This window comes from Salvelinus fontinalis, chromosome 3 (genome assembly GCF_029448725.1).
Source record: "Salvelinus fontinalis isolate EN_2023a chromosome 3, ASM2944872v1, whole genome shotgun sequence".
NCBI lineage: Eukaryota > Metazoa > Chordata > Actinopteri > Salmoniformes > Salmonidae > Salvelinus > Salvelinus fontinalis.
Window position 1 is genome coordinate 10,589,701 of NC_074667.1, and position 108,919 is coordinate 10,698,619.

General features: G+C 45.2%; 3 protein-coding genes and 5 non-coding genes across 15 annotated transcripts; all 8 read left to right on the forward strand.

The window, feature by feature from the left end:
* The first annotated feature begins 14,432 nt into the window (after nt 1-14,432).
* On the forward strand, nt 14,433-21,487 carry LOC129838436 (protein FAM161A-like). Its single transcript, XM_055905386.1, has 7 exons — nt 14,433-14,705; nt 16,233-16,501; nt 16,658-17,917; nt 18,219-18,386; nt 18,746-18,845; nt 19,652-19,803; nt 20,508-21,487. Exons 1-7 carry the CDS (start codon nt 14,547-14,549, stop codon nt 20,938-20,940), a joined length of 2,541 nt encoding a protein of 846 aa, XP_055761361.1. The 5' UTR covers nt 14,433-14,546; the 3' UTR covers nt 20,941-21,487.
* A 2,980-nt stretch (nt 21,488-24,467) lies between these two features.
* On the forward strand, nt 24,468-39,563 carry LOC129838475 (exportin-1-like). Of its 2 annotated transcripts, none has more exons than XM_055905468.1 (25): nt 24,468-25,054; nt 25,920-26,051; nt 28,033-28,131; nt 28,409-28,481; nt 28,676-28,737; nt 28,845-28,889; nt 28,985-29,166; nt 29,476-29,524; nt 29,615-29,734; nt 31,216-31,344; nt 31,648-31,806; nt 32,142-32,339; nt 32,645-32,783; nt 33,048-33,229; nt 33,717-33,873; nt 34,192-34,355; nt 34,602-34,736; nt 35,072-35,255; nt 35,763-35,869; nt 36,434-36,628; nt 37,081-37,249; nt 37,559-37,693; nt 37,957-38,113; nt 38,436-38,532; nt 38,696-39,563. In XM_055905468.1, exons 2-25 carry the CDS (start codon nt 25,926-25,928, stop codon nt 38,840-38,842), a joined length of 3,210 nt encoding a protein of 1,069 aa, XP_055761443.1. In that variant the 5' UTR covers nt 24,468-25,054; nt 25,920-25,925; the 3' UTR covers nt 38,843-39,563. The 2 variants fall into 2 exon arrangements, with proteins under 2 accessions (XP_055761443.1, XP_055761436.1); XM_055905461.1 differs by having other exon boundaries at nt 24,469-25,054; nt 28,030-28,131.
* On the forward strand, nt 33,421-33,553 carry LOC129851611 (small nucleolar RNA SNORA17). Its single transcript, XR_008758987.1, has one exon. It is a non-coding gene; the product is annotated as a small nucleolar RNA SNORA17 (small nucleolar RNA).
* LOC129851606 (small nucleolar RNA SNORA5) lies at nt 36,778-36,914 on the forward strand. The gene has a single exon (XR_008758982.1). It is a non-coding gene; the product is annotated as a small nucleolar RNA SNORA5 (small nucleolar RNA).
* Nucleotides 38,210-38,344, forward strand: LOC129851607 (small nucleolar RNA SNORA5). The gene has a single exon (XR_008758983.1). It is a non-coding gene; the product is annotated as a small nucleolar RNA SNORA5 (small nucleolar RNA).
* A 736-nt stretch (nt 39,564-40,299) lies between the features above and the next one.
* LOC129838445 (ubiquitin carboxyl-terminal hydrolase 34-like) lies at nt 40,300-100,963 on the forward strand. 7 transcript variants are annotated; one of them, XM_055905397.1, is made up of 78 exons: nt 40,300-40,664; nt 45,953-46,040; nt 47,207-47,789; nt 48,113-48,163; nt 51,920-52,069; nt 52,418-52,485; nt 53,831-54,023; nt 54,318-54,379; nt 54,491-54,572; nt 54,693-54,785; nt 55,069-55,194; nt 55,734-55,863; nt 56,205-56,335; nt 56,660-57,354; nt 58,289-58,503; nt 59,045-59,184; nt 62,349-62,476; nt 62,643-62,732; nt 63,338-63,433; nt 63,903-63,985; nt 64,793-64,947; nt 65,287-65,400; nt 68,016-68,115; nt 68,434-68,596; nt 68,902-69,055; nt 69,381-69,528; nt 70,065-70,165; nt 70,414-70,617; nt 72,685-72,810; nt 73,216-73,338; nt 73,445-73,528; nt 73,635-73,721; nt 74,038-74,238; nt 74,869-74,951; nt 75,235-75,275; nt 75,466-75,590; nt 76,014-76,166; nt 76,380-76,540; nt 76,841-77,145; nt 77,626-77,789; nt 78,207-78,272; nt 78,447-78,650; nt 78,919-78,996; nt 79,288-79,382; nt 79,657-79,829; nt 80,227-80,377; nt 80,544-80,622; nt 80,719-80,772; nt 80,869-80,964; nt 81,070-81,134; nt 81,441-81,516; nt 81,659-81,706; nt 81,873-81,938; nt 82,052-82,132; nt 82,225-82,310; nt 82,912-83,080; nt 83,375-83,449; nt 83,527-83,678; nt 84,039-84,192; nt 84,429-84,485; nt 85,379-85,483; nt 86,562-86,709; nt 88,981-89,111; nt 91,412-91,585; nt 91,961-92,134; nt 92,626-92,781; nt 93,126-93,283; nt 94,014-94,092; nt 94,646-94,772; nt 95,457-95,564; nt 95,721-95,825; nt 96,585-96,709; nt 97,439-97,562; nt 97,678-97,757; nt 97,961-98,101; nt 98,412-98,558; nt 99,010-99,166; nt 99,411-100,963. In XM_055905397.1, the coding sequence occupies exons 1-78, from the start codon at nt 40,622-40,624 to the stop codon at nt 100,190-100,192; spliced, it is 11,085 nt and encodes a 3,694-aa protein (XP_055761372.1). In that variant the 5' UTR covers nt 40,300-40,621; the 3' UTR covers nt 100,193-100,963. The 7 variants fall into 7 exon arrangements, with proteins under 7 accessions (XP_055761372.1, XP_055761378.1, XP_055761396.1 ...); XM_055905403.1 differs by having other exon boundaries at nt 84,429-84,473; XM_055905421.1 differs by having other exon boundaries at nt 68,902-69,028.
* On the forward strand, nt 63,594-63,727 carry LOC129851604 (small nucleolar RNA SNORA70). Its single transcript, XR_008758980.1, has one exon. It is a non-coding gene; the product is annotated as a small nucleolar RNA SNORA70 (small nucleolar RNA).
* Nucleotides 82,513-82,642, forward strand: LOC129851612 (small nucleolar RNA SNORA17). Its single transcript, XR_008758988.1, has one exon. It is a non-coding gene; the product is annotated as a small nucleolar RNA SNORA17 (small nucleolar RNA).
* Nucleotides 100,964-108,919: the final 7,956 nt, after the last annotated feature.

The window sequence follows — 108,919 nt, forward strand, 5'->3', positions numbered from 1 at the left end:
CAACATATGGGACTGTTTCGTTTGTTTGTACTTTTGTTAATTTGTTCAGGTGATTTATTAATATCTCATTATGGACACTTACCACGCTGCACATTGGTCCGATCCTTGTTACTCCTCCTCAGATGAAGAGGAAATCCGTTACCACAATGCTGTTTGCAAATAATTTAATCTTGGACATCCTTATGAATTTAAACATGGCACTTTCAAAAGTTACATCTCCACCCAGACACTCTACTGATGCAGAAATATTTAAGTTTAAACTGTTGGCTACTCATCCATTGCAAAACACAAAACAGAAGTGCTTCCCTGAAAGCTGCCTGGGTTTAAACAAACATCTCCTTTCAGTAAGTGAAAAGCTCAATTAATAGGGACAGAGCAGCAACGTCACGTCTTTCGCAGGCATTTTAAAGCTTGTTTCTACCACAAGGCATCACAGAGTAAAGCATTGTTATAGAACGCTTTATATAATATGGATACTTATGTATTTATTTCTAAATATAAAGCTAACAATAGGTATCCTTTTTGCCTTAACAAAGGGTTTGGGATACTCTCACTCAATTTGAGTCCAAAAACACCAAGCCCTTCCCAGAACGGAGGTATTTACCGAGTGCATGGGACAGTATCGGAGGATTTGGCTATACCGACAACTATGGATAGTCCAATTGTGTTTGTCAAACAAGTAGGCCTACCACGTTTTTGAATAGGATGAAATAGGGTCCAATAATATGCCATTCTATGATTAGGCCAATAAAAATTGTTGGTGTGCATGTACAAATATGAGGTCCCTTACTGGGCAGAAAATAATGTTGCTTTCATTTTACTTTAATGTTGCAATCATTATGCTGCCTTTAGTAGGAAACAGTTTCTTACTAATAATATGACACCTGTTATCACACATGGCACAACCCCACAATTGTTACAATAAAAATAACACTTTTTAAAACATATTTAACATATCCTTTAAAATTCCTGTAGAACAGTAAAAATATTGAGATCATTTGAGCTTTGGAAACAAGTGCTTTCATGAATGTATGACGGGCCTCGTTTCGCTGGAGCAGTGTAAAATAAGCTTTCTGTCAATGACCCAGCTTTAACGAATTTTGTTAATTTACATAATTTCTTCATTTCGTGGCCCACCTATAGTGGCCTCTTTCCTCTGCTGTGGTGCTGTATTGCAGTCAGCGATGGTTTATATTTGTAGCTGTCCATGGTCCTGAAATAAAATCAAAGATACCCAGCATTTCCACAAACTTCAGAAAGTTCCCATTATTTGGCTGGTTCAGCCTGTCGGTGGTCCCACGTAGCGCAATATTCTGGGTGGCCGTTACACGTATCAGGGCTTTGAGCTTCTTCTCATCTCCTTATCCCGATGTGGCCCAGTCTGCCATTACATATCCCGTAAAGTTCCATTTATATCTTTTGTTTTTTGTTCATATTTTGTCTGGGAGTCCGGGTCTCAGATATTAGGGTCTCCCCCGGCATTGTTAGGAGATGTGACCACCTGTTCTTGTCCACCCAGAGAGCTGTCATCATCGGTGGAAGGCTAGGACTCCTCCAGTTCGCCCTCTTCGCTGCTAGAACCAGCCAACAGGGGCTAGTCCGTCTCTGCAAATGAACGGCCTGTCCTTGGAGGCTTGTTGTTCTCCACACTGGCTGATGGACATTGCTGCAAGCTGATAAAGTTCATCAGCGAATCTCTTTGGCTTAGAGATTGTCCCTCTTTTCTCATTCGTTTTTTAAATATATATATTCGCTCTGGCAGTGCTCCTCCTTGCACAAAGGCGGAAGTAGCGGTCCTGCTGCTGGGTTGTTGCCCTCCTACGGCCTCCTCCCCGTCTCCTGATGTACTGGCCTGTCTCCTGATAGCGCCTCCATGCTCTGGACACTACGCTGACAAACACAGCAAACCTTCTTGCCTCAGCTCGCATTGATGTGTCATCCTGGATGAGCTGCACTACCTGAGCCACTTGTGTGGGTTGTAGACTCCGTCTCATGCTACCACTAGAGTGAAAGCACCGCCAGCATTCAAAAGTGACCAAAACATCAGCCAGGAAGCATAGGAACTGAGAAGTGGTCTGTGGTCACCACCTGCAGAACCACTCCTTCATTGGGGGTGTCTTGCTAATTGCCTATAATTTCCACCTTTTGTCTATTCCATTTGCACAACAGCATGTGAAATGTATTGTCAATCAGTGTTGCTTCCTAAGTGGACAGTTTGATTTCACAGAAGTGTGATTGACTTGGAGTTACATTGTGTTGTTTAAGTGTTCCCTTTATTTTTTTGAGCAGTGTGTGTATATATATATATATATATATTTTATACAAACATTTTCATCCTGATGGACAATTTTATATTTTATTCTATTCTAGGTTTCGGCACCCAGGGGAAACAATCCCACCACTGGAAAAGAGGTGGTGGGAAATGTTCAGGAGGAGGCACAAGAACCTGAGCATGAGGAGGCCGGACACCATAGACAGGGGGAGAGCGGAGTGTGCCACACGTCCGATGATGGACACCTTCTTTACTTCTTATGAGACGCACTTGGAGGAGATTGAGTTGAGGGAGAAACCCAGACAATTGTATAACTGTGATGAGTCTGGGTTTTGTAGCGACCAGAGCAAGCACAAAGCGCTGGCTCCCCAGGGTGCAAAACACGTGTACCAGCAGGCTCCGGGGACCAAGGAGCATATCACAGTGCTGGCCTGCTTCAACGCAGCTGGAGAGGATGTCCCCCTGTTTATCATCTACCCCAAGTGTTTCCCGGGGGCCACTGCACACTGGGTGGCCCCCCCTAAGCCTTGTATGGACGGTCAAACAGTGGCTACCACCTATTCAGGAAGTGGTTTCAGCACTACATTCAGTATGCAGTGAAGGAGCGCCCTCTCTTTCTCTTCAATGGACAAGAGCCACATGGACCTGGTGCTCGTGGCTGCACTAAGGGAAGGTGTTACACTACTTTGTCTTCCACCACACTGCACCCATGTCCTGCAGCTGCTGAACGTGGCATACTTTGGCCCTTTTAAAGGCTGAGTTCTCCAAGGTAGCTGGAGACCTCAGCCATTTTGGCCACTTCTACATTGTAAACAAATCAGAATTTGCCAGAGTATTTCGCTACCCGTACCAGCACTTCACGGACATGTGCTACGTGGTGGAAGGGTTTACGAAGTATGGCCTCTTCCCTTTTTACCCTTCAGCCATTGAAGGGTCCCGTTTAATGCCATCTCGGTCCCTACGGGGTCCCACTACCTCCTCTCCTGGAACCAGCAGCACTGTGCCGTCCATCAGCACCTCCTCCCCAGCGACCACAGGAGGACCCTCAGTCCCTGTCCCAGTCCCTGTTCCAGTGCCAGTCCCTGTTCCAGTCCCTGCTCTAGTCCCAGTCCCTGCTCCAGTCCCAGCCCTAGAAGAGCAGCCCCTAATAGAGGGGGGGGGGGGGGGCTGATAGCGAAGGACCTGGGGCACCTCCTTACTGTCCTGAAGTATCAACTAGACTGATACAGAAGACTCCCTGTGGTCGCCACATGCCTCACCGGGGAGGAATACACGCGCCAGTGGCAGGAGATGGGTTAGAAGGAGAGGGCGGAGGCAGAGGAGAAAGAGCGTCGGGCAGAACACAGAGGGCACAGGAGAGGGCTGCCATGGATGAGACCATTGACTCCATCACCTCTGCTGGACCTCCCGCTGGAACCATTCCTGACAGCTGCATCGCCAGTGCCTCCGTGTCCAACACCTGTAGGAGCCGCCGGAGCCCCCAACTGTAGATAATAGGCCAGAAAAAAGGCAACGTGCCTACTCTCCCGGCCACACCAATACAAAACACCAGCCTCCAAACCATCGTCGGCAGTTTCGTCCACGACCACCATGATGCACCCTACATCTGTCACCACCAACGCGGCCTCCTCTGGACCAACTGCCTCCTCCGTCTCCCCTGGTCACACCACCATAGCAGCTTCGTATGGTGTCCCTGCCCCCTGCAATTTGAATACAGCCACCTCCACAGGTGAACACATGTTAAATGACAAAAAAATGACATGTGTTTTATAAAACTGCAATGTTTAAACTTTTTTTCCCTTTCTTTACATATCTACAGTCCATAGCACCAGCCCTCAATGCATGTCCACCTCCTCCAAAACTTCGGCAGCTTCCTCCAGAGGTATTGTTGTAAAACATTTGACAAGGGTTTTCATGAAACATGCTCTGTCTAACACTACTTGTTCTCTTAATTGCAGCACAGAAAATTAAGAGAAAAGCTCCACCAGCCACCTCTGTCACGCTACCCATGGCAGCACTCTCCGGTACATCATAATCTTTGTTTTTCTCTCTGTTGTATCAATTACATTTGTTGCTGTAGTACTTCTACATTTTGCAAAACCATGTTTATCAATTTAATGTGTTTTTTAATGAATTTTTTCCAAATAAAAGAAGACACCACCTGCTGTGCTCACTGCGGGGAGCGTGATCCACCTGCATGCTCCCGCAGGAGTGTAGGTCCGAGGTGCCATGCGTGTGCTGTGACTTCTGCCACCAATGGTTCTAGTGCAGGTGTGTGCAGTGGGATCTAGAGGTGGCGTTGGCGCTGGATTTTTTTATTGTGGTTCTTGTGGCAATATAGGAATGGAGGTCGAGATTTAATTGTTTGTTTTCATATTAAATTATTTATTTGTAAAAAAAAAAATAATACATGTCTAAAATATAATATATTTATTCAACCCATCCTGTGTATTTCTTCCTTTGCTTTCCAAGTGCATCTCTGCAACACAAACTCCAACTGTGTTTTAATTGTTTGTCAATGCACATGACTGAAACTAAAGGTGTATTCATTTAAACTCATTTATATTTTAGTATTAAACTGTTATCTACTTTCTCAAAACATAAGATTAATCTGTAAAAAAAATTGAGACATTATTTGGTTACAACACTGAATATGTTGGTGAAGAACCATTTTTAAAGAGTCCACGGGAAGGCGCACCGGGCTACGCAATGAAAAGTTGACATGCAAGTCTTTTTTTTAAAAGGAGGCTAGCCAACTTGTCAACTATCTAGTAAACGCTTCGGAAAATAGTAAGGTGCCCTATAACTGGGGACCGTATGCCGATAATACGGGACCTATTGTTTTTGCTAAGCCGTTTATCAAAAAGCTGATTACTATTTCCACTGAAATGTCAAACATGCTCATTTATGACCCGTTAGCTAACATTTTTACGACCCCAATAATCACGAAACATTGATGGCATGATCACAAGAGAACACTGTTGAAGGTAATTTACAGGGAATTGTATAGCTCTACGTACTGTCAGGAATCACAGATGTTGTTTTTTAGCCCTGAATAATTTTCACTTTATCAGTGATACAGAATCTAAACAGTGTGATGAACCTATCATAGTTTAATTAAGAGATTATCGAGTGTATCAAACATCTAAAGAACAATAAATCCCCAGGTATTGATGAAATTACGGCAGAATTGGACAAGTTATTTTCTGAACAAGTAGCTTTTTAGAGTATTAAAAACAATGTTCTCACTCCTACAATGACTCAGGGGTTATTAAAAAAGTACTGCTGGTCGATAACTGGCGTCCAATTTGTCTTCTTAATAATTTATTTATTTCACCTTTATTTAACCAAGTAGGCAAGTTGAGAACAAGTTCTCATTTACAATTGCGACCTGGCCAAGATAAAGCAAAGCAGTTCGACACATACAACAACAGTTACACATGGATTAAAACAAACATACAGTCAATATTACAGTAGAAAAATAAGTCTATATACAATGTGAGCAAATGAGGTGAGAAGGGAGGTAAAGGCAAAAAAATGCCATGGTGGCAAAGTAAATACTATTGTAACGTCAGGTGAATGATGGGTGCAGAGTCAGGCGCAGAGAGAGCAAAAGTATTCCAGGGAAAAACGCTTTAATTCCACAGCATGAAAACAGGAACAGGTACAAACGGGTGGTGCCAAAACACAGGCGTAAAACAACCCACAGTCCACTGTTTAAAATAGAGCTGAATAGCGAAAATCCCACAATCAAAATAACACTCACGACGTACAACATGAATACACAAAATAAGCCCGCACAAACACTAGCGGGCGAAACTAACCTAAATAGAACCTCTCCCAAAACCCTAACAAGAAACAGGTGAAACCAATTAGACAGACATAAACGAAAAAGAAAAAAGGATCGGTGGCAGCTAGTAGACCGGCGACGACGACCGCCGAGCGCCACCCGAACGGGAAGGGGAGTCACCTTCGGTGATATTCGTGACAGTACCCCCCTCCTGACGCGCGGCCCCCGCAGCGCGCCGACGCCGGCCTCGGGGACGACCCCGGGGACGAGGCGCAGGGCGATCCGGATGGAGGCGATGGAATTCTCTTAGTAAATTTGGATCCAATATATCCCCCACCGGGACCCAGCACCTCTCCTCCGGCCCGTACCCCTCCCAGTCCACGAGGTACTGCAGGCCCCTCACCCGGCGTCTTGAATCCAGTATGGACTTTATCGCGTACGCCGGGGACCCCTCTATATCCAGAGGGGGCGGAGGGACCTCCGGAACCTCACCTTCCTGCATGGGACCAGCTACCACCGGCCTGAGGAGAGACACATGAAACGAGGGGTTAATACGATAATACGAAGGAAGTAACAATCGATAACACACCTCGTTTATTCTCCTCAGGACTTTAAATGGCCCTACACACTGCGGACCCAGCTTCCGGCAGGGCAGGCGGAGGGGCAGGTTTCGGGTCGAGAGCCAGACCCTGTCCCCCGGTGCAAACACGGGGGCCTCACTGCGGTGACGGTCAGCGCTCTTCTTCTGCCGTCCACTCGCCTGACGCAAAGACTCCTGGACGGCTCTCCAGGTCTCCTTAGAGCGCTGCACCCATTCATCCACCGCAGGAGCTTCGGTGTGGCTCTGATGCCATGGTGCCAGAACCGGCTGGTACCCCAACACACACTCAAATGGTGACATGTTGGTAGAGGAGTGGCTCAGTGAGTTCTGGGCCATCTCTGCCCAGGGGATGAATCTTGACCACTCCCCTGGCCGGTCCTGGCAATACGACCGCAGAAACCTACCCACCTCCTGGTTCACTCTCTCCACCTGCCCATTACTCTCCGGGTGATACCCCGAGGTCAGGCTGACCGAGACCCCCAAATGTTCCATAAACGCCTTCCATACTCTGGACGTGAACTGGGGACCCCGATCAGAAACGATATCCTCGGGCACCCCGTAGTGCCGGAAGACATGGGTAAATAGTGCCTCCACAGTCTGCAGGGCCGTAGGGAGACCGGGCAACGGGATAAGACGGCAGGACTTAGAAAACCGATCCACAACGACCAGGATAGTGGTGTTCCCCTGAGACAAGGGAAGATCAGTAAGAAAATCCACCGATAGATGGGACCACGGCCGTTGTGGAACGGGGAGGGGTTGTAATTTCCCTCGTGGCAAATGTCTAGGAGCCTTACTCTGAGCGCATACCGAACAGGAGGAGACATAGAATCGCACGTCTCTCACCAAAGTAGGCCACCAGTACTTCCCTCTAAGACTTCGCACCGTCCTTTAAATACCCGGGTGACCTGACGAGGGTAGACTATGAGCCCATCGAATCAATTGATCACGAACAGCGAGTGGCACATACCTACGACCCTCCGGGCACTGTGGAGGCGCAGGTTCCGCCCTTAGTGCCCGCTCGATGTCCGCGTCCACCTCCCATACTACCGGTGCTACCAGTTTAGCCGCCGGAATGATGGGAGTAGGATCGATGGACCTGTCATCCGTGTCGTATAGTCGGGACAGTGCGTCAGCCTTAGTATTGAGGGAACCTGGTCTATACAAAATCGTAAACCGAAAACGGGTAAAGAACATGGCCCACCTTGCCTGACGAGGATTCAGTCTCCTAGCTGATCGGATATACTCCAGATTCTGGTGGTCGGTCCAGATGAGAAAAGGGTGCTTAGCCCCCTCAAGCCAGTGTCTCCACACCTTCAGAGCCTTAACCATGGCCAACAACTCCCTATCCCCCACATCATAATTCCGCTCCGCTGGCCCGAGCTTCTTCGAAAAAAAAGCACAGGGGCGGAGCTTCGGTGGCGTACCCGAGCGCTGGGAGAGCACAGCCCCGACAACAGCCTCGGATGCGTCCACCTCAACTATGAACGCCAAAGAGGGGTCAGGATGCGCCAACACTGGCGCGTCGGTGAACAGCGCCTTCAAACGACAGAAAGATCTCTCCGCCTCTGCGGACCACTGCAAGCGCACCGGGCCCCCCTTCAGCAGTGAGGTAATAGGGGCCGCCACCTGACCAAAACCCTGGATAAACCTCCGGTAGTAATTGGCAAACCCTAAGAACCGCTGCACCTCCTTTACCGTGGTCGGAGTCGGCCAATTACGCACGGCTTTTACGCGGTCACCCTCTATATCCACCCCCGAGCTGGAAATGCGATAACCCAGGAAGGAAACGGCTTGTTTAGAAAACTCACATTTCTCCGCCTTCACATACAGGTCATGCTCCAGCAGTCGCCCAAGAACCTTGCGCACCAGAGACACATGCGCGGCGCGTATAGCGGAGTAGATCAAAATATCGTCAATATACACCACCACACCCTGTCCGTGCAGGTCTCTGAGAATCTCGTCAACAAAGGATTGAAAGACAGCTGGAGCATTCTTTAACCCGTACGGCATGACGAGGTACTCATAATGGCCCGAAGTAGTACTAAACGTGGTTTTCCACTCATCTCCCTCCCGAATACGCACCAGATTATACGCGCTCCTGAGATCCAGTTTCGTGAAGAACCGTGCTCCGTGGAATGATTCCATCGCCGTAGCGATGAGAGGTAGTGGGTAACTAAAACCCACCGTGATGGAATTAAGACCTCGATAATCAATACACGGACGCAACCCACCATCCTTTTTCTTCACAAAAAAGAAACTCGAGGAGACGGGTGACATGGAGGGCCGAATGAATCCCTGTCCCAGAGCTTCCGTGACATATATCTCCATAGCCAACGTCTCCTCCTGGGACAAAGGATACACATGACTCCTGGGTAGTGCAGCGTTTACCTGGAGGTTTATCACGCAATCCCCCTGTTGATGGGGTGGTAATTGGGTCGCCTTCTTTTTACTGAAAGCGATAGCCAAATCGGCATACTCAGCGGGAATGCGCACGGTGGAAACCTGGTCTGGACTCTCCACCGTTGTCGCACCGATGGAAACTCCTACACACCTGCCTGAACACTCATCAGACCACCCCTGTAGAGCTCCCTGTTTCCACGAAATCGTCGGATTGTGAATAGCCAGCCAGGGAATCCCCAGCACCACCGGAAACGCAGGTGAATCGATAAGAAACAGACTAATCCGTTCCTTATGATTCCCCTGCGTAATCATCTCCAAAGGAATTGTGGCCTCCCTGACCAGCCCTGACCCTAATGGTCGACTATCTAAAGAGTGCACAGGGAAAGGGGGGTCTACCTTAACTAGCGGAATCCTCAACCTCTTAGCGAGTCCGCGATCAATAAAATTCCCCGCTGCGCCTGAATCGACTAGCGCCTTATGCTGGAGAGATGGGAAAAACCTTAGAAAAACGATTAACAAAAACATGTGACCAACAGGAAGCTCTGGGAGAGTGTGGTGCTGACTCACCTGAGGTGACCGAGGAGTGTTCTGCCTGCCCTCTCGATTCCCAGATGGACTCCTCCAGCACCGACCTGAAGTGTGTCCTCTCCGGCCACAATGGGTGCAGGAGGAGCCTCCTCCTCCGGTCTCCCTAGACGCAGCCCCTCCTAGCTCCATAGGAATGGGAGCGGGGGGGGCAGGAGGTGGAACTGACAGGACCCTCTCAGAACGTCCGCGAGCAGCCAGCAGATGGTCTAGCCGTATTGACATGTCGATCAACTCATCCAAGCTAAGCGTAGCGTCCCGACAAGCCAGCTCTCTGCGGACGTCCTCCCTTAGGCTACACCTGTAGTGGTCTATCAGGGCCCTGTCGTTCCACCCTGCTCCAGCAGCCAAAGTACGGAAATCCAGCGCAAAATCCTGCGCGCTCCTCGTCCCCTGCCGGAGATGGAACAACCTCTCACCCGCCGCTCTTCCATCCGGGGGATGATCGAATACAGCCCGGAAACGGCGGGTGAACTCCAGGTAGTGACCCCTCGCTGAATCGGGTCCATTCCATACGGCGTTGGCCCACTCCAGGGCCCTACCCGACAGGCAGGAAACGAGGACACTCACGCTCTCCTCGTCCGAGGGAGCAGGCCGAATGGTGACCAGGTAGAGTTCAAGTTGGAGTAGAAATCCCTGGCAACCGGCCGCTGCTCCATCGTACTCCCTCGGAGGCGTGATGCGCAGGACGCTGGCACTGGCTCCCGCTGGAGGAGATGGTAGTGTTGCTGGTGGGAGGGTAGGTGGGGTAGTAGGGAGACCACTCCTCTCCCAACGATCCATCCTCTCCATCATCTGATCCATTGCCGAACCAATGCGATGTAGGATAGATGTATGATGCTGGACTCTCTCCTCCATCGTGGGGAGAGGGGTGGTCGCTGCCTCTGCTGACTCCATCAGGGGGTGTGGGCTTCTGTAACGTCAGGTGAATGATGGGTGCAGAGTCAGGCGCAGAGAGAGCAAAAGTATTCCAGGGAAAAACGCTTTAATTCCACAGCATGAAAACAGGAACAGGTACAAACGGGTGGTGCCAAAACACAGGCGTAAAACAACCCACAGTCCACTGTTTAAAATAGAGCTGAATAGCGAAAATCCCACAATCAAAATAACACTCACGACGTACAACATGAATACACAAAATAAGCCCGCACAAACACTAGCGGGCGAAACTAACCTAAATAGAACCTCTCCCAAAACCCTAACAAGAAACAGGTGAAACCAATTAGACAGACATAAACGAAAAAGAAAAAAGGATCGGTGGCAGCTAGTAGACCGGCGACGACGACCGCCGAGCGCCACCCGAACGGGAAGGGGGTCACCTTCGGTGATATTCGTGACAACTATATAGCAAGTAAAACATTGGAATGGTAGATTTGCAGTGGAAGAATATGCAAAGTAGAAATAGAAATAATGGGGTGCAAAGGAGCAAAATAAATAAATACTGTAGGGGAAGCGGTAGTTGTTTGGGCTAAATTATAGATGGGCTATGTACAGGTGCAGTAATCTGTGAGCTGCTCTGACAGCTGGTGTTTAAAGCTAGTGAGGGAGATAAGTGTTTCCAGTTTCAGAGATTTTTGTAGTTCGTTCCAGTCATTGGCAGCAGAGAACTGGAATGACTAAGATAGTAGCATTACTACTTGAAAAAATAATTAAATAAGTCCTGGATGGAATCATTGATGAAAAACAGTCTGGCTTTATGAGGAACAGACATATTTCTAACAATATCAGACTAGTACTAGACATACTTGACTACTCAGACCTAATAATAGGATAGCTTCATGTTATTTTAGATTTTTATAAAGCTTTTGACACAGTGGAGCATAGGTTCCTCTTCCACTCCCTTGGGAAATTTGTCTTTGGGGATTTTTTTCTGTAAGGGTATTAAGACTCTCTATAGGAATGGTAACAGCTTTATCAAACTGAAACATAGCACCTCACCTAGATTTGAGTTAAAGGTTGTCCTATCTCACCATATCTGTTTTTATTAATCACCCAACTTCTTACAAATTCTTTAAATAATAGTCCTATACATGGTATTTCCATAGCTGGTAAAGAAATGATTATAAACCAGCTGTCTGACGATACTACACTTTTTCTGAAAGATGCTAGTCAGATTCCCATATGTGATAGAATCCTTTTCCAAAGACTCTGGTCTATGTCTAAACATTAATAAATGTGAACTCATGGTTGTCAAATATTGTGTGGCAACCTCATATTAGGGTATTCCAGTGAAAGAAGAACTTTCATATTTAGGCATAACCATTACTAAGGATCAGAAATCTAAAGGCTTACTCAAATTGAACCTTGTTATTAAAAAAAACCCAGAAGAAGCTAAGTCAATGGCTACAGAGTGACTTATCTTTAAAAGGTAGAGTCCTAATAACCAAGGCTGAACGTATCTCTAGACTAACATATGCTACTCTATCTTTAGATCTTGACGGTAAAATAAGCAAAGGGATAGACCAGATGCTTTTCAACTTTCTTTGGAGAAACCGAACCCGTTACATTAGGAAAACTGTTGTAATGAACATGGTGGTCTGAGTTTTCTGGACTTTACTACCTTAAATAATACTTTTAAGATCAATTGGATAAAATAGTTCCTAAGAAGACGCACTTCTTTGTGGAACTTTATTCCTCATCATGTCTTCTCTACTTTTTGGTGGCCTTAACTTCATGTTGGTTTTCAATTATAATATTGACAAAGTTACAGTGAAACTCTGCTTTCATCTGGAAGTTTTCTTGTCATGGTTCTTAATTTATAAGCATCATTTTTCTCCACATAGATATTATATCTGGAATAATTGGGACATATTGAATAAAAATACATCTTTGTTTTTAGAATATTGGTTCAGAAATAATATCCTATTGGTGAGACAACTTGTAAATGCAGAGGGTCTTTTATGTAGTTGTCACGTTCCTGACCTATTTCTGTTAGTTTGTTGTATGTGTTAGTTGGTCAGGACGTGGGTTTGGATGGGCATTCTATGTTTTCTGTTTCTATGTTGGTTTATGGGTTGCCTGGTATGGCTCTTAATTAGAGGCAGGTGTTTGGCGTTCCTCTAATTAAGAGTCATATTTAGGTAGGTTGTCTCACAGTGTTCGTTGTGGGTGGTTGTCTCCTGTGTCAGTGTTTGTCGCACCATACGGGACTGTTTCGGTTTGTTTGTTCATCGTTAATTTATGTGTAGGCTATTTTCCCTGTTCGTGCGTTATTCGTGTTATGTGAGTCCGTCGTCCAGGTCTGTCTACACCGTTTGTTGTTTTGTTAGTTTATTAGTCAAGTTCGTGGTTTCCTTTAATAAATTATGTCTTCAAACTCCGCTGCATTTTGGTTCAATCCCTGCTCCTCCTCTTCTGATGAAGAGGAGGAGGAAAGCCGTTACAGTAGTTATAAGGAATTCTTATCACTTTACAAGATCCCTGTAACACCTAAAGATTGTTCAATTGTTTTAGATGCCATTCCCTCAGGTGTTGCTTTATTATTCAGGAACGTGTCAAGACCTGACCCTCAGAACATACCTACAATGAATTAATTGCCTCATCAGTAGGAAAGGTATGTTTTTCTTTTTGTGCATTAAACAACAATAGAGCTATACGAGCCTTGTTTCAACAGGATGTTGTATCTATACCTTATGTCATGCCTTATTGGAATGGTTTTATTGATAATATCAGTTGGAAAAAAGCAGTGGCGTAAAGCACTTAAGTAAAACGTACTTTTTGGGGTATCTGTACTTTACTCTACTATTTATATTTTTTACAACTTTTACTTTATGTCACTACATTCTTAAAGAAAAATATGTATTTTTTTACTCAATACATTTTCCCTGACACCCAAAAGTACTCGTTACATTTGAAATGTTTAGTAGGACAGGAAAATTGTAGAATTCACACACTTATCAAGAGAACATCCCTGGTCATTCTTACTGCCTCTGATCTGGCGGACTCACTAAACATATGCTTCATTTGTAAATTATATCTAAATGTTGGCTCGTGCCCTGGCTGTTTGTAATACAAGGAATTTGAAATGATTTATTCTTTTACTTTTACTTTTGACACTTAGTATATTAAAAACCAAATACTTTAAGGCTTTTACTCAAGTAAGATCTTACTGGGTGACTTTCATGTTTACTTGAGTCATTTTCTATTAAGGTATCTTTACTTTTACTCAAGTATGACAATTGGGTACTTTTTGGATGTTGCCACACACACACCTACTTATTAACAAAATGAAGGAAGTTTCTTTTAAAATTATTCATAAATATTATCTTGCCAACTTCTAAATATGAGGAAGTTTAAAAAAAATCTAATTGCAACGTTACCTTTTGTAATGACCACCCAGAAACGTGTTGCATCTTTTTTGGCATTGTATTCATGTAAGGAATCTGTGGCAAGAGAACAGTAGATTTATAATTGTACACATTTATGAAGATTTTGCACTATTATGGAGAGATGTACTGCTTGGATTCTTTACTTACGATAGAAATAAGTTTAAACAATTTTATGTAATTAATTTCCTTATTCTTTTGGCCAAATGTCATATTCACAAATGTACATCTATAAACAAAACACCATATTTTCATACCTTGCAAAAATAAACTATATCATATATAACTATATTATATATTATGTATTATATATATATATAATCAACTTTATTTTAAGACAATGAAATACTATACCAACAAAAAAGCTGTTAGGATCTAAATGCTAAGAAATGTGCGATTAACAGTTTAAGAAAAATAAGAAAAAAAGCGATTGACTTCCTGAAACAGCTAGTCATTTCCTTTACAACCACACGATGCTGGTGCTCTGGAGAGCATCTGCTGTGCTTTTGCCAAGTAGTTGCAGCGTCTCTATTAGATTAAACTTTGACAAAGAAAGCAAGAACAGGGAAAACAATGGCGAATGCCCATCGCGCCAACGTCCTGGTTACCTCCTGTCTGAAAACGCCGGTAGACCCACACACCAAGGCTCCGTTGGCGTTGTATGAAAGGCAGCGAACCCTTCCATATTCGTCAATCGCTGGTCATATTGACAATCGAGACTACGAAAAAGAGGTAAAATATCGGCAGATGAGTTTTGTATTTGAAAGCTGAGCATCCAGAAATATTCTTCAATGATTGGATGAAATCCATCATACGGGTGGAAAGAGGACTGGAGCACCATCCGACACTTAACGAGATGCCATTCATCCGACTAACTAATCCATCAACGTTATTCCCTCATTCATGATGTTGATCTGAAGACAAATAGAACACCAGTTCCACATAGGAAGCCTGCGTGTTTTATTTTATTATTCATGGTTCTTCATTCCACAATAGGCTAATTCTTGGGTCCTCCCTCATTGATCAGCTAGATGGCTTAGTCATACAACATAATGATCATACATTGCTACCAAACATCTAAGTTGATGTAACTAGGCATCATTTATAGCCTATACAAGCCTATGACACTGGATAGTGATGTAAATGAAGTGGATATACCTTGAATTGTCTTTCATGTCAGACTCATGTTGAAGATTGGGAAACTCAGGTCAAGCATTTACTTATGTCGGTGGATTCTCATGAAATGTATGTTATTCTCAAATGTTACTACAGAGATTTGACTGTTCAGGTTCACCCTCCTGTGTGGGAGAGGATTTGATCTGCATAATTTGTTACTGGCCTATTTTTGGCTTCCCTCCTTTGCTAGATTACACTGGTCACAGTGCCAGTAATTCTAAATGCTTAATTTCCTTTGGACAACATTATTTCAAATCCCATTTTATTTTCCTCACTGGACAAGGATTTGCCCTACATCTGGACATCTCCAAATAGTTTTTTTTTATTTAGAAAGTACATTCATTTTGATCTGGCTTGTACCGTAATCAGTAGGATACTCTTTAGAATTGCTTGTCCAAGCTTTAAACTTATTTTCTTAATATTTGTAAATGTATGATTGGATCTCATCCATTCATCACCTGAAAAAGAAGAAGAGGTTTTGATGGTTGGAGGCAGAACAGCTAGTGTGACAGTTGAACACACGCTCCTTCCAATATCACCACCTTCTGTGCGTGACCATATGGATAAGTCATCCGAACCCACAGAGCTGGGGATAATGAGCTTAGGCATCGAGTAGCCATCTCATATTATGCTCTACTCTACACAATTCATATTAGGCCTTACGCTTTAACCATCTACAATATGTCCAGTCGTCAGTACTACTCTTACATGATGATACACTTCCATACATTTGGCATATTAACACATATGGGGCTTCCCCTTTAAGATGTATCTTAAAGTCATAGAAATACAGTTGAAAGGCTTTTTCTTCCTGCAGCCACAATCCTATCCAAGATACCCTTTGCTTCCAATAGCTTACTTAAGTGATAATGTCAGAGAAGATGGTGTTTGGAGGATATGTTGGCACGGGTGTTGTTACGGCCCGAGACAAAGTCGATTTTGCATTTGACTAATAATGTCCTTTGTAGGCTACATTTGTTATTTGTATGGAATGAATTCCACAGACCCATTTTCTACAGTCCGTGCACAACGCAATTTTTTTTTATTGCTTCATTTTCCACATGACGTTCTTTGACTTTCCAGCTGCAGTATGACGACTCGGGGTCTGACTACGGCGATGGGGAGGCCCCCGGGAAGGGCAGACCCCTGATGATCAAAGACTACCGAGTGATGGGGGACCACATCGACCTGCGTGAGTTCTACTTCTCCAACGAGGAGTACTACCGCGAGCTGGAGGAGCTGAAGCGGGCCCACCTCCGCACCATGGCCGAGCTAGAGGGCATGTACCGCAAGAAGCTGGAGCCCAAAGGCGCACCACCCTCGGAAAACGTGCAGGGGGCCCAGGCACACAGGCATGTTGTTCCTCTTGCTTTAATTTGTTGTTTTTCTTGATTAACCACCAAGATAATACGCTGAAGTTGGTAGGGTACATTATTCTGCTCCTGGAGGGTGTACTGTACTCAGTCAATTCATATTCTAGTGGTGTAAAATCTTTGTTCGCTCACCAGATCTTACTTGAAGATCAGCCCCATGCCCGTGAGGCGTCTGAGGAAGGCCCACTCGGCTCTGGAGCTGAGGAGGGGCTCTGGGCTGTCGGACTCATCTGACGAGGAAGGTGCTGTAGACGACAACGTGGAGAAGGGTCTGCAGTCCTCCCCCAAAGAGCACATCAAGAACATGTGGCAGGACTTCAAGCTGTCGCCTCGCCAGCGCCACCCGTCCACATCCTCCCTCCGGAGCCTCATTGGGGGCCACAAGAAAGGCATCAAGGGTAAGGACAGGAAGCAAGGGCGCAAAGATGTCAAACACGAGCCTTGGAAACCCAGAGTGACCATCCCCAAGCCGTTCCACATGACGCTGCGGGAGAACCAGAAGCGCCAGAAAGGTGTGAAGACGCGGTCAGAGATCGAGCTGGAGAACGCGGCCTTGCGGAAGCAGCTGGAGGAGCTGACAGAGTGCCAGCACAAATTCCGTGCCAGCTCCGTGCCCTTCCACGTCCGCCTGCCCCTCTATGAGAAACTCCACGAACGAGACGAGGCGCGGCGGGCCAGGCGGGAGCGGGAGCAACAGCGTCTGTGCTCCACCCAGCAGCCCTTCAGTTTCCTGGAGCGCGAATGTCTCAAGAGGGAGCAGAGAGAGGAGCAGCTCCGCAACCTCCAGCCAATCAGCCAGGAGAGAGTCCGACCATTCAGGGCCAAGCCCGTGCCCAAGGCGGTGTACGAGGCGGCTACGGGCGAGCAACTGAAGGAGGAGCAGCTGTACCGTGCGGAGGAGCAGCTGTACCGTGCCATCAAGATGCAAGTGAGGGCCCAGGAGCTGCTCCACAGCGCCTCCATGCCACCCAGCATGCTGGCACGCCACCTTAGCAAAAGGGAGCATGCTAAGGATGGAGCCAGGGGTGACACCGCTGGATCCGAGGATGACAACAGGGCCCCTTACAGGCCAAAGATAAACCCGGAGGTGCCCGACTTCGACGCCAGCTACAGGAGGTTCAAGAAGCAGCTGGAGAGCCGGCGCGATGTGAAGCCTTTGACGACGTGCGAGCCGTTCCAGCTCCGGACGTCACAGATCCCCTCGTACCGCGAACGCATCCTGGCCAAGATCGAGAAGGAGCAGATGAGTCCCTGGGCCAAGCGCTGGCCTTACGTCAGCACAGCTGGGCTCGTCCGCTCACACAACTCTAGCCTCTGCTCCTCCCTCTCAGGCAGTCTGGAACAGCTGCCTGCCAAAGTCACCGATGCCAGCAAAAAACGCCAAGAGGCCGTAAGGTACTACTCACATAGAATAGCAAGGGGCGTCTCCTTTTTAGACAAGCTAGTCAGAGCTTCAGAAGACCTTTTAGTTGCTCTTTTTAGGAATAGTTATGGTCTGAAAGTTGAAACCCTTGTCTGTTGAATCCTGTGGACTTCCTATACACTCCCAGCTCCAAAACAACAAAATGCCCAACCTCTGACATTACCCCCCCTAGTCCTACTTCTAGTGCACTTGGCCTTCATTTTCCCTTTTGACAAAGTCCTTCCTCCACCAATGCCTTCCTGTCATCGATGACTGCCTTGTCTCCTTGAGTAGAAAGGTGCTTGAGCAGAGAAAGAAGGTGGAGGAAGAGGAGGAGAGATGGAGTGAGAGACAGAAGCAGAGAGAGAAGAAGCTTGCAAAGGTGGTCTCGAAGTGTGCCCAAGCCAATGATGCCCACGTGCCCCTCTCCCAGACCAACCAGTCCAAGCTCAAGCAGTTCAGGTACCCATATAGAAATCCATAACATTCTAATTATACTTGTAGCAACCAAGAAACTCACCCCACCTGAGACCAGTATGAACACCCACTCCACAGCCCCCCCCCCCCCCTCCCCAAACAGTTTATCAATCTGTTGTGTCTGGGTCTTTTCATATGAAAAGGATGAGTGGAAATGCAAACCTAAAGACTGAACTGAACATTGCCTCAATAGTCTCAATTGTGACTATGATTTCCATATCAGTAACAGTAAGCTGCGGTTGTAAAGGTGATGTTTTTGTTGAATAGGTCAGCGTTGAGGGTTATTTCAGGGCTGAGGCTTGTGGGATCACAGGGGTGAAAGGTTGTCTGTGTGTTTCAAACAGAAAGCAGGACTTTCAGCGGAGGAAGGAGTACGAGGAGGAGATGAGGGAGATCCAGGAGAGAGTGAAGGGGAGGCCTCTGCTGTTGGAGCAGGTCGCACAGGTGAGGCTTGAACGGCCCACACACACACACACACACACACACATACACACGCGTGTGAGTTGTGGAGTGACATGACATGGGTTGCATTTCAGTAGTTATAAGTGGCATCCTTTCCACATCTCCTCACACCACTCATTCACACAATAAATATACACTACCTTTCAAAAGTTTGGGGTCACTTAGAAATGTCCTTGATTTTGAAAGAAAAGCATTTTTTTTGTCCATTAAAATAACATCAAATTGATCAGAAATAGTGTAGACATTGTTAATTTTGTAAATGACTATTGTAGCTGGAAACGGCTGATTTTTTAAAATGGAATATCTACATAGGCGTACAGAGGCCCATTATCAGCATCCATCACTCCTGTGTTCCAATGCCACGTTGTGTTAGCTAATCCAAGTTTATCATTTTAAAAGGGTAATTGATCATTAGAAAACCCTTTTGCAATTATGTTAGCACAGCTGAAAACTGTTGTCCTGATTAAAGAAGCAATAAAACTAGAAAGAGGAGTGGGAGGCCCCGGTGTACAACTGAGCAAGAGGACAAGTACATTTGTTTCTCAAACTAGACACTCTGACGTCTGAAGTCCTCAACTGGCAGCTTCATTAAATAGTAACCGCAAAACACCAGTCAATTTGATGTTATTTTAATGGACATAAAAATGTATTTAAAAGACAAGGACATTTCTAAGTGACCCCAAACGTTTGAACGGTAGTGTATATTGCATGAATAATAAATGTATGACTGACTATTTTCCCGTCACTGGTCATGATGTATGCTATTTTTCACTTCTGTCTGTTGACAGATGAATGCCAAACACGCTGCAGAGAAGCGCTACACAGACACCCTGCGAGGCTGTGGAGTGAGTGAGGACTTTGTCAGTGGCAAGGTGCCCCAGCAGCCAGGTGGCCAAGAATCTGCATGCTGGACCACCTCCTCCAGTGATCCAAAACAAAGGTAGACTTCTGGCTCAATGACAGTGAATTATACACTTTGTAAACATACTTCATTAGTCAAAATCATTAGTCAAACATACTTGCTAGTTTAGCTAGCCAAACCACCAGTCTTAGCGCAGAATAACTGATGAATTTGCGATCGTTCAATACCCGTTGAATATGGACCCGGTGTCAGTAAAAAAAATCTTAATTAAGTTGTTGCCAGCAGTACAGTTACAGTCACCAACGGATGTGGATAGCATGAAAACAGCCTAACCAGCTCTGCTAGGGTGAGGAAAATGGTCAGAGTGAGGTGTTCTCTCATTTGTGTCTGGAAGTAGCTAGCAAGCTAGCCAACGTTAGCCAGTTAGCTTGGGTGCTTGACTGCGGTTGTGAGGTCAGAACGCTTGGATCAAGGCTTGGCCAGAGCGTCCAGTGTGCGCTCCGAGAGCGAAACGCTCTGAATTTACGAACACACCATTAGCTTGCTATTATAAAAATCGAATTCAACAATGCCAATAATGTTTTCAGTTTCACTTTTGCTTTCAAAAGCAGCTCAAACATAGAACATGTAAGAATGAACTAAAGCTATTGAATTCTACCGTGCTGAAATAATGCATGCCCTAGAATGCCCTTCAAGCCAATCAGAAACGAGTATTCAACAATGCCATGGTATAAGAGTTTATATTTTTTTGTGTTAAGTGTTTATTCATTTTGTTTTCTCAGTGACAAGGACGAGACAGATACACCGGCTATTTACAACACTGTCTTCCATGATGACTACCCAGACGATTATGAAGACAGCTTTGCTGACCAAGAACGGGAAGGAGAGCAGGAGGCTGAGAAAGATGAATTAAAGTCCAAAAAAGAAGACGAGGATGAAGGCCATGACGAAGCAGGGCGGGGGAGGGCGGATATTGGGCGTTATTCAGATGATGGCGATTACTCAGATGCCGATGACCATTACTCAGATGCCAGTGAGCATTACTTGCCCCTGGACGATGAAAAGAATAAAGGGATTGACATCCTCAAAAGGCACGAGAGTACCCAGAGCAGCCCAAGCTATAGAAGCGGCCAGCACAGCCGAAACAGTCAGAAGTCAGAGAGGGATAGGGGAAACACAGCAATAGCGGACAAGAAAAGTGATAAGGATGACTGAAAAGTCAAAGGGGTGCATTTTCTGACAGGTAGGCAGGGCTCCATTGAGGCAAACGTCTACAACACTGACACACAGTGGTAGAGATGCTTCTATTATAAAAAAGGATAAATGTATGGTAGGATGTCTGTATACATACAGTAATAATGGGGAATTTCTTGTTTATTACATTATTTTGTTGCAAATACAATTTAGTGTGAGACATACCAGAGTCAATTGTAGTACTAGGCTATGGTTATAAAAATGATCACATTGAACAGTTTAGGGTACTCTTTGTCTTGTGATATCCTACTTTACAGGAAATACAATACGATGACCACTTACTTTTGGATGCTTGTGATAGTTTCTTTCGACAATTATTTGTCTAATGTTTTGTGACTAAATATATGTAGCCTAACATTTGCTATATATTTCAGGATCATACTTTTTTTCAATCGTTGTGTATATACACATCACATTTGGGAACATAAAGGTGTTATGCATTTCATGTACATTATGGGATATTTATATTTCTGTACTAAACTCAGTAAAGACGTCCTCTCACTGTCAACTGCGTTTATTTTCAGCAAACTTAGCATGTGTAAATATTTGTATGGACATAACAAGATTCAACAAACTGAGACATAAACTGAACAAGTTCCACAGACATGTGACTAACAGAAATTGAATAATGCGTCCCTGAACAAAGGGGGGGTCAAAATCAAAAGTAACAGTCAGTATCTGGTGTGGCCACCAGCTGCATTAAGTACTGCAGTTAATCTCCTCATGGACTGCAACAGATTTGCCCGTTCTTGCTGTGAGATGTTATCCCACTCTTCCACCAAGGCACCTGCAAGTTCCCAGACATTTCTGGGGGGAATGGCCCTAGCCCTCACCCTCCGATCCTACAGGTCCCAGACGTGCTCAATGGGATTGAGATCCGGGCTCTTCGCTGGCCATGGCAGAACACTGACATTCCTGTCTTGCAGGAAATCACACACAGAACAAGCAGTATGTCTGGTGGCATTGTCATGCTGGAGGGTCATGTCAGGATGAGCCAGCAGGAAGGGTACCACATGAGGGATGTCTTCCCTGTAACGCACAGCGCTGGGATTGCCTGCAATGACAACATGCTCAGTCCGATGACGCTGTGACACACCAACCCAGACCATGACGGACAACCCTCTACCTCCAAATCGATCTCGCTCCAGAGTACAGGCCTCGGTGTAACGCTCATTACTTCGATGATAAACGCGAATCCGACCATCACCCCTGGTGAGACAAAACCGCGACTCGTCAGTGAAGAGCACTTTTTGCCAGTCCTGTCTGGTCCAGGCGACGTTGCCGGTGATGTCTGGTGAGGACCTGCCTTACAACAGGCCTGCAAGCCTTCAGTCTAGCCTCTCTCAGCCTATTGTGGACAGTCTGAGCACTGATGGAGGGATTGTGCGTTCCTGGTGTAACTCGAGCAGTTGTTGTTGCCGTCTTGTACCTGTCCCGCAGGTGTGATGTTCGGATGTACCGATCCTATGCTGGTGTTGTTACACGTGGTCTGCCACTGCGAGGACGATCAGCTGTCCGTCCTGTCCCTGTAGCGCTGTCTTAGGCGTCTCACAGTATGGAAATGGCAATTTATTGCCTTGGCCACATCTGCAGTCCTCATGCCTCCTTGCAGCATGCCTAAGGCACGTTCACGCAGATGAGCAGGGACCCTGGACATCTTTCTTTTGGTGTTTTTCAGAGTCAGTAGAAAGGCCTCATTAGTGTCCTAAGTTTTCATAACTGTGGCCTTAATTTCCTACCGTCTGTAAGCTGTTAGTGTCTTAACGACCGTTCCACAGGTGCATGTTCATTAATTGTTTATGGTTCATTGAACAAGCATGGGAAACAGTGTTTAAACCCTTTATAATGAAAATCTGTGAAGTTATTTGGATTTTTACAAATCATCTTTGAAAGACAGGGTCCTGAAAAAGTGACTTTTCTTTTTTTGCTGAGTTTAGTTGTCATAAAACAAGTTGGCAATAAATCATCAAATCACATTTTATTGGTCACATACACATGTTTAGCAGATGTTATTGTGGGTGTAGCGAAATGCTTGTGTTTCTAGCTCCAACAGTGCAGTAATATCTAACAATTCACAACAATACACACAACGATGTAAATAAAAATTAAACAATGAAATGAGACAGCCTATAGGGAGGAGGTCAGAGTCCTGGCCGTGTGGTGCCTGGATAACAACCTCTCCCTCAATGTGATCAAGACAAAGGAGATGATTGTGGACTACAGGAAAAGGAGGACCGAGCACGCCCCCATTCTCATCGACGGGGCTGTAGTGGAGCAGGTTGAGAGCTTCAAGTTCCTTGGTGTCCACATCACCAACAAACTATCATGGTCCAGACACACCAAGACATTCGTGAAGAGGGCACGAAAAAGCCTAATCCCCCTCAGGAGACTGAAAAGATTTGGCATGGGTCCTCCGATCCTCAAAAAGTTTTACAGCTGCACCACCGAGAGCATCCTGACTGGTTGCATCACTGGCTGGTATGGCAACTGCTTGGCCTCTGACCGCAAGGCACTACAGAGGGTGGTGCGTATTGCCCAGTACATCACTGGGGTCAAGCTTCCTGCCATCCAGGACCCCTATACCAGGCGGTGTCAGAGGAAGGATTTAAAAATTGCCAAAGACTCCAGCCACCCAAGTCATAGACTGTTCTCTCTGCTACTGTACGGCAAGTGGTACCGGAGCGCCAAGTCTAGGTCCAAAAGGCTTCTTAACAGCTTCTACCCCCAAGCCATAAGACTCCTGAACAGCTAATCAAATGGCTACCAAGACTATTTGCATTGTCCCCCTCCCCCCCTCTTTTACGCTGCTGCTACTCTCTGTTTATTATCTATGCATAGTCACTTTAACTCTACCTACATGTACATATTATCTCAATTACCTCGACTAACCTGTGCCCCCGCACATTGACTCTGTACCGGTACCCATTGTATATAGCCTCGCTATTTTAAATATTTGTTGTTTTTATTTGTATTTTTTTTTTTACTTATTTTTCTCAAAACTGCATTGTTGGTTAAGGGCTTGTAAGTAAGAATTTCACTGTAAGGTCTACCCCTTTTGTATTCGGCGCATGTGACAAATACAAATTTATTTGAAACACACAAACTTAAAAGTAAAATAATTTAAGGAATAGATACATATTAGGAGGCGCAATGTCGGAGTGGCATAGACTAAAATACAGTATATACATATGAGATGAGTAGAGCAGTATGTAAACATTTAAACATTATTAAAGTTACTAGTGTTCTGTTATTAAAGTGGCCAGTGATTTCAAGTCTATGTACAGTACATTATTATAAATGTTTTGGGGTGTGTCGACCCCCCAGACCAACGGAAAACACAGCCGCATGGGTACTGAAAGAAGGATGTTCATTTTGATTGACAGCATCGTTGGCCTGTAAAATAACAGGACAGCCCTTGTACAATTTTATGACAAACCAATCGGATCCCTCAAGGGCGTGCACATAGTCCAAATTTTACGCGGCGCCATGGGCCGAAAAACCTAGATGGAATATCCCAGTCTTAACCGGTTTCAACCGGTCTTGGGTTGGAAGCATGAGATGAAGAGCTAGTTTACACAGCCCTGCTATCAAATATTATATACGAATAGAACCAATAATAAACTCAAGATTATTTTACTTTGTGATTATGAACCGGAATAACGCAATACGTGTGACTCCGTAAATTGTTAGCTAGCCAGCCAAGGGAAGCTAAGTCATCATTGGCTTGAGCAACAGCAGGCTAACTTGATAACATTTCTCGCCGTCCGCAACGACTTAATCATTGCTAAGATACCTCTAGACTAGTCTGTTACATTTATTTGCCATATGGTAAATTGCTAAATGTAAATTATCATACTGAAACTTCGCTTCAGTGGCAGGACATACAGCTAACGGCGTGCTATCAGGACATAAATCATTTGGCTAACTAGCTGATTAGCCAGGAAGCTAGCTAGCGAATGTCAAACACACTGGAACGTGTGCCATGAGATAGCCTGACATCCAGCCAGACGAGAGTTTTAAAATCAGAGCCAAAGTCTTATTTTTTTCACTACAACGGAAAGACTAAAGAAATAAGGTGAGTTTTGTAGCTAGCTGTGTAGCTCAAATTGGTTGAATCTCGAGTTTGAGTGGTGATGTAGCTAACGTTAGCTAATGCTAACTAGCTTTAGCTAGCTGGCTGTTTTTATAGCAAACTAGCGTGCTAGCTATAATTGTGAATATTACTTAATATTTTGTTAACACGAGTGAATGAAGTCTCTTAATTGATTATCTTAGAGTTAACATGGATACATTAGCCAGACGTTAGTTTATGCGATAACCTAGCTAGACCTGTGTCAACTTTGAGGTCAGTTAATGTATACGTAACTATGTGGTATACACAATAGAGGTAACGTTAGCTAACAATAGTAAACGCTAAGTTAGCCATAAATTAAACAGTAACGTTAGCTAGCAAGCTAACATGATCAACTAGCCGTAGTAGCACTCTTGGATTGCTGGATGGAGGGAGGGGTTGCTGTATTGCGGCGTTTACGTGCTTGTCGGAACTAGAAAACTCTGACATTTCTGATTTGCTAACTGGTTGAACCCGGCACGTGTATAACTAAACCCAGATTACAAATCGGACATTTTCGATTTTCATAGTTTGGATTAGCACGTGAACGCGCCGTAAATGCCATTTGTGGTCAATGGTGTCGCAATTGCCAATCTATTAAAGTTTACAGGCTTGCGAGTGATGTCGCAATTTTACTCACGCTCAGTATTTCGCCGTTGTTACATGTGGGTGAGGGTAGCAATATAGGGAGTGGAAATAATATATTGGGACAGTGGCATTTATCTCATAAGCGATTTGTTTTGGGCTTTTGGTTAAGTTTTATTTAAAGTTGCCTGTAGTTAAGTTATGTAATTTGTTCTCATGTTTCCCTTCACCCCTCCATTCCTAGAGCTCTATGCCAGCAAACATGACAATGTTGGCGGATCATGCAGCAAGACAGCTGCTAGACTTCAGTCAAAAGCTGGACATCAATCTGCTGGACAATGTAGTCAATTCTATGTACTATGACATTGGATCACAGGTGAGAGCTGCTCTTTGCCCTAATGCTGCTCTTATCTTTCGCTACATACTTCAGTCTGAAAATCAGGGGTTTTGTACAGCAATGTAATCAGTGATTGGATCATCTCTAATTGACTGAGTATCAAAGCCAATGCTGAATTTTCAGTTGCGTTACCCACATGTGTTCTGGCTCTCGCCCAACCCTTTGGTTTATGGGACCAATCCTACAGTCTACAATAGCTTTCCATTTTATAAATTGTTGGGAGGTACGCAGATCCAGAATCATTGCGAAGAAGAAACTAAAGTCAGAAGAAACTAAAGTCAGTGGGCGTGACATAGGATTTTGTCCGGAGCAAGGAGTTTGGTTAGTCAGACAATTGTACCCCGTTATAACTCAAAATATAAACTTAATTTACTACCATGTTTGAAAACATAAACAAACACTGTATAGTCTGAAGTCCTTGCATCCATTGCTCTCTCTATGAATTTGTGTGTTTACATTTCTTCATCCCTTAGCTTTTAACAAAAACAACGGCCGGGTTATTTCAACTATGGATTAGACTTTTAACCTGTCTAGGCTCGCCAACAGCCAATGAAATTGCAGGGCGCCAAATACAAATCAACAGATATCTCATAAATCACATTTCTCAAACATACAAGTATTAGGCACCATTTTAAAGATACAATTATTGTTAATCCAGCCACAGTGTCTGATTTCAAAAATGCTTTGCAGTGAAAGCTCCACAAACAATTCTGTTAGGTCACCACCAAGTCACAGAAAAACCCGGCCATTTTTCCCGCCAAAGAGAGGAGTCACAAAAAGCACAAATAGAGAAAATGAATCACTAACCTTTGATCTTCATCAGATGACACTCATAGGACTTGATGTTACACAATAAATGTATGTGTTCGATAAAGTGCATATTTATATCCATAAATCTCATTTTACATTGGTGTGATATGTTCAGTAGTTCAAAAACATGCTATGATTTTGCAGAGAGCCACATGAATTCACAGAAATACTCATTATAAATGTTGATGGTAAATTCAAGTGTTATGCATGGAACTTTAGATACACTTCTCCTTAATGCAACCGTTGTCAGATTTCAAAAAAACTTTGCGGAAAAAGCATAATCTGAGTACGGCGCTCAGAGGCTAAACCAGCCAAAAGAAATATCCGCCATGTTGCGTAGTCAACATTAGTCATAAATAGCATTATAAATAATCACTTACCTTTGATAATCTTCATCAGAATGCACTCCCAGGGATCGCAGTAACACAATAAATGTTTCTTTTGTTCGATAATGTCCATTTATGTCCAAATAGCTTCTTTTGTTAGGGCGTTTGGTAAACAAATCCAAAAGCGCGTTCTGGTCCAGTCGGACGAAACGTTAAAAAAGTTTTATTACAGGTCGACGAAACTTGTCAAACTAAGTATAGAATCAATCTTTAGGATGTTTTTATCATCAATGCTCAATAATGTTCCAACTGGAGAATTCCATTGTCTGTAGAAAAGCAATGAGAGATACCTCTCATGTGAAATGCGTGACTGAGAACGAGGCTGCTGCCAGACCCGTTAGTCAAACAGCTCTCATCCGGCCCCCCTTCGCATGAGAAGCCTGAAACAATGTTATAAAGAAGGTTGACATCTATTGGAAGCCTTAGGAAGTGAAAAATATCCCATATCCCTCTGTGAATTCGATAGGGGCTGAGTTAAAAAACTACAAATATTTCCCACCTCCTGTTTGGATTTTTTCTCAGGTTTTTGCCTGCCATATGAGTTATGTTATACTCACAGACATCATTCAAACAGTTTTAGAAACTTCAGTGTTTTTTCTAACCAATACTAATAATAATATGCATATATTAGCATCTGGGACTGAGTAGGAGGCAGTTTACTCTGGGTACGCTATTCATCCAAAAGTGAAAATGCTGCCCCCTTTCCCAAATAAGTTAAAGCCACACAGATCTCAATAGTTTGTCTCTCCTCTCTTCCACAGCAGCGCATGGCACAGGAGGTGCTGACCAACCTGAAGGATCACCCGGACGCATGGACACGAGTCGACACCATCCTGGAGTTTTCTCAGAACATGAAGACTAAAGTATGTGTGCCAGTGATGCATTCCTTGTGATCGGTTTACATCCTCTAACCAGGGCATGCATATATATATCAATCCATCTCAACATTGAAAAGCATATCATTACAGCCAGGCATAGGCAGTACAGTTGGATCCATAGAATGCATAGATTTGGTTTATTACATTTGTTAGCTTTTAATGTCATTTGTAGATAAAAGATCTGTCGTCTTAGTGGAAATGAGATGAAGTTGTGAGTGATATGCCTTTCCTGATAGTCTAAGCCTCTCCCTCTCCATTCCAGTACTATGCACTGCAAATTCTGGAGACTGTGATCAAAACACGCTGGAAGATTCTTCCAAGAAATCAATGTGAAGGTAACACCTGCTGCATAGACTGTTTGGAATAACACAACTATATTGGGGCCATGCGTGAGATACGAGCCTTGGGAATGAACAGTGACATTAAGATAAAGGAAAACGTGGCTAGACTATAATGTGCCGTGTTTTGCGGACACAAACATTCGATCTTTGACAATGTTGAGTCATAAACATTTCTGCAATGTTTTCAGGAATAAAGAAGTATGTCGTTGGTCTGATTATCAAGACCTCGTCTGACGCCGCAAATGTTGAGGTAAAGAGTCTTTCCTGTGTTTGACTGTTCTCACTGCATTGTTTTTCATGTTGAAATTCTGTGCTCGTTCCCAAATTTCATCTGCATTTTTCATCTGTGTGTTTCAGAAAGATGGAGTGTACATTGCTAAACTCAACATGATCCTCGTACAGGTAAAAAAAAAAAAAACTTAAACACATCTGGCCTGTCATTACAAATGGTTAAAACCGAAACAATCAAACTCAACGTGTCTCCTCTGCTTATGTAGATCCTGAAGCAGGAGTGGCCCAAACACTGGCCCACCTTCATCAGTGACATCGTGGGTGCCAGCCGCACCAGCGAGAGCCTGTGTCAGAACAACATGATCATCCTCAAGCTGCTCAGTGAGGAAGTCTTTGACTTCTCCAGTGGACAGATGACCCAGGTCAAGGCTAAGCACCTGAAGGACAGGTACATAACGTCTCCTATCCAGCTACCTAATAACTTTAACATTTGTCATATGCACAGGATACAATGTAGTGTACACGGTACAATTAAATGCTTATTTATACAGTAAATGCTTTGGCTTTTTGGAGATGTACTGTATATGGCAAAGAGTCTGTTTCCTAAGTATTAGTGGTTGATATCATTACCGGTCTCTTCATGGCAACTGAATTGTAATATTTTTATCATCATATTATATGAAAGCATGGGTAGATAAGATAGAAGTGTACACTGACATGCTATTTAGTAATGATTTTCTTTTTGTTTTTGTTTCAGCATGTGCAATGAATTCTCGCAAATATTCCAGCTCTGCCAGTTTGTCATGGTAAGCAAATGGCTCAGGGATTCTAAACTGTCTTGATATGAAATTGACATGTTGAATACCCAACATGTTAAATGCCAACATTTTCTGCAGGAAAACTCCCAGAATGCCCCTCTGGTCCAAGCCACACTCGAGACTCTCCTGCGCTTCCTGAACTGGATCCCCCTGGGGTACATATTTGAGACCAAATTGATCAGCACTCTGGTGTACAAGGTAACTCAACTCCTGATGACTCACTTGCACCGGTCCCCATACTGAAAATTAAATGACTAAGTATTGGCTTATTACTACTTCTCGGTTACATTGAAACATCTCCCTAAGGCAATTTAGTGTTGTTTTTGTTGTGATTCAGCAATACCAGCTTGTGGAAACGTGAAACAGCAGTTGAACTATAGGCATCCTCTCACAAAGGCGCACTTGCATTGGTTTTGCTTGCAAGTGCGTAAGAACCGGAGGAACAATATAGTGAAAGTTGAGGCATTTGCACCTTGTTGCTTCGGTGACTTGGTCTGCTGCAAACAGTCATACACTTGTGTCTGTATACGGGCTGAAAATTGCAGATTTGGCCACTAAGTGCCTAAATTTGAACGTAGGGTCTGTACAGTAACATGTTATACATGATGTCAGAGCTCTGGCTCTGCACTTCACAGCACTCTATTCTGAACTTGAGCACCGCGTGCAAAAATAAGCTGCCCCTTTCCCTCCCGGTAGTTGGGGAACTTTAGATCTTTTGTTGTCTGAGGGAAATGCTGTAAATTAAGAGGACTATCTATTTTGAAAGATGAAACATGAGGATTATAGTAAATACCGCTTTGATGTCATACATGCAAGCCAAACACTCGTCCAAATGTGCACTTCACATTTCCAAATCAAAAACTCTAGTCATATACAGTGTCAACATTTATCATCACTATGTTTGATGTACACAGTTACAAGATGACATGGCGTCATACCCTGGGTTGTCCTGAACAGAATGAGCCTATGTTAATTGTGAAGGATATTTGCAGCAGCACACACACTTGAATGCACTGATGACTCCTTTCTATGTGTACTAAAATGAAGATCTGTTTCTCTGAATTGCCTTGTGAACACTGTAATATCATATTTTTTAACAGCTAGTCATGTTGGCAATAGAACAAGCTTTCAAATCATATCCACTTGGTCCAGATTGCGTTTTATAATAGGATGTTATTGGATTGTGCAAACCAAAATAGTAATTGTGCGATGGAGGATCTAGAGTACAAGTGTGCTTCCTCTATTTCCTCAACAGCACAGATAGGAGAGCAAAAAAATAAGCTTATAGTTGAAGACTCTTCTTTGAGGTGTGTGTGTGGCCACTTGAATACACCAGTTAGTCCTCTCACGCAAACCCTTGTCATTTTTTTGTCTTACGTTGCACCTACCCCACATTTTCCAGGAATATTTTTATATTACTGGATGTATCCAGAGTATTTTCAGATTTCGTTATCAGCAAATGTGTCAAAGTACAGAGTGTAAAATGCACATAAAATCAAGTGTAATGTTTGGATTCAGTTTTCTCTGGTGAACTGTTGTGTACTCCACTTCGGTCCAACACTTTTTCTTATTGGACAAGCTCAAGTAGTCCCTCCCTGTATCAGTCAGTTTTCTACTGATTGGTGTCTAGTGAATACGACCCTGTTGACTAACCTCTTCTTCCTCTCATCCGTTCCCAGTTCTTGAACGTGCCCATGTTCCGCAACGTGACGCTGAAGTGTCTGACGGAGATCGCCGGCGTGAGCGTCAACCAGTACGAGGAGCAGTTTGTCAACCTCTTCACGCTCACCATGTGTCAGCTCAAACAGGTACACTCCATGTCAGCTCAAACAGGTACACTCCATGTCAGCTCAAACAGGTACACTCCATGTCAGCTCAAACAGGTACACTCCATGTCAGCTCAAACAGGTACACTCCATGTCAGCTCAAACAGGTGCACACATATTTTTGAAACCGGATACTGCAGACCCTATGTTTCAACAACGATCATATTGCAGGCATCATAAGAACTATTAATTAGTTAGCATAAATCTTTACATAAATTTTATGTAAGAATTAACACTAATTGACGCATCAAAGAGTCTGTATTTTCCCCTGTCTCTCCGTGTTAGATGCTCCCCCTGAACACCAATATCCGCCTGGCATATTCCAACGGCAAGGACGATGAGCAGAACTTCATCCAGAACCTCAGCCTGTTCCTCTGCACCTTCCTGAAAGAGCACGGACAGCTCATCGAGAAGAGGCCCAACCTTAGGGAGACACTCGTGGAGGTGACGTTAACGCCATGAATACTGGACAATAACAGCAGAGATACTGTTCTTACAATGTTTTTTGGGGGTGGGAACGCATTCTTCAATCGCATTCATTGATAAAAGTCACGTATTAACATTTCACATACCCCTTGTTCCCCGCCAACCTAACCTGTACTGCAGCCAGAACAATATTACCTTTGACCTCAAGTTCTATTATTATGGAAAAAAATATATGTACCAATTCTCCCTTGTTTTTATCCTCAAGTCACAAACCATTGAAATGGAGCTAGACCCCCAATCTTCAACATTCTCCTTACCTTCTGTTCTAATCACACACCCCCTCTCCCCTCCAGGCTCTCCACTACATGCTGCTAGTGTCTGAGGTGGAGGAGACGGAGATCTTTAAGATTTGTCTGGAGTACTGGAACCACTTGGCGGCCGAGCTCTACAGGGAGAGTCCCTTCTCTACCTCCACCTCCCCCTTGCTCTCTGGGAGCCAGCACTTTGACGTGCCCCCACGCCGGCACCTCTACCTGCCCGTGCTCTCCAAGGTGAGAAGAAATGTACACAGAGACGGACGGACTGGTACACACACACTCTTGACCTTCCACCAAACCAATGTCCTTCAGGGTCGTGGCATAGGGCACACCGTAGCAAAGCAATCTACAAAAGACAACAAAAATGTGACAGTCGGACAAGTTCATATAGTTCCCACCACTTCAAACCGTTTTCTCCCTACTGAACACAAGCTTGACGTTCTACTGTGTTTCCTATTGACAGTCCCTGCTTCACCATGGTGTCTCTATTTAGATTGTCCCCTATTAGTCACTGGCATGTTGTCTGCCCGGTAACACAGGTGCGTACGCTGATGGTGAGCCGAATGGCCAAGCCAGAGGAGGTGCTGGTGGTGGAGAATGACCAGGGAGAGGTGGTCCGAGAGTTCATGAAGGACACAGACTCAATCAACCTCTATAAGAACATGAGAGAGACACTGGGTGAGTGCCTGGCCCAGGACAGTCTGAGCATCTCACACACACACGTCCTCTCTCTAGTCTGTGATGTCAAGCACAGTTGCCCCTCAATCTTTTCCTTTGTCAAATGTACTTTCCACAATTGATCGCTCTATCAGTGACACACATCTCTCCCTCACACTTTTGTTCACTGTTGATAAGGTAGGGCGCGATCCACATACTCCCTCTCTCTCTGACTAGCATACCTCCCTCTCTCTGCCCCCCCCCCCCCCCCCCCCCCCCCCCCAGTCTACCTGACCCATTTGGACTATGCGGACACAGAGCGCATCATGACAGAGAAGCTGCACAACCAGGTCAACGGGACAGAGTGGTCCTGGAGGAACCTGAACACGCTGTGCTGGGCCATCGGCTCCATCAGCGGGGCCATGCACGAGGAGGACGAGAAGAGGTTCCTGGTCACCGTCATCAAGGTCTGTAGTAGTCTGTGTAATGGACACAGCGCTCACAACCACACACAGACGAGCATACACACACCGCACCTTCACAGGTAGCTGGTCTTTAAAGGCGATAATACACACATGCAGTAGTTGCTGGTCTTAGTCATCAATTCTGTGCTCTGTTAGACCAGAAGTGTTCCCTTTACTGTTCAGAAATTGAATGGCCTGCCCCTTGAGACGTTGCAGTTCGACTGTGCGTGTTGAGCCTGTGTCATGAGTGGCGCAGAGTAACAGGGCTGTGTCTACGCAGAGGACTCAGAACAGTGGGTACTTGGAGCAATTGATAGAACTGACATTTGGCAGAAAAAATGATTTTTAATAACACTCTTTTGGAGAAATTCCACGTCCACTCACCTGACAAGACTTAACATGTAAATGCTGCTGTAGAGTGACTGTCAGGATGTACTGAGCTGCGTTTCTGTGTTATTGACCGACTGTCGTTTCCTCATCATGTCTCCAGGACCTGCTGGGCCTTTGTGAGCAGAAGAGGGGGAAGGACAACAAGGCCATCATCGCCTCAAACATCATGTACATTGTGGGCCAGTACCCACGCTTCCTCCGAGCCCACTGGAAGTTCCTCAAGACTGTCGTCAACAAGCTCTTTGAGTTCATGCACGGTAAGCAACTTTGTTCAGGCCACCACTTGCATATCTTAAAAAGATACAGGATACTGTTTTCAGTGTCGTGTGAAAATTGATTTCCTTGGTGTGATTTTGCATCCTTGCAAAATACCAGGGCTGTGTTAATTTGGCACTGGACAGAAACCCAACTGAAACAGGGAGGGAATACCTGGACTAGTCCAATAAGAAACGCTCCTTTGCGGTTTACGATTCAAAGCGTTTTTAAAAAGTTTTGCTACGGTGTGTCCAAATGAACACGCCCCAACATTGTTTATTTTATTGAACATTTTATTTGAACGTAATTGTTCCCTGCAGAGACTCACGACGGCGTGCAGGACATGGCGTGCGACACCTTCATCAAGATCGCCCAGAAGTGCCGGCGCCACTTTGTCCAGGTGCAGGTGGGCGAGGTGATGCCCTTCATCGATGAGATCCTCAACAACATCAACACCATCATCTGTGACCTCCAGCCCCAACAGGTACACAGATGCACCAAGATTAGCCATAACACAGTTGAGCTACAGGCCCCTGAAAACAACCAAAACTAAGAGTAAAATACAGTAGTAGTTGAAAAACATTTTCAAATGGCAACGCTGGTTTTGAGTTTCCATTGGCCAAGTTCAGGGATCACCCTGTTTCCAGTTGTTGTGTGAAATGGCTGGAGTTGGATATGAAGCAGCAGATGTTCATATGACCGTAATCCACCTCATCTCTCTTTCCCTCAGGTGCACACGTTTTACGAGGCGGTGGGCTACATGATCGGGGCCCAGACGGACCAGGCCGTGCAGGAGCACCTCATCGAGAAGTACATGCTGCTACCCAACCAGGTGTGGGACAGCATCATCCAACAGGCCACCAAGGTAAGTCACACTCCACTATGGGACTGTGTTTGTAAACCTTGGTTTCAAAGCATTTTACATTGTATGCATGCAGCACAACCCAAACAACACAAGTCTCCCCCACTTTGTACCGCTGTGCCATGGAGAAATTAAGAGAAACACCCACTGTCTTAGAGGCCCTTGTAGTTTTACCAGCAACATTTGTCATCATTATCGGTGCTTTTTCTCCCAATTGTTGCAACTGGCAATGCCTCCTCTTTTTGCACTTCAGTAAAGAGCTATCCAGAGCGACTTACAATACGTTGTCCCAAGATGCGGTGAAAGCATTTTAACTGACTTGTCTCTTTCCCCTCCAGAATGTGGACATCCTGAAGGATGCAGAGACGGTGCGTCAGCTGGGCAGCATCCTGAAGACCAACGTGCGGGCCTGCAAGGCCGTGGGACACCCTTTTGTGGTGCAGCTGGGACGCATCTACCTGGACATGCTCAATGTCTACAAGTGTCTGAGTGAGAACATCTCCTCTGCCATTCAGACCAACGGTGAGATGTGTGTGCCTAGTCTATCTGATCTTTGTGCCTGAGGTACTTGTTTGTCTTGGTGTGTGTGTGGGTCTGTCAGACTCTTGTATGCCTGAGGTGCATTCAAAGTGTGAATGTGCTTAACTGTCTGTCTGCAGCTGCGGCATCAGTCACAGAACTACAAGCCCATTCTAACGGTGCATTCAAGACAATTGGGAACTCTGAAAAATGCGAGGTGATATCATGCCGTCGGTGATCTTCAGGTCGGAAAGTCAGTGTTCTAGAAAGAGGCCGAAATTCTGTGTTAAATCGCTGTGAACGGTCATTCTTCTCAGTCTGAGCTCTTATTTATTTTTCTCATGAGTTCCCAGTTGTCTTGAACGCACTGAAGTTGGAGATATCCGAGTTCTCGGTTGTTTTGTACGTTTCTAAAGCGTCACTGAGCTCTCCTATGCTAACTCCATGCTAAACCCCATGCTACCATGCTAAACCCTATGCTAGCTAACTAACTCTCTATTGTCCTGCTAGGAGAGATGGTGACCAAGCAGCCCCTGATCCGGAGCATGAGGACGGTGAAGAGAGAAACGCTCAAGCTGATCTCAGGTTGGGTCAGCCGCTCCAACGACCCACAAATGGTGAGTCTGTCCTGTCTTAATCAAATCTAGAGTCGCAGCCTATAGGGAATGCTGTAGACCAGTGGTTCTCCTATAGATCCTCTTAGAAGGCTGTAATTGAAAATATGAATTTGTTCTTAACTGACTTGCTTAGTTAAATAAAGAAGAAAATTAATCTAAATGTAATGGTGGGATCAGAGCGGGCATCTCTCAGGCCATAGATGGCCTGTCTAAACCACACCATAGAGAAACGGGAGGCAGAAAGACAACCAGAAAGATCTAACTGGCTGTCTGGACTAGCTTAAACTCCACACAGCCCTTATAGGTCCTTGGACACCAACCTTATCCAGAGGCATCATGCCCATTTGAAACTATTTCATCCACTTATAGGTTGAAAAGGCAGAGAATCACAGACCAAGATATTCCAGTTCCTCCTCTAAAATAACTATGGCACTGATGACTTGAACCACCGCTACCCTCGGTGGTAGCCCCAAGCCCTCAGTTATCTGACAGTTTGCTTTAACGTTAGACTGAATGTCTCTGTATTAACTGGTTACGTTCTACCATGTTCCGTGGTTCTTACAGGTGGGGGAGAACTTTGTCCCGCCCCTGCTGGAGGCTGTACTCATCGACTACCAGCGCAACGTCCCCGCCGCCAGAGAGCCCGAGGTGCTCAGCACCATGGCGACCATCGTCAACAAGCTGGGCGGACACATCACCGGGGAGATCCCGAAGATCTTCGACGCAGTCTTCGAGTGCACTTTGAACATGATCAATAAAGTATGTTTCATAGATGTTTCCTCTACTATTATAGCACTTTACTAGAATGGTGTAATCTATTAATTAGTTAATATTCTTAACTGGCCCTTATAGACTGCACATGATGTCAAAGGAACATTAACAGAAAGACACAGATGTTAGTGTTAGTTTGCAGCCATGTCAAATTCGGTGCTTCCTCCACAATGGACCGCACTGGCCAAAATGGCTGCCACAGTGAACCTGTAGTTCATGGGCCCCACATCACTTTTGCATGGGTGTAGGGGATAAATTTATGCTACAGACAATTGAAGTCTATCCAATGCAAGGTTGTAAACTGGAGGATTGTTGAACACAGGACACTTGTTATTATATGCGTGGAAAAAGTACTTCATATGACGGAGTCCTAGTCTTTAGTCCTTATAGAAAGTAATTTCACTGACATTGTCCAACTTTAATTTTTATTTCTCCTCCAGGATTTTGAGGAGTACCCAGAGCATAGGACCCATTTCTTCTACCTCCTCCAAGCGGTGAACTCGCAGTGCTTCCCGGCCTTCCTCTCCATTCCCCCGGCCCAGTTTAAACTGGTTCTGGACTCCATTATCTGGGCCTTCAAACACACCATGAGGAACGTTGCAGACACTGGTAAGACCCTCCATATGCTTTGGCCTTAACTACCTGTTCATAAATACTATGCCTTTCACGAGATTGGAACTGTGTGTTGATGAATGAGGTTGTCTGACTTATCTGAGGTGAAATGCAGGTCACTTAACTCTATTTCAAATATTATGGGTGTTTCAGACACAGATTAACTCTAATCCTGGACTAAAGCTTTTTTCAGTCTACAAATGCTTTATTGTCCAGGACTAGGCTTAATCAGAGTCTGGGGAAAATAGTCCTTACGGTACATTGTGGAATTATTGTCATCAAGCCACTCATCCCTGCGCTCTCCAGGTCTGCAGATTCTTTACACCTTGCTGCAGAACGTGGCCCAGGAGGAGGCTGCCGCACAGAGCTTCTACCAGACCTACTTCTGTGACATCCTCCAGCACATCTTCTCCGTCGTCACAGATACCTCACACACAGCAGGTGAGGGTGGTGGGGTCGGCGGCTGACGTTAAATATCACCGGAAACATCTGGTACTGTAATAAGTGTTGGGTACAGGCGAGGAATCAGAGGCCATGTTATACACTAGATGGTTTGTTTCTCGAAGGGGATATTTCACTTTGGCGTCACATCGCAGCAGAGTCAAAAGCAGACATGTCAGATGGACACGACAACGTGCTTAAGTGTCACTGGTGAGTGCAAGACAAGTGTGGGTACAATTGATGTTATGCTTGACTTTCTGCAGGGCTAACCATGCACGCGTCCATCCTGGCGTACATGTTCAACCTGGTGGAGGAGGGTAAAATCAGCGCCACCCTCAACCCAGCCAGCCAGCACAACCAGGGCTACGTTCAGGAGTACGTGGCCAACCTGCTCAAGACGGCCTTCCCCCATCTACAAGAGTAAGTGTCTTGTCAGCCTGCCTATCAGAGGGCCCCTGTCAATTAAAATGTTTTGTTGTACTCCACTCTGAACACTAAGAAAGGGATGTGTTAGTTTGCAGCCTTGTCAAATTCTGTGCTTCCTTTACAATGGACCGCACTGGCCAAAATGGCTGCCACATTGAACCTGTAGTTCATGGGCCTCATCTCTCTTATATTGGTGTTGGGGATACATTTGTACTACAGACAATAACTAGTTGATCTAAAGTGATCTACTTATTGTAGGTAGTTGCTATGTAGGTAGGTGAATGTGTTGTGATCCTGACTTTCCTCTCCATTCCAGTGCCCAGGTGAAGGTGTTTGTAACAGGTCTGTTCAGCTTGAACCAGGACATCCCTGCTTTCAAGGAGCACCTGAGGGACTTCCTGGTGCAGATCAAGGTGAGTCACTCTGGTTTTGTAGCCACACACACGGGTGCAAACACTTAGACACAAGGGCCAGAGTTACAATCAGTCTGAGGTGTCAAACCACTGGAGCATGGTAGATAGACATATTTGTCCCTCACACTCAACTCTCAACTTCCTCTCTTTACTCCCTGTCCAGGAGTTTGCTGGCGAGGACACCACAGACCTGTTCTTGGAGGAGCGGGAGACGTCGCTGCGGCAGGCCCAGGAGGAGAAACACAAGCTACAGATGTCCGTTCCCGGCATCCTCAACCCCCATGAGCTCCCCGAGGAGATGTGCGACTAAGTGCCGCCACATAGGAATGAACACAACAGCAAACATGTACAGTTTTTGGGGAAAAAGAAAGCCAAGAGAAGCTGGGAGCTCTTGTCAATTGTGTGTGTGTGTGTGAGAGCAAGAGATTGAGAGGTGCTTTGTCGACCAAATCAATGCCAATATTTAAATGAGAATTGCGCCTCGGATTTGGCACTCACCTTTTTTGCATACGGACGCATTTTATACAGAGTCATTTGTGTAATAATACGATATTGCTCCTTTTCCCTCGCTAATTCAAGCTTTTATGTTTTTGGTCATCCTCTGTTTAGCCGTGCATGAAGTTGAAAGAATTAAATAATTATTTTTAACCCTTCATTTCCCTTCACCCTCCCCCCCCCCCAACGATCCTTCTATTTGTTTATATGTAAGATATGTTAAAAGCACATGCAAAAAGGTTACTTTAAAAAGTGCTGTAGCGTCAGGAAGTGCTCCAATAAAGAGCTTTGTGTGTTTTTCTGAGGAGCCGCATGGCCTGCAGATGAATGTGAAGGTCAAGGGTGGTAAATGACGCTGCTTCATTTGTTTCTGTTTTGGCAGCAGTTTGTATGTGTCGGATTCTGTTTGCACCCAAAACTGACCGCTCTGACATTTGGACGAGAATGTTAGATCAAAGGAAGGTTATGTGCATATCATCTTGTTTGTAAAGCTGTCTTAGTACTATGGGAACATAAAGTTGGTTATTTTTACAAAACTGTATGTCCTATACCTTTTGTGTGTTTGTTTCCTTCAGTCGTTGAAGGTTATTAAATCAAATTTCTGGAATTAGGATTTGAAACCACTGAGCACTCAGAGGTCTGCATTTTGGTCAAAATACGTAAGGAAATACTTGAGTAACAAACAAAAAAAGATGTCATGGTATAATACAAAATCCCAAAATGAATAAAAGGTATGCTGGTGCCAATGAGGAGGTGCCAATTAACCTGAGTCGCAGCGCACCGGTCCATGACCAGTGACGTGAATGGGCACAAGCGGTAAGGGAGGTGTACCCACTCAAATCGAACCGTAATCTCCGCCGCGCTGTAATGTTAAGGCAGTATTGTGCATCGTCCAGAAACAAACATCTATTTTTTAGCAAATATGTTAAACATTTCAAATTAGTTCTCAATGGGAAAGCCGATCAAGTTTTTAAAATAAAAAACAATCACTTTCATGTGAAAACAGAATCATTGTTATTACTGAACGGGCCACCTGGCTCACGCGCTGGAGGTAGCCCGGCTCCAAAACGAATGAAATCACTTTTAACCCGGTGCATACTTAACTCATCGGGGTAATCCGGGCCAGATAATCGAATACGATCAGTGGCTACTGGCTGGTGCTCTCTTGTCTGTCTGCTGTATGTGAATGAAACGCCATTTGTAAACGTTTCTTGCTGATGGAGTAACCGCGAGACAAGCGGAAAAAGTCGAACAAGGCGAAGGAGACAACGGAAAGTTACGAATTATGAACATGCTGTGCCCCCACCCCTTTTCAATATGGCTGCCGTATCTACTCTACAGTAACGCTCCGATTGGAGATTGACTCGACTCTGTATCTTAATGCCTTTTACTTTTTGACTTTATCAACGATATTTAGTATCAAATGCAATCTGAATCAATTACTCTCCCTTATTTAATTTAATGCATTAGCAAACCTTCACTAACAACTACATCGGGCCTTTTCCCCAAAACAACCAGGTGCCAACAATTCGTATCCATCAACAATTTCCAATGGTTTGACTACACTTTTCCTTTGTTATTTTTTTAATGAACAATGTGTGAAAACTGCGCCGAGCTGGTGGAGGTTTTAAATGAAAGTAAGTAAACAATTTTTATTAAATGTTTTAGTGCCGTAGTGGTCCCCTAATGCTAGCTAACGTTAGCTAAATCAGGCTACCTGAGGGAAGCTGGACAGCTAGCTATCGTAACCCTGTCGTGCCTGGTTGTTCTCCACTAGCCAGACAGCTGCCAATGTTAGGCCTTGTCTTGAATTAATGATCTGAATGTAAATGGAACCTTTTCTGCAACTTTGAGGCCTGTCTCTGTCAAATCGCTGCATAATGAAGGAGATGCATGAGTAGAGTTAACTAGCTAACTAACCTGACGAGATTCTGAACATCATGAACTTTGTTAGCTAACTAATTAGATTGGGCTGATGCCATTGCATGGTAACTTGGTTAGCTATCAAACTTAACGTTGGTTAACTGCCTGTAGAAATGTGGTTTGATATGTATTTGGCCATAAAATGTTTGCTACACATTGCATGTCCCTTTTTTGTCCGAGGCGAGAGCGGTGGTTGTGGAAGTGGTGCATGTTGTGCAGGCGTGTTCGCTCTTGCTAGCTAACCTGTCTGGTTGATATGTTTGTCAGTTTCACGTTGAGTAACGAGTTGTCCAAAGTTAACTAACGTTAGCTCACTGACTAGCCCTTTAGCTGTGGTCAACTGGCATCAAAACGGACTGATTCGTTTTCATATTTGGGTTGCCACACGCGCTGTAATAATATACTTTTGCCAGATTCGAAGCAAATGTTTAGCATTGTCAGCTAACGTTAGCTAAGTAATATAACACTAGTTTCTGTACGTAAAAACATTAAGCCATCTAGCAAACTAGGGATGTAACCAATGCTAACTATGACTATTAGCGTTTTTGTTAGCTAGCTATAAGCTTGTTCTTATTCAAAATAAATGTGCCTACGAATGCCATTGGATGTATTTCCTAGTTCCGATTAAAATTGACAGTAGTAACGTTTGAACAGATGATTTGCTAGCTACGAGGTAACGTTAGCTAACTAGGCCATATTGCTTTCACGACGGGATGTTGGAGCGAATAAACAAAGGCCCATTTTTTTAGGGCTACATCAATTGTTTCCTCCATTGCAGTTATAGATATATGAAATTGCAATGGTTTGTGTATGTGGAGTGCGCATTGCAAGGCATTGGTGATGGTAGCAAAAATACACTGCTTCGTGGCCTGGTATACTGTGCTTTTTTATTTATTTTACCTTTATTTAACTAGGCAAGTCAGCTTAATTACAAATTCTTATTTTCAATGACGGCCTAGGAACAGTGGGTTAACTGCCTTGTTCAGGGGCAGAACGACAGATTTTTACATTGTCAACTCGGGGATTCGATCGTGCAACTTTTTGGTTACTAGTCCAACGCTCTAACCACTACTTGCCTGCTTCCCATATGAGTTGTTTGCCATCAATAACATGGGGTTTTGCATTTGAAATCTTAATATGCTTTTTTGCTAGTTTTGGATGTCTTATGTCTTACACCTATTTTCAGTCTGATATTAGTGTCTAAACGTTTGATTTGGGCAAGGGGGGTAATCTTGTTTAAAATGGTCTCCATGTCTTGGGTGGATATCCAAGCCCACATGGTAAAGCGGTTGTGGGTTGCTTATTGTAGGACCCATTTGAAAGGGGGATCATGAGGGCGCAGCTCAAACGGTCTTTCATCCTGTCAATACACATTTAAAATAAACTAGATTAATGGAATATAAGATATCCCCTCCCCCAAATCTGTTATTCAAATGAGCAATGAGTATGGCACTAGGTACTCAGATTAACATGGTTGTTGGTGGTTTGTAGGCAAATTACGGAAAGATAAATGTAGCCATACTTAAATGTTCCACACATTTAATTTGGCCTATAATCAGTGTATTATTAAAGTGTGTGGAGGATTAGGCCTATGTCACTAGTGTTCTAAAAGGGCCTTATTTTTGTCTTTGCGCACACACCCTCTCTCTGGCCCACATGTATGTCTATCAACAACGGTTTTGGAAATGGCTAGTAGGCTACACAGTAGTACGTTTTCAGTACTGTTTTACCTGTGATGGGTCATCCCTCTGTTCAGCAAAACAGAGTACACCCCTGTGTGTGTGTGTTTGTCGGCACCAGGCTCCCGCCAGCGAAGGTGTGAGGGGCTTGTTTCCTGTGACAGGCTTGTCTGGAGCGCCAGGGTGCGAGACTGGCAGCCCCATGTGTGCGAGACTGGCAGCCCCATGTGTGCTTTCACCAGGTGACCCCTCACCCTGAATTTGCTGTAGCTTTTGCATGAAGCCAGGAATGTTTTGTGTGTGTGTGTGTGGCTGCATGCATGCAAGGGAAGTGAGGGACTTACTGAGGGAATGAAGGGATTCAACCCGCTATTGAATATGCTGTGCAAGTAAGCCTGCAGGGTGGCAGGTAGTCTAGCTGTTAAGAGCGTTGGGCCAGTAACCGAAAGGTCACTGGTTCAAATCCCGTGCCAGCTAGGTGAAAAATCTCGATGGCCCCTTGAAGAAGACACTTACCGCGAATTGCTCCTTTAAGTCGCTCTGGATAAGAGCGTCTGCTAAATTACTAAAATGTAAATGTAACATGTGGCTGCCATTGTCAATCCCCACATACCCTGCTTTAAGATGCTGTCTGGCACTGTGGCCAGCAAGGCAGAGGTTGCCCTTGAGCATAGATCTGGGACCAGTTTACCCGCCCACCCCTAGCCTAATACTAATCCATTGATGTAAAAAGCCAAACTGATCCTAGATCAGCACCTAAAGCCAACTGTTGCTTCCACCAACACAGGAAGTTGAGCTCAGCAGAGCCCCTGCTGAGTTGTAGGTGTCTATTTTACTTCTCTAATGTTTTTGTTACAAGCTCAAAGCTTTGCTGTCAGAACAATGGCTGGGATTTCCAGATCCTCTTATCTGGGAATGATCGCAATGTTTTTGGTCCAGGCCACCGAACACAATGTCGTGGATTGTTTTATGAAGGGAGCTGGGAATTTTGGCAAAGTCCAGTCCAAGATAAAATAATAATATAAAAAAAAAGGTGGTTAAAAAGGGAATTAAGGCAGACACACACAGTTAGGTCAGGGTCAGGGCAAGGTGAACTTTAGAACGCTGTTTTGTTGTTCATCTCAGGAACAGACCCACTTACCTAGACACAAGTTCCACTTTGTTCTGTTCTGTTTCTCTTGGTAGTGTTTTGGCACAACTCCAATTGTCACAGTGGTTATTATTAGGCCCTATTCATGATAAGAATGTGACATTTGGGCCTAGGTCAGTCAGGCATGGAAATTGCTGATAGGAATGGGTCTCTTGTCACAAAGTTTGAATGTAGGCTGCACCTTTTTTAAATGACACTTCTCCCTCCAACATAATGTGCAATACTCATCGTATAGTTTATTTCATTAGCAATTTATCTTAAGTCCAACTTTTAATTGGCAGTGAAGAAAGAGAGGTAGCAGTAACACTTAAAGTATTCCAAAACAACCACAGGTGCTCCCGTGGAGGAATAGTACTAGAAAAGCCAAATAAAAAATGATAACACAAATATGTCCGTAGTGGCATAAAAAAAAAATCTAGCTTAAAGCACTCGTGTGGGTTTGTAAGTTAAAAAGCCTTTAATATGTGGGCTAAGTCATTTTGTGTATCGGCTAACGCTTTCATCACGGTGTCCTTTTGCTTTTCTTGTTCGTAGTCTTGGCATGTGGGGCGGCAATATGGTCAGTTTTGTCTTTTTGTTCTGAGAGCAGAAAATAGGGTGCTGGTACAACAACAAAGATCTGTGGTTGAGGGGTGGGTGCAAACGCAGCCTTCCCAGAGTCCCACATCTTTCATTTACACCATCGACTTTGTGAAAGACACAAGTGCTTTGGGGTTGCAGAATAATATAGGCAATGCCGCACTTTCCACAGAAAAGTTAGAGCTGAACTTTTGACACAGCAATAACCTTCCATTGGACACACTTTGCCCCACACGTTGCTTACATTTTGTTTTGAGACTGTGTGTGTGTATGCTTGTGTGTCACCAAAAGGGATGTGCATGGTTATACGAATATCCTAAAGGATGTTAGTATTAGAGTACTTGGGGGTATTCATTTTTGCAGCAATAAAATGTATAGGCCTATTTTAAAATACAGGCATTTTCTAAATTGAAATATCCATGTGACATTGTTACAAATAAGGTCCGTGACATTTCAAATGATTAATTGAATAAAATCAACTTTTCAATTATGTTGTGACGTGCCCCATGTCATTCGTCTACACCTAGATTTAAATGTGTCCACAGTGTGTCCGAAATCCCTTTTCCCACGCTTTATTCAAATGCAATTATGCATTCTAAAAACTGTGGAATAGGCAACATATGATAACACAGCAACAACTGATGGCAGTAGCTAACTAGTGTAGCCAAACTAGCCAGCTAAACGAGGTGCCTCTCGGTCCCAAACACACATTTTCTGGAGACTTGTGGGAGGAGTGCTTTCTGATAACATCGCCCATTCTATGCGATTTCGGTAGCCTGTTTACATCCGGATTTAGGAGAAATCTAAACACAATGCATCCCTGACCAACTCCTGAAGTGGTCAGTCAGATCTGAACACAATCAGACCACAAAGGGACTTTTCAATGCGATCTTCGTGTTCTGATAGCAGTAGTCGCATGTAAGTGCCAAGTGTAGACACAACCTCTGCCTGTCTGCTCGCTACCACCTCACCAGCATCTCCTAGCAGCAATAGAGCGCCAGCCTCAATTTCGCGCAACAGTGCTCAGGTTAAAAACGTACGTTTATTTCAAATATCCAGATACAGACAAAAATGTATGATACTATTCAAATAATGAAATGATTTCTACCCTCATCCCTAGTCACCGACACATAATACAGTAGCTGACTTGAGCCTGTAGTTGGAATGCCTGTTGGTGTGGAGTACCTGTCAGTTGTCGGTAATGGGGAGCCTTGCCTGTCCCCGTGCTAATGTGGTGCCGAGGCACGTTTCTCACCAGAGACTTGAGACTTCCATGGGTCAGTCTCCCATCCAGAGTAGAGGATCATCTCTGTTCTCCTGTTGACCAAAGGACCGTTCGCATTGCGCCTCCCAGATATATATGTTTTGTTGTTGTAGCAAAGTGTCTGTCAAACACTTTAATCTTCAACAGTCTTTGATAATGCCTAAAATATTTGAATTGCAATTTCAGCTTCCATTGTGTGCTATTTTCTAGCTCGCGGCCACCATGTAGCCTTTGAACAAGCAGTGTGGGTCAAGGGTCATGTCCCACACTTGCCTTTTCCATGTACATTGAACTGTACTCACCACCCTGTCTGCTCTCTCTTCCCTCCAGTATCGGATGCAGACAGCACTGAGGGCCTACAGCTGAAGAAGGAGCATGCTTTACGAGTCTTCAGCTACATCAGCTCATGGACCCAGAGGTCAGTCTCCCGCTCTCCTCTGTTCCCCGCATTCATTCATTCTTCCGTGGATTCGTCCCAAATGGAGCCCTATTTAGTGCACTATTTTTGACCAGGTGCACTTCTTTTGACCACTATGTAGTGGAAAGGGTTTCATTTGGAACGTAGACCATTATTCATTCATATTTAAAAGGGGAAGATGTACGCTCCTGGATAGCTCTAGGTCTATCTGAAGTCATTATCAGCCATGAATTCATTGTTTATTACTTGCGCTAACGGCTAACCAATGTGTTTTAGGTGTAGCTTAGCATGTAGGCTAGCTAAGGTCACTAGAGGACAAGTGGGTCATAAATAATAGGTTTTTCGGCTCGCTTAGTGGTGGTTGTTATTGTTGTTTAACAACTTTGTGTTTTTCGTGCCTGCACGGAGAAGAGCCTTGAGGAATTTTTGACCTTTCATAGTTCTACCACTCCCTGTGAGATCAGGCAAAGTGCTTGACTGATCAGGGAAAGTTGATTCTAGTTTTGCATTCTTCTCTTTGTGTTTCTGATTAGTGGGATCCTTCATGTGTTTTAATTGGTTGCTGTCTTATCAAAATACATGGTGGGGGGGAAGAATGTCTAATAGGATGGTCAGTAATATAGTCACAGCCGTTTTACATAACGTTATTGTCACAAGAAACCGTATTCATGAGAACAAACAGAGCTCAAAATGGATCCAAGGGCTGCATTCAATTAAATCCTCCACAACAATGCATATTCTGTGTATTTGTTCATTCAGCTAAAGCCCACTTACATGTCTTATTCAGAAAGCGAGAGAACTGAATATTTTCTGTTGCAAGTACCTTAAACTAGGCTTCTCTTGCTATGTTATTTGAATATGGGGAGTAAAGTATGTTTCTATGCTTTATTCGCTTCAATGCAAGTTTGATTGAATAGAGCCAATAGAGGAGTCTCTAAAGATGGCTGGTTGTTGAGGCCAACACAGGCAGAAGCTACAGTTGACTGTCGTGTGGGCCGTGCATTGCCTTTTTATGGTTCCCAAACGTTTTGGTTCCTCGACCATCCAAAAGGAATGAGTCAGCCTCGAACTGCGACCCCAGTAGGAGTTGACTGCGACTCACTGGTGGGTCTTTGTGATTCGCAGTTCACTCAATCCCTCTCGCCACTCCTCCTTTCCCTCCACAGGCAATGTCTATGCTGCTTCAAGGAGTACAAGCACCTGGAGGTGTTCAACCAGCTGGTCTATGCCCTCATCAACCTGGTCATCGCTCAGGTCACCAGTCTGAGAGAACGCCTCTGCAGCGCCACCAGCCAACGGGGCGTCACCGACGACGAGGCCGCAGGTGGCGAGGAGGGGCCAGGGACAGAATGGCGAGGAGAGGGAGGGGGTGGAATAACTGGAGCAGGGCCACACCCTCAGCAACCGCTCACCTCGCCTGTTGAGGACGAGCCGCTGAACGTGGAGAGGGACTCGGCAGAGGAGGACGGCGCCGGGGACGCACCGGAGCAGAACCAGAATAACAACAACCAGAACCCAGTCCAGGGGACGAGCCAGGCCCAGCAGGAGGCCCCCAAGCCAGGGGGTAGTGGTATTGGGGCGTCTGAGGCTGTAGCTAGCAGCAGTACGGACTGCCAGGCCCACGAGGACATGTTTGACTCGTGGAGCACCGAGGACCGGGAGAAGCTGCTGCTCTGCGCCGCCAAGATCTTCCAGATTCAGTTTCCCCTGTATACGGCTTACAAACACAACACCCACCCCACCATAGAGGTAATGGAATGACACACCCTGAAACAACACAATACATAATCAAACCCCACTGTAGAGGTAATAGAATAACATGTTTCCCCCGACACAACACCCATCCCACCAAAGCAGTAATGTTATAATATGTACCGCACACTGCACCATAGAGGTAAAAGCGTAACATGGACCCATACTCACAACTCAATTATGGATTCAGTATATCAGCATTTATCTCCATGGTGTACTTAATACTTGACAATGACATTGGTGTCCTCCTGTTCTAAAATATTCGAACATTTCTCAGTATACAATATACTCGTCATACTTTCTTTGTTTCCTTTTTCCAGGACATCTCTGCTCATGAAAGCAATATCCTCGGCTCCTTCTGCGACATGAACGTAAGGACTCCTCCGCCCTCTCTTTGTTTTTACGACTCCACTGTTTCGTCCAAAAACACAATACTCGATCCGCCTGAATGTCGCTTTGTGTCGGGTCCAACTGTTTACGGCGACATCTACGTCTCTCAAATGGCACCCTATTCCCTTTACAGTGCACTACCTTTGACCCGGGCCCGTATGGCTCTGGTCAAAAGTACTGCACTGTATAGGGAATAGGGTGCCATTTGGTATGCATCCTACGTCATCCAGTCCTTTGAAGCAAAGGCCCATGTCTTAATGTGTGGTCTGCCTGTTTGACCAATCACCAATCTCCTCCTAGTCTCCTCTCCTCTTTCCTGTGGTCATGTTACTCATATCAGTGATTCATGACATCTTGGGTCTATTTATATTTTATTGGGAAGCTGCTTGAAAAGTGGCATGCCCAGGGCCCAACAGCTGTGTCCCATTTAGGACTGGGAGAGTAGGGAGGCAGGACTCTGAACACTCTTCCCAGGTTGTTGTAATGGGTTTTCACTCGAGGAGGTTTGGTGTAGATTTGGTTAACAATAGGTCCTAGAACAGTTCTCCCTCAGGGGTCCAATTACAAATGTTTCCTTTAGGACCAGGGGAGACAGAGGGAGAAGGCTCTCTCTAAACACTGATCTCAGGTCCCTCTTGTGGCTTTTCAGGCCAACGTACACATGAGGTGTGAAATGTGTCTGCAGTGTAGTTTGGGTTTTTATTAAATTGAGGCTCATTTCCACCTCCAAGTGCTGTCGATCTTTCCCCAGAGTACAATAATCGGTTTCGGGCTAATTAAATAACTCTCCAGCTTATACCTTTCCACCGTATTTAACATTTATGTGCTTTTAATGGATATTTTTAGTGGAAAAAGTTCATAGTCTGCATCAGACCGGAGTTCAGATAGTATTCTGTGCTTAATTGACCTTGCCTAGCTGGAATAAAACCAATGGAATACTCTAATCAAATTGTATTTGTCACATGCGCCGAATACAACAGATGTAGACTTTACAGTGAAATGCTTACTTACAAGCCCTTAACCAACAATGCAGTTTAAAAGTATTTACTCAAATAAACTGAAGTTTAAAAAATTATAGAAAAATAACAAAGAATTAAAGTGACACAATAAAGTAACAGGCTATAAACAGGGGGTACGGGTACAGAGTCAATGTGCGGCAGCACAGGTTAGCTGAGGTAATATGTACAGTACCAGTCAAAAGTTGACACACCTACTCATTCCAGGGTTTTTCTTTATTTTTTACTATTTTCTACATTGTAGAATAATAGGGAAGACATCAATACTATGAAGTAACACACATCGAATCATGTAAACAAATCAAAATCAAAATATATTTGAGATTTGTTATTCTTCAAATTAGCCCTTTGCATTGATGACAGCTTTGCACACTCTTGGCATTCTCTCAACCAGCTTCATGAGGAATGCTTTTCTAGAAGGAGTACCCACATATGCTGAGCACTTGTTGGCTGCTTTTCCTTCAATCTGCGGTCCAACTCATCCCAAACCATCTCAATTGGGTAGAGGTTGTGTGATTGTGGAGGCCAGGTCATCTGATGCAGCACTCCATCCCTCTCCCTCTTGGTCAAATAGCCCTTACACAGCCTGGAGGTCATTGTCCTGTTGAAAAACAAATGTTAGTCCCACTAAGCCCAAATCAGATGGGATGGCGTATCGCTGCAGAATGCTGTGGTAGCCATGCATCACCTGATATAGAGGTCCTGAATGGCTGGACGCGTGGCCCCAGTGATGAACTGGGCCGTACGCACTACCCTCTGTAGTGCCTTGCGGTCGGAGTCCGAGCAGTTGCCGTACCAGGCGGTGACGCAACCATTCAGGATGCTCTCGATGGTGCAGTTGTAGATCTTTTTGAGGATCTGAGCACCCATGCCAAGTTTTTTTTTTTCAGTCTCCTGAGGGGGAATAGGTGCTTTCATGCCGTCTTCATGACTGTCTTGGTGTGTTTGGACCATGTTAGTTTTTTGGTGATGTGGACACCAAGGAACTTGAAGCTCTCAACCTGCTCCACTGCAGCCCCATCAATGAGAATGGGGGCATGCTTGGCCCCCCTTTTCCTGTAGTCCACGATCATCTCCTATATCTTGATCACATTGAGGGAGAGGTTGTTATCCTGGCACCACACTGCCAGGTCTCTGACCTCCCTATAGATTCTCATCTTTGTTGGTGATCAGGCCTACCACTTGTGTTGTCGGCAAACTTGATGGTTTTGGAGTCATGCTTGACCATGCAGTCATGGGTGAACAGGGAGTACAGGAGGGGACTGAACACGCATCCCTGAGGGGCCCCTGTATTGAGGATCAGCGTGACAGATATGTTGTTACCTACCCTTACCACCTGGGGGTGGCACGTCAGGAAGTCCAGGATCCAGTTGTAGAGGGAGGTGTTTAGTCCCAGGTTCCTTAGCTTAGTGATGAGCTTTGCGGCCACTATGGATTTGAACGCTGAGGTGTTGTCAATGAATAGCATTCTCACGTAGGTGTTCCTTTTGTACAGGTGTGAAAGGGCAGTGGGGAGTGCAATAGAGATTGCGTGATCTGTTGCGGCGGTATGCAATTTGAAGTGGGTCTAGTGTTTCTGGGATAATGGTGTTGGATATGAGCCATGACCCACCTTTTTAAGCACTGCAGACGTGAGTGATGCAGGTTGGTATTCATTTAGGCAGGTTACCTTGGTGTTCTTGGGCACAGGGACTATGGTGGTCTGCTTGAAACATGTTGATATTACAGACTCAGACAGGGAGAGGTTGAAAATGTCATTGAATACACTTGCCAGTTGGTCAGCGCATGCTTTGAGTACACGTCCTGGTAATCCGTCTGGCTCTGCAGCCTTGTGAATGTTGATTTCTTTAAAGGTATCACTCACATCGGCTACGCAGAGCGTGATCACACATTTGTTTGGAATAGCTGGTGCTCTCAAGCATGCTTCAGTGTTGCTTGCCTTGAAGCGTGCATAGAAGTAATTTACCTGGTCTGATAGGCTTGTGTCACTGGGCAGCTTTTGTAGTCCGTAAGAATTTGCAAGCCCTGCCACATCTGACGAGCGTCGGCGCCAGTGTAGTAGGATTCAATCTTAGTCCTGTATTGACGCATTGCCTGTTTGGTGTTCGTCAAGGGCATAGCGAGATTTTTTATAAGCGTCCGGGTAAGTCCCACTCCTTGAAAGCAGCAGCTCTACCCTTAAGCTCAGTGCGGATGTTGCCTGTAATCCATGGCTTTTGGTTGGAGTATGTACGTACGGCCACTGTGGGAATGACATCATCGATGCTCTTATTGATGAAGCTCCCTACTCATTTGGTACACCAGGCAGGCTAAAGCAAATGCTCAAAGATTTCATATTAATTCAGCAAAAAAAGAAACGTCATCTCACTGTCAACTGCATTTATTTTCAGCAAACCTAACATGTGTAAATATTTATATGAACATAACAAGATTCAGCAACTGAGACATAAACTGAAGAACTTCCACAGACATGTGACTAACAGAAATTGAATAATGTGTCCCTGAACAAAGGGGGTGTCAAAATCAAAAGTAACAGTCAGTATCTGGTGTGGCCACCAGCTGCATTAAGTACTGCAGTGCATCTCCTCCTCATGGACTGCACCAGATTTGCCAGTTCTTGCTAGTCTCTTCCACTATGATGTGTGTTATGAAGCCAAAGTAAATTTTCCATATCCGTGTGGACAATAAAGTTGTGTTGACCTTGTTTTTCCCTGTGACCAGGATGTGGAGGTCCCCTTGCACTTGCTGCGCTACGTGTGCCTGTTCTGTGGCAAGCACGGTCTGTCGCTCATGAAGGACTGCTTTGAGTCAGGCACGCCAGAGAGCCTGCCCTTCCCCATCGCCCACGCCTTAATCACCATCGTCTCCAATGTGAGTAGGAGTTGATCCAGCCACCCAACATTGCAACCCAGCCCAACCGCTCATAATTTACATATGTTTATATATCCACCCAATCCTGGATGCATTTACCACTACCTCCAGATGCTGTTTCAGCTCCATCTCCAGAGCCACATGTATGCAGATGTTCTTGATGCAGTTTCTATGTTATAGCACAGCTGTTTCGTTTGTGAATGCTCTCTCCGTCAGTAATCGCAGTGAATAATCAGTTGTCAGCCAGCTCTGTGTAAGTGGCATCTGTTTTTAGGTTTTCCACTGCTTCTCACACATCTCAAGGGATGTCAGTCTGATTCCAAATCCGTTTGTTCTCTCCACACACAGATCCGAATATGGTTGCACATTCCCGCCGTCATGCAGCACATCATTCCGTTCCGCACGTATGTAATACGGTAAGTTCACACTCTCCATATCAATGAAACTCCGTGGTGAAGTCTCTGTATTGACTTCAGAGTGAGGATAATTAAGTCTTCATTCACTAGTGCCTCGAAATCCCTAATTAGGCATGTATCAATACAGATTGAATCACCAATCATTTATTGAATAAAATGCTTGTTAGTCCTGACGTTTTCCCCATATCAAATACAGCTCTCAACAATATGGCATCCCGTACTGCTGTTTAGTGATTTTATTTCTGCAGTCATTCTTAAGAGAATAAGAAAATGGGGCAGGGAGAGGGGAATTGCTGTTGCAGTCGGAGCTCCTCTCGTCAGAAATGGCCCAAGGGGCTGTTTGAAATGCATATTGTATTCGGATACACAGAGCTGTGTTGTTCGACTCGCCCACCACTTTCCAACACACAATCAAACGCACTTGATAGAGATTCTCCCCTGAATATTGGATGTAGTATTAGGGAGGACGTTATGCAAAAAGGGTAATCCAGCATATTGGCAGTCGATCAGCATAAATCAAGCTTGAATTTAGTGGATGCTCTTACGAAGCATATTTTTGTTGTATTTGAGTTGAATTTCTAAAATTCAATCAGATACTTGACTGTATATATTTTTTTCTGGATGGAAAGCAATTTCAGCTGAGAGCCCTCAGTCGGTGTAGTGTGCTTCAGTCTTGCCGTGCCACCAACTGGTGTTGCTAGGAAGAGCTTCCCTTGCCATGGTAACAGTGGCCAATGCTCCAGTCAGCGTCTCCTCACATGACCTTGGAGCAGCCAGACAGCTCGCAGGCCTCGCCGCACCTCTGTCATGTGACCTGGGTGGGCTGGATTAACTGGTCCTGATGTCCAAATGGAACATTCCTTACTCATTTTGGTCCTTTGTCTAAGAAGAAAGATGAAATGTGACTTTTTGGCTCCAGTGCCATTCCACCTTACAGCGTATCAATCCTTCCTCCTGAATTGAGCAGAATGTTTGTTTTCTCAGAAGTTATTAAAAAGATACATACTGTATCTTATTGATCACAGAGACCGTAGATTCTCATTGAAGCCAACTATTGTCATGGTTTTTCTCAGTAGCTTATCAAAGTGCTTCTCATCTGAGTGTTTCAGCCAGCCTCGATAGATGCCACACACTTAGTCCTTACTGTTTAGTTTGTCCAGTCATTATGTCCAACCTGTCTACCGTGTCTTCTCCAGAAACACACTTGAGAGAACCTGACCAAGGGACTTTAACTTTAAAATTAATCAGAACAAATAAATATATTTCCTAACAAAGGGACTTCCTGGTTTAAATAAAGTTTTATCTCAATTCACAATAACTTATTTCCAAATGTGTCCCTCCCCAGGTACCTGTGCAAGCTGTCGGACCAGGAGCTGCGTCAGAGCGCGGCACGCAACATGGCCGACCTGATGTGGAGCACGGTGAAGGAGCCGCTGGACAGCGCACTGTGCTTCGACAAGGAGAGTCTGGACCTGGCCTTCAAGTACTTCATGTCCCCCACGCTCACCATGAGGCTGGCCGGCCTCAGCCAAATCACGGTGAGACTCACACGTGTACCCAGAGACGCGCACACCCACTCTCACACACTGCTGTGTTGCTTGCTCTTTGGGAGTCTCGGCCCGGGTTACTGTGAAGCACATTGTGACAGATGTTTTGTTTTTGACACAGAGACACTTTGACTTGTATACTTTACTAAAGCTCCACTAGGAGTTTCAGTTTACTGTAACTGAGATTTTTACTCTAGGGTCAATGACTCGATAATGGGATGAAGTACACCGGTGTGTGCATGCATACATAATTCATGAAATGTTTATTCTCGTTTTCTCCCACAGAATCAGCTCCACACCTTCAACGACGTCTGTAATAATGAGTCTCTGGTGTCCGACACCGAAACGTAAGTCAATTGAGTTGATTTTACAATGAAACGCAAGTCAATTGATTTGAGTTAGCAATGCATCACGGACCGTTAAAGCTGCGTACCTCAACCTCAAACTGTCCCCCCCAGGTCAATAGCAAAGGAACTAGCTGACTGGCTAATCAACAACAATGTGGTGGAGCATATATTTGGACCAAATTTGCATATTGAGGTGAGTTTTCCCATTCCAAGTCGTTATTACAGTAAGTCAATACATTTTTATGGGTAATCTGTGTTTGCACTTCCCTGTTTATGAGGAGGTTGTCTTTGTGCCTCTTTGTTGTCGTTCCAGATAATTAAACAGTGCCAAGTGATCCTGAACTTCCTTGCCGCAGAGGGCAGGCTCAGCACCCAGCATGTGGACTGCATCTGGGCCGCAGCTCAGGTAACTAGGCCCTAAACACCAGGGCCCAGAAAGCATATAGAAAGCTTCTCAGAGTAGAAATGCTGATTTTAGGATAACTTTTGCCTCTTCAATCAAGTTGAGGGACCTGGTCTTAGAGCAGGGCTCATACTCTGAATTTGTATGCATATGTTACACTTTTCTTTACTATATTCTACCAAATAGTTTTGCTATTATTTCATTTAATTGAAATCCAAAGTTGTCTTTTGTGTCATTTTTCATTGATTGTCTCCTTGACCCTGTCTCTCTATCTATTATTATGTAGCTGAAGCACTGTAGCCGTTACATCCACGACCTGTTCCCCTCGCTCATCAAGAACCTGGACCCGGTGCCGCTGCGCCACGTCCTCAACCTGGTGTCCGGCCTGCACCCCAGCGCGCACACCGAACAGGTACCCACACACGCCACACATCATGAGCGCCCAATGGAACATGAGGACTACGAATTACCTAGGTCCGAGACGATGCCAGTATCGCGATTTCTCTTAGGTATTGTGGCAAGGAAACACAACACGAAAGTAATATAACTTCTTTAGAAACCGAGTGTCATCTGTAGTCTGAGTGATTGATTTTCCAAGCTATAGCACACCCTATTTTACATAAAGCAGATTTTTAAAGGACCAAAGAGTTTGGTCTGCTTTGTGTTTTGCATTTTTGCCATGGAAAAAAATATTACGATACTGGTATCGTCCTGGGCCTGTTATTACCTCAGATTAGAGTTACTTTAGGCCATGGCAAGGAGTGGACAATCAAATGTTCAGTGTGATTTAATCTAGAAATCACCAGATTACTTTAGGGCGCTTTATAGTCACATACACCCAGCCTTAACTAACAGAGCTGCTCTTTGTCTTGGTCACCTTCCCACCATAAATATCCTATAATTGTGATTCTGAATGTAATTCTATGCTGCCCACCCACCCTCCCTCCTCAGACCCTGTACCTGGCCTCCATGCTGATCAAGGCTCTGTGGAACAACGCCCTGTCCGCTAAGGCCCAGCTCTCCAAGCAGAGCTCCTTCGCCTCGCTGCTCAACACCAACGTCCCCATGGGCAACAAGAAAGGTACGATTGTTGTGTTTGTCTGTGGGTATTTCAAGGGGATATATGTTCTTTATCTTTGTGGTAGACAACCCCGGTGCTGTGGAGTTGCTTTGGTATGCTGGTTTTTGGTCCAGTCCAGCACTAATCAAGGTGATGAAGGTGTTGAATCAGGTGTTTTAGTGCTGGGATGGAACAAAAGGCTTGAACACCCTTTAAAACCTAATAACCAGGGTTTACCACTTGCTTAGATACATAGGCTCTTAAACATCTCTGCTGATATATAGACTACGTTGTGAATTCTGAAGTGTTTTGTGAGATGCGGTATCTGATGCTTTAAGCCTCTGCTTCTCGTCTCTACCCAGGCTCCCCAGCGGCCAGCCCGGACAGCAGTGACAACAGCGACACGCACCACAGCGGCGGTAGCGACATGGAGATGGACGAGCAGATGATGGGCAGCAGCAAGCGGGGCCAGCAGAGACTCTCTGACACAGAGGTTACCAGCACTCTAGTACCCTTTTCGCACTCTCTAGCTGGAGAAACAAGTGATGCACTTTCTCAATACATTTAATAGGAATTGCTGTTAGTAGTGAACTGTTAATTTCCAGCACTGTTCAGCAATCCATGCCTTGTTTTTTTTGTTTGCCTAGCCACTGTCTCCAACTGTTAACTTTTTAGCGTTTTTATCAAACAGCAAATCCAAGTCATTATCCCGATATTAGCATTCTTCTGGTTTCATGTAAAAAATTAACTTTTGTGGTTCTGCTGTGTGGCTGGTTTACCTGGAACTGATTCGGTCTCCTCTCTCCTCCCCGTCCAGGAGTCTATGCAGGGCAGCTCGGACGAGACGGCCAACAGCATGGAGGAGGGCAGCAGCGGGCCGGGCAGCAGCAGTGGCCACAGCGAGGGCTCCAGCAACGAGGCGGGCTCCAGCCGTGCCAGCCAGTCGGCGGGAAGCCCCGGCAGCGAGCTGCACTCTGACGACATGGCCGACAGCGAGATCCTCAAGGAGGAAGAGGATGAGGAGGAAGATGACGAAGATGATGAAGAAGATGATGACGATGAAGAGGACGAAGAGGGGAACAACCAGGGTGTAGCGGCCGAGGGCAGCCCGCAGAAGGAACCCCGGGACCAGCCGGAGGTCAGGAAGCGGAAAGCAGGCGAGGCGCTGATGGAGGAGCAGGGCGACAGAGCCGAAAGAGGAGGGGCAGGAGACGGACCAAAACCCAAAGGTTTGCCCTTTAACACCGAGGCAGCCGTCGGCATGGTAACGGCTACGGCATCGATGGAGGGCCACATGAGGATGCTGGACGCCTGCTCGGCCCGGCCTGAGGGGCCCGAACAACAACATTCAGAGATGGGAGGCCCCTCATCCCAAATGGCCCCTGGACCCCAGGAGCAGACCTGCCTGCCCTGCCCCGGGGACTTCCTGGGGGACGCCATGGGCAACGAGCTGTTCAACTGCCGACACTTCATCGGGCCCCACCACCATCACCACCACCACCACCATGAAGGGTAAGACTGTTACCATCTCTTTGCTTTCTTTACTCTAATCTGTGTCTTCTCTGCATCTCCTCTTTCACAGTGTTCTATGTTTGGCAAATTTGCCTAGCGAGATGAGGTTCTTTTTAAGGCTTCTATCCAACTTCAGAGCCCAACTAAGACAAACTGTCCGTGGCCAATTGTACAGGTTGAATCAGGACCATCTACGAGCAATTATGTCGGCGTCCAAATGAGTCGTGGCACCATCCATAGACGGTTGAGATGGCTATAGTTGCATAGATGTGTAGAAGTGTCCAGTCAATATTTTCTACGTTTGTCATGAGAAACTAGACATACACTGAGTGTAGAAAACAATAGGAACACTTTCCTAATATTGAGTTTCACTCCCTTTTGCCCTCAGAACAGCCTCAATTCGTCGGGGCATGGACTCTACAAGGTGTCGAAAGCGTTCCACGGGGATGCTGGCCCATGTTGACTCCAATGCTTCCCACAGTTGTTTCAAGTTGACTGGATGTCCTTTGGGTGGTGGACCATTGATGCACATGGGCAACTGTTGAGCGTGAAAAACCCAGCAGCGTTGCAGTTCTTGACACACTCATCATGGTGCGCCTAGCACCTACCATACCCCATTCAAAGGCACTTAAATGTTTTGTCTAACCCTCTGAATGGCACATACACAATCCATGTCTCAATTGTCTCTAGGCTTCAAAATCCTTCTTTAACACGTCTCCTCCCTTTCATTTACACTGATTTGAAGTGGATTTAACCAGTGACATCAGTAATTGATCATAATTTTCACCTGGATTCACCTGGTCAGTCTGTCATGGAAAGAGAACTGTTTGGTTCACTCAGTGTAAATGTAACTGTTTTCTTTGCGACATGAATCTTGTGCTTATTCAAGTGACGAAAACATGCATCGCCCTTCTAACGTTTAATCATCCACCAGGCACATGGTGGACGACATGCTGAGCGCAGACGACGTGTCCTGCAGCAGCTCCCAGATCAGCGCCAAGTCGGAGAAGAACATGGCCGACTTTGACGGTGAGGAGTCTGGCTGTGAGGAGGAGCTGGTGCAGATCAACTCGCACGCCGAGCTCAGCTCCCACTTGCAGCAGCACCTGCCCAACCTGGCCTCTATCTACCACGAGCACATGGTGCAAGGTAGGCTGCACTGCACGGTGCACCTAAGGTTGTGAATTTACTTAAATTTACCCAAAATTCCCAAGTTTCCCAGAAATCGTGGTTCGAAAATTACCGCACTCACGGAACGGTTTACCCACTCATTGCACACCGATAACGCCTCCGTTTACAGCAGCAAGAATCATGTAGTTATGGATCTACTAATCATCTGGATGGGTCAACCCAGTCAAATCTTTCACCGTCAGTTAATCCCGTGTAGCTCAGTTGGTAGAGCATGGTGCTTGCAACGCCAGGGTTGTGGGTTCGATTCCCGCAGTGAACCAGTATGAAAATGTATGCACTCACTACTGTAAATCGCGCTGGATAATAGCCTCTGCTAAAGGACAAAATAAAAAAACTTCTACCTGTAAACGTGACGACGTTCCATATGGCTGCGTTCTTATTTCCATTCTTAGTGTCACTCGATTTCAGTTGTTATCCTTGCAACGTTTTAGCATGACATTTTAGCAGTTCAGTAAATCTGTACTGAACCTTTTTTTGTTATGGCTCTCTTTTTCACCAGCGGCTATGTTTTATTCCTCTGCAGGGCCGCAGGTCCACAAGCACCAGTACTCTGGCCACGCCGTGACTGACATCAACCTGGACAACGTGTGCAAGAAGGGCAACACGCTGCTCTGGGACCTGGTGCAGGATGAGGACGCGGTATGAACCATGACACTGGATTACACCGTGTTCTAAGAAAGCGACCTTTTTGCTGAGTGATAGCATGTAGCATGCTAGTAGTCAGACAGCCTTGAAGCCGAGCTGCATAGACGCGGAGTTTGAGTTCCCATAAAACAAGCGACACATTTTGTTGTCTAAATGTTCGTTCACGGAATACAAAAAACAGTTTATGCTTTTCCATCCTATTTTTAAGCTCTGTGGGATCGGTGTCCCTATACCGGGACGGTTGATGCTGAACTTGCTTTAATGTGACTAGAATGACGTAAGCAACAGAACCTTCCAGGGCATAGACATGTCTTATATGGGCAGAAAGCTTAAATTCTTGTTTAATCGAACTGCACTGTCCAATTTATACCATGATATTGTTAGAGGAGAGTGCACAACAACAAAACACTTATCACAGCAACTGGTTTGATACATTCACCTCTGAAGGTAAATAATGTACTTACATTCAGTAATCTTGCTCTGATTTGTCATCCTGAGGGTCCGAGTTAAAATGTAGCGTGGATTTTATCAAACAAACTATCTTTATATTCAAATGTAGGAACTGGGTTCTACAATTTGAACCCCTGCTGTCTCTGGCTCTACACCCACCCCACCCCGTCATCTAGATGTGTAAAGGCTAATGATCCATCATGTATGACATTCCTGGGAGTGTGTAAACTTACAAAAATGACTTGGTAATACAAAATGTATGTTTTCTATAGTTATGTACTTGAAAATGTATTAATTGACCAATTGGGCACATTTGGGCAGACTTGATACAAAAATGTTGCTGTATTGCAATGCTTCACTGGATTAATCTGAAACTTTGCATACACACATCTAAATTGCGCCTAAACTGTGATTAGTATATTATGGCCTTTATCTTGCATTTCAAAGATGATGGATCCCCCCAAAAATATGCATATTTTTGGGGGGTTGTATTATCTTTTCCAGATCTAATGTGTTATATTCTCCTACATTAATTTCACATTTCCACAAACTTCAAAGTGTTTCCTTTCAAATGGTACCAAGAATATGCATATCCTTGCTTCAGGTCCTGAGCTACAGGCAGTTAGATTTGGGTATGTCATTTTAGGGAGGGGGGGGGGGGGTCCGATCCTTAATTAACTCTGTTGATGGTTTTGGCACGTAAGGTCTATGATAACTAGCAAATGTGCCCACTCTGGTCTTAGCACGTGGGCTATAGCCAACATGGATACAATGCGAGAATTTTAATTTGTTTATTGGCAGCCAGTCACCGATCATCATGTCAGCAGCATACAAATGAAGACTCCTGATATTTATTGGGAAGGAGCATCAAGCTCATTACAGTGAACTTTCACCACTCTGTGAAGTTCATCATAAATGATTTCATCTGGAGCTTAATAAACTGTGCATGACAAGACCACACACAGCATCGCATGACTGCCAATATATCTCAACATCATGGTTATTCTATCAAAAATTGTGCAATATGCACTGCAATTTGTTGCATATTCTAATCAGTGACTAAAAAATGTATCTACACTTGTCTAGCGTATTTAGTTTTTGTTGACATTTAGGGAATTTACCGACAATTTAACAGTTTGCGTCAAGCCTGTCATGAGTTTTTTTACATTTTTATATCCCGCGGGTACTTTATGAGCTTAAAAATGGTTGGATGGAAACCTGTTTACTGTGTTTGAAACGAGCTTTGTCAGCTACTAAATACTCAACGTATTAGGAAAGTGCATCATTTCTTCCTTCAGGTTTCAAGGAACAGCTCATTTATTATTAAAGTTAGTAATCGCCATTAGTTCAAATTGTATTTGTCACATACACATGGTTAGCAGATGTTAATGCGAGTGTAGTGAAATGCTTGTGCTTCTAGTTCCGACCATGCAGTAATATCTAACAAGTAATCTAACAATTTCACAACAACTACCTTATACACACAAGTGTAAAGGAATGAATATGTACATAAAAATGTATATGGATGAGCGATGGCCGAACGGCATAGGCAAGATGCAGTGGATGGTATAGAGTACAGTATATACATATGAAATGAGTAGTGTAGGGTATGTAAACATATAAGGTGGCATAGTTTTTAAAGTGCCACATTTATTACATCCAATTTTTAATTATTAAATTGGCTAGAGGTTGAGTCAGTATGTTGGCAGCAGCCACTCAATGTTAGTGATGGCTGTTTAACAGTCTGATGGCCTTGAGATAGAAGCAGTTTTTCAGTCTCTCGGTCCCTGCTTTGATGCACCTGTACTGACCTCGCCTTCTGGATGATAGCGGGGTGAACAGGCAGTGGCTTGGGTGGTTGTTGTCCTTGATGATCTTTTTGGCCTTCCTGTGACATCGGGTTGTGTAGGTGTCCTGGAAAGCAGGTAGTTTGCCCCCGGTGATGCGTTGTGCAGACTTCACTACCCTCTGGAGAGCCTTATGGTTATGGGTGGAGCAGTTGCCGTACCAGGCGGTGATACAGCCCGACAGGATTCTCTTGATTGTGCGACTGTAAAAGTTTGAGTGTTTTTGGTGACGAGACACATTTCTTCAGCCTCCTGAGGTGACGGAGGTGAGTGCTACGAGGCGGTAGTCGTTTAGCTCAGTTACCTTAGCTTTCTTGGGAACTGGAACAATGGTGGCCCTCTTGAAGCATGTGGGAACAGCAGACTGGGATAAGGATTGATTGAATATGTCCGTAAACACACCAGCCTGCTGGTCTGCGCATGCTGTGAGGACGCTCCTAGGGATGCCGTCTGGGCCAGCAGCCTTAGAGGGTTAACGCGTTTAAATGCTTTACTCACGTTGGCTGCGGTGAAGGAGAGCCCGCAGGTTTCGGGAGCGGGCCGTGTCGTTGGCACTGTATTGTCCTCAAAGCGAGCAAAGAAGTTGTTTAATTTGTCTGGGAGCAGGAATTCGTGGTCCTCGACGGGGCTAGTTTTCTTTTTGTAGTCCGTGATTGACTGTCGACCCTGCCACATACCTCTCGTGTCTGAGCCGTTGAATTGCGACTCTACTTTGTCTCTATTCTGACGCTTAGCTTGTTTGATTGCCTTGCGGAGGGAATAGCTACACTGTTTGTATTCGGTCTGTTTAGGATCTCTGTGATGTTCTGAAGTCTGAAAAAGATGCGAGTGACCTTTCTCCGTTCTTCCCTGTTCCATCAGATCCACCTGTCGGAGGGCTTGATCAACGAGGCGGAGAAGCTGCTTTGCTCTCTGGTGTGCTGGTTCACCGACCGCCAGATCCGCATGCGCTTCATCGAGGGCTGCCTGGAGAACCTAGCCCACCACAGGTGTGTGTGTGTGTGTGTGTATGCGTACATATATGAGCGCGTATGTCTGTGTGAACAACGTAGCTCTGAAGTTAATTGACGTCAAATTATTTTGTAATAACATCCCTTTGTTGGCTAGCTATTATATGAAACTTGTTTTGTGACGCCATCCTTTTCTCTCTTTCAGATCCGTGGTCGTCTCTCTGCGCCTCCTTCCCAAACTTTTCGGCACTTTTCAGCAGTTCGGCTCCAGCTACGACACCCACTGGATCACCATGTAAGCATCGCACCGTCCACATGATTATAACAGACAAATGTTGTCCATTACATGGCATCACAGAATAACATTGACAATGCAACAGCTTTGCACATATTGCAAAAACTATTTTTTTTGTGACATTTGGTATGTTCGTAAATTCACTTTGGAGTGCCAGAGTGCGGTCAGGGCGATTTTTGTAAATTCAGAGCGTTTCACTCTCGACGCGTTCAGAGTGCACACTGGACGCTCTGGCCGAGAAGTAGGGTTGATCCGAGCGCTCTCAGCAGCGTTCTAACTGGCTAAAGTTGGCTAACTTACTAGCTACTTCCAGACACAAATGAGAGAACACCTCACTCTGATCATTTTCCTCACCCTAGCAGAGCTGGTTAGGCTGTTTTCATGTTATCCAGAGCGTTGGTAACTGTAGCTGTGCTGCTGGCAACAATTCAAATTTTTGGGGGTGTCGAAGTTTACTGACACCGGTCACATTCAACGGCTGTTGCGCCTTCTTAATTTCATCAATTATTCTGCGCTCTGGCACAGTCTGAAAAAAGTGCTCTGAAATCGGAGGAGGTAGTGAATTTACAAACGCACCCTTTGATGTCCTGTGTCATGTCTTTCAGGTGGGCGGAGAAGGAGCTGCACATGATGAAGCTGTTCTTTGAGAACCTGCTGCACTACATCCATGAAGTCCGAGAGCAGAGGCACAAGTTTGCCCTGTGAGTAACCCACTCATTCTCTCCACTACAGTACCCCCCCCCCCCCCCATTGACATTATTGACTTTGCCTTGTAACTATACAACGGTAACAGTTTTATTACTGTGGAATATGGACAACATATTTGATAGCACAGCATGTATTGTAGGTATACCGATGTAACCACAGCTTATTAAGCTGCCCAGTCTCGCTGCAGTGCGGTTCTGGTGTGCAATGGCTGCAGACAGTGACTCAGTGGTTGTGTATGTGGCCAGCTGGGAGGTGCTGGCTGCTTTTAAGGGACCGCTGAGACAAAATGACACACGAATGTTTTGTCCTGACAGAACTACAGAGGGTGTAGCTAGACTTTTGATCTCCTTATTTGAAATGTGAAACGCATTGAAATGGTCTTTTTATAGTGATTGTTGCAATTCAAAAGTAAACGGAATAGTTCATTATGAATTATGTTCTTTGTTTACTATGCGATCACAGGTATGGCCACAGTGCAGAAGTCCAAGTACGCTTGCAGTTCCTGACCTGTGTCTTCTCCACACTTGGCTCCCCAGACCACTTCAGTAAGTCAACACGGTCGCGTTCATTAGGCACCAAATGGAACAAAACAGACTGAAACTGAACAACCTAATAAGAAGTCCAATAAGAAACTCATTCCAACTTTCCGTTACATTACCCAGTCTTCACATACAACTCAACAGAAACATCCCCTATCATTGTCTGCGTCTGTGCCTCTATGGCTGGCTGGCTGGCTGCACCCTGGGGGTGGAATTGGCCCTAGAGAAGTGCAACTTGATGAGCCTCTCTCTCTCTCCTACAACAGAGACCTCTTTGTCCTCTGGAGTCTCTAGAGAGGGGTGACCGGATCTACCTAGCTAGCTAACTCACTCTGTTCATAGCCGTGTGTGTGACTTTTGTGTGTGCCGTGTTTGTGTGTGAGCATGTGCATGTGTGCGTTTGCAGACTTTTGTCTCTGTTTGAAGAGGAGCTAATGTTTGGGATTTAGAGGTAGACTGGTGGACTCCCTGCCCCGGTGGCTCCCGACCAGGATGTACAGACTGCCATTCTCCGTGATACAAAATAAATAACGTAACGTGATAGTGCAGCCAATTTTCTCTGGCAACCATTTGTATTGTGTTTACGTGAATGCGGTGTACATGTTTATCTGGTTGTGTGTCCATCGTGGATCCCGTGTGGGAGTGATACCCTCATCTTCCCCTTTACAGTCTGAAGTGTGTGTTTGTGTACCAACAGTCAGACACCAGTTAAGCTCCTCAGCAGTGAATATGTGTGTGTTTGTGTGTGTGTGTATATAGCAGCGGAGTATTTGTTCATGAACACACACTCTAACAGCCTCTCCTCTCCCTCAGGACTGAGTCTAGAGCAGGTGGACATCCTGTGGCACTGCCTGGTGGAGGACGGAGAGTGTTACGACGACGCGCTCCACTGGTTCCTCAACCAGGTCCGCAGCAAAGACCAGCACGCCATGGGCATGGAGACCTACAAACACCTCTTCCTGGAAAAGGTACGACCGGACTGGACCATCTGGTCTTCGTGGGGAGGGGTGTCTATGACAAGTGTCTTTCCAGCATGGTCTGTTGATATATAGGGAATCTCAGCAACAACTAAAAAAAACTCCACAAATTGATAGCTAGAATCTGTAAAACAAATAAATATAGAAAAACAACTTGTAAAAAGTCTCAAAGTTGGGAAGTCATTGTGAAAGGTAATTGAAAAGTGATTGAGTAGCCAGGGGATACAAATTGGTAAAATTGCCCAAATCGTTGAAAAGCCTTGCCCTTAAAGTCACAAACGTTTACCATTGTAATACCTTTTGCCCTTAATACCTCATGTGTTTCCTCAGATGCCCCAGCTAAAGCCGGAGACCATCAGCATGACGGGCCTCAACCTCTTCCAGCATCTCTGTAACCTGGCCCGTCTAGCTACCAGCGCCTACGACAGTGGCTCCAACTGCGAGGTACACACACTTCAAATATTTGAATCCACAAATCACATTACAGAGAAGGATTCAAGCACCAACACACACACACCAGATTAAGACACACACACATAGGGGACACACACCCGAGTACAGTTGCTCATACACACACACACACACACACACACACACTTTTATTCACACAAACACACCCAGTTTGTCGTCTGAGTTTGCTAACTTCCAGGCCCGTCATACCTATTTGGTTATAAAAAATAAAAAAAAAGCTAGATTCTCCTTTAGGTCAATGTGCAACCCATTTTTCTTTGTGACTTGGCTATTGATTTTCCCCATGTTGTCACTAGGGCTGGGCGATATGGCCAAAATCTCATATCCCGATAACGATACATATCACGATATAGCACCTTTTCTGTAAATTCAATTAATAAATAGTATATATAAAATGACCATGTAAATAAAGGCCTATTTCTTATTACATTTCGAATTCAACTCAGTAAGTAAAAGGTAACTTACTCATATTTGATTTTCTCTTTTTATTTAGAACCTTTGTGCAAATGTTTAATTAAGCATGTAACAAAATATAAAATATGCATGTATAATATCTAATAAGGTAAATGGAAAACACTTGAACTGTATATTTATTTTGTTTGAGACTATAGTTGAAGTCGGAAGTTTACATACACTTAGGTTGGAGTCATTAAAAGTAGTTTTCAACCACTCCACAAATTTATTGTTTACAAACTATAGTTTTGGCAAGTCGGTTAGGACATCTACTTTGTGCATGACACAAGTAATTTTTCCAACAATTGTTTACAGACAGATTATTTCACTGTATCACAATTCCAGTGGGTCAGAAGTTTACATAAACTAAGTTGACTGTGCATTTAAACAGCTTGGAAAATTCCTGAAAATTATGTCATGGCTTTAGAAGCTTCTGATAGGCTAATTGACATCATTTGAGTCAATTGGAGGTGTACCTGTGGATATATTTCAAGGCTTACCTTCAAACTCAGTGCCTCTTTGCTTGACATCATGGGAAAATCAAAAGAAATCAGCCAAGACCTCAGAAAATAAATTGTAGACCTCCAAGTCTGGTTCATTCTTGGGAGCAATTTCCAAATGCCTGAAGGTACCACGTTCATCTGTACAAACAATACTACGGAAGTATAAACACCATGGGACCATGCAGCCGTCATACCGCTTAGGTATGACCGCTAGAGAATCAATCCCAGAACAACAGCAAAGGACCTTGTGAAGATGCTGGAGGAAACGGGTACAAAAGTATCTATATCCACAGTAAAACGAGTCCTATATTAACATAACCTGAAAGGCTGCTCAACAAGGAAGAAGCCACTGCTCCAAAACTGCCATAATCAAGCCAGACTATGGTTTGCAACTGCACATGAGGACAAAGATTGTACTTTTTGGAGAAATGTCCTCTGGTCTGACGAAACAAAAATAGAACTGTTTGGCCATAATAACCATTGTTTGGCGGAAAAAGGGGGAGGCTTGCAAGCCGAATAACACCATCCCAACCGTGAAGCACGGTGGTGGCAGCCATCATGTTGTGGGGGTGCTTTGCTGCCGGAGCGACTGGTGCACTTCACAAAATAGATGGCATCATGAGGAATGGAAATGATGTGGATATATTGAAGAAACATCTCAAGACATCAGTCAGGAAGTTAAAGCTTGGTCGTAAATGGGTCTTCCAAATGGACAATGACCCCCAAGCATACTTCCATAGTTGTGGAAAAATGGCTTCAGGATGACAACAGTCAAGGTATTGGAGTGGCCATCACAAAGCCCTGACCTCAATCCCATAGAAAATTTGTGGGCAGAACTGAAAAAGTGTGTGCGAGCAAGGTGGTCTACAAACCTGACTCAGTTACACCAGCTCTGTCATGAGGAATGGGCCAAAATTCACCTAACTTATTGTGGGAAGGCTACCCAAAACGTTTGACCCAAAGGCAATGCTACAAAATACTTATTGAGTGTTTGTAAACTTCTGTCCCACTGGGAATGTGATGAAAGAAATAAAAGCTGAAAGAAATAATTCTCTTTACTATTATTCTGACAATTCACATTCTTAAATTGAAGTGCTGATTCTAACTGACCTAAGACAGGGAATGTTTCCTAGGATTAAATGTCAGGAATTGTGAAAAACTGAGTTTAAATGTGTTTGGCTAAGGTGTATGTAAAGATCTGACTTCAACTGTAGGCCTAAAATATATTATTTTTAGTTGCTTGCCTGTTTTGCATGTTATTTTGGCATTAATACGTGTCATCAATTTTCATTTGGTACCTTGGGTTTAGTTTTAGCACCAACTCACAAAACCCCCGTTTCTCGACTGTGTAAATTGGGGCCATGTCTTAACAGCTGCCGTTACAATTTACATCTGTAATCTCCTTCCATCTTCTTGATTCTTTGCCATATGGAGTGCCGCGTGCAAAAGCCTCTTGCAACATCTGAGCTTGTGGGTTTGTTTTGAGCACTCGACTGTACTTTTTTGCGTCTCATCCGTAGACTCTCTACTGCGTTTGCCAGCAGCTAATCGGCCATGCCGATTAATCGGTCGACCTCTAATGAAGTGTGATTTGCGACACAACAAAATAAACCCCTCTCTCTCTCTCTGTAGCTGTGTGGCATGGACCAGCTGTGGGGCATCGCCCTCAGGGCCCAGTCCGCAGACATCAGCCGCGCTGCCATCCAGTACATCAACTCCTACTACATCAACGGTCAGTGGACCTCCTTTGGTAGCTGGTACATGGTTGAAGACTAGTAGTAGTATTTCTCTACCATTTTCATCCTTGTTTTATATTGCGAAAAACTGAAGTGAAACTCTGTCCACAGCAGTACATCTAGATCCAGGGGTTGGATCCAAAACATCCTAGTTTATAGTCATTATATTGAACGCGCGGTTTTAGATGTTTGTGTTGAGGCTTATTTCAACATGCCCATGATGACCTACAGATTTACGAGTTTGACCGATATCGATTCTGTGTGTGTGTGTGTGTGCCTGCCTTTCTGTTTGCGTGTCCGTCTCCGTCCCCCAGCTGGTAAGACAGGCCTGGAGAAGGAGCAGGAGTTCATCAGTAAGTGCATGGAGAGCCTGATGATGACCTCGGCCAACCTGGAGAAGGACGCCCACTCCAGCCTCACCGTCATCGAGAGGGGCCTGCTCATGCTCAAGACCCACCTGGAGGCCTTCCGACGCAGGTAGGGAGTACACACACTCACAGAAACGATGCGCAGAAACTCACACACAGAGAAACACACCCGCTCCTTGTCTCCATCCGCTCAACCTGTGTACATTATGCCCCGCACCTCTAAAGTTAACCAGAACACTGCCTATCCTCAACTAATATTACAGACTCACCTAGTAGAGATCATCCCTGGACCTGGAGAGCCCCCTCAACTCCCGCGCTAATTTCAACCAGCGCTAAGAACCGTGTGTCTTTATGGCGCTCTCTCACTTTCTCCCTACCCCCCAACACTCTCTTTGTCTCCTGCCCCCTCTCCAGGTTTGCGTACCACCTGCGTCAGTGGCAGATCGAGGGCACGGGCATCAGCAGCCACCTGAAGGCGCTGAGCGACAAGCAGTCTCTGCCACTGAGGATCGTGTGCCAGCCCGCCGGCCTGCCCGACAAGGTACCCAAGAAAGTACCCAGCATCTTGGTACTTAATTATTAACCCTTGGTAGATTGGCACACTCAAATGCTTTTGTTGCTGTTGTGTTCTGTGGTGTTAGGAAAAATCTACAGGCCACGATGTCAAAATGAATGGAAACGATTGGTGCAAGCTAATTTCATACTTTTACGGAATAGAAATATGTCTGTTTTGATACTACTGTGAATGCTGTGTTCGCATTCTAGATGTTTGTAAGTATGTTTTTCTAACACACTTTTTTTCTCTCTGTGTGTGTGTGTGTGTGTGTGCCTGTTTGTGTGCCTGTGTGTCTGTTTGGCCACTTGCCTTTGTCTGTCTGTGTGTGTGGTACCAGATGACCATCGAGATGTACCCCAGTGACCAGGTGGCAGACCTGCGGGCTGAGGTGACCCACTGGTATGAGAACCTGCAGAAGGAGCAGATGAACCAGCAGGCCCAGCTGCAGGAGTTTGGACAGAGCAGCCGCCAGGGGGACTTCCCAGGTCTCTCACCTTTTGACCCCTGATCCAGTGTAGCGCCAATACTAATGGAGAGTATCGGTTGCTTTTCCTTGATTCCTCGCATCCTCTCCTCGCCTTCTGAAAACCAATTGGATGAGAAGGATGGGAGGAGTATGCGATTGGATGGAATGAAGGAAGTGCGATTGAGATTCTCCCGAAGGCTGTTGCATCCTTCCGTTTTGAAGTAATCACTGATCGCACAGTGTATTTTGTAGCAGTATTTTAGGGCCAGTCTCAGTAGTCTTGAATTGAATTTAATTCAATTAGATCTTTGTCCCAAAGGGCAGTTCTTATGCAGTGAATGGTTTCCTTACCGCCTCATTAGAAATGCATGCTTCCTTTGGTGGTTTATTGAAGTACTCCACTCAGAACGAAGGTTTACACCGTTTCTATGCAGTCCTTTCAGATTTGAGTCATGGTTATTCACTAAGGGAAAGGACCAAGTTAATGGATCAGAATCTGCTTTTCGTGTTGGGTGTTTGCACAGTCTGTTTCTAACGCGCGTGTGTTTCCTTCAGGTGGTTTGATGGGTCCGGTCAGAATGATCTCCTCGGGCCATGAGCTCACCACGGACTACGATGAGAAGACCCTGCATGAGCTGGGCTTCAAAGACATGCAGGTAACTACTTGGCAGTCTGCACTTAGGTGTACACATTCACACGCTCGAGCCGGGATTCAATCCCACCACGGGTTATTATGCATTTACGGCTTTTAAAGGCCATTTCGGATTGAGCCGACATATGCAGCGTTTACGCGAAGGAGTTCTCTGCCAAAGCGGGCCCATTGCCTTTAAAAGCGGCAATGCCTATAACCTGTGATTGGCCCCCTATCTATTGTACTCATGCCTCTCCCTCCCCTTATTTACAGATGGTGTTTGTCTCGCTGGGCGCCCCACGGCGGGAGCGTAAGGGTGAGGGGGTGCAGCTCCCGGCCTCGTGTCTCCCCCCGCCCCAGAAGGAGCACATCCCCATGCTACTGCTGCTCCAGGAGCCCCACCTCACCACCCTGTTCGACCTGCTGGAGATGCTGGCTTGCTTCAAACCCCCCAGTGCCCTGGGAGACAGCCCCGAGGTGGGTCATGGAGAGTGTGTGTGTGTGTGTGTGTGTGTGTGAGGGCATGGGTTAGGGCTGTGTGTGAGGGGATGTTGAGGCTGTGTGAGATGCCAGCTTGCTTTAAGCTCCCCAGAGCTCTGGGAGAGGGGGCCCTGGACAGTCCCATGGTGTGTGCGGGGGGGAACAAAGTGGGGTTGGCAGATCGGTGTGTGTGTGTGAGGGGGTTGTATGTTGGGGGAAGAGTGGGTGAATCCCTTTTGCATCTCCATCAATGTGTGTGTGTGTGTGTATGTTTGGGGATGGATTTCATTGTATAGTTGTAAAATGTTTAGTCTATTAGACGCCCTGAATAATCTAGCTAAGGAAATCAGAAAGTAACAGCTTTTGAAAAAGCAGCTTGGAAACGGCTACATAGAAACCAGACTCGAAACACTCCATCCGATGAAATGTCAAATAGACTTTGAACAACTATCCCTTCCAGAATATAAATTAGGTTCTTCCTTCCAGGTGCATCATGCATAATGCATCACGACTGTCCAATTGTCTTCTGGCAGTCGTTTGATAGTCCAGTAAAAACGTACTGCAGGGCTGTGTCCCAAATGCCATCCATATTCCCTTTATAGTGCACAATTTTTGACCAGGGTTTATATGTTCTGGTTGATTAGTAGTGCACCATATATAGAATAGATGCAAAAGTAGTGCACTGTGTAGGGAATGGGTGCCATTTGGGACTCATCCCTGGAAGGTGTTGTGCATAGGATGTAAGGCGCTCATCTGTCAACGTGTGTATTTTAGTCACAGCGGCGGGAGCCGTCACATGGACTCAGAGGGGTTATCCAGTGGGCTGTTTGTTTGTATCTCTCTCACTCTCTCTTTTGCATGCATTTATCCCTCTCCCCCTCTCTTCTCCCCCTCTTCACTTCCTCACATCTAACACTCACCTGATCTGACCAGAACGTTAAGCAATTACTTGAGTCAAAATGAGCTATTGACTATGAGTGTGTGCCTGGTTTCGGATGTGTTTTATAGGCAGTGGTGAAAAAGTACCCAATTGTCATACTTGAGTAAAAATATAAATACCCCAATGGAAAGTTACTCAAGTAAAAGTCACCTAGTAATATACTACATGAGTAAAAGTCCCAAATAATTTTGTTCTAAATATACTTAAGTATCAAAAGTAAAAGTATAAATCATTTCAAATTGCTATTAAGCAAAGCAGGCAGACTTTTTTTAAATGTATGGATAGCCAGGGGCACGCTCCAACACTCAGACATCATCTACAAACGATGCGTTTGGGTTTAGTGAGTCCGCCAGATCAGATGCAGAAGGGATGTGTCGTGGAAGTTGAGTACTGAGAGAGACTTGGTCATTTCTTCAAACAATCATCTTTATTTAATTATAGCAATAATGAGGCTGGTCGACCCTCCCCCCCCACATCCTGTCGTTATCCACACGTGGGCTGTTGTCTTAACCCCACTCTGGCTTAGTTTCCCAGATACAAGAAGGATTTTGAGACAATGAGGGATTGTTCTACTCCGAAGCTATTTCTAGTAAAAAACATTCTTGTCTCTGTAATGTAGTCTTAACTCATTTGTCAGCTCAAGCCATCTCCAGTGATCATACGCCTAGATTATCTGCAGGGAAATAGAGTGGAGCCCATAAACACAGACACTAACAGGACAGAAATGTCTTATTAGTCAAATATTAATTGTTAACCATTCATTTCAAATAAACCCGGTAAATATGTCATTGTTGTCTTGATAGGTGAGTGAATTGGACCATTTTCCTGTTTTGCTAAGCATTCAAAATGTAACAAGTACTTTTGGGTGTCAGGGGAAAATGAGTTAAAGTACATTATTTTCTTTAGGAATGTAGCAAATTAAAAGTTGTCCCAAAAAAATAGAGGTACAGATACCCCAAAAAACGACTTCAGTAGTACTTTAAAGTATTTTTTCTGAAGTACTTTACACCACTGTTTATAGGACTGCTCCAGGGCCGCTGTGTGTGGGTTCTGTCACTGTGACAGCAGAAAATAAAGCATTTCTGTTCAGATCTCTAAATACAGTATTTTATTGTACTCTCCAGAACCTAAGATGTGAGGAGCTGCACCTCCATGCTGAGAACCTGTCGAGGCGCGTCTGGGAGCTGCTCATGCTGCTGCCCACCTGCCCCAACATGCTGGTGGCCTTCCAGAACATCGCCGATGACACGGTATGTCACCTATTCTCACACGCACTCCCCTACACACTGTCACACTCCCCTACACACTGTCGCACTCCCCTACACACTGTCGCACTCCCCTACACACTACCACTGACACACTTCCCCAATACTGTTGTGCATCTGCCACTGGGCCTGCTTATCCCTTTGCATCCTGCTCATCTGTTTCTACTAGTATTTCTTAAACATTCCCAGGGCCCCAGGAGTGTACATTTTTGTTCCAGCCCATCACGTAAACACCTCATTCAACATATCAATGGCCTGCCGATTAGTTGAGTTGTTCAATGAGGCGTGCTTGTTCTGACCCACTTTGCACACCAATCAAACACATGGACATGAATGACAGCGTAAAGATATGCGTCCTGTCTCATGTGTGTGTTCTCTGTCTGTCCGTAGGGAGGCGAGGGTCTGTGCTGGAAGGACCTGCTGAGGATCAAGAGCCCCCACAAGCTGCTGTACGCCCTGGAGATCATCGAGGCTCTGGGCAAGCCCAACCGACGCATCCACCGGGAATCCACGGTACTACTGGAACATACATACATACACAGTCGTATGCACACCCTCGCTCTGCTCACTGATTCAAACACGTGTACGAATGACCCCTGTGTTGTCCGTCTGTGTCCAGGGGAGCTACAGTGACCTGTACCCGGACTCTGACGACTCCAGCGAGGACCAGATAGAGAACAGTAAGAACTCCTGGAGCTGCAAGGTACTCCTCTTTTTTAAACGGTCTAACTCCCATTCTGTACACCCTTATACAAACCACTAATCAATCAAGTCAACTCCATTTCCTGTTTTTCGCTCTCTTTTTACAGTTTGTGTCGTCTGGGGGGCTTCAGTTGCTGTTGGAGATCTTCAACTCTGCCATTCTGGAGCCCAAGGACCAGGAGTCTTGGACAGTGGTGGGTGGATCAGAACCACATTATAATACATGGAGGAAATGGAATAGAATGGGTTGTATAGATTAAATAAAGTTTCAGTACATTAGTCATATGATGAGTGGTAATGATTCTGGAAAAGAGTTATTCGCACATTGAAAACTGCTTTCTGAGTTGCCGATTTTATCCAATTTCAAAGTGGACAATCATAAATAATATATAAAAACATGGGGGGAATGAACAGGACAGATAAAAAACTAAGTAAAGAATTGTTTTTAAGACAATGTTCTGTAGTTAATATTGAGGTTTAACATAGGTCATATCTCTCTCTTTCCTCCAGTGGTTGTTGGACTGCCTGGCTTGCCTGCTTAAGCTCATCTGTCAGTTTGCGGTGGACCCGGCCGACCTGGACCTAGCCTACCCTGACGTCTTCTCCTGGTCGGGCCTCACCGACAGCCAGCGCAAAAGGGCCTGGCCTGGCAAGTCCCGCAAGTCCACCGGCGACCACGGCAAGGGACTGCATATCCCTCGCCTCACAGAGGTACGCTGGTCCTCAGCTAAATGCCAGCAGCTGGGTGGGGAGTTGCCATCCTTAACTCTTTATGTGCAGGATACAGTAAATACAAAAGTATAATAACCCCAGATTAAGCAACTAGTAATAAAAGATGAATAAAACATTTTAATTTAGTCATCTTTACTTAATTTCTGTAGTAAAGGATACATTTCTGGAGAAGTAGAATGTCCTGTAGCCTCTCTTTCTCTCACATCTATTTCCTCTCCTCCTATCCTTCTGAAGCAGTCTTCTATTTCCTTTCCCTCTGAAGCAGTCTTCTATTTCCTTTCCCTCTGAAGCAGTCTTCTATTTCCTTTCCCTCTGAAGCAGTCTTCTATTTCCTTTCCCTCTGAAGCAGTCTTCTATTTCCTATCCCTCTGAAGCAGTCTTCTATTTCCTTTCCCTCTGAAGCAGTCTTCTATTTCCTATCCCTCTGAAGCAGTCTTCTGTTTCCTCTTCTCTCACTCTGAAGCAGTCTTCTATTGCTCACAGCTGTTTTGTTTCTCTGTACTTCCCTCCCTGTCGTGCCTAGGCCTCTACACGAACTTCAGAACTATCCCCATGGTTAATTATTTCTATCTTAAACACTTGATACACCCTCCTTTTTTCCCTTGTCAGGTCTTCCTAGGCCTTGTCCAAGGCACCAACCTGATCCAGCGCTTGATCAACGTGGCCTACACCTACGACAACCTAGCACACAGGTGAGCGAACACCCAAGACGAGGCCTATGTTTCAATAGTCACACTACGCACTAGTATGTAGTACTTAACTACTTAGTATGTTTGGTGTGGCGCAATGTATGTGGTCACACTCTCCATGCCAATAAAGGCTTTTGAATTTGAAGGATAACAAATGATTGGATTTGAAGGAATGTGTTGTAAGTTTTTATTGTTGTATGGACATGGATATCGGTGAGAAATGTTTTTGTACTGAAGGTTTCCCTCAACCTATCTTGACTATGTTTACTTCCTGTCTCACCTGCAGAGTTTTGAAGGCCCAGTCAGATCACCGGTCCCGTCATGAGGGTGAGCAAAATATTACGTAGGCTTAAATAATGTTAATCTACATGAAAAGCCCCACAGATATATATTTTTGTTCACACACACGTTTTACACTGAAAGGACGACTTTCATAGCCACCTGTCCGTTCTGTTTGTGGTTAAGCACGTTGTTCCTAGTAGTTTCACGTGTCTAATGGGTTATTCCTATGTTCCAGTGACCCACTACTCCATGTGGCTATTGGTGAGCTGGGCCCACTGCTGCTCTACGGTCAAGTCCAGTCTGGCCGACAGCGACCACCTCCACGACTGGCTCAAGAAGCTCACCCTGCTGGTGCCGGAGGTGAGATTTGGGGGAGAATATCATGAGACGTTGACCCCCCCGGAAATGAACAACTGTTATCTAGTATTGTCTCCATCTTGCTTTTCTTCCATCAACCTAAAAACTTGACTTATTTGTTTCAGTGTAACATTTGTGGGTATTTCCATCCAAAAATATAGTTTCTGGAAGAATCTAGCTATACTGCGATTTGTTGAGTTGTTCACTATCCTATTTTGATGCCACTGAAATACTAACGAATCTGTGACCCAATTGATCCGTGTGACTTTGGTAACAAAAGACACTCGCGTTGACACGGCACATTCCTCTATTTGATGTTGTTACCAAGGTCACACGGATCATTCGGGTCACAGAATCGTATCAATAGAAAGGCGAATAGAGGAATGTATTGCGTTTTAACGTGAGCGTGTTTCTTGTCGTCCTCAGACGGCGGTGCGTCACGAGGCGTGTAACGGCCTGTACAAGCTGTCCCTGTCTGGTCTGGACGGAGGAGAGTCCATCAACAGGTCCTTCCTGCTACTGGCCGCCTCCACGCTGCTCAAGTTCCTCCCCGACGCACAGGCCCTCAAACCACTGCGGGTGGGTAGAGCACACACACACTTGCCCGTATAGACACACGCATATATACACACGCACTCACAGAAACATAGACACACACACAAGCACAATTTTGTTGTACTGTATACTGACTAAAACAAATGTGTTCAGTGTGGGTTATTCAATTCCTAGGTCAAGTTACAGATGCCTAATATAAGTGAAGGGGCTTTGTAGCTGATGTGGTCATGTGTTCAGGTGGAGGACTATGAAGAGGAGCCCGTGCTGAGGACGGGCTGTAAGGAGTACTTCTGGCTGCTGTGCAAGCTCATCGACAACATCCACGTCAAAGACGCCAGCCAAACCACTCTGTTGGACCTGGATGCTTTAGCCAGACATCTGGCCGACTGCATCCGGAGGTGAGTCCAAGATGAATCCGAAGTCCAGTTCGGCGTCTGAAGCGGCATCCTATTGCCTATTTAGTGCACCACCTTTGATGGACCGTCGGCTCGGGTCAAAAGTAGTGCACTATATTGGAAATAGGATCAACCCAGGTCCCTCTTGAATTAGATATTTTATGTGTGATTGCTTGCGTTGTCCACATTCTTGCTGGAGCATGAAGGCCAGCTCAGTTCAAATACACAAGACAAGACTGTTTTTAAACCACTTCTACAATGACGTTTGCTTGATCAAACATTGACCTGTCTCCCGCTCCCCAGCCGTGAGATCCTGGACCAGCAGGACGGCGCAATCGAGGACGACGGTCTCACTGGCCTCCTGCGCCTCGCCACCAGCGTCCTCAAACACAAGCCCCCCTTCAAGTTCTCCCGCGAGGGCCAGGAGTTTCTGCGCGACGTCCACAACCTGCTCTTCCTCCTTCCCAGCCTGGCCGACCGCGCCCAGCCCAAGTGCAAGTCGCATGCGGCCCGCGCCGCCGCCTACGACCTCCTGGTGGAGACGGTGAAGGGCTCGGTGGAGAACTACAGGCTGCTTCACAACTGGGTCATGTCCCAGCACATGCAGAGTGAGAGGAACCTTCAGGAACCGTTAAATGCTGCTAGGAATATTTGTCAGTGAGAGTAATGTGTCGGCGGGAGGGCCCAAGGGAATACAATGGGTATTGAATTTGACATTGTGCTGGCTGACCGAACTGAAAATAGTTTGTCCCTAAACTGTGCTTAGCTGTTTGTTTTTTTTTGGGGGGGGGGGGGGTTAGAAATACTATACGCTGGTTTTCAACAAACATCCAAATAGCATCCCGTTGAAGTCAGGCCTTCCTGTTGGTAATGGCTGCTCCATGGATTTCCATGACCGGATCAAATGAGCGGAGCAAGTTGGTTTATTAAAGTTCAAGGTCCCAGTGTAAATGAAATGATTAGGATCCAATGTACATGTTTGAGCATCATCAAACATAATCTTTTATCCAGTATATTCTATTAGGCTCCTGAAAGATATGAAGATTTGTATTTAGTTAATTCAATTGACATTTCTACCCCCCACCCAGCCTCTCATGCCCCGTACAAGTGGGACTACTGGCCCCACGATGACGTGCGTGCTGAGTGTCGCTTCGTGGGCCTCACTAACCTGGGGGCCACCTGCTACCTGGCCTCCACTATCCAACAGCTCTACATGATCCCTGAGGCCCGCCAGGCCGTCTTCACTGCTAAGGTCAGTCCTCTAAATACTGTGCTCCTCTTTCTCTCTCTCTTTGTCCTATCATTACCTCTCTTGCTCGCCCTCTTACTTTTCTTATACCTCTTTCATTCTCTTTCTGTTTTTTTTCTGTCTTGTTCTCTCTCTCTTTCGCTCTCTCTCTCTCGCGCTCTCTCTGTGGTGTGTGTGTTTGTAATGGATAATATTACAATGGTTCCTTTTTCACAGGGCTGTAGGTTGTAATGGGGCAATTTCATCTCATCCACGCTTGTGTGTGTATATAGTACTTATCTGGATGATACGCGGCGGCCATTTTGCGCTAGAATGCTCATCCCACGCATGCTATTTCACTCCCACTTCCACCTGAAGAATGCTTTGATGTTGAAGTTGTGAATATTGTTTGTTAATGAGAGTTTGTGTTTTTTTTCCCAGTACGCAGAGGAGATTAAGCACAAGACCACCTTACTGGAGCTCCAGAAGATGTTCACCTATCTCATGGTACGCAGCCGGTCTCTCTCCTTCAGCCCTCTTTCACACCCCTCTCTATCCCCTCAGTCCGTTGACCAGGACAAATAGACATTGTCCCCGTAGAGCCACTGCTACTTCAATTCTTCACCACTCCACCTTTCTTCCATTGCCTAATTCTTCTCCCCTCTCCATCCCTGGTTCCAGGAGAGCGAGAGGAAGGCGTACAACCCCCGCCCGTTCTGTAAGACCTACACCATGGACAAGCAGCCCCTGAACACGGGCGAGCAGAAGGACATGACCGAGTTCTTCACCGACCTCATCACCAAGATCGAGGAGATGTCCCAGGACCTGAAGAACACAGTGAAGACTCTCTTTGGCGGCGTCATCACCAACAATGTGGTCTCGCTGGTAAGAATCACTGTACTCCTTTAAATGTTTACCGGCAACATTTCCATAGTGCAAAAGAATTCTGTAAAGTGCAAAACTCTTTATAAACCGCATTAAATAACACTGCGAGATAACGAGATTTACCGTCTTTTTTGTGTTTTGCACAATTCCTTTGCGCCACAAATATTCACTACAAAATGTCGCCCTATGTGTGTTTATTGCGTTCGCGTTGGAGTGTGTGTGCGTGTGTGAAGCCATCCTCATCCAACTAATTTTCTCTGTCCAACAGGACTGTGACCACGTGAGTCAGACAGCCGAGGAGTTCTACACAGTCCGGTGCCAGGTGGCCGACATGAAGAACATCTACGTAAGCACGTCGCCATCAACATCGTTGACTTTGTTTACAAGTGCAACCAAGTGTTATAGACTGGGGTTTACCTTCCAGTCACAAGTCTCAAATCTCATAGCACTGTAGTATCACACCGATGCCTTCTATTCAGCTTGGAATTTTTACTCTGGCAAATGGAAACTTTTCCTCATGTCATCCTATGTTGTGTTCTGTTAGTCTGGTGTATTTTCTATGCTCCTAGTTCGTGTGGGCATACAGTGCTGCTTGGCGTGTTGCTAGAGACGTCGGTGTGTCTTCGTGTTTCCTCAGGAATCTCTGGACGAGGTGACCATCAAGGACACTCTGGAGGGGGACAACATGTACACCTGCTCCCAGTGTGGCAAGAAAGTACGCGCCGAGAAGAGGTGAGTCGACTCGAACCTCCCGAAGAGGACCCTGCCGGTCCAAATGCGTTGTACTTTCTCTCCTGAAAATAAGCTAAACATAATACATTGGAGGTGGTAGTTGTATACTAGACATTTTTGGAATGGTTAGCTGGTTTTCCACCAGTTGATGTTGGTTTACGATTTGAAGAAATAACTTAGTGACATCTCTAGTTTCTCTTTTTTTTTTTTTTTTGTCCAAAGACCTGTGCTTCTATTAATCTCCCTTCCCTTTCTCCATCCTGCTCCGTTCCAGGGCCTGCTTCAAGAAGCTTCCTCGCATCCTGAGCTTCAACACCATGCGCTACACCTTCAACATGGTCACCATGATGAAGGAGAAGGTCAACACGCACTTCTCCTTCCCCCTGCGCCTCGACATGACCCCCTACACCGAGGACTTCCTCATGGCCAAGGGCGACAGGAAAGAGGGTACGCGTCACTTCCTGTTCCCGACAGAGCTCCAACCACCTGATTGGTTCTCCATAGGGCCTGTACTACATTCACTTGATGTCACTATACTCTCTATTCGGTGTATTTGAAATCGGGTTGAATAGCAATAAGAGGAGAATTCCCTTTTCATAGTCTGTAGGAAATAGACAAATGTGCAGGTGGTGGATAGAAAAAATAATATTTGAAAACAATGTCGTGTCTGTAATGCTCCCCGGGGATTTATCGCGATATATGAGAAGTTTTGAACCTCTTGGTATCTTCGTCAGGTCCACCTAGCCTATCAGAGGGCAAGCTAGGTGGAGCAACCAGCATACTTTCAACCAAAAATTGGAGGAATGGATTGCTCGTTGAAGTGGTCCACTATACCCTACTACAGGTTTCCGGGAGGAGGGTGGGGCTAAGGTGGCGGAGAGCTACGAGTACGACCTAATCGGCGTCACGGTGCACACAGGCACGGCAGACGGCGGCCATTACTACAGTTTCATCCGAGACATCGTCAACCCGCACGCCTACAAGAATAACAAATGGTGAGGAATATCTCTGGCTCTTATTGAAATCAGATCAGTGGGGAATAAAAAAAAATAAAAAAAGAGGTCTCATGTTATGGCTTTACAATACACTGTGCTACATCTGAGTGCTTTAGAATTTTCGGGAATATAATCGACTGTCATTAACTTAGTTTGCTTTTCTCAGGTACCTGTTCAACGATGCCGAGGTGAAGCCCTTTGATTCAGCCCAGCTAGCCTCCGAGTGCTTCGGTGGAGAGATGACGGTAAATCCTAAAATAAAGACAAAGCTCCAGTGTTTTCCTGTTCATTTATACTTTTCAATACTGAAATGTTTCGTCTCACCAACATATGTCTTTTAGACAAAAACATACGACTCGGTCACCGACAAGTTCATGGACTTCTCCTTTGAGAAGGTCAGTTTCCCTGTAAATCGTTTTCTAATGTGACATTTAGTTGAATGAAATGGTGGGTTTTAAAGTTGACAGTTTGTCCCGTGTCTCTCCCTCCAGACCCACAGTGCCTACATGCTTTTCTACAAGAGAGTGGAGCTCGAGGAGGAAAATGGCAAAGACTTCAACTTCGACGTTTCTCCAGATCTACTCGAGGTACCCGGCTGGTTACAATCTCATGGCGCTCTCCTTTCTCACATTCTTTATTCTCTCCCAACTTTGAAATACTTATTCTGTATTTCTTTTATCTTCTCTACTCAGTGGATTTGGCAAGACAACATGCAGTTTCTCCAGGACAAGAACATTTTCGAGCACACATACTTTGGGTAAGTGACACATTTCTTGAACTAGCCATCATGATGACGTTTTCTGAAGCTAGACTGCAGATGTGATATTCTTGAGAACTTATGTTAAGAGTACTTTGCTTGTGTGCCCGTGACTTGACCCTGAAATATATAACTAAATCGATTTTACTTACGAAGTACTGTCTCAATTAAAGCTCATATCCATTCAAATATGAATATGCTCTTGATCTATTAACATGGTGTAAGTTATGTAGGATGAAGTGTTGCCTTGGTGGATAAACTGGTCTGAGATCAGTGTTGTGACTCTCTCTGTACTCTTACCTCCAGGTTCATGTGGCAGCTTTGCAGCAGCATCCCTAGCACTTTACCAGACCCCAAAGCCATCTCCCTCATGACTGCCAAGGTACGACCGCACTCCACTAAAGCCTTATTCTCAACCATAGAACTTAATTTGAAAAATCCTTGAACTTTTCGCAGATTTATTTATGGCTTTACCTTGACACTTTGAATATACTTTCCACTCTCTCACTTCTCCTTGGTTACAGCTTAGCACGTCATTTGTCCTGGAGACATTCATTCACTCTAAGGAAAAGGTGAGTTGTCCTTCCTTACTGTCAGTGGATGGCTCCCTCTAGTGGCTAGATTGCAGTGTGGTTATTTTTTAGCGATTTTTGATTTTTTTTGCCCTCTGTTTTACCGCGTGGAAGATGGTCTGTAACTCATAGCAAAGGTTTGTCTAAATTTCGTCTGTGTTTTCAGCCCACCATGTTGCAGTGGATCGAGCTACTGACCAAACAATTCAACAACAGCCAGGCGGCCTGCGAGGTAAATTGACTGTTGAAGCGCAAATCAAGGGTCCACGTATTGTGCTGAATGGTTTTCAGTCATTATCAGGGTAATTGCTAACTTCCTGTTTTCATGTGGTCATGGTCTTTCAGTGGTTTTTGGACCGCATGGCTGATGACAACTGGTGGCCCATGCAGATCCTCATCAAGTGCCCCAATCAGATTGTTCGACAGGTGAGGGCCCCAATCAGATTGTTCGGTACTCACACACACCACACTCACCACACACACACTCTCACACTCTCTGCCCTGTTGTCCCCCATCAGATGTTTCAGAGGCTGTGTATCCACGTCATCCAGAGGCTACGGCCAGTCCACGCCCACCTATACCTACAACCTGGCATGGAGGACGGGTAGGAATGATTGCTTATGTAGAAATCAATCAACCAGCCAATCAATCACTCACAACTGAGAAACAAGTTAATTTGTAAGCTTTATAGCGTAAACAATTGATGGCTTAAACGTAATTTTTTGGGGAGAATATTTCCCTCATTAAACTAGCTTCTGATATCCCATGAGTCGTCTATAACGGGGCTCTTGGGCTGATCATGTTTTGCTGCCGCTAGAGGCGAGGCAGCGTGACATCACCGTGTTGTGTCTGTCATTAGCTGGCTGAGAGAAAGGTGCCACGTGTCACCAAGTTGTCCTAGCACTGTGGGCACTGGGAGTTTTGTGGCACAACATGGAGGGAAATGGTCACCAACTAAAAAAGTTTAGATTGATAAGGTTCTGGATAAACTCAGGGAAAACTCCCAAGTTTAATTCCACTGTATCACCTGGGTCATGTTCATTATGGTACTCAACAGAGAACGTTTCAAAAATGCTTTGCAACAGAAAACGAAAATGGGAGTTCTAGGTAGTCCCTTTCTGTTTCAGTCCATTTTCATCTGTTCGGTACCGAATGAACATGACCTGAGAAGTTGTCTGATGTCACTTCCTGTGTGCGGCCTCCAGGTCTGACGACATGGACGGGCCTGTGGAGGACATCGGCAGCCGCTCGTGCGTGACGCGCTTCGTCAAGACGCTGCTGTCCATCATGGAGCACGGCGTCAAGCCCCACAGCAAACACCTGACCGAGTACTTCGCCTTCCTCTACGAGTTCGCCAAGATGGGAGAGGAGGAGGTGGGTCGTTGATAACACACGTCATTTAATAGGAATATACTCTTGACACTTTTATCCCAAAGGACTTAACTGTGTAAAAACGAGTTCCAAATAACACCCTATTACCGACAGTGTACTACATTTGACCAGAGCCCGCTCTCTGAGTACATACATTTTCAGTATGTTTTCTGTGATTCCTGCAGGGTTTGAACCCCATGACCTTGGTATTACCTCACCAAGATACATGGCTAAAAGTGTTTTTAGAGAACACGGTTTTTGCTAACAGTCTGTTTTTCTCTTTTCTCATTCCTCCAGAGTCAGTTCCTTCTGTCCCTACAAGCCATTTCCATCATGGTGCACTTCTACATGGGCACCAAGGGGCCTGAGAACGTAAGTATACGCTAGGTTGTGTGTGTGTGTGTGTGTGTGTTTCTGTGATGGTGTGTGTAATGACCCGGTCACCCCAGCCCCAGGTGGAGGTGCTGTCTGAGGAGGAGGGAGAAGAGGAGGATGAGGAGGAGGACATCTTGTCCCTGGCGGAAGAGAAGTACCGCCCGGCCGCCTTGGAGAAGATGGTAGCTCTCATCGCCCTGCTGGTGGAACAGTCCCGCTCTGAGAGGTAGGGCACTGCCGGGCAGAGACGGCCACGGCACCATTTGGGACGCAGGAAAGGCATATATGGCACAGGGATTTTACCTGCTACTAGCAAAGTGAGATTAGTCAATGTTACTGAACAAGTTGTGTATCACCCAGAACTAGAAAATTGTTGTGACTAGACAATTTGGTATTGTACATTTGCTGGGTCATAGCTTTGGCGCAGGACAACAGTGTTGGTAATACAGCCCTAAAGTTAGCTATAAATACTACCACATACAGCACCCAATTTATTCGCTGTTGTCACTATCAAATCCTCCCTCTTCTTCGTATGCTTAATTTCACCTTCATTCTAATCTCCTTTTCTCCCTCCGTCTCTCTCCAGACACCTGACTCTGTCCCAGAGTGACATGGCAGCCCTGACCGGGGGGAAAGGTTTCCCCTTCCTCTTCCAGCACATCCGAGACGGCATCAACATCAGGCAGACCTGCAACCTCATCTTCAGCCTGTGTCGCTACAACAACCGCCTGGCCGAGCACGTACGTTTAACACGCACGCACACACAAACAAACACGTCAGCGCTGTTAATGGCAGACCCTGGACGTGACCCCACTCTCCGAGTGTCTCGGAGTTGTTGGAATTTGCAAAAAGCACATTTCCAATTTGTATTAATACACACTTTTACATGTTTGAAATAGGACAAATATAAGCACCCACCAAATTATTATTATTATTACATACACAGAGACATCATTTCTCCTGTGTTCTATTCCAGATTGTATCCATGCTCTTCACCTCTATCGCTAAACTGACGCCTGAGGTAAGCACTGATGTGAGAACCTATACTTTTAATACATAATGCTCTCAATCTATAATCCAACTCAATTATTAGTTTGTACAAATCTCAATTTATCCCTTAAATGTTCTCTACTTTCTCTCTCTCTCTCTCGCCGTCCCCTTCTCTCTCTCTCTCTCTCTCTCTCTCTCTCTCTCTCGCCGTCCCCTTCTCTCTCTCTCTCTCGCCGTCCCCTTCTCTCTCTCTCTCGCCGTCCCCTTCTCTCTCTCTCTCTCTCTCTCTCGCCCTCCCCTTCTCTCTCTCTCGCCGTCCCCTTCTCTCTCTCTCTCTCTCTCGCCGTCCCCTTCTCTCTCTCTCTCTCTCTCTCTCTCGCCGTCCCCTTCTCTCTCTCTCTCTCTCTCTCTCGCCGTCCCCTTCTCTCTCTCTCTCTCTCTCGCCGTCCCCTTCTCTCTCTCTCTCTCTCTCGCCGTCCCCTTCTCTCTCTCTCTCTCTCTCGCCGTCCCCTTCTCTCTCTCTCTCGCCGTCCCCTTCTCTCTCTCTCTCGCCGTCCCCTTCTCTCTCTCTCTCGCCGTCCCCTTCTCTCTCTCTCTCGCCGTCCCCTTCTCTCTCTCTCTCTCTCGCCGTCCCCTTCTCTCTCTCTCTCGCCGTCCCCTTCTCTCTCTCTCCGTCCCCTTCTCTCTCTCTCTCGCCGTCCCCTTCTCTCTCTCTCTCGCCGTCCCCTTCTCTCTCTCTCTCGCCGTCCCCTTCTCTCTCTCTCTCGCCGTCCCCTTCTCTCTCTCTCTCGCCGTCCCCTTCTCTCTCTCTCTCGCCGTCCCCTTCTCTCTCTCTCTCGCCTTCCCCTTCTCTCTCTCTCTCGCCATCCCCTTCTCTCTCTCGCTCTCTCTCGCTCTCTCTCTCGCTCTCTCTCTGCCTCTGCATTCCTCTTTTAGGCGGCAAACCCTTTCTTCAAGCTGCTCACCATGCTGATGGAGCTGTCAGGTGGTCCTCCGGGCATGCCTTCCTTCGCCTCATACATACTACAGAGGATCTGGGAGGTACGGTCACACACACTCAAGATAAAATCCAATGTTATTGGTCACATACTTCGTAAACAGCAGGTGTAGACTAACAGTGATCCTTACGGGCCCTTCCCAACAGTTTAGATGGAACAATTATAATAATAGAAGGACTAAATAACGATATTTTGGTGCTGTTAACCCGTGTATATAGCCAAGTCGATGTGCAGGGGTACAAGGTCATTGAGGTAGATATGTACAATGTACATATAGGTAGGGGTCGAGTGACTCGGCAACAGGATAGATAATAAACAGTAGCAGCAGCCTATGTGATGAGTCAAAAGAGTTGGTACAAAAAGGGTCAATGCAGATAGTCCGGGTAGCCATCTAGCAGTTTCCGTACCAAGCGGTGACTCAGCCAGTCAAGATTCTCTCAATGGTGCAGCTGTAGAACTTTGTTGAGAATCTGAGGGCCCATGCCAAATCGTTTCAGCCTCCTGAGGGGCAAGAGGCGTTGTCGCCTTCACGACTGTGCTGGTGTGTGTGGACCATGTTAATTCCTTAGTGAGGAACTTGAAGCTCTCGACCCACGCCACTACAGCCCGTGGATGGGGGCGTGCTCGGCTCTCCGTTTCCTGTAGTCCCTGATCAGCTCCGTTTGTCTTGCCGACACTGCCAGGTCACTAACCCCCCTATAGGCTGTCTTGTCGTCGGTGATCAGGAACTACCACCGTCGTGACGTCAGCGAACTTAATGATGGTGTTGGAGTTAGGCAGTCGTGTGTGAACAGGGATTATAGGAGGGGACTAAGCACGCACCCCTGAGGGGCCCCATTGTTGATGGTCAGCGAAGCGGATGTCTTGTTGCCTACCCTCACCACCTGGGAGCGGCCCGACAGGTTTTCCAGGATCCAGTTGCAAAGGAAGGTGTTCAGTCCCAGGGTCCTTAGCTTAGTGATGGTCTTTGAGGGGGTTCATCAGATTCATTGTTCTTTATCAAGGTACTTCAGTTAAACATCAATGTATCCATCTATTTGTCCTTAATCCACATTATCAAGTTATTTCAGTTGATCTTGATGCCATTGCCAAAAATATTTGTTGTGTGTGTTCTCTCCCAGGTGATAGAGTACAACCCTAGCCAGTGTCTGGACTGGTTAGCGGTGCAGACCCCCAGGAACAAGCTGGCTCACAGCTGGGTGCTGCAGAACATGGAAAACTGGGTGGAGCGCTTCCTACTGGCCCACAACTACCCCCGTGTCCGCACCTGTAAGAACACTTGTGATGTCTTTCTCTGTCTGGAAGTTCTTACTAACTACACTGCAAAAGTATATGGACACCTGCTCGTTGTACATGTCATTCCAAAATCATGGCCAATAATATGGAGTTGGTCTCCCCTTTGCTGCAAAAACAGCCTCTACTCTTCTGGGAACGCTTTCCACTAGATGTTGGAACATTGCTGCGGAGACTTGCTTCCATTCAGCCACGAGCATTAGTGGTGTCGGCCATTGATGTTGGGAGATTAGGCATGGCTCGCAGCGTTCCAATTCATTCCAAACGTGTTCTATGGGGTTGAGGTCAGGGCTCTGTGCAGGCCAGTCAAGTTCTTCCACACCGATCTTGACAAACCATTTCTGTATGGACCTAGCTTTGTGCATGGGGGCATGCTGAAACAGGAAAGGGCCTTCCCAAATTGTTGCCACAAAGTTGGAAGTACGGAATCGTCTAGAATGTAATTGTATGCTGTAACATTAAGCTTTCCCTTCACTGGAACTAAGGGGCCTAACCCGAACCATGAAATACAGCCCCAGACCATTATTCCTCCTCCACCAAACTTTACAGTTGGCACTATGCATTGGGGCAGGTAGCGTTGTCCTGGCATCTGCCAAACCCAGATTAATCCGTTGGACTGCCAGATGATGAATCGTGTTTCATCTCTCCAGAGAACGTGTTTCCTCTGCTCCAGAGTCCAATGGCGACGAGCTTTACACCACTCCACCCGTTGCTTGGCATTGTGCATGGTGATCTTAGTCTTGTGTGTGGTTGCTCGGCCATGGAAACCCATTTTATGAAGTTCCATTAAAAACAGTTATTGTGCTGACGTTGCTTCCAGAGGGCGTTTGGAACTCTGTAGTGAGTGTTGAAACAGAGGACAGACGTTTTTTGCGACCTACGGGCACTCGGTGGTCCTGTTCTGTGAGCTTGTGTGGTCTACCACTTTGCGGTTGAGCCGTTGTTGCTCCTAGACGTTTCCACTTCAAAATAGGGTGCTTTTTGTTCATCATTCTATTTTCCATAGTATCAACGTTCTTATTAAAAAGTGGTGCTGTGCAAGAGTGGCTTTCTTCTCTCCTTCCTGTCTGGTCAGGTTGCCACCGGATACAGGGAGTTAAGAAAAATAAGTGTTTTCTTTCTTTCTTCTGGAATCTTCTGCATACACATTCTCCTCACAGTCCTTATGTAATGATTGCACAGTGAGATCAATGGAAGGTTTCTATAAGTGGGTGAACAATCCAACGCTTGGTGAATTTGGCTTCAGAATTATGGGAAGAACCGAACTCGAAGGATCATAAAGCGACGTCGCTATTGAACTCTGGGCCGCCACAAGCCAGTCATTGTGTGTAGCAGTGATGACCAAGTACATCTTAAATGTATTCAAACTTAAACCTCAGTATAAATGTCCATCGACCAACTTGTTACTGCTTATCAGACACATTTCCACTTGCTGAACACGTACTTCTGAGATGAATGGTGCAGCCTCTTAAGACAACTGTTACATAGTTGCAGTCTAAATTGAGCTGTGGTCTCTCAACCTTTCATTCAACGGAATGAAACAAGAGTATGGTACAAAAGCAGGGGTTTCAGAATAATACCGTTGCCGTCAACAATAACAAAGTTCATTTGAGTAGAGGAGTTGCCCTCACAAGTAAATAAATACAACAGGAAGATGGCGCTGCAACGACGTCTTTGAAAGAAGTCCATAAAGCGAACGTATTAAATAAAGATTTCACTACAACACAACGCCACAGGTATGTGGTGCTTCGACCCCCTGGCCAATCTTGCCTACATCTATCTGATCTTACAGTTGACCGGGGCAGCTCTATCAGGGAAGAAATTTGACCAACTGACTTGTTGGCCCGTCCAACGTTTAAAGTCACTGAGCTGTTCAGTAAGGCCATTCGACTGCCAATGCTTGTCTATGGAGATGAAATGGTTTTATACAGCTGTCAGCAGCGTGTCCACATACTTTTAGATATACAGTGTAGGTTACAAAAGCTCCCCATTAAAACTATGCCCGAAAACAGGTTACAAAAGTGCCCTTTCATCTTGTGTGTTATTTGTTACTCCCTCTCTCGCTTCCATCCCCACCTCTCACAGAGAACCAACCGAGAGCTAGGTACCACTGCACTCATCCCCCATCATTCTCTTCTCGCTCTAGCAAAAGAACGATTGTGTGTAGTTAGCCTGGAAAAATAAAAATGGACAGACATTTAGGCAAACCGCTGCTCTAACTCTTGAGTTCTCCCTCTGTCCCTCTAGCGGCAGCCTACCTCCTGGTCTCCCTGATTCCCAGCAACTCGTTCCGGCAGATGTTCCGCTCCACGCGTTCCCTCCACATCCCCACGCGGGACCTGCCCCTGTCCCCCGACACCACCGTGGTGCTCCACCAGGTACGGTTACACACTGCGATCCTGTCTCCCTGTGTTTTAATAGTGTTGGCTTCTACTCAAGGTACAGACGGACACCGAGCTTGAATAAATCTGCTCAGAGCAGATTTATTCACCCAACTGGATGCGTCAGCAAAATACAACAGGGCCAACGGGGCCGGCGAGCAGGATTAGACGTCCTCCTATGGCTGCAGATTGAGGGCGGCATTTTCTGAGCTAAACTGGCACCAACAAAAACACATAAAACCTCACACAATTCTGCCCTAAAACAATGAAAATTTTTCTCGGCCAGTGGCGTATGGGCTTTTTAGGTGACTGCTGATGCCGCCCTGTGATAAGCAGTGCCCACCTTGTCAAAGACGGGGGGGGGGGGGCGTAAAATATTTTTCTTGTCCATTCCCAGCGTGCTTCTCCAGGGTGCTATTGCAGAGATGCGGCCCTCCATCAACGTTCGGTCAAAAATAAAATCTAACGCAAATCATGTAGCCGATAAAGCATATGGTAGAATGAGTACGTGGCCTTTTCTGTAGTCTACAGGCTGCAGATAAAATTTGGACAATTTATTAAGACGGACACTTTTTACATCATGCAGGTTCCTCTGATCAAACTAAATTGCACCCAATCAAACCAAAAATACTCTGTCACATTAACAAACGACATGTCCTTAACAGGACAGGTCAAAGTAAAATGGACAGTATAGAATCTACTATCACAACTGCTAGTTTCACCCTATTGTCATGATCAGTGTATCTGTACATTTTTGACAAGTTGCGAAAAATTCAAATATTTCCTGTTGTGCAAACACATTGCAAATAGGCTCACGATAACTCCTGATAAAGTTGGGTGGCTGTTATTCGGAGCTTAAATAGCCAAATTGATTAGTCACAGGAATCGCGACTAATAAACCCAATGCAACGGCCTGTTTTACAAATGGTGGGTCTACCACGTGTATGGGTTTTCATAAAATTCCATGGCTGGCAGACATGGTAGGCTGCACCCCAGTAAGCCAGCAGCACACCACCCTGCATCCCACTGAAGGCTTGCTTCTGAAGCTAAGCAGGGTTGGTCCCTGGATGGGAGACCAGATGCTGCTGGAAGTGGTGTTGGAGGGCCAGTAGAGGAGGCACTCTTTCCTCAGGTCTAAAGAAAATAGCAGGGACCCTGCCCTGTGTAAGGTGCCGTCTTTTGGATGGGACATTAAACGGGTGTTGTGACTCTGTGGTCACTAAAGATCCCATGGCACTTATTGTTAGAGTAGGGGTTTTAACCCCGGTGTTCTGGCTAAATTCCCAATCTGGCCCTCATGCCATCACGGCCACCTAATCATCCCCAGCTTACAATTGGCTCATTCATCCCCTGTAACTATTCCCCAGGTCGTTGCTGTAAATGAGAATGTGTTCTCAGTCAACTTACCTGGTAAAATAACGGTAAAATAAAAGCTTGAGCCGACGTCTTTTGGACTTTTTTTTTGTCTCGCCTAATGTTGCAGAAAGGCAAGGACCGACCTTGCGTGCAAGTTACACAAGCATATATATTTATACCCCGACTAGGCAGATTTCCTAAGATAAACAATTAGTTTCTGTTGCTGGGCGGAAACTAGGTCTGTGCCTCTTTGTTGGTGTCCAGAACCTTTTGTGTCTGTGTGAGAGAGCGCGCTGTAGTTAGTGTCGTTGGGGCCCCTCTGGTCCCCCACAGATGTTTCCTCCCTCTTCAACACTTGGTCTCGCATAGTTTCTGAGGTGGAACTCAACATCAAACTTGGCTTAACATCAACCCGACTGTTGCTGTCTTACCTACTTCCTTAGAATGTTAATATACAGCACTCACAGAGTGTGACCTGAGACCGACACTTTGTACGTCCCCTTGCCGCTACAATAACACACAAGCTCCAACAACCTAACCCATAACAAGATTACTACCACTAATGAGATAATTATACCATTTTAAATGGGCTCAGGTCAAACGGTGTCCATCATTAGTGACAACGTTTCGACCAATCAGGTCTCGGCAATAATAACCATTTCCTGGTATTTTCTGATCACCTTCTCAGACTTTGGATGATATCTTCTATTTCGAAGACTTCAAGGACTGATATTTTATTGATACTGGGATTAGTGGATTTAATTTACAACCTATAAAGGAGACTTACTGTATCTTTTAAAGAAATGGTATTGTTCATGTACAACGATTTAGATTGAAGTGTCTGTGTTTCATAGGAGCTGTTTTGACGTTATGTTTATTTTGTATGGAAATTGAAAAATACAGAGTAATAGCTCCAATCTTTTCCTTGGCTCCTGTACCAGGTGTACAACCTGCTTCTGGGCCTGCTGGGCCGGGCCAAGCTGTACGTGGACGCGGCGGTGCATGGGACCACCAAGCTGGTGCAGTACTTCAGCTTCATGACCTACTGTCTCATCTCCAAGACGGAGAAGCTCATGTTCTCCGGTTACTTCATGGACCTGTGGAACCTCTTCCAGGTGAGGGGGGGGGGGGGGTGAAAGGGCTTTGTTTGCGTTGGGAAGAGTTGAATGTGATAAATTGGACTAGCATTATATTTGCATATTATTCATAGAAGTCATTAGAAGTCTGTTTGTGTATTCACTGCACTACACTATAATAAATACAGGTATTTAGTACACCTCAAAGCGTACACTTCAAATAAAAAAAATGAAGCATATTAACTACTTTTAGATTTGTTTGCTTCCTTTTTCTCTTCCTCTGTGGTGTGTTCACCTATACACACCTTACTGAAGAATAACGCGAGTGATGGTAATGAAATAAGTGAGCTGCAGTAAGCACACTTCTCTGATCTTCCTCCATGTTAACCCCCCCCCCCCCCCTCACTCTCTCAGCCCAAGCTGTCTGAACCAGCCATCGCCACTAACCACAACAAACAGGCCCTGCTCTCCTTCTGGCACAACGTGTGTATGGAGTGTCCCGAGAACGTCCGGCTGGTCGTCCAGAACCCCGTGGTCACTAAGAACATCGCCTTCAACTACATCCTGGCCGACCACGACGACCAGGAGGTAGAAATAATAGATATAGCTGCAGAGATACCCTAATTATTAAAAAAATAATATATCTAGCTGCGAGCAGAGGCAACGAGGTCCTAGCAATAGAAACAGTACCACTTGGTCAACCGTTGGGAAGCATGACACTAAAATGGGCAAAGGCGATACCCATCTGAAGCATGATTCTACCTCCAATAGGTGATGAGTTGTGTAGTGCATGTTTGCCACAACAGCTACCATGCTACTGCCACAGACCGCTGTCCATTCCAACTTAATGTTTACCAAATTCCCTGCCCCTACGTCCAACAGTTCAGTAGTTTTAACCTTCGGTGCAAAGAAGCGCCTTCGACTGGCGTAGAGCGGCAGTCTCTGAAACCCAACTTTATCTTCGCTGTTTATCCCAGGAACAAGTGGTAAATGTGAAAATGTTACTAGCAGGAACACAACCGTCAAAGAAAGGTGGGCCAGTCGCTAGAGGCGAGTCTGAACGCCTGCTTTCCCAACAGGTGGTGCTGTTCAACCGGGGCATGCTGCCGGCGTACTACGGCATCCTGAGGATGTGCTGCGAGCAGTCGCCCGCCTTCACCCGCCAGCTGGCCTCGCACCAGAACATCCAGTGGGCCTTCAAGAACCTGACGCCGCACGCCAGCCAGTACCCAGGGGTGGGTGGTCTGACTGACTCTGTCCCTTTGTGTATAATGGGAAGATTCCCTGATTTGACTGGGTGCTGGTGTGTGTTGTCTATCCGTGTGACTGTCAGGCTATCTGTTTTCTCTCTTACTGCCTCACCCCTCTGTTATACTGCCTATGTATATGACCCCATCAGGCATGTGCCCTGTCTAGAAACATCCCATAGGCACTTCATGAAGAGATCAGATGGGTAATAGTGGGGGCTAGGCCTCTGAGATGTTTCTAGATGGCCTCTCTGACTCCTGTATGAGGTTGATTTGAGTTTGTCTCTGTTGAATCTCTGACCACTGTCTGGTGTGTGTTTGTCCCCCTGCAGGCGGTGGAGGAGCTGTTCAACCTGATGCAGCTGTTTGTGGCCCAGCGGTCTGACATGAGGGAGGAGGAGCTGGAGGACGTCAAGCAGTTTAAGAAGACCACCATCAGCTGCTACCTCCGCTGTCTGGACGGCCGCTCCTGCTGGACCACACTCATCAGGTAACACACAGAGAGAGGAGGTCTCGCGCGCGGCAGAGAGAGGAGGTCTCGCGCGCGGCAGAGAGAGGAGGTCTCGCGCGCGGCAGAGAGAGGAGGTCTCGCGCGCGGCAGAGAGAGGAGGTCTCGCGCGCGGCAGAGAGAGGAGGTCTCGCGCGCGGCAGAGAGAGGAGGTCTCGCGCGCGGCAGAGAGAGGAGGTCTCGCGCGCGGCAGAGAGAGGAGGTCTCGCGCGCGGCAGAGAGAGGAGGTCTCGCGCGCGGCAGAGAGAGGAGGTCTCGCGCGCGGCAGAGAGAGGAGGTCTCGCGCGCGGCAGAGAGAGGAGGTCTCGCGCGCGGCAGAGACAGAGAGAGCGAGAGAGAGGAAAACGCACACACAACTAGCGAAGGGAAGAACGTGCTCTCTCACACTTGCCACCAGGGTCATGTTCATAAGGCACCACAAGGAAGAAAAAGGACTGAAACGGGGACTACCTGGAATTGTCCAATAGGACATAATCATTTGTTGCAAAACGTTTTAAAACATTTTCCATTGCATGCCCTAATGAACACGGCCCAGATACAAAGCATCTGCAGAGTTTTAAAATATGAACACACAGCAACTTAACCAGGGAAATGTCTGATGCATTTTTAGAGAATCATATGGGCACTGCCTTTCATTTGAAATGAAAGCTATGTGAACTCCAGTATATGTCTATGATATAATGTATCTGGTGTTTTGTGTCCTCCCTCCCAGTGCCTTCCGTGTGTTATTGGAGAACGATGAGGACCGACTGCTGGTGGTCTTCAACAGAGGACTCATCCTCATGACAGAGGTACGACGAGACATTCTGCACACATTTACTAATTATGGTCATTAGGCTAATATTGAACCATTTATACATTGCGTCATAATTTAGAGTTTTAGGAAAGTGGGGTTGGGGGTAGACTCGTCACATTTCCAAGTCTCGTTCATCACTCGGCTAGCGGAAATCAAGTTTTGGTTGGTGCTAACGGGTTCAAAATGTAAATAATATGAGCGTTTAATGTAGTTTATGTCCAATATAAGAGATTTTAGATCTTTTTTAAAGTTTCTCAAAGTAAAGGGTGTCCATAGAGGTTCATCATGACATCAGCTGTTACATAAATCCTGACCTGTCACTTGACATGCCCCTCCCCCCCTCTCTCTCCATCCTGCAGTCATTCAACACCCTGCAAATGATGTTAGTAGTTTGTGAGAGTTTCTTCATTGTGAACTGTATCCAGTAAAATAATATTTTACTGTAAAATGTAGGAACGTTAAGTGTCAATGTAGGTTTAATTTCAAACAAACCGTTGCCTGTCATTTGACGTGCTCTCGCTCTCTCGCTCTCTCTCCACTTCCTGCAGTCGTTCAACACCCTGCACATGATGTACCACGAGGCCACAGCGTGTCATGTGACGGGGGACCTGGTGGAGCTGCTGTCCATCTTCCTGTCGGTACTCAAGGCCACGCGGCCCTATCTGCAGCGCAAAGGTCAGCGAAAGCTACCCTCCCCCTCCTCTCTGGATGTTGTAACTTTAATGGGTTACAGAGTTCATGTTTACAGTTCATTCATTGTGCTCTATCTCAAGATATTTTATTTGAGTTGTTTTTATTTTTCAGTTACATATGTAAGAGTAAAATTGTATTAGAATTCATGTGATGGAGATTGAGAGAACTATGTATATGTTTCTGTTGTATAAATTAGTATTGGATTACGCTATTGACTGCAAGTACCAGAATGCCTTGCGACAGGAAGTAGTAAAAAAAAAAAGAGAACATGCCAGTTATGTGACAAGTATCCTGGCTTTTGCTAGGAACTTTCTTTTATTGTTTTGTAGAATCTAAAGTGGTAAAATTTGAACAAGTATTATTACTAAAAATAAGCTTTCATGCCACAACCGACGTCCCGGGTCATTACTTTGAAGATATTTATTCTATACTGACCACCTACCTTGTAGCAAAACCTAATTTTCAAGTCAAATGTTCTGTCTCCCATTGACATCAATGCATGACTAATGACTAAGAGAACATTTGACTGAAGTGAAAGTTAGGATTCACCCCCTTGTGAATAAGCCCTGTGTCCTTGCCTTTTTGTTAACTAGAGCTCAATGACTTGCATTTTATTTAAGGACCCTGATGTAAAGTCTCTGTATAACCTCTGTTGTTCTCCTGTAGACGTGAAGCAGGCTCTTATCCAGTGGCAGGAGAGGATCGACTTTGCCCACAAGCTGCTCACCCTCCTCAACTCCTACAGCCCCCCGGAGCTCCGCAACGCCTGCCTGGGTACGAACACACACACACACACCGTTTGGATAATATTTGAACACATTTCCCCTCTAAACTATTCCACATCGTATATACAATAGACCTTTGGAACAATTCCAATCGCTCGATGTGATGTCACTAGTAGTTCCTGTGTATGTCTGTTCCCTCGTCCAGATGTTCTGAAGGAGCTGGTCCTGTTGAGTCCCCATGACTTCCTGCACACGCTGGTGCCCTTCCTGCAGCACAACCACTGCACCTACCACCACAGCAACATCCCTAGTGAGTCCCCCTCCAACTGCTACACTAACAACATATGCACCTCAATTGGGCCGACCAACCAGTGCTCCCGCACATTGGCTAACCGGGCTATCTGCATTGTGTCCCACCACCCGCCAACCCCTCTTTTTACGCTACTGCTACTCTCTGTTCACCATATATGCATAGTCACTTTAACCATACCAACATGTACATACTACCTCAATCAGCCTGACTAACCGGTGTCTGTATATAGCCTTGCTACTCTTATTTTCAAATGTCTTTTTACTGCTGTTTTATTTCTTTACTTACCCACACACACACACACATACCTTTTTTTCGCACTATTGGTTAGAGCCTGTAAATAAGCATTTCACTGTAGGGTCTACACCTGTTGTATTCGGCGCACATGACAAATAAACTTTGATTTGATCATGAGGACCAACACAAGCAATCATGAAAATAATAATGATGATTTAATAATACTACACAGTTCACATATTATATGTAGCAGCATGCTATCCCAAGGACCCTGGCTCTGTCTGTAACCTCCGGCATGCACTAGGAGAACCAGAGTACCAGGGAGTCTGACTGTCCTGGCCTCTCCGTGCCCGAGGCAGTCTCTCAAATGTCCTACAGATATCGAGAAAGAAAATAAACATGCACTTTTTTTATTTTTTTTCAAATCTCCCGTTGACGTAAATGTTGCTGTAGATTTGCGTAAAGACCAGGTAGGATTTGTCCCTCTGTGATTCGTCTGAATGTGACTGTCTCTTTGTGCAGTGTCCTTTGGGCCTTACCTGCCCTGCAGAGAGAACATCAAGCTGATGGGAGGCAAGAACAACATCCGGCCTCCCAGACCTGAACTCAACATGTGCCTCCTGCCTTCCATGGTGGAGACCAGCAAGGTGTGTCTCTCTGAATAGTACCACTGCTTTGTGTCTCTTGGCCGGTTCGTCAGTTTCTTAACATGAAGACCGTCTTTGGCACGAAGCTCATCTTAAGTATTGATGGTAGTTGACAGACCAGTGGTCTTAATGCCGAAGAGGATCTTTGTTTCTGGGTAGATTGTTCTCGATAGCTTACCTGGTGTCTTGTCTTAAGTGAAATCGGTCCTACCTGGTTAAAAGAATGGTTGGGTAAGTGGAAACGGTGCCCGATAGTGCCACAACTGAAGTTTCCTCTGGGGGAAATGACACGGTTTATGTGTACGTGTTTCTTCAGTTCTTCAGTTCAAGGTCTGTTCATTCCGTGTGTATGTTTGCGCTGGTGTGGTCTTGCTGTCGTTGAGAAGGATCATCAACTTCCATCTCTCTCCTCTCTCTCTCTCTCTTTCCTCTCTCTCTCTCCTCCTTTCTCTTTCTCCTCTCTTTCTCCTCTTTCTCCTCTTTCTCTCTTTCCTCTTTCTCTCTTTCCTCTCTTTCTCTCTTTCTCCTCTTTCTCCTCTTTCTCTCTTTCTCTCTTTCTCTCTTTCCTCTTTCTCTCTTTCTCTCTTTCCTCTTTCCTCTTTCCTCTCTTTCTCTCTTTCTCTCTTTCCTCTCTTTCCTCTCTTTTCTCTCTTTCTCTCTTTCCTCTCTTTCTCCTCTCTTTCTCTCTTTCCTCTCTTTCTCCTCTCTTTCTCCTCTCTTCTCTCTCAGGGTAAAGATGAGGTGTATGACCGGATGCTCCAAGACTATTTTCTGTCCTACCACCAGTTCATCCACCTGCTGTGTCGAGTCGCCATCAACTGCGAGAAGTTCACGGAGACCCTTGTCAAACTGAGTAAGTGGGGGTTTGTGTGTGGATGCATTTCTAATGTTTCTATATCTAATGACCTAAGAGGCTGTGTGGTTGTGTATCTGGGGTCTTCAATATGACCATATCTCTCTGACTCCAGGTGTCCTGATAGCGTACGAGGGCTTGCCTCTGCACTTGGCCCTCTTCCCCAAGCTGTGGACGGAGCTTTGCCAGTCTCAGGTAAATAACAGACACTTCCACATACGCACACACTTTAACACACACTTTAACACTCACTCAAATACAGTCACTCACACTATTTCTCTCTCACTTGCAAACACACTTAACACGCATCTAAATCTACAAACACACTTAACACGCATCAAAATCTACAAACACACTAATTGTACATTGTCACTGACCTCTCCTATGCTGTTCTGTAGTCAGCCCTGGCTAAGACGTGTGTGAAGCTTCTGTGCGAGGACCCGGCGTTCGGCGAGTACATCAAGTGCATCCTAATGGATGAGAGGACCTTCCTCAACAACAACATGGCCTACTCCTTCCTCACCTGCTTCCTGCACAAGGTAGCCATCTTGGAGCCATCGCTACCATCCGTTTATTTCAACGCTGACAGCCTCTGCTTTAGCCCGTTTTATAGCCTATCATTTCATTTATGCATCCAATGACGAAGTGCACCCTTTACCAAGGTTTCATGCGTAGCCTGAGTCCCAGATCTGTTTTGCCGTCTTGTCAACTTCAAATGACCCCAATGATGGTGGCAAGACTGCATAATCTGATCTGGGACTCAGGCTAACCCCTTGCTACTTTAAATACCAAGTTGATGTGCCTTGCGAGTGCATGCCCGTAAGTGTGTGTTTGTGTGTCCTCTCTCAGGTCCAGAGCCAGGTGCTGTCAGGCCCCAGCTGCGCCAACCTGATCAGTCTGCTGGTGACCAACCTGCTGAACGAGTACCACAGCCTACAGCCTGAGCTGGCCTCGCACCGCCTGGAGCTGATCAAGACCAGCGGCCTCCTCAACGCTGTCAGTACCCCTTATTCATGCACTGTTCGTGCATTATTCACATTCTGATCATACACTATTAGTGCCTTATTCACATTCTGTTAATGCACTATTTACGTCTTATTCACATTCTGTTAATGCACTATTTACGTCTTATTCACTTTCTGTTAATGCACTATTCACGTCTTATTCACTTTCTGTTAATGCACTATTCACGTCTTATTCACTTTCTGTTAATGCACTATTCACGTCTTATTCACTTTCTGTTAATGCACTATTCACGTCTTATTCACTTTCTGTTAATGCACTATTCACGCCTTATTCACTTTCTGTTAATGCACTATTCAGGCCTTATTCATGCTGTAATCGTTAATTCCATAGTCATGCCTTACTAGATTGTCATTCCCTGTTCAAATGCTATTCTCTACTAAATAATCACTGTTCTTTTGTCCCTCTCCCTCCCTCTCTTCAGGACCTGCGAGCGTTGGCGTTGATGTTGTCCATACACACCCCCCAGGCGATGGACCCAGCTCTGGGTCCGGCCCTGCAGGAGTTGCTGTCCAAGTGTAGCGCCTGTGTGCAGCAACGCAGCGCGCTCGAACAGGAGGCCAAGGACCGCAAGGCCAAAGGTACGACACAGACTCATGCATACAGTATACTGTCACAAACATGAAACATTTAAACGCTTTGATGGTAGTCAAGTGTGGTGTCCCTTTCAGCCTATTGTCACATAATAGTGTAAGCAGATAACAGGGTTGGACTCTGTATCATTTAAACTCGTTGGGAAATGTTGAATTGAAGTTGAAAATGCTAATGCTGGTAGTACCTGTACACAGATGTGAAGGTTAATCACCGGAGTTTCTTCTCTCTCAGCGGAGGAAGAGGGCGCCACCCCAGTGAAGCGCCGGCGGATGAGTAGCGACGACGGCCCTGGGGAGGGCACCAGCGCCGGCACCAGCACCGGGGGTGTGACTGTTTCCGGACCCACCTGCGCTGCCTCCACCTCCTCCTCCCTCCCCCCATGTGTCGAGCTGAAGCCGGAGCACCAGGAGGCACTGACTCCCACCAGCACCTCGGACACAGAGACGAGGGACTCCTCGTCCCTCATCGACCCGGGAACCGAGCACGACCCGCCCTCACCGGATCCTACCGCTGCCACCAGTTGCAGCCAACCCCCAGGGGATGCCTCGCCCAAGGAGGAGAAGATGGAGGCTTCCTCTTCCTCGTCGTCCTCATCATCATCCTCTTCCTCCCTCCCGGAGACGGGAGAGTTGTCGTACGGCGGCAGCGGACAGGGAGGGGAGGAGCCGCAGTCGTCTCAGACTCAGCAGGCAGCCATGGCAGGAGCGGAGGAGGAAGAGAGGAGGGAAGCAACGGCGGCAATGGATGAGACAAAGGAGGAGAGGGAGACGGGCTCTAAGACTTGCGGAGGCTCGGCCGCCCTGGCCTCGGAGGACCTGGCCTTCCCATCTGCCCTGGGGCTAGCAGGAGAGGGGCCAGAGGTCCCAGGGTGCAGTAGCCACGCCCCCTCGCAGGCTCTGACAAACTCGGCCCCGCCTCCGGACACGCTGGAAATGCTCTACAGGACAGTGGAGGCCACTATCGCCGTGGTTACAAAACTATCTGGGAAAGGGCCCTGCTCCGCCTCCTCGTGACATCACCATTATTGCTGTCAGCACCATGAGCCCTTTTAATATCTTTTTTTGTCTGTTATTTCTTTTCTTTAAATGAATTATGCTCTTTTGTTTAACACTTTTCTTTCTCTGTTTTCATCCTTTTGTTTGTCGTTTCCCTTTTCTGTGTGTTGCGTTGGCCTCTGCTGATGTGCTTCTATCGATTGGCTCTTGTGCTCTGGTATGTCACGTGATCTCTCCTCTCCGGCTTCAATGACAGATGGCGCTAGACGGCATGCTCCCAAATGACTAAACATGCTCAGCCGCCGATCCATTGGACGAAAAGATCAAGTTATAAAAAAAACTATAGCACATTTTTTCTAAGGGCAAAAAGAAAGTTTTTTTTAAACTGATTTCTGAGTTCTTTTTGAAGTGATTTATTTGTTTGAGGTTGCTGTAACGGGGAAAGGTTTACAGAAATGTTAGTCTCTTCTGTATGAAATTTAATTTTATTGCATTTTTACTCTGTATAAAATGGTGTCCTCTGTGCCAGTTTTGTACTTTATGAAAGAGGCAAAAGTTGCCTTGCTTTTTTCTGTGGTTAATATCCAAACTAAGTTTACCTGTACATTAAAAAAGAACCACAAGAAACTTGATTCTGTAAAGAATCTTCTCTAGTTGTTGCCTGGCGGTGTATATGAAAACGATATATATATATATATATATATATATAAAACTTTATATATATATATAATGGTGCTTTATTTGACACGATATCTGTGGGTGAAATAAAGCAGACTTGGTGTGACAGTTGGAGCTTTATTTTATTTACTGAAAATACATTCCATATTGTCCTTCTAGCTTCTGGATTTATTCATTTTTTTCTTTCAATATAGAATAAATTGTAATATGAATAATTATGAACTGAAAACTACAATGAGCTATGATAAGTTTTTCTATAGCATCCTCAAACATCCTGGAGTAAATCAGATTGATTTAGCAATGTGATTGACTTATTGTTTTAAGGATCCCCCATACATCCTTTTAATTAAAAAAAAAAAAAAAAAAAAATCTTTAAACTTTATTTAATTAGGCAAGTCAGTTAAGAACATTCTTATTTACAATGACGGCATAGGAACAGTGGGTTAACTGCCTTGTTCAGAGGAAGAACGGCAGATATTTACCTCGTCAGCTTGGTGATTTGATCTAGTAACCTTTCAGTTACTGGCCCAACGCTCTAACCACTAGGCTACCTGCCTCCCCAAGCCTTCACCGTGGTTGTAAGGTTTACTAGAATGTTTCCAGACATATTCCGCTATGCGTTACACTGCTGAAGAACCACAATCATTTTAATTGAACCTTGTCTTTATCAAATCAAATGTATCCTATTTAGATGGAGTATGTTTTCAAGAGAAACCTGGTCCTTAGACTGCAGCAGTTTTGAGAGAGGTATTTGGGGAAACTGCGACACAAAATGGCCGCTATTATTAGCTCTGCTCTTGTTTTTTTTTACTCCGTCTGGTTTTACTTACTTTATGTTTCCCAATCCTGGTCTTGAGAGACCTGTGTGTGTGATGTTTTTTTTTTTTTTTTATCATAACCATCCTCTGTTAAATTTGTGTTGATTTGTTACAGGGTACTGAAGACCAGTTTACACAGGGACCCTTCGGGCAGGTGTGTAACTTGCGGCGCAACGGGTCAATTTGAACCCCCCAATAATATGTCATGTTTAGTTTGATTTCCTACTGTAAAGCGCCAAGCAGCTACATGCTTTCTTGCTTTGCACCACAGAATCAGTTCCTTGTTTTATGATCGTATCTTCCCCACTGCCAAATATGCTTTTGGCTGCGCACGGTCCAAGGGGCGCCGGCCCATTGTAAGCCCAGAAATGCGCACAGTGCAGTATAGGCTACACTCGAATGTTCCAAAATGCAATTGGCGGGAGCCGTTCTAAAAAGCGCACCGTATGTCAGTGGTTTTATGTGACCGAGATGAGCATTCAGAAAGAGGGGAGATCTAAAGATGCAACAGCTAGCATGGGTTGCTAGTATGACTAGGATTGTCTTGGGCTGCTGGACTATGAATTAAAGTTGATAGAAACCCAATAGAACATGCTAGAAATGCTGGTTTCCGTGGCATAAGGATCTGTTTATAAAATCATTCCCTCAATATTTTATGGTCAGATTTTTTGCTAGGCTACTTTGGAACAAGGTAAGACCTCAAAATGACATACAACCTCCAGGTTTTAAACAATTACGTTTATGGTTAAATTGTTTTAAAATGCTGATTGCCTCCGTTCAGATTTCACAGTGGTTGTGGTTGATGTTGTTCTCGCAGCTCTTGTGACCATTTTGTCCCGAACGAACCGTGCCTTGAGTATGTCAACAGTTAATTATCTTACATTATATTTGTCAAACATGACTGCCTTTAAGCCTTTTTATGTAATTAAAAGTTTGTCTATATTTTCTGACGCCTCCATTTCAGCGTCAGTGTGGACAAATCACCTAGGCTGTACTTTGAGATGTTGGCTAACTATATACATCCACCACGAGCCGCCAGAACCGCTTCAATGCGTCCAGTGCATTCGGCATTTTTAATAGATTTTTTTTGTTATTTTTAATTTTTTTCTCCACAATTTCGATCTTGTCTGATCGCTGCACTCCCCAACGTGCTCGGCGAAGATCGAGTCATGCGTCTCCAAAACATGACCCGCCAAGCAGCGCTTCTTAACACCCGCTCGCTTAACCCGGAAGCCAGCCGCACCAATATGTTGGAGGAAACACCGTTCAACTGACGACCGACTACAGCTTGCATGCGCCCGGTCCTCCAAGGAATCGCCAGAGCGCGATGAGCCAAGTAAAATTCCCTCCCCGCCAAACCCCTCTTAGACCGCTGCGCCACTCAGGAGACCGTTACAACCTTATTCTAAAACACATGTTTTAAATCCTCTTCATTCTACACACAATACAGATAATGACAAGACACATTTGTTTTGGGGCGGGGGACAATTTAAAAAAATAATAAACATTATTTTCAAGTATTCAGAACCTTTGCTATGAGACTCGAAATTGAGCTCGGGTGTGTCCTGTTTCTATTGATCATCCTTGATGTTTCTACAACTTGATTGGTCCACCTGGGGTAAATGCATGATTTGGAAAGGCACACAAATCAATATTATTGGTCACGTACACATATTTAGCATTGTTATTGCGGGTGTAGCGAAATGCTTGTGTTCCAAGCTCTAACAGTAGTATCTTAACAATTCACAATGTTGGAGTGGCATTGACTAAAACACAGAATAGAATACAGTATATACATATGAGATGAGTAAAGCAGTATATACTGTAGACATTATTTAAACATGGTGACTAGTGTTCCATTATTAAAGTGGCCAATGATTCCAAGTCTGTACATTTGAAGTCGGAAGTTTAGATACACTTAGGTTGGAGTCATTAAAACTCGTTTTTTAACCAGTCCACAAATTTCTTGTTAACAAACTATAGTTTTGGCAAGTCGGTTAGGACATCCACTTTGTGCATGACACAAGTAATTTTTCCAACAATTGTTTACAGACAGATTATTTCACTTATAATTCACTGTATCACAATTCCAGTGGGTCAGAAGTTTACATGCACTAAGTTGACTGTGCCTTTAAACGGCTTTGAAAAATTCCAGAAAATGTCATGGCTTTAGAAGCTGCTGATAGGCTAATTGACATCATTTGAGTCAATTGAAGGTGTACCTGTGGATGCATTTCAAGGCCTACCTTCAAACTCGGTGCCTCTTTGCTTGACATCATGGGAAAATTAAAATTAATCAGCCAAGACCTCAGAAAAAAAAATTCTAGACCTCCACAGGTCTGGTTGAACTTTGGGAGAAATTTCCAAATACCTGAAGGTACCATGTGCATCTATACAAACAATAGTACGCAAGTATAAATGCCATGGGACCATGCAGCCACCATACTGCTCAGGAAGGAGATGCATTCTGTCTCCTAGAGATGAATGTACTTTGGTGCGAAAAGTGAAAATCAATTCCAGAACAACAGCAAAGGACCTTGTGAAGATGCTTGAGGACACAGGTGCAGAAGTATCTATATCCACAGTAATACGAGTCCTATATTGACACAACCTGAAAGGCCGCTCAGCAAGGAAGAAGCCACTGCTCCAAAACCGCCATAAAAAAGTCCGACTACGGTTTGCAACTGCACATGAAGACAAAGATTGTACTTTTTGGAGAAATGTCCGCTGGTCTGACGAAACAAAAATAGAACTGTTTGGCCATAATAGCCATCGTTATGTTTGGAGAAAAAAGGGGGAGGCTTGCAAGCCGAAGAACACCATCCCAACCGTGAATCACGGGGGTGGCAGCATCATGTTGTGGGGGTGCTTTGCTGCCGGAGGGACTGGTGCACTTCACAAAATAGGTGGCATCATGAGGCAGGAAAAATATGTGGATATGTTGAAGCAACATCTCAAGACATCATTCATGAAGGTAAAGCTTGGTCGCAAATGTGTCTTCCAAATGGACAATGACCCCAAGCATACTTCCAAAGTTTTGGCAAAATGGCTTAAGGACAACAAAGTCAAGGTATTGGAATGACCATCACAGCCCTGACCTCAATCCTATAGAACATGTGTGGGTAGATCTTAAAGTGTGTGTGAGCAAGGAGGCCTACAAACCTGACTCAGTTACACCAGCTCTGTCAAGAGGAATGGGCCAAAATTCACCCAACTTCTTGTGGAAGGCTACCCAGAATGTTTGACCCAATTAAACAATTTAAAGTCAATGCTACCAAATACTAATTGAGTGTATGTATATGTAACCGATGTGAAATGGCTAGCTAGTTAGCGGTGGTGTGCGCTAATAACCTTTCAATCGGTGACGTCACTTGCTCTGATACCTTGAAGTAGTGGTTGCTATTGTGGACCGTTGTTGATGTGTGCAGAGGGTCCCTGGTTCGCGCCTGGGTCGGGGCGAGGGGACGGACTAAAGTTAAACTGTTACATAAACTTCTGACCCGCTGGGAATGTGAGGAAAGAAATAAAAGCTGAAATAAAGAATTCTCTCTACTATTATTCTGACTTTTCAGATTCTTAAAATAAAGTCCTAACTGTCCTAAAACAGGTAATTTTTACTAGATTTAAATGTCAGGAATTGTGAAACTGAGTTTAAATGTATTTGGCTAAGGTGTATGTAAACTTCCGACTTCAACTGCACCTTAATAGAAAATGACTTAAGTGAAAGTCACCCAGTAAAATACTACTTGAATAAAAGTATTTGGTTTACCATATAATTAAGTATCAAAAGTAAATTGAATTGCTAAAATATACTTAAGTATCAAATGTAAAAGTATAAATCATTTCACATTTGTTATATTAAGCAAATGAGAAGGCACAATTGTTTTCTTATTTATGGAAAGCCAGGGGCAGGCACAATCCAACACTCTGACATAATTTACAAATGAAGTATTTATGTTTAGTGAGACTGCCAGATCAGAGGCAGTAGGGATGACAAGGGATGTTTTCTTTAAGTGTATGAATTGGACCATTTTCCTGTCCTGCTAAGCATTAAAAATGTAACTAGTTATTTTGGGTGTCATGGAAAATGTATGGAGTAAAAAGTATGTTATTTTCTTTATGAATGTAGTGAATTTAAAGTTGTTCAAAATATAAATAGGAAAGTACAGAATTTAAAAAATTACTTAAGTAAAAAATACTTAAGTACTTTACACCACTGCTCTTGTTGGCATATCAAAACATAAAAATCAACAAGGTATTTTATTTTGGGATGGTTCATCTTCAGTTTGCGACGGTTGAAATTGCACTTCAGGAGGATTCTGATCTGAACTTGAGACCTGGATAACTACAGTAGTAGTCAAAAGTTTGGACACACCTCATTCAAGGGTTTTTCATTATTTGGACTATTTTCTACATTATAGAATGATAGTGAAGACATCAAAACTATGAAATAACACATGGAATCATGTAGTAACCAAAAAAAGTGTTAAACAAATCAAAATATATTTTATATTTGAGATTCTTCAAAGTTCTCAAACCCTTTGCCTTGATGACAATTTTGCACACTTGGCATTCTCTCAACCAGCTTCATGACGTAGCCAACTGGAATGCATTTCAATTAACAGGTGTGCCTTGTTAACTTTTGGAATTTCTTTTCTTCTTAATGCATATGAGCCAATCAGTTGTGTTGTGACAAGGTAGGGGTGGTATACAGAAGATGGCCCTATTTGGTAAAAGAACAAGTCCATGTTATGGCAAGAACAGCTCAAATAAGTATAGAGAAACGACAGTCCATCATTACTTTAAGACATGAAGGTTAGTCAAGAAGGGAAAATGTCAAAAACGTTGAAAGTTTCAAGTGCAGTTGAGATGGTTTTGGATGAGTGGTACCGCGGAGTGAAGGAAAAGCAGTCAGCAAGTGCTCAGCATATGTGGGAACTCCTTCAAGACTGTTGGAAAAGCCTTCCAGGTGAAGCTGGTTGAGAGAATGCCAAGAGTGTGCAAAGCTGTCAAGGCAAATGGTGGCTACTTTAAGGAATCAAAAATAAATGTAAAGCTTCCTGACTCCCAGCGTATACAAGTACAGGGAGGGCATTTAATAAATAAATGAACAAAACAAGAAACATGAGTAGCGTACAGATTTAACAGTATAACTTTACGTCGTCCCCTCGCCCCGACCCGGGCGCGAACCAGGGACCTTCTGCACACATCAGCAACTGACACCCACGAAGCGTCGTTACCCATCGCTCCACAAAAGCCGCGGCCCTTGCAGAGCAAGGTGCAACACTACTTAAGTCTCAGAGCAAGTGACGTAACTGATTGAAATGCTACTAGCGCGTACCCGCTAACTAGCTAGCCATTTCACATCCGTTACACTCACCCCCCTTTCAACCTCCTCCTTTTCCGCAGCAACCAGTGATCCGGGTCAACAGCATCAATGTAACATAACTTTAAACCGTCCCCTCGCCCCGACACGGGCGCGAACCAGGCAAGTGACGTAACTGATTGAAATGCTACTAGCGCGTACCCGCTAACTAGCTAGCCATTTCACATCCATTACACTCACCCCCCTTTCAACCTCCTCCTTTTCCGCAGCAACCAGTGATCCGGGTCAACAGCATCAATGTAACAGTATAACTTTACGTCGTCCCCTCGCCCCGACCCGGGCGCGAACCAGGGACCTTCTGCACACATCAGCAACTGACACCCACGAAGCGTCGTTACCCATCGCTCCACAAAAGCCGCGGCCCTTGCAGAGCAAGGGGCAACACTACTTAAGTCTCAGAGCAAGTGACGTAACTGATTGAAATGCTACTAGCGCGTACCCGCTAACTAGCTAGCCATTTCACATCCGTTACACAGACATGGGACACAGGAACAGAGTCAATAACGCCTAGGGAAAGAACCAAAGGGAGTGACATATATAGGGAAAGTAATCAGGCAAGGCGATTGAGTCCAGGTGAGTCTGAGGCGCTGACGCCCGTAACGATAGTGACAGGTGTGCGTAATAATGAGCAGCCTGACGATCTCAAGCGCCTGAAAGGGAGTATACGTTACAATATAAAATGTATTTAGATTGTTTTAGTTACAACATGATTCCATGTGTTATTTCATAGTTCTGATGTCTTCACTATTATTCTACTATGTAGAAAATTGTCAAAATAAAGAAAAACCCTTGAATGAGTAGGTGTGTCAACTTTTGACTGGTACTGTATATGCCGTGTAAACTACAACCAGTTAGCAAGTTTCCTAGTTCCAAGTAGCACGTGAATGCGGCAATATGCATGAGCGCTCCAATGTATAAATGTTTTAAAATTAGTAAAAACGAATGAACATTTCATAAATGTATTCCTATAGTGTTGTGTAACTAGGGAACTATTGGTGATGAGATGTTGTGTAATTCATATAACGTTAGCTAGCTAGCACAATATCAGGCTCCTCCCCTTTTCTACTGCAGTTTCAGATAGGCAGCGTTCATATTCACCCTAGTGAACAAGTAGCCAGTGCCCTTAATGGAGGTGCCAATGCCAAAGAGGAGAAAAGTGCAGGATTTAAGATGGCCAATAGAGAGAGAGCAAGAGCACCGTTCATGTTAAGGCAGGGAGAGGACAAACAGGTCATCGGGTGAGCATTTCAGTTTGTGAAGCCAAGTAAGAACATTCTGGACTGATTGCCTCGACTTCTTGTAAATGAATTGGGTATAAGTAGTGCTTGACTTGGGCAGGATCTCACCGGAGCTGAGTACCAGCACCTCACACTGCTTGAGCTCCCGTTCCTCTTATAGAATATTAGCTGAAAAAAATGAGTACCGGCACCTATTTCAGTCCAAGTTAAGCACTGGGTATAAGACATTATTCAAGTACTAGCCAAGCGTGGTGAAGGGTACACAAATAGAATAGATTTGACATTTAAATGTAGTTAAAGAAGTGGTGTGGTGGTGACTTACTGTTAAGAGTAAGAAGACAGTTTAAAGTAATATAGACAGATATTGGTGTGTCAGTTGTGATTGGGGTATATTGAAGAAATTATCAGGGCAGTTTATGTATTTTCCCTTAAATATTCACCAGAAACAATCATTTCACAGCTGTTTTTTAAAACGGAGGGGGGGGGGGGGCATGCCCCTGGACACCCCCTAGATGGGTGTTGACCCTGACCCCCTCCAATTTCCAACAAAAAGTTACGCCCTTGCCTTCAGGACAAGTATTTGGAAACACCCCACCATCCATCAGACCTACAATAGTAATGGTAC

Excerpts from the sequence above, each read along its gene's own strand:
- LOC129838475 (XM_055905461.1), top strand. The coding sequence starts at position 25,926 with ATGCCAGCAAACATGACAATGTTGGCGGATCATGCAGCAAGACAGCTG. Across the intron at positions 29,735-31,215 it reads TCAGCACTCTGGTGTACAAG|TTCTTGAACGTGCCCATGTT; the intron begins GTAACTCAACTC and ends ATCCGTTCCCAG. Across the intron at positions 33,874-34,191 it reads GCTCTTTGAGTTCATGCACG|AGACTCACGACGGCGTGCAG; the intron begins GTAAGCAACTTT and ends TGTTCCCTGCAG.
- LOC129838436 (XM_055905386.1), top strand. The coding sequence starts at position 14,547 with ATGGCGAATGCCCATCGCGCCAACGTCCTGGTTACCTCCTGTCTGAAA. Across the intron at positions 17,918-18,218 it reads AAACGCCAAGAGGCCGTAAG|AAAGGTGCTTGAGCAGAGAA; the intron begins GTACTACTCACA and ends CTCCTTGAGTAG. Across the intron at positions 18,846-19,651 it reads TGTTGGAGCAGGTCGCACAG|ATGAATGCCAAACACGCTGC; the intron begins GTGAGGCTTGAA and ends GTCTGTTGACAG.
- LOC129838445 (XM_055905397.1), top strand. The coding sequence starts at position 40,622 with ATGTGTGAAAACTGCGCCGAGCTGGTGGAGGTTTTAAATGAAA. Across the intron at positions 63,986-64,792 it reads TGGCTCCCCAGACCACTTCA|GACTGAGTCTAGAGCAGGTG; the intron begins GTAAGTCAACAC and ends CCTCTCCCTCAG. Across the intron at positions 82,311-82,911 it reads CAACCTGGCATGGAGGACGG|GTCTGACGACATGGACGGGC; the intron begins GTAGGAATGATT and ends TGCGGCCTCCAG.